Raw genomic sequence first — 144,179 nt, 5'->3', positions numbered from 1 at the left:
GACCTTTTACATATTCGAGTCGTAACTTTATTTTGAAATATTGGGTTATTTCATATACATATTTTGGGAGCTCCCCAATGTAAACTTATTATATACATTTATGTTTAATTATTTTTTTTGAAATGGTTTTAAATAGTCATTTTAAATGAGAAATTGAAGAAAAGTTTTTGGGTTAGCCACTCTGGTGGTCTCGTGTGGCATTCTAATCAGTTGACTAAGTGTTGTATTGGATTAGAGCGTTACATTTAGTGGTATCAAAGCATCATATTTAGACGCTTCTAGGACCTATGGGTCATAGACAAAAATAGTCTATAAGAGTATATACCTCTAGGGAGTTAAGAGCACTCTTGTATCTAGAATAGCGATAATAACTCCTCATTATTATCTTAAATTTAGAGTTAGACCATGAACGAGATCCCAAATCATAGTCTTGAGGGTAGGCACGAGAGTAGAACCTCAGAGCTTAAATCATAGTCATGAGAGTAAGCACGAGAGTAGAGCTTCCTTAGCGGGCGATATTGAATATGAGTTAGTCTCAGATTCTGAGTACGGGGGTCAATGAGGTGACCTTATTTTGAGATTTGATAGCTATCCTTTGACGTATAATTAGAGTTATTCCCAGGATGCCTGCTACCCCACCTACCTAACCAGCTCCTCCCGATCCTCTCGTTGTAACATGATGATCTGATAATGGCCAACCAGTGGATAAAAAAACCCTCATTACAATCCGTCAGTTACACCACACGTCTGAGGTTATGCTGGAGTGCATCACCTACCTCTTGAAAAAGTGACACTATATATTGGTGGAAGATAGTTAAGATGTCAATGGAGCTTGAGCAACCCACCTGATACTACTTTTTTAGAGGAGTTCCACCAAAATTATATAGGAGAGGCTCACACTGATAACTTAAGGGACCAATTTCTACATTTGACTCAATGAAATAAATTCGTGCTCGAGTAGGAGACTCCGACTGAGTCGGTATACGCTAGAGCTAGTATCACCAGAGTATCATAACTAAAAGAGGTTTAGGGTGGGCCTCCCCTTAGATATTCTCACCTACATGGGAACCGGTCCATCGAGGGTTCTCAACGAGTTAGATTTGTTCGCCAGGTGAAGGCCTTCGAGAGATTTTTAGTGAGGAGAGCTTTAAAATTTGATATATATCTAGTTAGACCAAGGAAGTGGTAGAGTCTACGAGACCTTCCCAGCCAGTATCCAAGAGGGACAAGGACTCCCAATGGTAATAGAGAGCCCCGTCAAGCCAGTCTAGTAGGTCAGCACATAGTGCAAGTAGAGGAAGTGGTAGAGCTGAGCACCACATGAGGCCTTTAGACACCGCATCTGTAGCGAGTGTTAGTGGTTCTACGAGGGCATAATCTTAGCTCAATTGTTCATTCTGTACTATTAGGCATTTAGGGGTATGCCATTAGGGGTCTAATGGTTCTTTAGACCTAAAGGTTAGCTCCGTTAGTTTAGTTGGGTAAAAGGCCTCAGAGAGGAGGGACATTTGCATCTAGAAATATCAACAAGGGTGTAGCTCGATCTGTGGCTAACGCCAAGCCTAGGGTGGTCTTTCGTCAGTATGCAGTCAGAACTCAGGATGATTGTGACACTGTCGACGTGATCTTAGGTATCTTTACAGTAGTTTCTATTCTGATTACTACCTTAGTAGACCCAAGATTCACCCAGTCCTATATATTTTATGACCTAGTGCGAGAGAGTAAGATTTTGACAGATGAACTTGAGATAGGGGTTCGAGTGTCTAACCATTTAGGATTAGATGTCATTGTAGAAAAGGTTCATCATAGGTGTCCCGTTGAGATCTAAAGTGAGATTTTTTTGACCAATATCGTGGAGCTTTCATTCAGAGAGTTTGACTTAATTTTGGGCATGGGTTGGTTGTAGTCGCACGATGCAAGCTTGATATGTAAAGCTATATAACTTAAGGTTAAGAAAGATGATGGGACTAAGATTTTCATGTTTGGAAATAAACCCAAGTGTTCAAGGTTTGTGTCATCCCTTAATATACAAAGGAAGTTAGAGATGGGTTATGAAGCCTTTTTGGTCTATGTGGTCGACACCCGAGTTGCAGTTCTAATGTTAGAGGATATTCAAACTATGCGAGATATCCTAGACATATTTCCAGAGAAGTTGCCAAGGTTACTGCCAGATTGAGAGTTAGAGTTTAGTATAGAGGTAATGTGAGGATATGCTCTAGTGTCTATTGCTCCCTACCACATAACATCGACAGAATTAAAGGAGTTAAAGGCTCAAATTCAAGAGTTGTTGGAGAAGGGTTTTATCCAGCCAAGTATTTCTCCTTGGGGAGCGTCGATTCTCTTTGTTGAAATGAATGATAAATTGATGAGGTTATGTATCGATTTTTGGTCATTAAACAAGTTAACCATCAAGAACTGTTTCCCCTTCCGAGAATCGATGACATTAGGGAGTGTGTATGTTCTCTAAGATAGATATGAGGTCTGAGTACTATCGATTAAAGGTAAAAGAGGTTGATATAATGAATATGGTGTTTAGGATAAGATATAGTCATTATGAGTTCATTGTGATGTAGACTTACCAATGCCTCGACGATATTCATAGACTTAATGAACTGAGTGTTCCATCCAAACTTATACCATTTCGTGATGTGTTGGTGTACTTGCAAAAAGGGGAAGAACATAACCTGCACATTCGTTTAGTCCTATAGACCCTTCAAGATCGCCAACTGTTTTCTAAATTTGGGAAGTGTAGGTTTTGGTTGTCTGAGGTTTCGTTCTTAGGGCATGTTGTGGGATCATATAGAACCCGAGTTGGTCCTTAGAAGATCTAGGCAGTCCTTGAGTGGGAATAGCCAAGGAACGTGGCTAAAGTATATAAGTTTTTAGGACTTGTCGGCTATTATCATCAATTTTTGAAACGTTTCTTGGTGATAGCAGCCACAGTGACTAAGTTACTTGAGAAGGGAATATCATTTGTATGGGGTGAGAAGCAGCAAGAAAGCTTCAAGCAGTGAAAAACCATTTTGACCCAAGCCCTAGTCTTAACCTAGTATGAGTTAGGGAAGGACTTTACCATGTTTAGCGATGCCTCATTAACCGGTCTTGGACACGTGTTAATGCAAGAAGGAAAAGTTGTAGCCTATGCATCCCGTCAGTTTAAGCCTCACGAAAGAAATTACCCCACCCATAATTTAAAGATTTTATTCGTACTCTTTGCGCTTAAGATTCAGAGGCACTAACTGTTTGGTGAGAAATATCTTATCGTCACCGATCATAAGAGCTTAAAGTATCTACTTACGCAGAATAAGTTAAACATGACACAATATACATGGGTCGAGTTGTTAAAGAACTATGATTGCATGATCGACTACTACCTGGAGAAAGAAAACGTCATCGCTGATACGCTGAGTCAAAGTCAATATCAAAACTGAGGGCCATGTTTGCACGATTGAGTTTGTCTAGTGATGGCGGGTTATTAGCAGAGCTGAAAGTAAAACCAGAGTTAGTAAGCGAAGTCAAGAGATTGCAAGGTTCAGAAAATCACCTAAGGGATCGTGTGGAGTAAGTCCACCGAGGCCAGGCTTCGAGTGTATGAGGGAGACGTATTGTTCTTTAGGGGTCATTTGTGTGTACCCACATACGAGCAGTTGCATAAAAAGATCCTTCATGAGGCCCATTGTAGTCTACATTCAGTTAATTCAGGTAGAAACAAGATTTATCAAGAGCTTTGATCACTGTATTAGTGGTCGATCATGAAGAGAGAACTGTTCAAGTTTGTTGCAAAATACCTAGTGTGCCAACTGGTCAAGATAAAACATCAGGTTCCTTCAGGGTTGCTCTAGTCTATTCATATATTGCAGTGGAAGTGGGAGAAGTGACCATGGATGTTGTGACGAGTTATCGATGACGATGTAAAAGAATGATGCAATATGGGTGATAGTAGATTGACTGACCAAGTCAGCTCAATTTCTATCGATTAGGATGGATTTCACCTTTAAAAGGTTAGCACATCTTTACGTCCATGAGATAGTAAGGTTGCACAGAGTTTGGACTTCAATCATTTTAGACAGAGACCCTAGGTTCACTTCTTGGTTTTGGAAAGCCTTTCATAAATCTTTAGGAGCCAAACTTTATTTTAGCACCACCATCCATTCTTAGATAGGTGGTTAGTCCGAGTGTGTTATTCATATCCTCAAAGGCATGGTTAGGTGTACCTTATCACTTGTAAATGTATATGCTAAGGCAAGAAATTATGTGCAAGTATACATAATAGAATCAAGTAATATAGGGTAAGTGAGTTATCATCTCCTTAGGGATTGGTCGAAAGTTCTTAAGCTTCACTACAACCAAAACTAGTTGTCATGAGCAAATTTGTATTATCTTGTCAAACTAGAAAACTATCATTAATATAATAAGAAAATACTATAAAGTATGATTGCAGAAAAGTTTGGTCGAGACAAAATAAATATGAAAACTATCGAAATTAAATAAACAAAACAAGGACAAGCGTTGATTCAAATATATTCAAAACAACCTCACATATTCAGACTTGTCACAGAGCACTCATGCTAATCTTTTGTATTGACAAACAATTTTTGTAAGTCCAGAATGAATTGTTATGACATGCTTAAACTGCCCCGACAGAATTACTAAGTATTCTTAGACAGTTACTATGGCAATACTCCTCAATGTTAACTACAACCCTTGGTTTGTCAGACTGTTTTTGTAGCAATACCTCTTAGCGTAAACTATAGTCGTTGTCTATCCTACTTTAGCGTCCATCCATTTTAGTCGATTGAAACTGCTCCTTGTCTCTAAGGTAGACAAGTTAGAACATCACCATCCCGGATCCATTCCTTTGATCACGTAGATCTATCTTAATTCTCTCAAATCTAAGAATAAATATCTAGACAAAAGGCAATCTCTCGACGCTCTTACATTGCTAAGACATGTTTCACCAAGACCCCAGGGAATCTCTCGAAGCTCTTATAGTGTCAAGGTAAAATATTCAAATAATGAAACAAAACAGTCATGAGCAGAATCATAATTCATCATTCATAAATCATAAAATAATTGTTTAGACAAAACAAAGATTAACACCAAGTAAGATAGTTCATGGTGCTATCAAAAAGTCATCCAAGTATCATCGTTTTAATACAATTCAATATGTAAAGAAATTAAGAACAAAGGAAGAACGACTCCCAAAATCGGGGGCTCTATCGTGACAATTCTGATTAATACCGCGCCTACCTTGGTAATCAGCCTCTCTCGAGACCTGACCGCCACTCTGTTACAGTCTGGCTATAGAGGACACCAAGGAAGGTTTGTTGGTAAACGGTGGGAAAGTACTGTAGTTGGTTGTTCACACATTCAATAATGCTCTTCTACCTTCCTTCACCTCTTTCTTTGGAGGCTATGGATGGGTATTTATAGAGGGAGATCTCCTAGGGTTTCGCATAAGTGAAGATTCCCTAGATACTTGTTATTTTCTTGTCTAGGCTAAAAAAGGAAAGGAGGCTGGTAGTTGTCAGAATCTTGAGGGCTTGCTGGCATATGACATAGGTGATTTTGTCATATATGCTTCAGACTTTCCAGATAAACCTTGCCTTAGCGAGATAAATCTGCCCCTCACGTTCTTTAACTTCTCAATTCCATTGTCTTTTACAAATAGCATTGTCGCAACTGAAATTTTCTTCCTCAGTAAATTTCATGCACACACAAACCTTTTCTCTTCAGCAACATCAGTCAAACCAAATAAATTTTGCCGGAGCAAAACTTATCCACCACAAACAAATATAACCTAAATGCAACTAAAATGTTGTGCATACTTTGTTTAGTCGAGCAATAACTTAAGTGAAAAGACTAGAAATTGAATCTCTTTTTGGAGTTATCACACCCCCAAACTTAAGCTATTGCTTGTCCTCAAGCAATGTACAATAGCTAGAGAAAAAATAAAATTGTCATGGCAAAGCAGTGTTAAGAAAATCATGTAGTTTGAGATTTCAGCCCTCAGCAAAAAGTTGGCCTCAACATGCTTGACTATCATATCAGTCAAGTATCTTCCCTAGTCAAGATTCCTTGTTATTGTGTGTGCGTGATTGTAATTAGTCTATGTATTAAAGTAATTAGAAAACTTAAAGTAAGTGCTTATGGTTTGTTAAGGTATCAAATTATTTGTCAGGCTTAGTTTCTACTCCTAGTTATTTAAAATTTTTTAATTTTGTTTGGAGTCAGCTCATCACACCTACCTTCCTACACTCTAGGTGAAAAGGAGCATACCTTCCACCCCCAAGCTAGTCGGGCAGAGTCATCCTATGACTTCTTTCATTTACTCATATGCCTTGGTAACTCTTATTTTTTATGGAGTTTTATGATTATGCCCTTGCATAGAAGAGTGTCCCTTTTATTCTTCAAGTTTTAAATACTAGGGAGTTCAACCATAACCTTAAAAAATTTTGATGTCTCGGCAAGCATAAAGTTCTTTCCTACAAATTTTACTGATTACCTTATGCAAAGACAACCTATAATCGTGTTTGTAAATATTCAAGGACTTAGGCCTAGGGTTGGTTCTCTTCTTTAGACAATTTGTAACAATAATTCTGGCCTACGCAATTCAATTATGCATTCATCATTAGGCATCCTTAATCCATTCCAATTAATAAACTTAACATTCTTATATCATGACAAACACAATTTTCAACCAAATATCATCTATTGCTATTTAACAAAGTATGTTACAATACCTCCCCCAAACTTGAGGGATGCATTGTCCACAATGCATTAAAACTAAACTACATGTATCTATATGCAAACGCTAAAAGAAAATAAAAAATTAAGATGCGATCTTACTGCGGTGGTGTGGCTTGACTGGACGCCCTCGTTCGACGTTGTTTAGGAGGAGGGGGACTCTCTGATCCATAATCTACTGCTGTTATCGTCAAGGGTGATAGCTAAAGGACACAACATGCCTTTCGTTTGTTGCGTATTTTGGTGCTAGGGGCTCGTGATAGTGTAGGTTATGCAGGAACTGGAGCTTTGCTTTGAGCAGTTTCAGGGACTAGCATTGCTTGACGGATGAGAGACTGTACTGGAGCTTGCTCGGGTTACATTGGGGATGGAGTGAAATCTTCATCGGTGAAGAAGTTAGGTGGAATCTCTTGAGTACTTTAAGATGTAGAGAAGGAGAAGGAGCTGAGGAATTCATCTGTGTCGTCGTGGCCTTCCTCTGGTATGGGCGAGACATGAGTGGCCAGAGGTGAAACATCTGTGGGTACCTCTGGGGAACATTCGATGTCGAAGCTTGGAATCTGTTACCGCCAGCAGTGTGCTTTAGAATGACATCGGGGAATGGCGGTAAATTATCTTTTGTGATCGGGAGTAACTCCTTAAAAAAGTCTTTGAGTTGTGCGTCTCGTGCCTTGACATACCCAAAGAAGAGCTCCATATGATTCTCTAGGTGCTTGATATTCTCACGCTTTTCTTGTGTGTACGTAACCACTGCTGCCATCCTAGTCGCGGTAACAGATTTTTGCTCCTCTCTATAAAACTTCATGCGGGGCGTTGTCATCAAAACTAATCAATTATGGTACTTTTTTTTGGTGATTCCCTCCTTGGATTCGATGAAATCCTCAAATGGTTCCTCGGGGACCTTATTGTTCCTACATAGAGCAATTATCAAGTTAGGAAATAAGAGATTAACCCGATTCCTTTTGGCGTATTCATGGATTTGTTCGAAAATGAGTTCTCCAATATTGATTTTTTCTCTCGTGTATTATTGAGTGTAAAAGCATCAGTCTTTTCACGAGCACGGTTGTGTTATGAGAGGTTGGTATAAGTTTTCCTTTGAGAAAATGGTTCCACAATTTTACAACCCGCTTGAGTGCTCGGTAATCGACCATTTTCCTTGTTGATGTATTCCCCTTGAACTTATCACACCCGAAACAAAGATTTTCGAGTACTCCATTGTAAGTCTCTTGGCCTGCCTCAACCAAAAACCTCTTATGTTGATCCTCTACTTTCTCCAACTTGAAATATCTGTTGAGTGCTGAAGGGGAAAATCGAATGAGTTTTCCTCTGACATACACAGTCTGGTTGGAGGGGTCTTCTAGATAAGCGTAAAACTCTCTGACCATCGCCAGTGCTACGGCTTTGGGGCGGCGAGTAAACTTCTCCCAGTTATGCTTTTGAATCACATCCATGACCTCCAGTCCAAAAGGCTCTTCGTTCTCTGATGGAAAGACGAAACCATCTTCCAAATAAACCTATCATTTTTGGAAGTTCTTGAAGCATGCCTCGACTTTGGCTGTCTGGAAATGCTCAAAGCTTGGTGTTGGGGCTAGCTTTTTCTTCGATCTGGCCATGATACTTGTTGGTACAGTGTGTTAAGCAGTGACAATGGGGAAATTTTGTTGAACAAATTTTTTTCTTGAAGTAGAGAAAGAGTGAAGCACGGTGATGAAGATGGAGCTGAGGGTGATTTTCTGGAAAGTTAATTGGTGGTTTCTTTAGGGAAATTCGGTCAAAACAAGAGGGGAAAAGATTTTGCATTGATTGCTTGATATCTGATTGGACGTAAAGTGGGGAAAAATATACTTTCCCTCTTTAAATCTGCCGCCCAAATTTTTCTTTCCCTAGGGATTTCTCTTCCTTTCATGCGTGAACTTTCTCCCCATGCTGTCATATGTACTTTTCATGCCTACAATAAATAAAGAAAACTGAAATAAAGAAAAATAGATAATGAGTGCATAAAATAACTTAATTTATTTATGTACAAAATTAAGATTTTCGTTGCCAAGGCAACAAATTTTTTTTCAAGTAAAGCAAACTCTTGGGCATCATGTGTTGATGATGTCGGTTTATCGTGCATGACTGGTGCTCCCTTGTATTCCTTTAGTCTCTGCCCGTTCACCTTGAAAATGGATTCATCATCTCGGTTCTTGAATTTTATTGCTCCATTGTTATGAACTTGATGTATGATGAACTGTCCCAACCATCGTTATTTTAGGTTGCCTCGGAATAATTTGAGTCGCGAATTATAGAGCAGTACTTGTTGCCCAAAATAAAATTGCGTAGGCAATATTTTTCTATCATGCCATTGTTTTGTTTTCTCTTTTTATATTCGGGCATTTTCGTAGGCTTGTGCTGTGAATTCATCCATTTCGTTCAGTTCCAAGAGTCTTCGTTCTCCAACAAGCTAAGCATCAATGTTTAACTTCTTGATGGCCTAGTAGTCTTTATGTTCAAGTTCCACAGGCAAATGGCATTCTTTACCATAGACGAGTTTGAACGGGGGCATTCCTAGCGGTGTCTTGAATGTTGTTCGATAAGCCTATATTGCTTCATCTAGCTTCGGCGACCAGTCCTTTCAACTTGGGTTAACCACTTTCTCAAGGATCTATTTGATTTCTCGATTAGAGACTTCGGCTTGTCCATTAGTCTAAGGGTGATATGCCATAGCTATCGGATGTCGCACTCCATATCATTTTAATGCCTTGGCAATTAATTTATTATCAAAATGTGTGCCTTCATCACTAATGATAGCTCGTGGTGTTCCAAAACGTGTGAATATGTTCTTGTGCAAAAATTTGAGCACAATCTTGGAATCATTTTTAGGTGTTGTAATGGCTTCAAACAACTTGGATACATAATCTACTGCCAAGAGGATGTACATATCTCCAAAAGATGTGGGAAAAGGTCCCATGAAATTTATTCCTCATATGTCGAAAAGTTCAACCTTCAGAATGTTTTACCATGACATCTCATGTCATTTTGATATGTTTCTCATTCTTTGGCATCTGTCACATGACTTGTAGAATTCGTGCGCATCTTTGAACAAGGTTGGCCAATAGAATCTGGATTGAAGAACTTTTGCCACTGTTCTCACACTACCAAAATGTCCTCCATACGGTGTCGAGTGGCATTGGAGGAAGATTTCTTGGTGCTCTTCTTCTGGGATGCATCTTCGTATTATTTCGTCTCCATATTGCTTGAATAGGAATGGTTCATCCCAGTAGTAATGTCACACTTCATGTCGAAACTTTTTTCGGCCTTGGCTAGATAAATAGGAGGAACAATGTAATACCCCAAAAATTTAGATAATCACCAAAATGCAAATTTTGAAAGTTTGATGGTCAAAGTTAAAACTTGGGAAAAGTTTAGGGAATTAAGTGATAAATTTCCTAAAAAGATTTTTATTCCATAAATATATGGTTTACTCTTGAGATTAGAGTTTTATGGAAATCATATTATTGGATTTGTAATTTAGTAAAGAAATAGTTAAAGCCGGTAAGGAATCGATAAATTCTGATCGAATCGGAATTATACAAAAATTTGAAGGATGTAATAAAATGGTTGGAAATATTATTGTAATATTTTGGATCAGAGAAATTTGGTTTGGAATTGTGCAATTTTTCATATTAAACCGAAACTGTGAAATTTAGTGACTAAAACGCAAGTTTTGAAAATTTCAAGGCATTTTCGTAGGTCAAAGTCAAATTAAATTATATTTGACTTTGTAATATCAGATGGCTTGGTTTTATGGTGAATAAGAATATTCATTAAGGGTGATTTGGTCTTTTCTAAGTGAATGAATATTTTATTTTATTTTATTGTAGTGGAATATAATTCAAACAAAGATGAAATGCACTCAAAATTTCATCTAAATTTGCTATCTTCTTCTCCAGCCAACGTGGGCTTCTTCAAAGGTAAGAGAAAAGCTTCAATTCTATTTTCAAGTTATTTCTTTAGGATTATGAGTATGATGAAAATAGAAAATGATTATTTGCGGAAAACGCTATCTTTTGGTACCAATATTGCATGATAATCTTGCTTGATTCAAATATCCCCAAATATGGAAATTTGGGTTTATACAATGGTTTTTGAAATTGATGATGATTATTGATGATTTTGAGGTTGTATGAATTGATGAAGAACATAAGGATGAGGTTAAAGAAAAACAATTTAGATTTTGAGAATTACAGTAGGTTCGAAAATTCACCATAAAATATATAAATATATTTTGGAGGTAATTGATATATATTGTGTTCATATATGGATATAGTTTCGTTTAAAATAAATGGGGATCAATTTCAAGTTGTATACAAATAGATATGAATTTTTAACTGAGGAAAGGTCAGAAAAGTCGGACAGCAGAATTCTGTACAAAACAGATTCTGTTGGTGAACTTTGAAAATTCACCATAAATTGTACAGAATGGATTAGGAGTTCTTTATATGGATAGATTCTTATTCGAGTCTAGTTTTTAACGTAAGAAACAGAATTGAATTCCAGTGTCTATATCAATACGGAATAATGATTCTTTAAGGGTAGTGCGAGTTGTCTGAATTCTGGAAAATTGATGGGTTGTTGTGTAAGTGTTATATAATTGATGTACTATACTAACATATGTATCGTTATGAAATTGTAAATTATACATATTATGATTGATTTGCAATTGAAGCAAGTCAAGTACAAAAAGGGTATATTGTGGACAATAGTGAGGCTCATATATTTTGAAAGACATAAAGTGTCAAGGTGAGTGCCATACATGCATGAAATTATACATGGATGTTTTATACATCATAAGGAAGACTTGCGATAAGTCGACCTTGTTTATATCGACAAGATTTTATATCATTTTTTATAAATTGACATTGATATGTCAGAGTATGAAATTAAAATGCATTGATCACTGATTTTTGCATATGATTTTACCATGAATGTTATTTCGAGTATGAACTGTCCCATTGTTAAATATTGATAATATACTTTGCCATAGATGAATCAAATAAAATAGACTGTATGCCCAAGTCAGTTATTGAGGACAGAGTATAGTTGGCATGCCATAGAGTCTAGCAGCAGGCTGCATATTCGGGAATACACTAAAGGATACCTAGTGTATATGGTGGGAACGACCTTATGTGTCATATTCGGGACTGTACTTAAGGATACCTAGTACAGATGGTGGACACGACCTTAGGTGTCATATTCGGGATAGCACTACGGTGCTTATATTTGACTCCTGTACCCAGGGTCCTCAGGGTTGAATATTGGGCTATCGGCTATGGTTTATGGTTTATTGCTTAATAAAAGGTAAGCATATAAATAAGCTTACGAGCTTTTGGAATAATGGCAAGTATATGGGTAAAATAAGCTTACGAGCTTATAGAATTTAAATGGTAAGTATTTTGGTAAAATAAGCTTACGAGCTTATGGAATAAATGGTAAGGGATTTTATATTATTTTGATCATGGTAAAATGATTTTATGGAAACTCAATTTTTGACATTGAAAATCATGCATGAATTGTATTGCACTGTTAAATGTTTTAATTGCCTCACTAAGTTTATACTTAGCGTATGATGATTTTCACACATAGGTAAAAAGCAAAGAATAAGAATAAAGAGTTCAGAACGACATCAAGCATTGAGAGGTATATTTCAATATCAGTAAGACATCCTATTGTGAAATTTGATTTTAGATAGTGGCATGTAATTTGGAAATGTTCAATTTATTTGTTTAATTAATTTTGGAAATTTTTATAGTGATGAAAGGTGAATTTTTATGAATTTATATGTAAATTTTCGGAAGTTATTGTAGCATGAACAATAACCACGGTTTTAACAAAAATTTTCCAGATTGTTAAAGGGGTACCGATTCCCCTGCTACAGGGAATCGATTCCCCCACTGTCAGTGTTCACTATTCGGGTACTATTCACTATTCATAATTAAAAATATTTTAAATTAAATTGGTTACAACGAAACATAATTTTTATGATATGATAATTTTATAATATCATTTACTATTTTAAGAATATAAATTTTAAATTTCTTTCGAATCGTGAAATGGTTTTAGAAAATACTGGTGACATCTATAATCTGTATAGGTATAATTATATGGGTTATGGGTGTTACAAACAATACCACTAACAAGAAAGTTAACTATGTCAGCATAATACGACACAACCATGACATATAAAATTTTCTCATCAGGGAAATCCTCTTGAACTTCTATTATGTTATGACAATCAATCTTGTTATCTAGTCTAGAAAAATGATCTGCTACTTGATTTTCTGTACCCTTTCTATCCTTAATCTCTAAATCGAACTCTTGTAGTAATAATATGCATCTGATTAGCCTAGACTTTGCATATTTTTTATTGATCAAATATTTAATGGCTGAATGATTTGTATGCACAATTACTTTAGTGCCTATGATATATGGCCTAAACTTATCGAATACAAATACTACTATTCACTATTCATAATTAAAAATATTTTAAATTAAATTGGTTACAACGAAACGTAATTTTTATGATATGATAATTTTATAATATCATTTACTATTTTAAGAATATAAATTTTAAATTTCTTTCGAATCGTAAGATGGTTTTAGAAAATACTGGTGACATCTATAATCTGTATAGGTATAATTATATGGGTTATGGGTGTTACATTTATTGGCATCAAATCTACAGGTTTAGCCGATTCTAGGACTAAACCGAGGTTGTTTTTTAGTTAAAAAGTGTATACATGCCACTAGGATGTCAAAAGTTACTGATATTTGTATATATACTGTGATGATGTTTATTGGGAGTAAAGTTACTTTTAATAATATATGATGATTCTGACTATGTTCAGATGTTGGAATTAAGACAAAGGTTAGAAATTTGAAAATGTTGAAAAGAAAGTCGAGATTGAAATCGATCAAAAAGGGACCCGACATGACTTATGTAAAACACCTTAGAAGGGTGGATGTTATAAGGGATTTTTCTTCATTCTGTGGAAGAATTGTCACAGTGTTTAACAAAGTTTATGAATTGGAAGAATTGATTAAAAAGTTTGAATGACTTACAAGAAAAGTCGAATCGGATGAGGATCCAGAGGAGATATCTGAATCTAGTGAATGATTTTGAGGTTCTCCAGGTAAGCTTAAATAAGTGAGAAATATTTAAGCTAAGCATTAAATTGTTTAAATCATTGATAATTTGAGTAAGAAGAAATTGAGTAAGCGGTAAATATGATTTCCGCTAAAAGTTTAAAGAAAGTTGAATTATTAGGGAATCAAATGGTTATGAGTTGGATTGAGAATAAATATCAAGTCCATAAAATTTGATAGAGTTACCTAGTGAAGGTAAAAATGAGGAAATAGATTGTTTAACCTTCCATGCTGAAATGAATTATTGTATAGATCGAGATTGATTTTCAAGAACTTGAAAAGTGTCAAGTTCGTACTGATAAGAAAAATGAGTAAATTTGTTTACTAGTGTGATTTTAGCAGTAATTGCTATGAGGTTATTGCTACAAATTTATCAATTTTTGTTATTGAATGATGTGAACATTGAAATTTTCATTTGAGATGGAAAATGTTGTAAATGCTCAAGAATAATTCCTATGGATCTGGATAAGTTATACAGATTTCCTTAATAATGAAATAAGGAATTTCAAAGTAGAGATATTCAATTCTACTTGATATCGAGTGATATTATAACGGAAGACCATAGGTCATGGTCATGGTCATGGTCATGATATAAGTGTTAGTCGAACAAATAGAAAATGTCCAGTAAAGATTCAGGAGCTTATGTTATTGATGAATCTGATGGGATTATCATTAACAAGTTTAAGATCATTTTGACCATGATTTGGTTGTCTCTGCATTAAGGTTGAGTTAATGGTCGCAAGAAGCGATTAGTTTATAAAAATGCAGAGAAGTTTAGAATTTTAATGATTGATGAAATAGTGAAATCATCACTAACGTGATATCAGCATTGGTTGCGATTAAGATGATGTAAAAAGGATGCATAGCTTTTGTAGCTAAGATGATAGACACTTAAGTATCTGAAATAAGATCAAATGATATTTCCATAACTTGGGAATTTCCATAAGTCTTTTTAGATTTATTATTATGGGTTACCTCCAGATTTAGAGGTGGAATTCAATATTAGGGGTTATTAAGGCATTGATCTTGTATCTATGGATTCATATCGAATGATTTCGATTGAGCTAAAAGAATAAATAAACAAATGCAAGAGCTTATAAATGGAGGATGCATTAGACTGAATATTTTATACCTTGGGTAAACCGGTATTGGTTATAAAAGAAAAATGGATATATGCAACTATGCACAAATTATTGAAAAGATTATTGATAGTTAAACAAAGTAACTATCAGAAACAAATATCCTATTTTGAGGATTGATGACTTGTTTTATCAGCTTAAAAGGAGCAGCAATGTTAAAAAAATATTGAAATTGATATTCGAATGGGATATCAACTGTTAAATTTTAAAGAGGAAGATGTTTCAAAGATAGTTTTCAGGAAACAGTATAGACACTACGAGTTTGTAGTAATACCGTTTGATTTGAAAAATGCTATAGTAGCATTTATGGATTTTGATGAATCAAGTATTTCAACCTTACTTAAATCAGTTTGAGGTGGTCTATATGGATGACATTTGGGTATACTCGAATACAAAGATAGAGCATGAAGTTCATATTCATATTGTGCTCGAGATAATTAAGGATAAAAAATATTATATGCCAAAGTGTCAAAGCGTGAGTTTTGGCTATTAGAAGTTGCTTTTCTTGGTTATGTCATCTCGACAGAAGGCATAAGAGTTTATCCAAATAAAGTTCAAGTAATATTGGAGTGGAAACCTCCAAAGAATGTTCAAAGGTCCAAAGTTTTGGAACTTGTTGGTTATTATCGAAGGTTTGTGGAAAAAACTTTTCGATGATTGTTTCTCCTTTTACCAAGCTCTTGAGAAAGGATGTTTCATTTGCTTGGACTGAGAAATGTCAAGAGAGTTTCAAAGCTCTAAATAATATTTTAACGGAAGCACCAGTGTTGGTACAACCGGAATCGGACAAAGAGCATGTGGTGTATAGTGATATATCTCATAATTATTTGGGGTTTGTACTTATGCAAGAAGGTAAGGTGGTAGCCTATGCTTCTAGACAATTAGAGATGCATGAGATGAATTATCCTACTCATGATCTTGAGTTAGCATCGGTTGTTTTTGCTCTAAAGATTTGGCGTCATTATTTGTATGGTGAGAGATGCCACATCTACTTGGATCATAAGAGTTTGAAATATTGGTTGACTCAAAAAGAGCTCGATTTGAGACAACGAATCTGGATATAATTTTTAAAGGACTATGATTTGATCATTGATTATCATTCAGGTAAGACAAATGTTGTAGCAAATGCACTTAGTCAGAAAAATTTTACAGCTTTGCGAGCTATGGATGTGAGATTATTGTCGAAAGAAAATGGTGCATTATTGGATGAATTGAAAATAAAACCGATGTTTTTATATCAGATAATAGAGAAAACAAAATGAAAGATGAAAAAAAATGAGACTAAAGACTTTGAAGTCAACTCTGATGGGTGTCTATTTTATCGAGGAAGAATTTGTTTCCCTCATAATGATGAATTGAAGAAAGATATTCTTTCTCGTGTATATTATTGTTCACTGACTATGCATACAAGTGGGAACAAAATATATAAGGATGTAAAGAGTCATTTTGGTGGCTAGGTTTGAAAAGAAACATTACTGAGTTTGTTGCTACATATTTGACACGTCAACAAATAAAAGCTTAGCATAAAGTGCTTTCGTAATTGTTGCAACTGATATCTATTCCAAAGTGGAAATAGTAAAGAGTCACTATGGAATTTGTTATTGGACAACCTTTAACATCAAATAAAAAGGATTACATTTGGGTGATGGTGACTGGTTAATTAATTTGGCACATTTCATTCCGATGTGAATGGATTATGCATTGGATAAATATTCAGAGTTATATATCAAAGAGATGGTTTGGCTACATAGAGTGCCAGTATCCATCATATTACATGGATCAAAGATTCAATTTAAGATTTTGGAGATAATTGCATAAAGTTTTGGGTACTCGATTTAAATTTCAGTACAATTTTTCATCCACAAACGGATGGTAAGCCAGAAAAGTAGTTATTTTTAGTAGAATTTTTCTACAATGACATTATTAAATTAAGCATCAAGATAACTCCGTGTGAAGTTTTATATGGGAGAAAATGTCGAACACAATGGAATGGGTTCAATTTAAAAGATTGAAATCTTGTTGGCACAGATTTATTGAAAGAAGTTGAAGATAAAGTAAAGATAATCTCAAGACGATATTTAATCGGTAAAAGTCTTATGCAGGCTTGAAGCGAAAATAAATTGAATTTCATGAAGGTGATAAAATTTTCTTAAAGTATCACCTTGGAAAAAGATGTTGCGCCTAAAATGCAAAGAAAAAAAAAATAAGTCTAAGATTCATTGGAATCTATGAGATATTAAAAAGAGTTGGATTGTTGGATTATCAGTTAACATTAACTCTGGAGGTAATTGGGAACCAGAGTTGGACAAACTATACAATATTTTTCATGTGTTGATGACTAGAAAGTATCAATTGGATATTTCATATGTTATTTAATCAGAGGAAATTAAGATACAAACGGATTTGACTTATGAAGAAGAACCAGTTCGAATATTAGCTTGAGAAATCAAAGAAATACGTAACAAGATGATTCTCTAGTTAAAGTGATTTAGAAAAATCATAATGTAGAGGACGTTACTTAGGATAGAGAGGATATGAAAATGTGTAGATATTTTTAAATCAGATTGAAGAATTTGATTAAACAAGTTCAAAATATAATGATGTGCATGATCTTTACAAAATTCTCAAAGTAAAGAGGAAAATTTTGAAATTCAAGAAGTTGATAGAAGAGGTTTTTGCATGAGACGAGATTATGTCTTACCAGTTCGTACAACCCTAAATTAGGGTTATGAATCATTAATGGAAAGTGCAATCCTCATAAAAGAGAAATTATGGTTTTCATAGAAAGTTTAAAATTAGAGGACGAATTTTCTTAAGGAGGGGAGAATTGTAATACCCCAAAAATTTAGATAATGACCAAAATGCAAATTTTGAAAGTTTGATGGTCAAAGTTAAAACATGGGAAAAGTTTAGGGAATTAAGTGATAAATTTCCTAAAAAGATTTTTATTCCATAAATATATGGTTTACTCTTGAGATTAGAGTTTTATGGAAATCATATTGTTGGATTTGTAATTTAGTAAAGAAAGAGTTAAAGCCAGTAAGGAATCGGTAAATTCTGATCGAATCGGAATTTTACAAAAATTTGAAGGATGTTATAAAATGGTTGGAAATATTATTGTAATATTTTGGATCAGAGAAATTTTGTTTGGAATTGTGCAATTTTTTAGATTAAACCGAAACTGTGAAATTTAGTGACTAAAACGCAAGTTTTGAAAACTTCAGGCCATTTTCGTAGGTCAAAGTCAAATTAAATTATATTTGACTTTGTAATATCAGATGGCTTGGTTTTATGGTGAATAAGAATATTCATTAAGGGTGATTTGGTCTTTTCTCAAGTGAATGAATATTTTATTTTATTGTAGTGGAATATAATTCAAACAAAGATGAAATGCACTTAAAATTTCATCTAAATTTGTTATCTTCTTCTCCAGCCAACGTGGGCTTCTTCAAAGGTAAGAGCAAAGCTTCAATTCTATTTTCAAGTTATTTCTTTAGGATTATGAGTATGATGAAAATAGAAAATGATTATTTGCGGAAAACGCTATCATTTGGTACCAATATTGCATGATAATCTTGCTTGATTCAAATATCCCCAAATATGGAAATTTGGGTTTATACAATGGTTTTTGAAATTGATGATGATTATTGATGATTTTGAGGTTGTATGAATTGATGAAGAACATAAGGATGAGGTTAAAGAAAAATAGTTTAGATTTTGAGAATTACAGTAGGTTCGAAAATTCACCATAAAATATATAAAAATAATTTGGAGGTAATTTTTATATATTGTGTTCATATATGGATATAGTTTCGTTTAAAACAAACGGGGATCAATTTCAAGTTGTATACAAATAGATATGAACTTTTAACTGAGGAAAGGTCAGAAAAGTCGGACAGCAGAATTCTGTACAAAACAGATTCTGTTGGTGAACTTTGAAAATTCACCATATATTGTACAGAATGAATTAGAAGGATTTCTTTATATGTATAGATTCTTATTTGAGTCTAGTTTTTAACGTAAGAATTGGAATTGAATTCCAGTGTCTATATCAATACAGAATAATGATTCTTTAAGGGTAGTGCGAGTTGTCTGAATTCTGGAAAATTGATGGGTTGTTGTGTAAGTGTTATATAATTGATGTACTATGCTGGAAATTGTTGTTAGGGAATTGAAATGAGTGTTAGTTGTGAAATAATTTCAATGTTGGAATTATTGGTATTAAAGAATTTAAGTGGTAAAATGGTGATGGACCATTTTGTGTAAATTGGACAAGTTGGTTCCAATGTTAAAAGGAATAATAAGTATTATGGATTTATTTTGGGATATGTTTATGTTAGTAAAATACTAACATATGTATCGTTATGAAATTGTAAATTATACATATTATGATTGATTTGCAATTGAAGCAAGTCAAGTACAAAAAGGGTATATTGTGGACAATAGTGAGGCTCATATATTTTGAAAGACATAAAGTGTCAATGTGAGTGCCATACATGCATGAAATTATACATGGATGTTTTATACATCATAAGGAAGACTTGCGATAAGTCGACCTTGTTTATATCGGCAAGATTTTATATCATTTTTTATAAATTGACATTGATATGTCATAGTATGAAATTAAAATGCATTGATCACTGATTTTTGCATATGATTTTACCATGAATGTTATTTCGAGCATGAACTACTCCATTGTTAAATATTGATAATATACTTTGCCATGGATGAATCAAATAAAATAGATTGTATGCCCAAGTCAGTTATTGAGGGACAGAGTATAGTTGGCATGCCATAGAGTCCAACAGCAGGCTACATATTCAGGAATACACTAAAGGATACATAGTGTATATGGTGGGCACGACCTTATGTGTCATATTCGGGACTGTACTTAAGGATACCTAGTACAGATGGTGGACACGACCTTATGTGTCATATTCGGGATAGCACTACGGTGCTTATATTTGACTCGTGTACCCAGGGTCCTCAGGGTTGAATATTGGGCTATAGGCTATGGTTTATGGTTTATTGCTTAATAAAAGGTAAGCATATAAATAAGCTTACGAGCTTTTGGAATAATGGCAAGTATATGGGTAAAATAAGCTTACGAGCTTATGGAATTTAAATGGTAAGTATTTTGGTAAAATAAGCTTGCGAGCTTATGGAATAAATGGTAAGGGATTTTATATTATTTTGATCATGGTAAAATGATTTTATGGAAACTCAATTTTTGACATTGAAAATCATGCATGAATTGTATTGCACTGTTAAATGTTTTAATTGCCTCACTATTTTATACTTAGCGTGTGATGATTTTCACGCGTAGGTAAAAAGAAAATAATAAGAATAAAGAGTTCAGAACGACATCAAGCATTGAGAGGTATATTTCAATATCAGTAAGACATCCTATTGTGAAATTTTATTTTAGATAGTGGCATGTAATTTGAAAATGTTCAATTTATTTGTTTAATTAATTTTGGAAATTTTTATAGTGATGAAAGGTGAATTTTTATGAATTTATATGTAAATTTTAGGAAGTTACTGTAGCATGAACAATAACCACGGTTTTAACAAAATTTTTCCAGATTGTTAAAGGGGTACCGATTCCCCTGCTACAGGGAATCGATTCCCCCACTGTTCACTGTTCACAATTCGGGTACTATTCATAATTCATAATTAAAAATATTTTAAATTAAATTGGTTACAACGAAACGTAATTTTTATGATATGATAATTTTATAATATCATTTACTATTTTAAGAATATAAATTTTAAATTTCTTTCGAATCGTAAAATGGTTTTAGAAAATACTGGTGACATGTATAATATGTATAGGTATAATTATATGGGTTATTACAAACAATACCACTAACAAGAAAGTTAACTATGTCAGCATAATACGGCACAACCATGACAGATAAAATTTTCTCATCAGGGAAATCCTCTTGAACTTCTATTATGTTATGACAATCAATCTTGTTATCTAGTCTAGAAAAATGATCTGCTACTTGATTTTATGTACCCTTTCTATCATTAATCTCTAAATCGAACTCTTGTAGTAATAATATGCATCTGATTAGCCTAGACTTTGCATCTTTTTTATTGATCAAATATTTAATGGCTGAATGATTTGTATGCACAATTACTTTAGTGCCTATGATATATGGCCTAAACTTATCGAATGCAAATACTACTACTAAGAGTTTTTTTCAGTGGTGGTATAGTTTACTTGTGCATCATTAAGAGTACGACTAGCATAGTAGATAACATGAAAGATTTTACTTTTTCGTTGTCCTAGCACTGCCCCAATTGCGTAACCGCTTTTATCGTACATGAGCTCGAAAGGTTCGTTCCAGTCAGGTGGCACAACGATTGGTGCTGCTGAATGTTTTTTCTTCAAATCAATAAAAGCATTCAAACAATCATTAGTAAACATAAATGGTTGATTTTGTTGAAGAAAAAGACACAAGAGTTTTGAGATTTGAGAAAAAACTTTTATGAACGCCTGTAGAAGCCTGCATGTCCAAGGAAGTTGCGTACACTTCTCACGTTAGTAGGTGGAGGTAAGTTTGCGATTACCTCCACCTTGGCTTTATCAACTTCGATGCCTTGAAAAGAAATTTTGTGACCCAACACTATTCCCTTGGTTACCATAAAATGGCATTTCTCCCAATTTAGTACTAGGTTGGCTTTTTCACATCGTTTCAGTACTTTGGATAAATTGTCGACACATCGGTTAAAATCATCACCTGAGATGGAGAAATCATCCATAAATATTTCCATGCAGTGTTCCACCATGTCTGAAAAAATGGCCATCATGTATCTTTTAAAGGTAGATGGGGCTTTACACAACCCAAACGACATTCATCTAAATACGTAGGTACCATATGGACATTTGAAGGTAGTCTTCTCTTGGTCCTCCGATGCTATGGCTATTTTATTATATATTGAATATCCATCAAGGAATCAGTAATATGCTTTTCCTGTTAGCCTATCTAGCATTTGGTCAATAAAAGGGAGGGGAAATGGTAGTATTTTGTAGCTTTATTGAGCTTCATGTAATCCATACATATGTGCCAGCCCATGGTTGTTCTAGTAGTTAGGAGCTCGCCATGTTCACTTTTAACCACTGTCACACCACCCTTCTTTGGCACACACTGCACCAGACTAACCCATGAACTATTGGATATAGGATAAATCACTCCCGCATCCAGCCATTTTATGATTTCCTTAATGACCACCTTTTTCATGATTGGGTTCAGCCTTCTTTGTTGTTCCACCGAAGTACTATGGCTATCTTCTAAATTGATCTTGTGCATGCATATGGTAGGGTTGATTCCCTTCAAGTCTGCCATTGTCCATCCGAGGGCCTTTTTGTGCTGTGACAAAACATTTAACAAATTATTTTCCTGTTCGGAGGTTAGATTGGCAGAAATTATCACTGGTAAAGCTTCATTACTACCTAGGTAGGCATATTTCAAATTTATGGCAAGGTTTTAAGTTCCAATTTAGCTGCATGTTGTAAAGATGATTATGGGGGTTAACTTCAATAAAATCTAAGTATTCGAATTTTATACCTGATCTAGTATCAAGTTCTGACTTTGTTTCATACTCTGCCTTGGTGTCGTTAGAAGGAAACCCATTTTGTGCTTTATTCAGTCTGCGATTGTCAGGGCCATAATTCTCATAATCGTCTTCCAAAAATAATTCGCCTGGGCCATGATTTTCTTGTTCATGCGTCATGGTTATTGAGTCGTGGTACAAAGCATTGTATTCGTCTAGCTTTAAAAATTCATCGTGGTCAAGAATTTCCTTTTTTTCTCTTCTATTGAGTCAACTTCTCTAATGCATTGGCATTATTCTAAGTCGTCAACATGTTTCATGGAGCTGAATACATTGATTGTGACACTTTGCTCTCCTACCCACATTATGAACTCACCTTTTTCGCTATCTATTAGATTTCTTCCAGTGGCTAAAATGGGTCATCCCATGATGATAGGTACGTTTTCATCGGCTTCACAGTCCAAGATGAGAAAATCAACTGGAAATACGAATTTGTTCACCTTCACTATAACGTCTTCTATTCTGCCCTCTAATCGCACATAAGATTGATCAGCCAACTATAAGATGACTGTGGTTAGACAAGCGTGGTACCTTTCTAATTTCATAAATATGGACTTTGGTATCAAATTTACACTGGATCCTAAATCAACAAGTGCTCGTCCTACAAAGTTTTTACCAATTGAACATGGTATTATCAAACTGCCAGGGTCTTTTTGTTTTGGTGGGAGTTTGCTTACTGCAAAAAATATTTCTGTTGCCATGGCAATATTTTCTACTTTCCTCTTCTTTGTAATGATGTCTTTTAGAAACTTGGCATAAGAAGGCATTTGCTTGATGGCTTCAAGTAAGGTCACGTTGATATACAACTGGTCTAGAACATCAACAAATTTCTTGAACTGGATATCATCATTAGGCTTCTTTAATCGTTGAGCGAATGGTGGTGGATGTCTCACATTATCTGTTATTGGTGTTGAGGAATTTCTGGCCTTGGCCATGAATTTTTCATTATCTGGGTAATATTTTTCTGAGCCTTCATCCTTTTCTTTCTCTTCGGGCTATTCATTTCATTCTTCATCTTCAGCTCGATCCTCTGGTTGTGTTGTGCCTTGGCGAGAATTGTTCAGTTGTTCTCCCATAAACTTGTCATTTTGGTTAACCTGTATTTCACTCCTTAGTGTAAGTACACTGCATTGCTCCTTTCCATGATGCTTAGTGATTTCAGTATCACTAGGGAGATTTTCTTGTGGGCGAGAATGCAATGTCGTGGCGATTTGACCCACTTGGTTCTCCAACGCTCATAGGGATGAACTATAGCTTTGCAAAAGTGCAGCTTAGCTTTGCAATAAATTTCCTTGATTTTTTATTGTTGAAGAATGCTCATGCATCAAGGTTTTTGTTGAAGCTATGAAATATTTTGTCGAGGCCATAAATTCCTGCAATGAAACCTCTAAGGATTTAGTATTGGAATTAGTATTAGAGGAATAAGATATACCTTTAGTGTTTTGCCAGGGAAACTGATGATGTTGATTCTAGAAATATTGATGGTTTGAGTTACTTTGTTGTGGCTTATTGTAGTTTGTTGCTTGATTGTTATGGTTTCCTTGATTACCCCATGAAAAATTTGGATGTTGTCTCCAGCCAGGATTGTATGTATTTGAATAGTGGTTATTGTTGCTTCGGTTGTAGTTGCCTACAAAATTGGTAAACTCATGGATTTCTGGACATTCACTCTCATGATGATTATCGTGAAAAAATATGCATGAGTTATTGGTTGCCTTGACTTCTCTTACCTCATTAGGACGTTGAAAAATTTTCAACATATTAGTTATGGCAAAAAGTTGAGCAGCTACTGAATCCTTACCCTCTAATTCATATGCTCCAGATGCTTTTCTGCTTGTTCCTAATCTTGTATTCGGGAATTGATAGTCATTATTTTCTATCCTGTCAAGGATATCAAAGGCTTCTTCGGGTGATTTGTCAAGGTGCCATTTGCTGAAGCATCTAACATCATTCGAGTTGGTGTATTAACTCTGTTATAAAATATCACTACTTGAGTCCAGTCATGAAATCCATGGTTAACACATTTGCAAAGTAAGCTTTCATACCTATCCCAACATATGTACATTGATTCATCGTCTCCTTGGCGAAAACTTGCAATATCATTACAAAGCTGTGTATTCATATTGGGTGGATTGTATCGAAGTAGAAAACTCTTGCATAAATATGCCCTAGATTCTATTGAACCTGAAGGAACTCCACTGAGCTAAGCTCTCGCTCTATCGCGTAGGCAATAAGGGAAAAGCTTTAGGTTAAGAACATCTTCATGCACTCCTTATTGTCGGAATGAATCACATACTTCAAGGAAGGCACAAATATGTTGTCTTGCATCCTATTTAGGTGAACCACCAAATTAACGATAGAATTTAACATGTTAAACATCACCAGTTTAAGCTCAAAATGAGTTGCTTGTATTTTAGGTGCCACGATGCTTAGATTGAGATCATCAAGAATTGGATTCATGATCTCGTCTTGCTCGTGGTCTTACAACATGACGATTAATTGTTGCATCAGGATCTCCCATGTTGTTGCCTTGTAATTGTAGTTGGTTTATATACTCTCTGGTTCGTTGGTTATATCACCTCTGTCTAAACGACTGTTATATTTCAGGGTCGAATGGTTCCAATGGTTTACCAGCAGATGTCAAGGTCATGCAATAATAAAAAACTAAAAAAGAAAATGATAAAATACGTTAAACTAAGTAAATATAATGTGACAAGAAAAACTTGTTATGATGAAAAATAAGAATTACATTAGATGCCAATCCCCGACAACGGCGCCAAAAACTTGATTGCTTGTAAATGTATATGCTAAGGCAAGCAATTATGTGCAAGTATACATAATCAAATCAAGTAATAGAGGGTAAGTGAATTATCTTCTCCTCAGGGATTGGTCAAAAGTTCTTGAACTTCACCACAACCAGAACTAGTTGTCACGAGCTAATTCCTATTATCTTGTCAAACTAGAAAACTATCATTAATATAATCAAAAAATACTGTAAAGTATCATTTCAGAAAAGTTTGGTAGACACAAAATAAATATGTAAACAATCGAAATAAAATAAACAAAACAAGGACAAGCGTTGATTCAAATAGATTCAAAACAACCTCACATATTTAGACTTATCACAGAGCACTCATGCTAATCTTTTGTATTGACAAGCAATTTTTGTAAGTCCAGAATGAATTGTTATGACATGATTAAATTGCCCGAAAGGATTACTAAGTATTCTTAGATGGTTGTTATGGCAATTCTTCTCAGCGTTAACTATAACCCTTGGTTTGTCAGACTCTTGTTGTAGCAATACCTCTCAGCGTAAACTATAGTCTTTGTCTATCCTACTATAGCGTCTATCCCTTTTAGTCGATTGAAACCCGCTCCTTATCTCTAAGGTAGACAAGTTAGAATATTAACATCCCAGATCCATTCCATTGTTCACGTAGATCTATTTTAATTCTCTCAAATCTAAGAATCAATATCTAGACAAAAGGCAATCTCTCGACGCTCTTACATTGCCAAGACATGTTTCACCAAGACTCCAAGCAATCTCTCAAAGCTCTTACAGTGTCAAGGTAAAATATTCAAACAATGAACAAAACAATCATGAGAAGAATCATAATTCATCATTCATAAAGTATAAAATAATTGTTTAGGCAAAACAAAGATTAACAACAAGTAAGACAGTTCATGGTGCTATCAAAAAGTCATCCAAATATCATCGTTTTAATACAACCACAATACATAAAGAAATTAAGAACAAAGGAAAAATGACTCCCAAAATCGGGGGCTCTGTCATGATAATTTTGATCAATATCGTGCCTGCCTTGACGATTAGGGTCTCTCGAGACATGACGTCGCTCTGCTACAGTCTGGCTATGGAGGACACCAAGGAAGTTCGGTTGGTAAACGATGGGAAAGCACTACAGTTTCTTGCTCACACTTTTAGTAATGCTCTTATAACTTTCTTCCCCTCTTTCTTTGGCGGCTATGGCTGGGTATTTATAGAGGGAGATCTCCTAGGGTTTCGCATAAGTGAAGATTCCCTAGATACCCATTATTGTCTTATCTAGGCTAAAAAAGAAAAGGCGGCTGGCAGTTGTCAGAATCTCGAGGGCTTGCTTGCACGTGAAGGAAGTCGTCCAGCTGGCATGTGACATAGGCGATTTCATCATATCCTCTTCAGACTTTCCATATAAACCTTGTCTTGGCGAGATAAATCTACTCCTCACATTCTTTAACTTCTCAGTTCCATTGGCCCTTACAAATTATGTTGTCGATACTAAAATGTTCTTTAACTAATGAAAAGGTTAAGTTGATTCAGAGTAAACTGAAAGAAGCTTTTGATAGGCAAAGATCATATACATACTTGAAATGCAAGGATATCGAGTTTGTCATGTGTGACAAGGTGTTTCTCAAATCACCATGAAATAAAGTACTTCAGTTTAGACACAAAGGGAATTTGACCCCGTGATTCATAAAACAGTATGAAGTACTCGAGAAGATTGGACATGTATCATACATTATAGGCTTACCCCCAGAGTTAGAGCACATCTATAACGTGTTCCACATGTCCATGCTTAGAAAATATCATTTTGACCCTTCTCACGTCATACTTAGAATAGGTCGAGATGAGTCAGGACATGACTTATGAAGAGGAACCGATCAAGATCTTAGCCAAGGATGTGAAGGAGTTAGGGAATAAGAAAATCCTCTTAGTAAAGGTTTTGTAGAGGAATCATGGTGTCAAGGAAACCATTTTGGAAGCTGAGGAAGATATGTAGCTTCAGTATCTACATCTCTTCTACACAGGCAAATTTCAAGGATGAAATTTCTTATTGTGAGGGAAAAGTTGTAATGCCCCGAATCCTAACTTAGTAGTTCGGTTGACATTCTTCCTTTGTCTCATCTCTTTCTTCTTCTTCCTTTTTATAGTTTGAAGTAAATGTGGCAGCTTTTGGATTTGTGAGCTTAGTTTGGTTTTATAAAAGTAAGAATATTAATCCCCATCTCCCAAGCATAAATTCAAGCCCCTAACCTCAAGTTTTGGTTATAGTTCCATAAAATGGGTTTTTTAAAGAGGTTTAAGAAACCAAGTAGTGTATTCAAATTATAGAGATTGTACTTAACTTCTATCCAATCACCTAGTTGAGTTAATAATTCATTTTCTTACCTTTGATTAATGAAAGAAGTGTGAGAGAGATCCAAAGCTAGAGAAAAGGAAAAATTGATCCTTGGTTGATTTGAGGGCATTCTCATCGTCTAGGATATTAAGGTAACACATTCATAGCTCTTTCATACCATTTCTGAGTCATTAGAATGCATTTCAGCTAGTTAGTTGAGTTATGAATCATGAGTTAACATTTCATGGTAAATTCTATGTTTTGGAGTTTTAGCATGTTCTAAAGCCCTTCTTATGACCCTTATAAATAAAAAAACTTTAAGAATGTTTGGGGACATTAATAGGGCTTTTAGGGTGCCTTATAGGGTGATTTTCGTGCCCAAATAGGATATTTTAGGGTGTGAGTATCGGTATTGGAAGAACAATACCAATATTATTCTTACAAGTGATAAAAATAAGAGGATTTAGAGTGAACAATATCGATACTCACTTAGGGAGTATCGATACTGGGGTCTTGGTTTTAAAACCACATGTCTGGTATCGAGAAAAATATTTTAGTATACATTTTGGTACCCATACTCATAGGGAGTATCAATACCAAGGGTAGAGTATCGATACTCCCCATAAGGTATCGATACCGAGATAAATTTTCAAACATCATACCCAAAATTAGTATCGATACCCTGGATAGTATCGATACCTTATCTTGGGTATTGATATTGATATGAGAGTATCGATACTACACCTTTTTCCCCATTTCAAATTAGTTGTAGAGTATTGATAGCCTAGATAGAGTATGGATACTCATGAGTCAGTACTGATACCGTGAGTCCATTATTGGTACCATTATACGTTTGAGGGAAAGAATTTAAAAGGAATTATAAGAGGTATTGTGGTTCCCCAAGTCTTTCAATAAAACTACAAGTGAGAACAAGCTTTATAATCAAATACAATAGAAATGAGATCAATTAGGGTTTCATAAAGCTAGCATTATTTGATGCTTAGGAAACGATCATGATATGTGAGTTACTTTAGTAAGTGATATCGGTGTCGAGAAATAGAATTTGTCTAAATATCCTTAGGTAGTTCGCAAGGCACTTTTAAATGACTAAGTAGGGCACGAGGCTGATACTCGCAAGGGGTGGGTTAGTTGAAGGTGATGTGTCTAATATATAGATTTTGGACTTCATCCTAGGTAGACTAGAGGGGTGTGTGAGCTCTCAGATGGAGAACCCTCAGATGCACCATGATGTCTACACTAGAGTCGAGAGTGAGGTATACGAGTATACTCACTATTTGTATTACACTCGATGACATGAGCATTTGATTAATACTTTTAGTATGGTTTCGTTGTTAGTGTGGTATTGGGCTAGTGAGCTCAAAATTTGAAATTTATTTCTTTGCATAGGTATTTAAGAGGAGAGATCTAGGAGGTTCTCGCACAACAGACACCCCAGACCGAGTGTGAACCAGACGTACGTCTCGAGTTATATTCTTTAGAGGGCATGTATCAATTGTAGACCATTAATATATTTGATTAATAACTTTATTTTGAAATGTTGGGTTGTATAGTTTTGATATACTTATTTTGGAGTCTCCTCAATGTAAACTTATTATGTACATTTATGGTTGAATTATTTTATTTGATATGGTTTTGAATAGTAATTTTTAATGAGAAAATTTTAGGTTAGCCATTTCAGTGGTTCCGTATGGCATTCTAATCAATCGAATGTGTGTCGTATTATATTAGAGTGTTACATAGCCTAAATCTTTGGAGGGTCAAATCGGAGTTGTCTACTGACACGACATGACCTAAGAATGAAACCTCTAGCAGCCAAAAATCGCTATTCCTAAATTTGGCATAAAACTGTCTCGAAGTGTCTGAAGGATGATATGAAGATGTTGGTCGTGATATCCCTCTGATTGGGAGTATAGCACTCTAAATCAGTATGACACATAATTGACCGATTAAAATGCACAAAGAACCAAAAGAATGGCAAACCCAAATTTTTTCCAAAATTTATTAATCAAAATGGCCATTTAAAATCATTTCATATAAAGAAACTCATCCATGAAGTATAAATAAATTTTACATCAGGGAGCTCTCATAATAAATATAACAAGATATAGAGACCAATGTTTCAATTAAGTTACGACTTGAATATACAAAAAAAGGGTCTACAAATAATACATGCCCTCTAAAGAAAAATTCTTGAAACGTACTCTGCTCACACTTGGTCTGGATCTCGACTACTCTAACCTCCTATGAACCTACGTAAAGAAACAAATTCCAAACACTGAGTTCACCACACTAAAAGTATTCAGTAAATATTCAAGCTATCAAGTATAATGCAATAGTGAGTATACTCATATACTTCGCTCTCTACTCATTGGTAGACATCATAGTGTGGCTGAGGATTCTGCATCTTAGAGCTCACGCACTCCTCTAGTCTACCGAGGATGACTCTTGGAATCTCTATATCAAACTCAACACCTCTACTAACCCACCCCTTGCTAGTGTCGGCCCTCAGCCCTAGTTAGTCAGTTTAAAGTGCCTCACGCACTACTTAAGGATATCCGAACAAATTCTAATTATCTATACTAGTATATTTACTAAAGGGACCCGAGTATCCTGATCGTTTCCCGAGTATTCGACCAAGCCTAGTTTTATGTCACTCTAATTGATCTCTCTACTATATTTAAGCAATATTATTTTTATCACTTGAAGTCTTATTTGAGAGTAAATATTGTGTTCTTAGGAAACCTCATTTCTTCTTGAAGTCTCTTAAATAATGCCCTAAAAATGCACATTGGTATCGATACTAGCCTCTCAATATCGATATCCCCCTTTAGTATCGATACTTCCTTAAGGGTATAGATGCTCCATTGCTGATTACTATTAAAAGTAAATAAATAGTATCAATACTCCTATGGGAAGTATCGATACTCTACCATTGGTATCGATACTCCCCTAGAGTATCGATACCAAAATTATATACTGAAAAAATGGTTTTGATACCCACCTGGTTGGTCTCGAAACTGGACCCTGAGTATCGATACTCTTATAAAGTATTGATACTCCCCTAAAAAATCACCTTGATTTTTACCTCTCATAAGAACAATATCGATATTGTTCTTCTAGTATTGATACTCACCATCAAAAATACCCTATTTGGGCACGAATTGGAGACTAAAACTCACCCAAATTGTTATCTTGAGGTTCCCAATTATTATTAAGAAGGGATCATAAATAAGGCTTTGAAACATGCTATAACATTAATCCATAGAATCTACCATGAAATTTTACTCAACATGCTTCAACCTCTTTGCTGCTAAAGTCTCAAACAAATCAACAATAAGTCACATTTTTCTCTCCCCTTGCTTTGGAACTTTCTCCTACCTCTTTAACTAAACAAGGTAGAAAATAAATTACCAACTAAACTAGTTGTTTGGATATAAGATAAAAACACTCCCTATAACTCAAATCCACCAAAAATGGTAGAATCACTTGATTCCTTAAACCTCCCTAAAACCCATTTTTGGTTTCTATGGCCAAAACTTGAGATATGGAGCTTAAATTGAAGCTTGAAGGGTGATGAATAATATTCTTACCATGTTTTAATCAAACTAAACTTGAATTTCCTAAAGCTTCCACCTTTTCCTTAAACTAAAGATTAGAAGAAGCAGAAAGTAAAGATTAAGAGAAAGGAAAAGTGTTTGGTAAGTTTAGTGGAGTGGTTCAAGTGAAAATCACATAAAATAAAGGGTTTTCATGCTTTGATTCGAACAATAGGTAAATTACACTTTTGGTCCCTCTTCTTTTTTCTCATATTAATTTCATTATAATTCTTTAACTCTTGGGCCCAACTCAAACCCACTTCTAACTTAATTTAGTCCAATTTATTCTAATCGATCTATTGGTCTCGATTATTGATCTTGGGTCGACCCAAACTACTAACCCAGGATTCAGGATGTTACAGGGAGTACACTAGGATATCGTCTATGAAAACCACCATGAACTGATCTAAGTACAGGTGAAAGACTCGATTCATCAAGTCCATGAATCTCATCGAGGCGTTGGTGAGTCCAAATAGCATACTAAGAACTCATAATGATTGTATCTTATCCTGAAAGTTGTTTTCACTAAATCTGCATCATTGAATTTCTACTGATAGTAAATTGACCATAGGTTGATTTTAGATAGCATATGCACTCTTCTCAACTATTCAAAGAAGTCATCTATATTAGGGAGTGGATAAAAGTTCTTGATGGTTAGCTTGTTCAACTGTCTATGGTCAATGTACAGCCTCATCGACCTATCATCCTTCTTGACAAACAAGACTGGAATTTCCCATGGAGATATGCTCAGTCGAATAAACCTCTTCTCTAGTAACTTATGGATCTGAGCTTTTAACTCCTTCAATTTTATCAGTGTCATGCGGTAAGGAGCAATGGACATCAGGGCTGAACCAGACATTACTTCAATAGCGAACTCTAATTCTCGATCTGGTGATAAATCAAAAAAAAAATCTCTTCTAGGAACACATCTAGGAAATCTCGTACTGTCTGGATATCTGTGAGTGTCATAACTAAAATTCGAGTATCGACCATATGATCCAAGAATTCCTCACATCCTTGGTCGATCATTCGCTCGGCTTTTATAGCTGACACTATCCTAAAGTGGTCTAATTTCTTACTAGTCATGACTAGTTTGGTACCAGCACTTGCTATAAGCTTAAGGTGTTTGGACTTTCACTTCAAGTTGGCGTCGTGCTCAGATAACTAATACATACCCAAGATTAAGTCAAACTCTCAGAAGGGTTTTTCCATTAAGTCCACTAGGAAGATCTTTCTTTGGATTTCTACTAGACATCGTCTGTAGATCTTGTCCACCAAGATGTATAGACCTAAAAGGCTTGAGACACGAACTCGTACCTCTAAGTCTTATACTAAAATTTTTATGTCTTGAACTAAGTCAGACCAAATGTAGGAGTGGGTGGAACCGAGGTTTATGAAAGTAGTAATTGGAATGAAAAATACTATGAAAGTACCTGATATCACATATGCTAAAATGCACTCCTCACGGGATCTTATTGCATACTTCCTGGAGGCTACCCTCAACTCTACATCAGTTACTAATCTATTTATCCCTCTATTATGTTACCCAGATACGGTACTACCACTCATCACTGTCCTTCAGCCCTTTTACACTAATGACGATGACCTATGAGGTGCTAATAGAGTTGTTCCCTAAGTCCTTAGGTTGTTGCTGACAAAATGATCCAAGGAGATGTAGCTGAAGCAACCCCTCGAACCTTGTGACATGTCCCTGTCTGCCTCCTCCCACGCTATGTGCACACTGGATGGTGAAGACTCTGGTCAGCTCATAGCTCTAAAAACCCTAATCGACTCTGAGTCTCAAATCTATCCCAATAATCGAAGCTCTGATCGGTTCTCCTAGACTAAGTTGTTGGGGATCTACATGAACCATGGCTATCACCGGCTCGCTGGCTCAGGGGATCTCATGGTCTATCCTACCGCCTCACTAGACTGTTTGGTACTCCAACTTATAACCCTTTCGACCGTCTTTACCTGGTGGAACAGCTTGGCAAAAACCCTAGGATGTTCGGCTGCAAGATGTGACAGAATATCGATGTGAAGGCTCTCTCTGAATCTCTAGAAGTAGTGTTCCTCTATTGAAACCAACTATAGAATGTATCTTCAAAGCCTGAGGAACTCACATTCATACACTATCACTGTCCATTCTCCTTGAGCATAGTGCAAGAATTGCTTCCTTATATCAATGGTGTGAGCCTCTCTAATGTACTTTTATTGGAACTCGAATAGGAAATGCTCTCAAGATGGTTTTTCTAGCTCCAACATTGTTTCTGTAGTATCTCACCAATCTATGAAATTACCCTTGAGTAGGGTGGTGGCACACTCAAGCTTGTCCTCAAGGGTAAGGTAAAGCTGTCGAATGGTGCAAAAAGTCTCTCTGAGCCACTGGTCTGTTGTTATGGGGTCGTTATCCCCTAAATCGTAGAAGTTGGTGGTCTTATATTTATAAAGCCTCTCTACTAGGGATTCATGAGGTACAATGGTTAGTTGGACTGGATGTTCTGGTGGGGAGGGTACTACAACTGAGGCACTGGGATAGACTTGACTATCTATTTAAGTGTTGTGGTTAGGTCTCTAAAAAAGATCGCCTCCTCGACCCTGTGTCTACCGGTATCTCATGCTGATTTGTATTCGGGATGAACTTGCCACTGGTGTCGGTTGCTAGTGAGGTATGACTCTTGTCTCTACCATCCTGACTATACGTTGGGTCGTCTGCCATAGGTTTTTCTGAAATTATAGAAAAAAGAGAGGTTATTATCGTCATTCCAATTGTTAAAATATTTTTGACTCTATAGAGGCGTGTACATATGATTGCTTGTAAATGTATATGCTAGAGCAAGAAAATATGTGCAAGTGTACACAGTCGAATCAAGTAATAAAGGGTAAGTGAGTTATCATCTCCTCAAGGATTGGTAGGGATTTTGATGTTTCGCTATAACTAGAACTAGGTGTCACGAACTAGTCTGTGAATTCTTATCAAAACAAAGAAATAATTAGTAATGGATTATATGATCAGGTAGCAAAATATTGCTGCAGCAAGAGAATATTGTGAAGTGTGGTTGTAGAAAAGTTTGGTCGAGGCAAAGAAAATATGCAAGAGTAACAAATAAAAAATAGCCAAGGCAAATAAAAACTTTAATTCAAATATATTCAAAACAACCTCACATATTCAAACTCTTCACAGAGCACTTAGGTTGGTTTTGCTATGGCGAGAAATTATTCTAAGTCTGGAAGGATTTATTGTGATATGCTTAGGCTACCCGACAGGATTACTAGAGTATTTAAGGATGATTTCTATGGCAATACTACTCGACGTAAGTTACAACCCTTGGTTTGTCAGATTGTTGTTGCGGTAATACCCCTCAACGTTAACTATAGTTGTTGTTTATCCTACTAAAACGTTTATCCCTTTTAGTCGATTGAAACCCTCTCCTTATCTCTAAGGCAGGTTAGAACATCATCATCTCGGATATATTCCATTGCTCACGTAGATCTATCTTAATTCTCTCGAATCTAAGAATCAATTTCTAAAAAAATGGTAATCTCTCATAAGATTTTACAAGGTCTAGAAATGTTTCGCCTAGGCACCAGGCAATCTCTCGAAAGCTCTTACAGTATCAAGGTAAAATATTAAAACAATGAACAAAACAGACTAAACAGAATCATAATACATCATTCATTCACCATCGAATAATAGTCTCGACAAAACAAACACCAATACCAAGTAAAGCAAGTCATGGTATGGAAAAAGTATCATCCAAAAATATCATCTTTAGGTACACGCCCAAAATAGATTAAAGCAATTGAGAACAAAGGAAGAACGACTCCCAAACTGGGGCTCTGCCATGATAGATCTGACCAGCAACACGTCTGCTCTAGCGGCAAGCCTCTCTCGAGGCCTGACATCTACTCTGCTATAGTCTAGCTATGGAGGGTACTAAAGACGGTTGAGTGGGGAAACAGTGGAAGGTAAGGTACTGTAGCTGCTTACTCCACGCCTAAGTTAAATTCTCTCCTTGCCTCCTCTTCTAGGTGACTATAATGGGGTATTTATAATGAGAATTTCTAGGGTTTTGTGTCATTGAATATTCCCTAAATACCTGTGTTGACTTGACCATGCTATAGATAGAAAATTTGCTGGAGGTGGTCACTTTATTAAAGGGCATGATTACACTTGAGGTCAATCAGACAACTGACAGGTGATATCAGCAGTTCGTCAGATCCGCGTCAAACTTGCAAGATAAATCTTGCCTTGGCAAGAAAAATCTTTTCCTCACTGTCTTCGTCTTCTGTGTTTCACTGGCCCTAGAGAAATGTTTTGTCATGGCTGAAATGTTCTTCCTAAGTCATTTCCTGCACACGCACACAACCCATAAAATCTCTTTCTCCTCAGTAGTATCAGTTAAGCATTTGCCTAGGAAAAACTTATCCAACACATGAAATTATGACCTAAATGCAACTAATATGCTATGACTACAATGTTTAGACAAGCAGTAACTTAAGTAAAAAGACAAAAAACATAGTCTTTTTACGGAGTTATCACACCCCCAAACTTAAGGTATTGTTTTTCCTCAAGCAATGGATAATAATCAGTAGAAGAAATAAAATTGTCACAGAAAAGTAAAATTAAAATAATCATGTGGTTTAAAATTTCAACCCTCGGCAAAAAGTTTAGCCTCAGCATGCTAGACTATCATATAAGTCAAGTATGTTCCTAAGTTAGGATTCTTTGCTAGTGTGTGTGTGTGTGATTGTACCCAGTATAGGCATTAATGTATTTAGAAAACTTCAAATAAGTACTTCTATTTTTCCAAGGCGTTAAATTATTAGTCAAGCATAGTTTCCACTTCTATTTATTCAACTACTGCTTCAATTTTTTTAAGCAAGCTTTGAGGGGACTCAGCTCATCACACCTACCCTTCCACACTCTAGGTAAAAGGGAGCATACCTTCCACCCCAAGGTAGTTAGGAAGAGTCATCCCGTGACTACTTTCATTCACTCATATGCCTAGGCAACCATTTATTTTTAAGGAGTTTCCAGGTCTTACCATTACATAGAGAAGTGTACCTTTAATTCAACAAAATTTAAACACTAAGAACTTCAACTTAAGCTTTATAATTATTCAATGTCACGTCATGCAAAAAGTTATTTCCTAAAAATTTCTAAGCACCTTAAGCAGAGAAGATACAATTGTGTTTACAAGTTTGTAAAGAATCAAGCCTAAGGTCGGTTGTATCCTTTAACAATCACATAAAATAATTCAGGTCTAGGCAATAAAATTTTGCTTTCAACATCGGGCATCCTCAATTTATCTCAAACAACAGTCTAAACATACTCATGCCATGACAACAAGAACTTTTAACCAATTATCATCAACTGCTATTAACTAAGTGTGAGACACAACACCTCCCCCAAACTTGAGGGATGCATTGTCCTCAATGCATGAATAATAAAACAAACTACATTAATCTAAATTCAAATGCAAATGCAATGGAAGAAATACCTTACTGTGGTGGGGAGGCTTGACTGGACGTGTCGGCTATGCTTATCTTGAGAGGAGGGGACTTTCAGATCAAGTATCTCCCAAAGGAATTGAAGATGGAGATGGCTGAATGACACGACCAGTTGTTCACTTAATCGACGCCTTGTGCTCGAGGCACTAGCTGGTGATGGCCTTTCCTCATTATGGGTGAGCTCTGTAGGGGTTTCTTTAGACTGGATTTCTTTAGGGTCATGAACTGGTGTAGTATGGAGATCTGGGAACTGCTCAGATACATGTTCAGTTGTGGGCTGATCAAGGACCATAATGAAATCATCATCATCAAAAATTTTGGGCAGGATTTTCTAAGTGTTCTCGGACGAAGAGAATGATAAGTTAAGATATTCATATGTCTCGCTGTGGCCTTCTTATGTATAGGAGAGACATTCGTGGAAAGTAGAGGGACATCTGCGGGGAACTCGGGTGGAACGTTTTGCACCAAGGCATGAAATGTATTACCGCCTACTGTGTATTTTAGGATTTCATTTGGAAAGGGCAGCAAGTCCTCATTGGTAATCGGGAGAAGCTCCTTGAAAAAAAGCATTTAGTTGTGCATCCCTTGCCTTGACATAGCTGAGGAAAGTTTGTATGTGACTTTCTAGATACTTTAGTCTCTCGCGTATGTGACTTTCCAGACACTTTAGTCTCTCACGCATCTCTCTAGTATATATGACAACGGCTTCCATTCTTGTCGCGACAACTGATTTCACTCCTCATTCCAGGCCTCATATAGAGCATTCTCATCGAAGCTCATAAGTTTGAGAACCTTCTTTTTTGAGATTCATTCCTTTGACTTGATAAAACCCTCAAACGGCTCCTCTGGGACTTTTTTCTTCCTACACAGAGCAGTTATCAAGTTAGGAAAAACAAGGTTACCTCGATTCCTCTTCACATAGTCATGAATTTGCTCGAAGATTATCTCCCCAACATCAATTGCTCGCCCATAAATGATCGAGTGCAGCAGCATCAATTGCCTAACCAAAACTATTGTGTTGTAGGAAGTAGGCATCAGCTTTCCTTTCAAGAAGTGATTCCATAACTTTACAACAGGCTTAAGGGCTCAGCGATCCACCCGCTTACGGGTTGGCGTATTTCCTTCAAATTCTGACCAGCCAAACACAGGTCTTCCAGTACACCATCGTATGTTTCTTGGTCTTCCTCGGCAAGGTATTTTTTATGCTTATCCTCCATCTTGTCGAGATTGAAATAACGGTTGAGGTCTGAGGGAGAGAACCAGATGGATTTCCCTCTCACATACACATTGTGTTGGGATAGGTCTCCTAAATGTGCATAAAATTCGTGAACCATCACCGGCGTCACTGCCTTTGGATATTGGGCAAATTTCTCCCAGTTATATTTCCTCACTACGTCCATCACCTCTGGTCTGAAAGGTTCTTCACCCTCCTCTAGAAAGACAAAGCCATCCTCCAAATAGACTTGTCAGTTTTGTAGTTTTTGAACTTTGCTTCAACCTCTGTAGTTTGGAAACACTCAAATCCTGAAGCAGCAGCAGAGGAGGTGGACGTGGCTGGATTTTTCTTGGATCTGGAAATGGTTTTTTCTGTAACAGGGACTATCATGGTGAGATTAAAAGGAAGAAAGGTTGAAGGAAAATAGAACAAAGAAACGCTGAGGATAAAGAAGAGATAAGTAGTTTTTGAAGAAAAGTAATGGGTGGTTTAGTGGGGGTAAAATAGTAAAAATAGAAAGGGAAAATATATGATATTAATGAAGAGATATTTTATTTGACTTAAATTAAAGGAAATATATCTTTCCCCCTTCAAAATTGCTGCCAAAACTAATTAGATTAGGGTTTCTCTTCCTCACATACAAAAGTTTCAACCATGTGTTGCCACGTGTACCTTAAATACAAAAAAACAAAAATAAAGAATAAAAAAGTAAAATAAATAACTCATGTAGAATAAATTAACATAGTTTATTTATATACAGAATGTAAATTTAGGTTGCCTAGTCAACCAAAATTGTTCAGGAAAGAAAAGCAAATTCTTAGGGATCGTGAGTTATCGATGTCAGTTTATCGCGCATGACGGGTTCTCCATTGTATGCCTTCAGTCATTGACCATTCACCTTAAAGGTGGATCCATCATCTAGGTTCTTGATTTCTATTACTCCATTGTTGTGGACTTGGTGTACGATGAACGGTCCTAACCATCTAGATTTTAGCTTACCTAGAAACAGTTTGACTCGTGAATTGTAGAGCAGCACTTGTTGTCCAGAAAAAAATTGTCTTGGCCAAATTTTTCTATCACACCATCATTTTGTTTTTTTGTTTGTAGAGATGGGAATTTTCATAAGCCTGAGCTCTAAACTCATACATTTCGTTCAGTTCCAATAGTCTTCTTTCTCTATCAAGATGGGCATCCATGTTTAATTTCTTGATGGCCCAATATGCGTTATGTTCAAGTTCCAAGGGCAAATGGCACTCCTTGCCGTAGACTAGCCTGAATGGGGACACCCAAGTGGTGTCTTTTTTTAGATTCATTCATTTAACTTGATAAAACCCTCAAACGGCTCCTCTGGGACTTTTTTCTTCCTACACAGAGCAGTTATCAAGTTAGGAAAAACAAGGTTACCTCGATTCCTCTTCACATAGTTATGAATTTGCTTGAAGATTATCTCCGCAACATCAATTGCTCGCCCATAAATGATCGAGTGCAGCAGCATCAATTGCCTAACCAAAACTATTGTGTTGTAGGAAGTAGGCATCAGTTTTCCTTTCAAGAAATGATTCCATAACTTTACAACAGGCTTAAGGGCTCAGCGATCCACCCGCTTACGGGTTGGCGTATTTCCTTCAAATTCTGACCAGCCAAACACAGGTCTTCCAGTACACCGTCGTATGTTTCTTGGTCTGCCTTGGCAAGGTATTTTTTATGCTTATCCTCTATCTTGTCGAGATTGAAATAACGGTTGAGGGCTGAGGGAGAGAACCAGATGGATTTCCCTCTCACATACACATTGTGTTGGGATAGGTCTCCTAAATGTGCATAAAATTCGTGAACCATCACCGGCATCACTGCCTTTGGATATTGGGAAAATTTCTCCCAGTTATATTTCCTCACTACGTCCATCACCTCTGGTCTGAAAGGTTCTTCATCCTCCTCTAGAAAGACAAAGCCATCCTCCAAATAGACTTGTCAGTTTTGTAGGTTTTTGAACTTTGCTTCAACCTTTGTAGTTTGGAAACACTCAAATCCCGAAGCAGCAGCAGAGGAGGTGGACGTGGCTGGATTTTTCTTGGATCTGGAAATGGTTTTTGCTATAACAGGGACTATCATGGTGACATTAAAAGGAAGAAAGGTTGAAGGAAAATAGAACAAAGAAACGTTAAGGATAAAGAAGAGACAAGTAGTTTTTGAAGAAAAGTAATGGGTGGTTTAGTGGGGGTAAAATAGTAAAAATAGAAAGGGAAAATATATGATATTAATGAAGAGATATTTTATTTGACTTAAATTAAAGGAAATATATCTTTCCCCTTCAAAATTGCTGCCAAAACTAATTAGATTAGGGTTTCTCTTCCTCACATACAAAAGTTTCAACCATGTGTTGCCACGTGTACCTTAAATACAAAAAAACAAAAATAAAGAATAAAAAAGTAAAATAAATAACTCATGTAGAATAAATTAACATAGTTTATTTATATACAGAATGTAAATTTAGGTTGCCTAGTCAACCAAAATTGTTCAGGAAAGAAAAGCAAATTCTTAGGGATCGTGAGTTATCGATGTCAGTTTATCGCGCATGACGGGTTCTCCATTGTATGCCTTCAGTCGTTGACCATTCACCTTAAAGGTGGATCCATCATCTAGGTTCTTGATTTCTATTACTCCATTGTTGTGGAATTGGTGTATGATGAACGGTCCTAACCATCTAGATTTTAGCTTACCTAGAAACAGTTTGACTCGTGAATTGTAGAGCAGCACTTGTTGTCCAGAAAAAAATTGTCTTGGCCAAATTTTTCTATCACACCATCATTTTGTTTTTTTGTTTGTAGAGACGGGAATTTTCATAAGCCTGAGCTCTAAACTCATACATTTCGTTCAGTTCCAATAGTCTTTTTTCTCTATCAAGATGGGCATCCATGTTTAATTTCTTGATGGCCCAATATGCGTTATGTTCAAGTTCCAAGGGCAAATGGCACTCCTTGCCGTAGACTAGCCTGAATGGGGACACCCAAGTGGTGTCTTTTTTTAGATTCATTCATTTGACTTGATAAAACCCTCAAACGGCTCCTCTGGGACTTTTTTCTTCCTACACAGAGCAGTTATCAAGTTAGGAAAAACAAGGTTACCTCGATTCCTCTTCACATAGTCATGAATTTGCTTGAAGATTATCTCCGCAACATCAATTTCTCGCCCATAAATGATCGAGTGCAGCAGCATCAATTGCCTAACCAAAACTATTGTGTTGTAGGAAGTAGGCATCAGTTTTCCTTTCAAGAAATGATTCCATAACTTTACAACAGGCTTAAGGGCTCAGCGATCCACCCGCTTACGGGTTGGCGTATTTCCTTCAAATTCTGACCAGCCAAACACAGGTCTTCCAGTACACCGTCGTATGTTTCTTGGTCTGCCTTGGCAAGGTATTTTTTATGCTTATCCTCTATCTTGTCGAGATTGAAATAACGGTTGAGGGCTGAGGGAGAGAACCAGATGGATTTCCCTCTCACATACACATTGTGTTGGGATAGGTCTCCTAAATGTGCATAAAATTCGTGAACCATCACCGGCATCACTGCCTTTGGATATTGGGAAAATTTCTCCCAGTTATATTTCCTCACTACGTCCATCACCTCTGGTCTGAAAGGTTCTTCATCCTCCTCTAGAAAGACAAAGCCATCCTCCAAATAGACTTGTCAGTTTTGTAGGTTTTTGAACTTTGCTTCAACCTCTGTAGTTTGGAAACACTCAAATCCCGAAGCAGCAGCAGAGGAGGTGGACGTGGCTGGATTTTTCTTGGATCTGGAAATGGTTTTTGCTATAACAGGGACTATCATGGTGACATTAAAAGGAAGAAAGGTTGAAGGAAAATTGAACAAAGAAACGTTAAGGATAAAGAAGAGACAAGTAGTTTTTGAAGAAAAGTAATGGGTGGTTTATTGGGGGTAAAATAGTAAAAATAGAAAGGGAAAATATATGATATTAATGAAGAGATATTTTATTTGACTTATATCTTTCCCCTTTTAAAATTACTGCCAAAACTAATTAGATTATGGTTTCTCTTCCTCACATACAAAAGTTTCAACCATGTGTTGCCATGTGTACCTTAAATACAAAAAAAACAAAAATAAAGAATAAAAAAGTAAAATAAATAACTCATGTAGAATAAAATAACATAGTTTATTTATATACAGAATGTAAATTTAGGTTGCCTATGCAACCAAAATTGTTCAAGAAAGAAAAGCAAACTCTTAGGGATCGTGAGTTATCGATGTCAGTTTATCGCGCATGGCGGGTGCTCCATTGTATGCCTTCAGTCGTTGACCATTCACCTTAAAGGTGGATCAATCATCTAGGTTCTTGATTTCTATTACTCCATTGTTGTGGACTTGGTGTACGATGAACAGTCCTAACCATCTAGATTTTAGCTTGCCTAGAAACAGTTTGACTCGTGAATTGTAGAGCAACACTTGTTGTCCAGAAAAAAATTGTCTTGGCCAAATTTTTCTATCACACCATCATTTTGTTTTTTCTTTGTAGAGACGGGAATTTTCATAAGCCTGAGCTCTAAACTCATACATTTCGTTCAGTTCCAATAGTTTTCTTTCTCTATCAAGATGGGCATCCTTGTTTAATTTCTTGATGGCCCAATATGCGTTATGTTCAAATTCCAAGGGCAAATGGCACTCCTTGCCGTAGACTAGCCTGAATGGGGACACCCAAGTGGTGTCTTGAATGTTGTGCGATAGTCCCATAGCGCTTCATCCAGTTTTGGCGACCAGTCTTTGCGGTTTGGGTTAACCACCTTCTCGAGGATCTGTTGTTGCAATTCGATGATGCACCCCATATCCTTACAGCACATTCGCAATTAATTTATTGTCAAAATGTGTGCCTTCATCATTTATAATAGCTCGTGGTGTTCCAAAACGCGTAAATATGTTCTTGTGCAAGAATTTCAGCACGGTCATGGAGTCGTTTTTTGGTTTTTCCATGGCTTCTACCCACTTGAACACATAGTCCACAACCAAGAGAATGTATAAGTCGCTAAAAGAAGAGGGTCCTATAAAGTTAATCCCCTATACATCGAAGAGTTCAACCTCTAAAATATTTTACCATGGCATCTCATTTCTCTTTGATATGCTCCCAGTGCACTGACATCGATCACATGACTTATAGAATTCTTGTGCATCTTTGAAAAAGGTGGGCCAATAGAAGCCGGATTGAAGGACCTTTGTTGCAGTCCTCATTCTACCAAAGTGTCCTCCATACGAGGATGAATGGAAATGAAATAGAATTTCCTTGAGTTCTTCTTCTGGGACACACCTCCTGATTATTTGGTCGCCACATTACTTGAATAGGAATGGTTTATCCCAGTAATAGTTTCATACATTATGTCTGAATTTTTTTATGCCCTGGATAGATAAATCTGGAGGCATAATACCACTAACAAGAAAGTTAACTATGTCAGCGTACCACGGCATAACTCTGACAAATAAAATATTCTCGTCAGGGAAATCCTCCTTAATGTCCTTCATGTCATGACAAATGATTTTGTTTTCTAGCCTAGACAAGTGATTGCTAATTGGTTTTCAGTACCCTTTCTATCTTTTAGCTCTAAATCGAATTCTTACAGTAATAATATCCATCTAATGAGCCTAGGCTTTGCATCTTTTTGATTAACTAAGTATTTAATGGCAGAGTGATCAGTATGCACAATAACCGTAGTCCCTATGAGATATGGCCTAAACTTATCGAATGCAAATACCATGGTAAGAAGTTCTTTTTCAGTTGTGGTATAGTTCATCTTTGCATCGTTAATAGTACGATTAGCATGGTAGATAACATGAAAAAGTTTACTTTTTCATTTCCTTAGCACCGCCCCAACTACATACTCACTAACGTCGTATATAAACTCGAAAGGGACGTCCCATTCAGGTGGAACAACAATTGTCACCGAGGTAAGTTTTTTCTTCAGATCTGTAAAAGCATTCAAACAGTTATCATTAAACACAAACGATTGATTTTGTTGAAGCAAAAGACACAGAAGCTTTGAGATTTGAGAAAAATCCTTTATGAACTGCCTATAAAATCATGTGTGTCCAAGAAAACTACGTATTCCCTTTACAGTGGTGGATAAAGGTAGATTCTCAATTACTTCCACCTTGGCTCTATCCACTTCAATGCCTTAGCGAGAAATCTTGTGCCCCAACACAATTCTTTCTATTACCATAAAATGAGATTTCTCCTAGTTTAGCACCAGGTTAGATTTTTCACATCGCTTCAGCACTTTAGATAAGTAGTCGAGGCATCGGTTGAAGTCATTGCCCGAGACGGAGAAGTCATCCATAAATATTTTCATGAAGTCTTCAACCATACATAAGAAAATGGCCATCATACACCTCTAAAAGGTTGTTGGAGCATTAAATAGTCCAAACGGTATTCTTCTAAAGGCATAGGTACCATACGGGCAAGTGAAAGTAGTCTTCTCCTGATCCTCCAGTGCTATGGCTATCTGATTGTATCCAGAATATCCGTCAAGGAAGTAGTGAAATGTTTTTCTTGCTAACCTATCAAGCATTTGATCAATGAAATGGAGGGGAAATTGATATTTCTTTGTTGCTTTATTGAGCTTCCTGTAATCCATACATATCTGCCAGCCCGTGATTGTTAACCACGGTCAGCCACCCTTCTTTGGCACGCTTTGCACTGGACTTGCCCATGAGCTATCAGATATTAGATAAATTACTTCAGCATCCAGCCATTTTATGATTTCCTTCATCCCCACTTTTTTTATTATAGGGTTAAGTCTTCTTTATGGTTCCACAGAGTTACTGTGAATGTCTTCTAAGTTGATCTTGTGCATGCACATAGTAGGGCTGATTCCCTTCAAGTCTGCCATGGTCCACCCGAGAGCTCTTTTGTGATGCGACAAAACATTTAACAAATTGTCCTCTTATTCGGAGGTTAGACTAGCATAAATTATCACCGGTAAAGTCTCATTACTACCTAGATAAGCATATTTCAAATGCGATGGCAAAGTTTTAAGTCCCAATATAGGTGCATGTTGTAATGATGATTTTGGGGTAATGAATTCATTGAAATCCAAGGGTTCGAAGCTCATACTTGGTCTAGCTTGAAGGAAGCTAAACTATTCCTCCTTCACTAATTCATCCTCATAACCCGTTTTAGATTCATTATCAGGAAATCTGTCATTTGCTTCAGTCGAAAAACTTTTGTCAAGGCAAAAGTGTTCATAATCCTCATTTAGAAAATTTTTGCCTGGGCCAAAATTTTTGTGTTCGTACGTCAGAAAAATTTTGTCTAGGCACAAAGTATCGTACTTATCTATATGTAAAAATTAGTCTTGGCTAAGATTTTCTTCTTTATCTTCCTCCATTGATTTCATGTTTCCAATGCAATGGCATTCTTCTGAATCATCAACATACTTCATAAAATTAAAGACATTGATTGTGACACTTTGATCTCCTACCCTCACCGTGAACTCTCCCTTCTCACAGTCTATTAAGATTCATACAATAGCTAAGAAGGGCCGCCCAAGAATGATGGGTGTGTTTTCATCAGCCTCATAGTTTAAAATGAGAAATTCAACTAGAAACACAAATTTGTCCACTTTTACAATGACATCTTTAATTCAGGCCTCGAGAGGAACTTATGATCGGTCAGCTAATTGTAAAATAAAGGTGGTTGGGCAAGCGTTACACATTTTGAGTTTCAAAAATATGGACTTGGGAATCAAATTTAGGCTTGACCTTAAGTCAATTAGAGCTCACCCCACAAAGTTGTCACTGATAGAACATGGTATCACGAAGTTGTCATGATCTTTTTGCTTCGGCGAAAATTTACTTACTGCAGAGCAGAATTTTTTCATCATTACATTTTCTATTCTTTCTACCTTCCTCTTCTTCGTGAAAATGTCCTTCAGGAATTTATTATATGAAGGCACTTGCTCGATGGCTTCAAGTAATGGGACATCATCAAATTTCTTGAACTGAATCTAGTCGTTGTGTTTCTTCAACCGTTGAGGAAAGGGCGGTGGAGGTCTGACTTCATCTGCAACAAGTGGTGAGGAAATGTTTTCCTTGGCAATAAATTTCTCGTTGTCAACCTGATGATTTTCTGAACCTTCATCATTTTCCTTCTCCTCATGCAATCCCTCTTGCTCAATAATTTTAGATTGATCCCTATATTGTGTAGAGCATTGGCGAGAAATTTCTGGTTGCTTCTCCCCAAACTAATCATTTTGATCAATCTAAGTACCACTCCTCAGTGTAAGCACACTGCACTGCTCCTTTCCATTATATTTAGTGACCTCAATGTCACTAGGGAGACTTCCTTGTTGTTAAGAATGTAATGTCGTGGCAATTTAACCCACTTGGTTCTCCAATGATCTCAAGGACAGACTATGGCTTTGCAAAAGAGTTGCTTGGCTTTGTAACAAATTACCTTGGTTCTTAATTATCAATGAGTGCTCATGTATCAAGGTCTTTGTTGAAGCCATTAAATCTTTTGTCGAGGCCATAAATTCTTGCAATGAAGTCTCCAAAGAGTTAGAATTAGAGTTTGTATTAGAGGAAGAATTTGTACCATTATTATGTTGCCAGGGCATCTACTGATGTTGATGATGAAAATGTTGATGTTCCGAATTATTCTGTTGTGGCCTATTATAATTGCCTGCATGGTTGTTATTGTTAGTCCCTTTATTACCCCATGAAAATTTTAGATGTTGTCACCATCCAAGATTGTATGTATTAGAGTAGGGGTTGTTGTTTCTTCTATTCTAGTTGCCCACAAAATTGATGGATTCCAAGTTTTCTGGACACTCACTCTCATGATGGTTGCTGCAACACATAATGCATACAACACTAGTTGCCTTGACTCCTCTCACCTCATTGGGACGCTGCAAATTTTTCAACATGTTAGTTATGGTAGAAAGTTGAGCAGAGACTGAATCCTTACCCTCAAGTTCATATGCTCTAGATACTTTTCTATCGGTCCCAAGCCTTGTAGTCGGGAATTGATAGTCGTTATTCGCAATCCTGTCGAGGATATGGAAGGCTTCCTCGGGTGATTTATCAAGCAAAGTGTCATTCGCCAAGGCATCTAACATCAATCGAGTAGGTTTGTTGACTCTATTATAAAACATCACGACTTGAGTCCAGCCGTATAATTTATGGTTCATGCACTTGCGAATTAAACTTTTATATATGTCCAAGCATTCGTACATGGGTTCATCATTACCTTGGTGAAAACTTTCAATGTCATTGCGCAGCTGCGTGTTCATATTGGGTGGGTTGTATTGAAGTAGAAAGCTTTTACATAAATATACCCAAGATTCCATTGGGCCCAAAGGGACTCCACTGAGCCAAGCTCTTGCTCGGTCGCGTAAAGAATAAGGGAAAAGTTTAAGCTTTAGTACATCTTCATGCACTCCTTGTTGCCTGAACGAATCGCACACTTCAAGGAATGCACGAACATGATGTCTATCATCGTCGTTAGGCAAGCCACCAAATTGAGCATATTGAGCATCACTGGTTTAAGTTCAAAATGGGTTTCCTATATTACAGGTTCCACGATGTCGGATTTAGATCGACAAGAATCAGATTCAAGGGATCTCGTATTGGTCGTGGTCTAGCAGCTTCTCTAGGAAGATTAATTGCATCGACTTCGGGATCTGCCTTATCTCCTATATTGTTATCGGCTTGATATTGTAGTCGATTCATATAATCTCTGGCTCGTTGGTCACGTCGTCTTTGTCTGAATGATTGTTCGATCTTAGGGTCGAATAGTTTTAGTGGTTCACCAGCAGATCTCAAGGTCATGCAACAACAAAAACCTTCAAAAGAAAATAAGAAAATAAACAAGTTACACTAATTAAATAAAATGTGAAAAGAAATAAATATTTGTTATGGCAAGAATTATCAAAATTTCATCAATTGCTAATCCCCGACAACGGCGCCAAAAACTTATAAATGTATATGCTAAGGCAACCAAATCTCTGTAAGTGTACACAGTCAAATCAAGTAATAAAGGGTAAGTGAGTTATCTTCTCCTCGGGTATTGGTAGGGATTTTGATGTTTCGCCAAAGCTAGAACTAGGTGTCACGAACTAGTCCATTAATTCTTGTCAAAACGGAGAAACAATTAGTAATGGATTATATGAACATATAGCAAAATATTACTGGAGCAAGATAATATTGTGAAGTGTGGTTGCAGAAAAGTTTGGTCGAGGCAAAGAAAATATGCAAGAGTAACAAATAAAAATAGCCAAGGCAAATGAAAATGTTGATTCAAATATATTTAGAACAACCTCACATATTTAGACTCTTCACAAAGCACTTAGGTTTGTTTTACTATGGCGATAAATTATTCCAAGTCTAGAAGAATTTATTCTGATATGCTTAGGTTGCTCGATAGGATTACTAGAGTATTCAAGGATGGTTACTATGGCAGTACTACTTGACATGAGCTACAACCCTTGGTTTGTCAGATTTTGTTGTGGCAATACCCCTCAGCGTTAACTATAGTCGTTGTTTATCCTACTCAAGTGTTTATCCCTTTTAGTCGATTAAAACCCTCTCCTTATCTCTAAGGCATATTAGAACATCACCATCCCGGATATATTCCATTTCTACGTAGATATATCTTAATTGTATCGAATCTAAGAATCAATTTCTAGAAAAATGGCAATCTCTTGAAAGCTCTTAAAAGGTCTAGAAATTTTTCGCCTAGGCACCAGATAATCTCTTGAAAGCTCTTACAATATCAAGGAAAATATTAAAATAATGAACAAAATAGACTAAGCAGAATCATAATGCATTATTCATTCACCATCGAATAATAGTCTCAATAAAACAAATACTTACAATATCAAGGAAAATATTAAAACAATGAACAAAATAGACTAAGCAGAATCATAATGCATCATTCATTCACCATCGAATAATGGTCTCAATAAAACAAATACCAACACCAAGTAAAGAAAATCATGGTGTGGAAAAGTATCATCAAAAAATATCATCTTTAAGTACACACCCAAAATAGATTAAAGCAATTGAGAACAATGGAAGAACGATTCCCAAATAGGGTCTCTATTGTGACAGCTCTGACCAGTACCACGTCTGCTCTGGTGGCCAGCCGCTCCACTATAGTCTAACTATAGAGGGAACCAAGGACGGTCTAGTGGGGGAACACTGGAAGGTAAGGTACTGCAGTTGCTTACTCCACGCCTAATGTAAATCCTCTCATTGTCTCCTCTTCTATGCGGCTATAATGGGAATTTCTAGGTTTTGTGTCATTGAACATTCCCTAAATACCTGTGTTGACTTTTCCATGCTATAGATAGAAAGGCGGATGGATGTGGTCACTTTATTGAATGGAGTGATTGCACGTGAGGTTAATCAGACAGCTAGCAGGTGATGTTAGCAGTTCGTCAGATCCGCGTCAGACTTGAAAGATAACTCTTACCTTAGCAAGAAAAATTTGTTCCTCACTGTCTTCGTCTTTTGTGTTACACTGACCCTAGCGAAATGTTTTGTCATGGCTGAAATGGTATTCCTAAGTCATTTCCTGCACACACGTATCCCAAAAAAGCCCTTTCTCCTCAACAGCATTAGTTAAGCCAAATAAATCTTGCCTAGGAAAAACTTATCCACCACATGCAAATATGACCTAAATGTAACTAAATGAAACCAATATGCTATGAAAACAATGTTTAGACAAACAATAACTTGACTAAAAAAATAAAAACATAGTCTTTTTACGGAGTTGTCAACATACATAGACGTTGATTGACTCTAACCCGCGGGCCCTAGGAACAGCTAAAACTAAGGCTTTATTACCACTAAATGTAATACCCTAATCTAGTATGACCCGAAGATCAAAGGATTAAAGCATCACACGGGACCACTAAAGTGGCTTACCCAAAAAATTTCTTTTAAAATAATTGTTAAACGTCATACAAAAACCAACCATAGTAAAATGTAATAAGACATGATAATCTGATTTTACAAAATATAGGGAGCTCTCAAAACATTTAAAATACAAATAGTGTGTTTAAATCAAAATAGAGTTATGATTGAAAACAAAGGAATCTATAAATAGTGCATGCCATATAATACAAATCAAGGCCTACTCTGTTATTTTTAGTTGATCTAGAACTGTTGGCAGTGATAATCCTCCTCAACTACCCACCTAGAAAACTGCGCATGAAAGCATATTTCATACGATGAGCTTGCAAGCTTAAAGACATACTGATAACTGTAATGTACTACATGCATTCACTAGATCAACATGCAAGTGGCATAGCTATGAGGACATGAGAAAAATGTTGTTATTAACTGTTGTAGTAGGCATCATGGTGTGGCTAAGGGTTTTGTATCTAGGAGCACACACCTCTTTAGCCTTCTTAAAATACCCTTGGGTATTTAGGGTAATATCTGGAACTACATCGGAAATGTACACCGTCCAACTTACTACGTCGAGTCTTAAGGCATATGTGCCCAGCTGACAAGTAAAGCGCCTTGGCATTGACTAGGATATATCAAACTGAGATGGTCGAATTTTGCTAAAGGAACTCGGGTGTTCTGTCTATTTATTGAGCATAAAACAAGGCTAATTTTATATCATTCTAGTTGTTATTTTTTCTAGTTGTACTTTATTTAGTTACTGTTCTCGCTTGTACTTTTATTTGCTGGTATTTTGGTGTTATTAGGCCCCTCAAGCCTAATCCTTTAATCAATTGATTACTTATGTAAAAATGTATATTGATTCTGATATTGAACCCCTCAGTATCGATACTGACCACTAAGTATCTATACCCTCCCTTTGGTATCGATATTGAATGACTGTTATATGCTGAGTAGAAAAACTAATGTAGATACTATAGGACCAAGTATCAATACTCTAGTCTAGGCTGTTGATATTATCCTTAGTATCGATAGCTAATTTAGGTTCAATGTTTTTTAAAAAAATGTCTCGATATCGATACTCTCTTGAGTATTGATACCAAAAATAACTATTAGAATATGTTAGTGCAGCCAGTATCAATACCACCCTGTTAGTATCGAAAAAAGACCAACGATACCGATACTCTGTGAATGAGTATCGATAATGCCTTCCTAAAACTCCCTTATTTTATGCTAGCTGAAGAACAATATTGATACTATTCTTTCAGTACCGATACCCAAACCCAAAAATATCCTATTTTAGGCACTAAAATGTCTAACTTTTCTCCCTCGAAGGCCCTATTAAGGTTCCCAACTATTATTAAAGTCTTATGGGTAATAAAATAGGTCATAATAGGTCTTTCAACATGCTGAAAAATATGAAATGTTGAATCTACCATGGACGTACTTCATAACACATGTAACCTAAAAAAACACTTACTAATCTATATGTGGTAGAGTTGAGTTAGAAGCGAGTTAACTTGGATTTCTAAGTTTTTTGAAGTATGTGAGGCTCAACCAAGAGTCACTTTCTCTTTTCTTTTGTTCTTGGAGCTTTCTCCCACTTCTCTCACTAGACAAAAATCAAAGAAGGTATTACTAACTTGCTTAAGAGGTTAGGAAGAGATTATTAACAATTTTTAAGGCATGAACTTCCTAAAAACATATTAAAACACCTAAGTTGTAACACCAATATCATGTATAAAAACAATCATTAAAGACTTCAGTATATAACAAAATTTAACATTCTAGGATTTTTATCCTTCCTACATCATCATAAACCAAAAACTTTGTAGAGCCTTATCATAATTCTATTATATATCGACTAATAATATCAAAATATACATAGCTATCATATAGTTACTGATGAGGCAATTATGTATTGGTGATGTCAGATGTACTACTTATGCGGCATGATAGAACCTACGCATGAAATAAACATGTGTTAAGTGTTTCCTTAGTGAGACAAGAATAATATTGATATGATATCATTTCTTCATTATTTCATATCCATCGAATACCAATTCATTCATTTAAAGTCATTATTATTTCTTTGATATGCACATGTCATAAACATATTATAAATTTCGTGGTTCGTACATATAGTGCCTATACGATTGTTCATCAACATATGATGAATTATGTGGGTTGCACACCTAGTGCCTATACGGTTGTTCATCAACATATAATGAATTTCGTGGGCTGCACACTTAGTGCCTATACGGTTGTTCATCAACATATGATGAATTTTGTGGGTTGCACACTTAGTACGTATACGATTGTTCATCAACATATGATGAATTTCGTGGGTTGCACTCTTAGTGCATATAGTACACATAGTACTAATATACAAATGCAACACATGCCTTTAACAACATGCATATCTAACTATTAATGTACATAAAAATGCACTCACCTAGTATGCCTTGGTTGTATGCTTTAAGGATGTCCAGCTACTTGACAACTTTATCTTTGCCCTTATTTTTGCTTGACTCAGGAGTTGGGTTATGATCTTCTCAATTATCCATTAAAGACACATACCATACCAAATGTTAGTATATTCTCTAGTATTTAGCATTTATACTTTAATAATACTAACAAGTACTATTATTTAGATTTCTATAACAATTTCAGCCTATCTTTAAATTCTTGGCTTAATATTATCGGTATCCCTACCCTGGTATCGATACTTCTATACTATGGTATCGATACCCCTTTCAGTATTGATACCATTTAGACATTTTGTAATACATGGTATTGATATTTTCCTTTTGGTATTGATACCCCATCAGTATCGATACTAATTACATTAGTATCGGTGTTGTTCATCATATTTCTACCTATTTAAACCTATAGTATAGGTATTGTTCTATCAGTACTGATACCCTTACCTAGATTTTCCATTTTTCAACCCGATATTTACCCAAATTTGGTCAAATTTCCTTATGTTTACCCTCAACAATACTATTAAACTCTTATTTACTTATCCCTACTAACTTTCCTTCATTAAGCTTTTTAAAACATCTAGAATCTCCCAAGAACATTTCCATCTAAGAATCATACCAATTTTTCTAACATGTTTTTAATCCCATCCAATGCTTATAATCTCTTATTTACTTCTTTGACAAGTCAAATATACTAATAAACGCCAATAAAAAACTCATATTCTAACATGTCATTCAAGAACCCATTTTCTTAAATCTCAAATATTTCATCCATATCCTAGTTTTAATCTTATTTAACCCTTTCTTAAGCTTATATATCACTTAAGGTTGCAAGAACAAACTAGAATCGAAAGGAGAAACTCATTTAATGAAACTTACCTTATCTATGGAGAAGGTCACGTAAACACAGGAAAGAAGAAGAAAGATACCCAAGGTATTAACATTCTCCTTTTCTTCCCTTTTATCTTACTTTAATACCATAATTCATTTCCCTATTAAAGGACCAAAATACCCCTTTCATTCTTTGAAATTAGTCTTAACCAAATAAATTTCTAATTTATTTTCTTATACTGTATCATTTATTAATTAAATCCTCAAAATTTAAATCTTTTCAATAAATTCACTAGCCTGATACTTGGGGTATTACAATTCTCACCCTTAAGAAAATTCATCCTCGAATTTAATGAAGTACCTAGAACGAAGAGGTGTGGAAACTATTTCCTCTTGTCCTCTTCTTTTTTCCAAGTAGCTTCTTCTACCTTATGATTCTGCCAAAGTACTTTAACTAACAGAATTCTTTTGTTATGCAATTACTTATTTTCCTTAGCCAATATCCAAACTGGTTCTTCCTCATGAGTTAAATCTGGTCGAATTTATATCTCTTCAGTAGTGATAACATGGGATGGATCTGATTTGTACCTTCTAAACATCGATACATGAAAAACATTGTGAATCTTGTCCATATTCGAAGGCAAAGCTAATTGATATGCTACAGGTCTGACCCTTTTTAAGATCTCATAAGGTCCAATGAATCTCGGACTCACCTTTCCTTTATGCCCAAATCTCATAACTTTCTTCCAATACGACACTTTTAGAAATACTTTGCCTCCCACATGAAATTCAATTTCTTTTCTTTTCAAATCTGCATAAGACTTCTAGCGATCGGAGGTTATCTTTAGATTGCTCTGGATAATTTTCACTTTTTTCCTCCATTTCTTTCATCAAATCTAAGCCAACTAGGTCTCAATCTTTTAGTTCAAACCAATTTAATGGTGTTATGCACTTCCTCCCATACAAATCTTCATACGGGGCCATCTTAATACTGGATTGATAACTATTATTATTATAAGCAAAATTCCACTAAAGACAAATACCTTTCCCATGATCCTTTAAACTCAATCAAACATGCCCTTAGCATATCCTGCTATATTTGTATAGTTCGTTCGGACTGCCCATCTGTTTACGGAAGAAAAGTTGTGCTAAAGTTCAATCGAGTACCCAATGCCTCAGGTAACAACTTCTAAATCTTGAAGTAAACCTTGGGTATTGATTGGACACTATTGATATAGGCACTCCATATAGTTTGACTATCTCTTTTATATATAACTTCGCATACTTATTCATCAAGTAATCTACTCGAACTGGAATAAAATGACCCGTCTTTATCAGTCTGTCTACAATTACTAATATCGAGTCATTTTTACCTGGTGTTAAAGGTAGCCCCGAAACAAAATCCATTGTAACATGTTCCTACTTCCACGCATGAATGGATATTGGTTGTAGCAATCCAGAAGGCACTTGATGTTCAGCTTTCACTTTCTAACATGTCAAACATTTTGCAACAAACTCTGATACTGCTCTTTTCATATCAGGCCACCAATAACGACTCTTTAAATCGTGATACATCTTACTCTCGCCTGGATGCATCATCAAAGGACTATAGTGTACTTCGTAAAGAATATCTTTCTTCAATTCTTCATTATCAGGAATACAAAGTCTTCCCTGATAATATAAACATCTACCAGCCCTCATTTCGAAGTATTTGGTTTCTTCTTTTTATACTTGTGTCAACCTCGCCAAATAGTTCTCATCTTGACTTTTTAACTCTTTTACTCGATCCAACAACATCGGCTTTAATTTAAGTTCAGCAATCAAGGAACCATCTTCCTTTAAAGACATATGTGTATCTAATGCCCGTATAGCTGTAAAAGTCTTTCGACTGAGTTCATCAGCTACCACATTAGCTTTTCCGGGATGGTAATCAATGATGAAATCATAATCTTTTAAAGGCTCAATCCATCTCCTCTGTCTCAAATCCAGCTCTTTCTGAGTCAGCAGGTACTTCAGACTCTTTTGATCCGTGTAAACATGGAAACACTCACCGTACAGATAATGGCGCCAAATTTTCAAAGCAAACACTACCGCTGCCAATTCCAAGTCATGTGTTGGGTAAATTCTCTCATGATTCTTCAGTTGTCTCGAGGCATAAGCCACGACTTTCCATTCTTGCATCAGCACACATCCCAGTCTATTATGGGATGCATCACTGAAAACGATATAGTCCTTACCTGACTCAGGTTGTACAAGAACTAGGAACTCTGTTACTATTCCCTTTAGCATTTTAAAACTTTCTTGGCATTTCTTTGTCCACATAAAAGGCACATCTTTTTCTAACAACTTAGTTAGCGATGACGCTAACATTGAGAAATTCTTCACAAGCCGCCTATAATAACCAGCAAGCCCCAAGAAACTTCGAACTTCTGAAACATTCTTTGGGGGTTGCCAATCCACTATGGCTTAAATCTTTTTGGGATCTAGTCTTATGCCTTCTGCAGAAACTATATGACCAAGGAAAGCAATCTCGCTAACCAAAATTCACACTTGGACAATATGGCATACAACCTCTTCTCTCGAAGTATCTGAAGAACCACTCGAAGATGAGCATCATGTTCCTCTCTTGTCTTGGAATATACAAAAATATCATCAATAAATACTACCATGAATTGATCCAAGTACGGTTAGGATACTCTATTCATCAAGTCCATAAATGTTGCAGGAAAATTAGTCAGTCCAAATGGCATTACCACGAACTCATAGTGTCCATACCGGGTCCGAAAAGCTGCCTTCGGAATATCATCTTTTTCGATCTTTAGTTAATGGTACCCCGACCTCATATCGATCTTAGAGAACACCGCTGCACCTTTCAGTTGATCAAACAGATCATCAATCCTCCGAAGAGGATACTTGTTCTTTATCGTTACTTTATTTAACTGACGATAATCAATACACAACCGCATAGACCCGTCCTTCTTCTTTACAAATAGCACGGGTGCTCCCTAAGGAGAAACACTAGGTCTGATAAATCCTTTATCAAGTAGCTCTTTCAACTGGGCTTTTAATTTCCTTAACTCCATTGGGGCCATTCGATACGAAGCCATATAAACTAGTTCAGTACCCGAGTAAACCTCAATTCTAAATTCCACCTCAAGATCTGGAGGTAAACTCTATAATTCCTCTGGAAACTCCTTAACTGTTGGGATATCATTTAATCTCACCTCCGATATTCGAGTGTCTATTACATTAGCTAAAAAAACTATGCATCCCTTTGACATCATTTTCTTTGCCTTCATGGTTGATATCACATTGGGTGATAATTTCACTTTTTCGGCAATCACTACTATTTCGGAGCCTTCCGCATCCTTCAAAAATAATTGTTTCACGCAACAATCCACCCATCCATGATATGGAGATAACCAATCCATGCCCAAAATGATTTCAAACTCGTCGAAGGGCAACTCCATCAAGTTTGTCGGGAACACAACCCCTTGAATCTTGATTGGACATTTTCTACATACCCAAGTTACCCTTGCACTATGACCCATAAGGTTTATCACTATCATTTCACTAAAACTTGGTTCCAAAGGAATTCCTCTAGTTCTATCCAACTTTGTACTAATATAAGAGTGTGTGGAACCAGGGTCAACTAGAACAAATACAAGCTCATCAAAAAGATGAAATGTACCTGTTATGATTTTCGGGTCATCCCGATCCTCGTTAGTTTTAATGTTATAAATTCAAGTAACTCCCCGAGTTTCTTATCGTTGGCTAGACTCAGATTGACCATCGAATCTTCCTCTTCCTCTCCTTCTACTAGGTGCTGCTACTGATCTCTCAATTTACACTGACCTATCTCCGGATCTCTATCGACAGTTCCGAACATAGTGACCCATTTCTCCACAAAGAAAACAAGCGCCATAGAGCACTCTATATACTCCCCTGATGAAATCTTCCACATATCTAACATGGATTATTTCTTTCTCCATAAGCTCTACCCGAGCTAGCAGCAACAGATTGTGATTGTTTAGTTTTTTGAGAAGCAACAGTTTAACTATCTCTGTCAGTATATCGGGAACTCGAGCCCTTTCCTCTCTTAGCATGCTGGGAAGATGAAAACATTCCAACTCTTTTCCCGTCTGTAAACTCTGCTTCGTTGCTAGATTCTCATATTGAGCTCTCTCTATAACCTTAACTCAGTTTATGACTTCCTGTAGGCTAGGAAAGTTTAACGCCAACATCATCTCTTTCAACTTAGGCCTTACACCCTCGATAAACCAATCACGTCGGGCTTTATCATTAGGAACTACCTCAGTAGCATAACGACTAAGTTTGTTATATTTAGTCTCATACTCATACACTGCTCTATCACCTTGTTTCAAATTAAGAAACTTCAGCAGCATTGACCTCATAAACTGCTCCCTGATGTACTTGTTCTTGAAATCATCTTGAAAGAATTACCAGTTCACTTGATCAGGTAATGCATACATCATTGTATTTGACCACCACACCCGAGCTGATCCTCGGAGTAATGATATAGCTCCGACTAGATTTTCATGATCTGAGCACTGTAGACTTTCCAGCATCACCATAACATCATTTAACCATAAATTAGCGTCCATCGGACCTTCACCTTCTTCTCCCTGGAACTCAAGAGCTCCCAAACTTCTCAACTCCTTTAGGATTAACATTCAAGGTACTAGAGGAGCAGGAGGAGGCAGACGAGGTTAGAACCATGTTAAGATAGCATTAATAGCTTGAATAAAATCTCTAAACTCTGGCACAGGCATACCCTGAGGTGCCGGGGCACTAGACTTCTTGGAGGGAATTGGGTTCTCACTATTCTCTTTATAACTTTCACTACCCGATCCATTGCTATTCTTTTGATCAGCTGCCCTTCTCGAATTCGTAGAACCCTACATCTAATATAACATACATAAGAATAATACTTAAATTAGTATGGAGAAACATCGATCATACACTATCAGTAACCTTGATATCTTAGTGGCATGTAAACCCTTTTTAAAATAAAATACACTCAATTTCGGCCGAGAATCGGCTAAATCTGTAGTTGATACCAATAAATATAAGACCCATATCCCGTATACCTTTCCGTACATGAGATACAGATGTCACCTCACTTTAAATACAATACCACTTTAGAAAACCCATTAAATTTTCTTTCTTTTTTAAGGCATTTTATTTTAGTATTAATAAAACATTCATTAAAGACTTTAATATATAACAAAAGTTACCATTCTAGGATTTTTATCCTTCCTACATCATCATAAAACCAAAAACATTGCAGAGCATTATCATAATTCTATTACATGCCGACTAATAATATCAAAATAGACATAACTATAATACATTTACTGATGAGGTGATTTCGTATTGGTGATGTCAGATGTACTCCTTATGCTGCTTGATAGAACCTACGCATGAAATAAACATACATTAAGTATTTCCTTAGTGAGCCAAGAATAATATTGATATGATATTATTTCTTCATTATTTCATATCCATCGAATACCAATTCATTCATTTAAAGTCATTATCATTTTGTTGAGATGCACACGTAGTGCCTATACGGTCATTCATAAACATATTATGAATTATGTGGTTCACACATATAGTGCCTATAAGGTTGTTCATCAACATATGATGAATTTTGTGGGTTGCACACTTAGTGTCTATTTGGTTATTCGTCAACATATGATGAATTATGTGGGTTGCACACTTAGTGCCTATATAGTTGTTCATCAACATATGATGAATTACGTGGGTTAACACTTAGTGCTTATACAGTTGTTCATCAACATATGATGAATTTCATGCATTGCACACTTAGTGCCTATACGGTTGTTCATCAACATATGATGGATTCTGTGGGATGTACACTTAGTGCCTATACAGTTGTTCATCAACATATGATGAATTTTGTGGGTTGCACACGTAGTGCCTATACAGTTGTTCATCAACATATGGAGAATCATGTGGGTTGCACACTTAGTGCCTATACGGTTGTTCATCAACATATGATGAATTTCGTGGGTTGTACACTTAGTGCTTATAGTACACATAGTACGTACTAATATACAAATGCAACATATGACTTTAACAACATGAATATATAACTATTAATGTAAATAATAAATGCACTCACCTGGTATGCCTCGGTTGTATGCTTTAAGGATGTCCAGCTACTTCGCAAGTTTATTTTTGCCCTTGTTTTGGCTTAACTTGGGAGTTGGGTTACGATCTTCTCAATCTTCCATTAAAGACACATACCATACCAAATATTAATATATTCTCTAGCATTTAGCATTTATACTTTAATAATACTCATAAGTACTGTTATTTAGATTTCTATAACAATTTATACCATTAAAGACACATACCATACCAAATATTAATATGTGACCTCATTCTCATTCAATGGGATTCAGCCTTTTAAAAACAAAAATGTATAATTATCTCCTTCATCCTCTCAACTTTGGTTACACTTCAAAATTACCCTTTTTAGAAACTATTGGACCCTCACCAAGCCCAATTCCACTCAAACTTGGGTCAAGGCTCCCTACAAGCTATTGGGTTTATGCAAGGCCTTATTAGGTTAGCCCAAATTACCTAACTCAGGATTTGGGGTGTTACATATTATATAAAGGAATAATTGTCATCCTAAAAGTAAAATTGTCTTAAATAATATAATTTAAGATAATTGTAAAGAATGAATTTGATTTAAATTATTTAAAATGAGTACAAAAGTTTTTCATTCTAGATTCTTCTGTGTATTGATAATCTATTGTCATCTTTAAAATTTTATAAGTTCATTCGATTCTAAAATTTTATAAGTTTACCTCCCTAACATAGAACCTATGGTTATCCCTGATTAAAAAAGTCTAAAAATCATCTCATATTTGACAAACTCTTAAATTCAAAGACATATAATTATCAAGGAACAAACATATGGCAACCTAACATTTCATCAAATTCTTTTTTTTCTATAAGATTTATCTTTGTATTCTTAACATTTCAAATCATTATCAAACCTAATATTTATTTAAGGCTTAATATACTTTTAGGTTCCTAAACTATAACTCAAATTGACTTTTGATGCCTAAAGAATTTTTATTTAAAAAATATACCTAATGTTTTCTCCGTTGCACTATTAGGTTCCTACATTTAAAAAAAACCTTTAAGTGATACGTGTCAAGTTTATATTTTTTTTATTTTGTTTAAAAAATATTATTGAAATTATTTTTTTAAAATCTAATTTTTGATTTTGTTTAAAAAATATTATTTAAATTATTTTTAAAAAAAATCTTAACGTGACACGTGTTGGTTTTTTAACTGTAGGCACCTAAAAATGTAACAGAGAAAACATCAAACACCTAATTTTAACGAAAAAATTCTTTGAACACCAAAAGTCATTTTGAAGTATAATTTAGGCCCTAAAGATATATTAAGTATTTATTTAATGTGATCGGGGTTTACCCATGTCAATAAAATCGAGAGTTCAATCATTCTATAACAAATCACAACAAACCTAGCTAATAGGGTTGTAAAAAGCTAACCCGACATGAAAAACTGACTGAAATCAACTCGAGTCAAAACTGTTTTTAACCTGTGCTGTAGCGATCCGAAACCGACTCTAGTCGGAACTGGTGTTTACCTGAATCCGAGTTAGACCTAGAAATTGTGGATCTGAACCCGACCTACACCCGACCTGAGAACGACTTGAACTCGAATTGAATCAAAAAATGATACCTGAACCCGACCTGCATCTGACTTATATGAACCCGAACCCGAGATTGAACTGGTAAATAACTGGTATTACCCGACCTGTTTTCAACCTGACTTGTTTTTAACTTGACCTGTAAATGATTCAACTTGTTATTGACCTGATCTGATATTTACTTGACTTGACATTTACCTGACTTATATATTACCATAGACGAAATTATAAGATTTTAATAAAATTATGAGTTTTTGAGTTTATGATAGAATTAAAAATTAATATGATTAATTTGTAAATGTTATAATAAAAAATTTATTATGATAATTACATTAATAAATAGACTTATTATATAAAATTATTTAAATGTAAATTATATAAAATATGATTAATAAAATTATTAACATTGAATAATGATTAAATGTAAATTAATATAGTTTAATTTATGTAAATTATATAGTTTAATTTATGTAAAGAAAAAATAATAATATTAATAATTTAAGTACTTATTATGTAATTTATATTGACATTTTACATGATTAATACAAATAATTTTGGCATTAAAATGATAATTAATTTGATAATAAATGAATATTGGAATTGAACGTGATTAATTCTCTAAAATATTAAAAAACTATACAGTTTAATTTTTGTAAAGAAAAATTATCTAACAATTATAACATACATAAAACATAATATAAAAGATAAATTTAATTGATAATGATAATTTAAATAATATTTTATATAAAATTTGAATAACATTTGAGTTAATTCAAGTTGAATACAACAAAATGAAGAAAAAAAAGTGTTTTTTTAAGCTTCCATATCTTATAACAAAAAAGTTATAAGGCTAAAAGTCTAACTTTGCTACCATAAATTTCTTCATCGAGCTTTTGTGTCGAAATAACTGCCAACATTGTTAAATTACGAGCAACTTTTAAAGCTACCAACATAAATTAACATGAGCAACTATTTCGGAAAAAAATGACAGTTTCAACAAACTATTTAAGACGGACCAACAAAATAAATAACAAGGCAGCAACATACAGCATTTCTACATTAAACAAACATACAATCAGCAGTAAAGCCAAAGGGAATACAATGGTCAATAGTGCCAAACATTTCTGACTTTACCAAAACCTTACAAAATCAAGCATTCAACATTGTTTATAATAATAGAAATAATATCAAGCAAAATCAGGATGTGTTACTTTGGATAGAAGCATCCTACGAAAAACAGAAGCATCAATAAAAATTGGTTTCAGATATTGTTAAACATAATAAATATAATAAGTAATTAATAAATAGAAGTTACCTGTAAAGGGAAGAAACAAGAATGAATCTCAAATTCCAATGGTTTTACTTAACGTTAAACACTCAAAAAATTAAAATTAAAATTAAAATAATTAATAAACAATTTGAAATATTTAGATTAAAATTAAAAGTAAAAGAATTATATCCTACCTTTACATAGCAGACTTATTAACCACAGTAAGGTAGACTTCTTCCTTATCCTCCGGCTCAAAAACATGCAACCAATTACAGGTTGTTACAAAAATCTCAAGATTTTTTTTGTAAGAATGAAGCTCTTAAACCATACAGCCAATCCTTATCCTCTGACATAATTTATTAACAGAAGAATCAATTATCTTCAAACCTTTTTAAACTATCAAGTTCAAAATGTGGGCAGCACACCTTATATGGAAGTACTTACCTTGCAGGGAAGAGGAGAAATGACATTCAAATCATCTTTCAGTCTCTTAACCATTCTATCATTTGTAGAAGCATTATCAAGTGTAATGGTAAATGTTTTTTTTCAAGACCCCACTCACATATCATCTTTTTCACAAACTTAAAGATAGACTCACCATCATGAGGAGGAGGAAAACGATGAAACTTAAGTATTTTTAGACTGAAGTTTCCAATTATTATCAACATAATGAGCACTAAGGGCAAAATAAGAACGTGAAGTGCAGGCAGACCAAGCATCACATGTAAAATAAACAAGACTTGAGACAGAATGCATTGAATGAATCAGTATTTTTTTTATGTTTTTCATGCTCCAATATGCTCCAACAGAAGAATTAAGGTAATGATGTAAATCCCTAAGTTTTTCATGCTCAACAATACTATATGCATAACCATTACACATAACAGATTCAGCAAACAAATCACAGTATTTGTTTTTATCAAAAGAATCTACACTACCAGGATTTTCAACAAGAAAATTCTTATAAGCTTGGCATTTCTCAGTATGACTTATAGGGTTAGATGTACCAATATAACAATCAGCTTTATACATTTTCACTTTGCAATACTTACACTCGGCATAAACAGAACCATCATCAGATTTGGTGAATGTGTAGTGGTCCCAAACAGGAGAGGTTCTTCTCCCAAATTCGGATGAACCAGTTGACTTCCTCGTAGAGGATTTATTTATATCAACTGCTTCGGACAGTATATCATTTACATCCCCTTGCAAAAAAAAACTAGGGTTAGTATGGTAAAAATTAAACCTTGATTAAGATACAAACAAAGGTAGCTAATAACCTTATACAACCAATCCTAATGAACAACCAACATCAACACAACAAGGACTACAGAGGAAACAAATAAACATTAGCTACAGAGGACAATATATTTACCTCTTTTAGAATGTTCTTCATTCTGATTTGTTGGGTTTTCTCCTATAAAGGAAATGAATAATATATTAATGAACAATATTAAAATAAAAAACAAAATAATAAAAAAAAATATACCTGGATAATTCAACTCGTAAGAAAGAATGTCCATGAAACACTTGAAAATTAAAGGTTTTGAATATCAACAAAGACGGAAGAAGAGGAAGAATATGAAGAATAGTCGAGGTTACAGAAGGTAAAAAGATATAGAAAGTGAAGAGGCTCAGTTAGGGGTTTTTTTAGGTTCACGTTTGGGTTCGGATTCAAATTCGGGTTCGGGTGTGGTTCAGGTTCGGGTGTAGGTTTAGGTGTGGGTTCGGGTTTGGGTATGGGTCTAGATTTGGGTCTGGGTTTGGGTTTGGGTTTGGGTTCGGGGTTGAGGTTGAGGTTGGGTTATAGAAGATAAAATGGTGTTAGGGTTTGGGTTTGATCGAAGGATCAAAGAATGGTTTGGGGAAGAATAATGATGAATTGAGCTTGGGTTTGGGGTTTTATCAGAAAAAAGGAAATGGAATTTGTTTTAGTGTTTGTGAAGATCAACAGACGATTTTTATGAAGAACAAATATGAACTGGGATGAATATGGATGAACATGGGAGAAAATTTTTGGTGTTTGATCTAAAAAAACAAGAAATCGTATGGGTTTTGGTGTTTATGAAGATCGAATGAGGGTTTTGGTATGAACAAGGATGAACAAGTTAAGAAATTTTGTTTGTTTGATCCAAAAAAATAGAAAAATGTTTGGGATTTGGTTTTTTGAAGATCAAATGAAGGTTTTTTCAAAGAACAATGAAGAACACGGATGAACTTCTAGAGATAAGGCAGAGAATTTTGAGAGAATCGGAGAGTTAGAGAAAGAGAGCAAAATGGAAAAATGAATAGGAAACCCGAAAATGAGAAAAAAAATTGTGTCCTTATATAGTTGCTCCGTTCGGGTCGGGTTCAAGATCCGCGTGGTTGTTAACTTCGTTTCGCATTGTACCGTTGTCCCCTTGTTTTGATGTTTTTCAATTTAGTCTAACTTTAATGATTCAATTTAATCTTTATATTTTAAATTCTTTTAATTTCGTCCCTATAATATTAATATTAATAAACTATTTATAATTAATATTAATATAATATAGTTTATAATTTGTAATTAATATTAATATAAAATATAGTCTATAAAATTGATATTAATATAAACTATATTTTATAAATTATATAGTATAGTTTATAAACTATAGTTAATATAATTTATATTAATATAGTATATGGTTTATAGACTATAATTAATATAATTTATATTAATATAGTGTATGGTTTATAGACTATAATTAATATAATACTATATAGTTTATATATATATATATATATATATATACGTATTATGCTATATATAGTTTATATATACTATACATAGTTTATACATACATGTACTATAAGTTACATATATAGTTTACATGTATACATATACTATAGGTTACATATATTAACTATTGTTTATAGACTATAAGTTAATGTTACATATATAATTTATATGAACTATTGTTTATATAAACTATATATGAATTATCAACTGTGTCTATACATATATAGTTTATAAAGTTTAGGGTTTAAGGTTTAAGATTTCTATAAACTATATACTTTATTACTTTATATAGTTTATGCATAGTTTTTCTATAAACTATATATATATATATATATAATCTATAGATTACTTGTATTAGTTATACATACATATATATACTATATTAATATAAATTATAATTTATAAATTATATACTTTATATAGTTTATACATATATAATTTATATATATATATATATATATATATATATATAAATTATAGTTTATAACCTATATACTTTTTATAGTTTATAATATATATATAGTTTATATATATAGTTCATACAAACATAATTTATATATATAGCTTATAATAATTATATAGTTTATAATATAAATATAGTTTATAATATGAACATAGTATATATATATAGTATAGTTTAGGTATTAAATACATTACATCATCTAGTTTCATTTTTTGCATAAGGTAGTGTGCATGTTATATAGTTGCATATATTAATAGTGTATTAAATAATAACTGCATGTTATTAATTCATGTGATATTGCATGTTATTAATTCATGTTACAATGCATGTTATTAATTCATGTTACATTAGGTGTTAAATAATTAGTATCTCACATTGCATATTATATGGTTCATAAATAGTAGTACATGTCATATTAATTTCATTTGCATAATTAGTATTTTAGTTGCATGTTAGGTTAATTCACATTAAAAGCCCATTTATTTTGTTGTTATGAATAAGTAATAATAAAACCCAAAAATAAGTCCATTTGCATTAGTGCTAGTTCATTTACATTAGTTTATATAGGCCGAATACATAAGTCCACTCTTTTATTACAAATATATATGCATTGTTAAATAAAAAAAGACCCTAATCTAATGTGTGCCACCGATTTTGTGGTATAGGAGGGAATTTTTGGCTTTGATTTTTAAATTCAAACAATGCATTAAATGGCTCAACTTTCAAAGGAGCTTACATCACTTATCCATGTCTAAAAGCACAAGCAAATCCCAACCCTTGATAAGCCTTGATCCAAAGGCCATGAAAGCTTCAATCCAAATGAAACAAGCACAAATTGATGAGGACCCTTGGATGGAAATCTTGATCCAATGGCTCCCATGCTACCACGTCATCGATCCATGGCTAAGAATCACGAAGGAATCTAAGCCATTATATCAAAAAATAGATCCAAGGGCCAAGATTGTTTCTTCTCCAATCTAATTTTGATTTTATTCAATTTAGTCCAACTTTAATGATTCAATTTAATCTTTATATTTTAAATTATTTCAATTTCATCCCTATATAATTTATATTGATAAACTATTTATAATTAATATTAATATAAATTATATATTATAATTAATATTAATATTAACTTATATTAATATAATAATATAGTTTATAATTTGTAATTAATATTAATATAAAATATAGTCTATAAAATTAATATTAATATAAACTATATTTTATAAATATTTTATAAATTATATAGTATAGTTTATAAACTATACTTAATATAATTAATATTAATATAGTATAATTTATAAACTATATACTATATTAATATAAATTATAGTTAAGATAATTAACATTAATATAAACTATAATTTATAAATTATATATTATATGTTATAAAGTATAAACTATAGTTTATAAACTATAGGTTATATATATAGTTTATATAGCATATAAATAGATTGTATATATACATATACTATAGGTTATATATATATATAGTTTATATATACCATACATAGTTTATACATATATGTATTATAAGTTACATATATAGTTTAGGGTTTAGGATTTAGAGTTTAGGGTTTTTATAAACTATATACTTTATTACTTTATATAGTTTATGCATAGTGTTTCTATAAACTATATATATATATATATATATAATCTATAGATTATTTTATATTACTTACACATACATATATATACTATATTAATATAAATTATAATTTATAAACTATATATATATATATATATATATATATATTAGTTTATAAACTATATACTTTTTATAGTTTATACATATATAGTTTATATGCGTAATTTATATATATAGTTAATATAAACATAATTTATATATATAACTTATAATAATTATATAGTTTATAATATAAATATAGTTTATATATATATAGTTTATATATAAAATAATATTATATATATACTATAATTTTTTTTAATTTTTAAAATGAATGCAATTTACTATATTTTTCATTATTTCTTCACATTTTGCATTTATTTCGATTTCATTTTTTTGTGTTTTTTAATTTATTTCAATTTTAAGTCTTTCACTTTTATATATATTCAATTTAGTCCTTAAATTATATTTGCATCTTTATTTGGCCTATTGTTATATGTTATTTATATTTTTGTAACTGGCACATAACTTTTTATATGGTATAATTTAGTCCTTTTTATATTAATTTAAACCTTACATTTTAAATTTATTTCGATTTGGTCCCTTACCTATGTGTGTTGTGTAATTTATATTTTAAAAATTTTATTTGTAATTTTACATTTCTTCAATTTTTTCCTTAAATTTATATTTTTTACAAAATTGATCCATGAATATTTTTTTTGTAATTTACTCGAAATCATATACAATTACAACTTGTAATTCAACAATCAAGAAAGATGACAAAATAATTAATCCAAAAATAAAAACGACCCGACCTGAACTCAATCTGTATCCAGTAAACATTCGACCTGAATTTTATCTATCAATGATATGACCCGATCTGAACGAGATCCGACTGAAGTCCACCTGAACCTGAATTAATCTGGTCTTTATCTGCTTCGGACCTGAACTGTTTTGACCTGAACTGACATCGATCCGAACTGAAAATAACATGACTTGAACCCGATCTGGATCTGGTGTCAAATCAACTTGAAAATGACTCGGACTGATTTAACATGTACCCGACCTAATCCAAGTCAAACCATCAAATTGACCTGACTTAACCTGTACCTGATTTTACACGACCTGCCAAGACCAACTGAAACCTATTCGATTACCTGATTTTACAGCCTTACTAGCTAATCATTTCTTTATATTATCAATAAAATCAGAAGATGTGACAGCAAGCTATGTTGGCATCCACAAGTTTGTATAAAAGACGTAGGCAGCACTTGCAATTCTTCTATAAATTTTATATCATTCTTCTATAAATTTTATATCATTCCTATTCTCTCCAAAAGAAATCCCTACATCTCTCTTGTATTTGTATCCTCTCAAGTTCACTAAATTAATATAACTGGTTTAACACTCTTTTGCTTGGACTGGTTTCTTGTCCAAGGCCAAAATCATGAGTTATGGACTTCGTTTGGTTGTTGGAGTCATAGGTTTCTCCTAATTATTTCCCAATTTAATTTTCTGGGTTTTATTTATTTTGCAGAAAATTTGGCTGTTATAAACAAGAATCTGCATGGTTTTCCTTGCAGGCAATGCATCCTCTTTGTTGCTTTATGCAGCACCAATGTAATGCCGTTGTTGTATTACACTTGACACTTCATAGCTCGCTTTTATATATTTGACGATGAACAAATTTTTGTTGTTTTTTCTACTGTTTTTGCAGTTTGACTTTTGCAAGGGTGATAAGGAAGAGAAGCACCGAGGAATTCTCATGCATTCCGTACATTGTTGCCTTGTCGAACTGACTCATTTATACTAGGTATGGATCGCCTTTTGTGAGTTACAGTTGGGAGAACTTCCCCGTCGTTACCATCAATGGCTTAGGGATCGTATTAGAGTTATCCTTCATTTTCATATATCTTTTCTTTGCTTCAACCAAAATAAAGGCAAGTTTTCTTGACCCTGATTTTGTATTTTACATGTTGTTTTTACGTGCATGGGGTTGATTGAAGAGTAAACTGCAGGTTAAAACCGGTGTTATAGCAACAGTGGTAATCATATTGTGCTCCACCACTGCAATAATCTCGCCTTACGTTTTCAGTGACCATCGTCGTCGCAAACTTTTTGTTGGAACGGTTGGATTGGTGGCCTCCGTGGCGATGTATGCCGCTCGGCTTGTGGCTGTGGTAAGCCATCTCCGGCCACCGGCGATCGTGTTGTATTCGACAATGCAATTGGATATTTATGTTTGTTATTGATCTTATTCTTGCGGTTTGTGTATATCATTGATGGCCTATGGCCTCAATTGGACTAAACACTAGAGCTTATTTCTTACTGAATCTTGTGAATTATATGGAAATCCCAAAATCTGGTTGGTCTCCCCTAGGCATCCAACAACTTGTACTCTACTTCAAGTACAGGGAAAGTGGAATCAAGTAAGAACCGAGCAAATCGGATTTCGAACAGAGCTTCCAGGAGAGATTGAAACAGATGGAACTCGAAACTATCAACGGGACGAGGTGAAGAACAAGGCCTTAAGGGATGATCAGAAATCTGAATATTCAATTTCCCCAGCTCAGGATGATAGCTCTTCTTCGTACACATTTTCTCACCACTCAATAAAAATTAATCTTTTAGAGAAGGCTGGCAGTTGGTTCCTATAATGTATTGTTAGGTTACGACGTCGTTAGATATGTATCAATGTTAATAAGAGAAACTTTTAGGGTAAATGATGCGTTTAGTGCCTAAACTATCAGTTTTGATTCATTTTTAGTATCTAAATTTTCAGTTTTTTCAAAACCATGCTTAAAGTATGGGTTAATTACACGGATGATCACTTATGTTTGTGTTTCGCCCACTTTTGGTCACTGATTTCAGAAAACATAAAATATGATCACTTTCGTTTTTATTTAATTAAGATATTGTCACTTTCGTTTTTATTTAATTAAGATGCGATCATCACATGTTAATTGTTATTAACAATTAACATAATATGATGTGATAACCGGCATAATCACACATTTAGTCCATGTTAAATTTAATCATACTTTTAAATAAATTCTAACATAAAATATATTTTTTAAATGAAAATAAAAAATATTTTTAAATTAATTTAATAATAAAATATATTTAATATGTTAATAGTAAAATATTTTTAAGTCTCTCTATCTATATATATATATATATATATATACAGTGGCGGATCCAGAAATTTAAGAATGGGAGTTAAAAATTTTAATTTTCTTTTCTTAAAAATAATGGGTATGTAAAAATTGTAATTTTTTTCTTTTTCCTTAACACATTAAGCTAAATTTAACTACTTTTCCAAAATAATGGAATGCACTTGGCCCTTATGTGGGCTTAGTGCATCCGCCGCTATATATATATATATATAACATTATGAATTTAAGTATTTATACACTAAGATACAAAATGTATATACCATGTTGTCTACTTTAGACCAAGCAATGGTCTCTTGGATTAATGGTTAGATACATGTTTAGTTTCTTAAGTGACCGATGTTTGAATTTTTTTGTCTCAATTTGCTTTCCTTTGTTTTCTTTCAAGCGGAGGGTGACACATTAAATTAAAATACAGTTAGTCCTCCGACCGAATGATGATATGTAGCATCATTCAATTGAATAATTAAATTTATTTTAATTAATTAAAAGTATGAATAAATTGAGAGATTATATAAATAATAGGGACCAAATGTGTGATTATGTCAAAATATTTAATTGTTTTTAATGATAGTTAACTCGGGATGACAACATCTTAATTAAATAAAAACGAAAGTGACTATATCTTATGTTTTTTGAAATCAGTGACCAAAAGTGGATAAAACACAAACATAAGTGATCATCCATGTAGTTAACCCTTAAGGTTTAGTTTTTGTTTTATTTTAGTATCCGCCATTAAAAACTTTTTTTTTATTTAATTATAATACTCTGTTCAAAATTTAACGTTAAATCTTGGGGAAAAATAAAGTTTAGGTACTAAAAAAGACCAAAGATAATAGTTTAGGTATTAAACACGTTAAGTTTTTAATAGCAGTGTATTAAAATAAAATAAAAATTAAATGTTAGGTATGATTTTAAAAAATTAAAATTTAAGTATTAAAATAAACAAAATTAATAGTTTATAGCGTAGTTTATCCTAAATTTTACTGTATTGCAAAGATATAAATTTTACTTTTAACTTCAAGAGACAACAACCAACAGCACTATCGATCCCAATTGCAAAAGCAACAAAAAACATTTATCATCTAAGCATTATCATCAGACATTTGAACCATATTTAATGTATTGGTGACAGAGAATATGCTTATATAGCTCATTTTACATACTTAAATGCAATGCAAATGTCACTTATATATGCGTAGGGATTCACAGCCACGCAAGCTAAACAAAAGGACAAGTTAAAATCTTATTTGTTTTATTTAAATTTCCCATTTTACAAGCACTATGCTGTCAAAATATATATGCCACTAGTTTTAGGAACAAAAATATTATATTTCAGTGTCTGATAAATAATTTTTTTTTTTTAAAGAAAGAGTGCCAAAAGCAAGTAGATAAATTAGTGCATAAGGGAGTGTGGTTAGGAACAGGTCAAACGACTCCTTTACGTGGTAGAATGTAACTTAATTTTAAGAATATGATTTTTTTTTTGGGGTTTTGTAAAACAAAATATGAGTTTTTTTTTAAATTTTATAAAATTTATATTTTGAAAAGTTAAAGGTAATTAAAAATTAAGCCACGTATCAAACATAATTGGTTAAGTGATTTTTAACTGTAGTTATTGATAAGATAACTAAAAATGTAATAGAAAGAAATGTTAAACTCATGTTTCTAATGAGGTATAATTTAAACACTTGTTTTTGTATTAAGTTTTTTTAAAACAAAAATTAAACTAATTTAATATGTGGCATATTACTACAAGTATTATATTATTTTTTAAATGAACATAATATCATTATAATTATCTATTTTCGTCCTCTCCAATTTGAAAGTTGAAATCTCAAAATTAAAAACAAAAACAATAATTATTTTTATTTTATTCAATTGGTCATGAAAATTAAATACTATTACAAATGGAAGCCTAGTTTCAAAAATTCTTAAATAGAAAACAAAAATTAGTTTAGAAATCATGACCCAAATCTTATCCTAAAACCAAATACCGATATATTAATTTTTTATAATAAATTATTATTATTCATTTTATTTGATATTTATAATAAATAATTTCTAATAATTTATTACATATAGAACACCATCTAAACATTATAAATTAATTTTAAGAACTTATTTTAAAAAATATATAAATCCTTTTTTAAAATTTATTTTTTTAATAAAACAAACTTCTAATAATAAAATTACAATTCAAAATTCTTTTAGAATTGTAATCAAGATGGCGCACGTTATGTTTTCTCTCCCGCTGCATGTTAGTTAGGTTAATAGCGAGTGAAGACGCAGGCATCTCTCCTCTCGATTTTCTGGTTTTCATTTTTGATTGTTGATTTCTTCTTTAGGGGTTTCGTTAGGCTATGGCTGAAGATTCTCCCACTGATTGGAGGAAGCTTTTTGCAGCAGGAAATGAGCAAGAACTCTCTTTCTTTCATCCGGCGTAGGTCGACGGTTCGTTTATGGTCAAACCTCCAAAGGATGTGTTCGAAGAAGGAATTATGGATTGGAGACATGCTTTGGTAGGTCAATTTGTTGGAGCCATCCCAAATTTTAGCTCCCTGTAAAAGATTGTTGAACTGATGTGGGGAAACGTCACGCCGATCAAGGTTAGTTTGGTCGGTCACAATTTGTTCATTTTTTCTTTTACTAGCTCTTCTGCCAGGGACTGGATTTTAGAAAATGGTCCCTGTCATGTTCAACATAAGCCATTGTTTCTTCGTAATTGGGAGTCGAATCTTAATGAATTGCATTTCGATTTATTAAGAATGCCAATCTGGATTCAGTTGTTTAACGTGCCTTTAGAATTGTTTTCAAAGAAGGGGTTGAGTTATATTGCTAGTGCAATTGGCAAACCTATTTTAATGGACTCGATCACAGCCTCCAGGAAAAAGCCTTAAGTAGGCTCGGGTATGCATCGAGATTTCTACTGACTCTAAAATTCTAGATCACATCGATGTAATGCTTTGCGACGGATCTATTGTTAGCATCAGAGTCAAGGTTCCCTTGTTACCTGTTTCTTGTGATGAATGTGCTAGATTTGGACACTCGGGGAAGTTTTGTCCTCTTGGGAAAAAAGTAGTGCAAATATGGAAAGCTAAGGGGAAGATCCAAGGACCCAATGTTCCCAATTTAGGGAAAGATATGTTAGTTATTGGTTCTGGTGTTGATACTAGCCCTGCTCAATTACCTTGTTTTGCTATTTCTTGTTTAGAATTGGGTGGTTCTAGTAATGGTCCTATTAGAGTTGACATTACTAGTAAGGATCTCCATGAGAATTCTCTGCCACCTCAAGGTACTGAACTGGATGGGGGTCATGCTGAAATTGGTGGTGGTGCTGGTAAAGTGGAGACCACCCAGCCTTCCCAAACTTCTTCTGATGTTGCTTCTAGCCAGGGTAGTAACCCTCAGCTGAAGAGAGGGAAAGGTAGGCCTTCTAAAGAGAGGAGTAAAACCAATGTGGGTGGCTCAAAGAACAAGTATGAGGTGCTTAGTTCTATTGATCCTGATGCTCTGCTTGGAATGCCTTCAGTGGACTCTGGTAGGAAGCAAAGAGCAACCTCCTTAGGTGTTGAGAAGTTAATGCACGAGCTGAAACTTAAGAAAAAAGAAAATGTGAGTAAAGCTAAGAAAATGGAAGAATGTGGTGGTGTTTTTTCCTCTGTCCCTGTTTTATATTAGTCTGCTTTTGAAATGTTAGGGGATTTAACAATCCCCTAAAACAAAGCAAGATTCTGTATTGGGCTATTAAAAGTCAGATTAGCATTTTTTGTCTCCTTGAAACGAGAGTTAAAAAGAGAAATTCTGGGGTTATCTTGAGCCAAAAATTTGAAGATTGGGATTCATGTTGTAACTATAGCCATGCAGCCAATGGTCGCATTTGGGTTTTACGGCACAAAAGCATTAGTTGTACTGTCCTTTCTATTTACGATCAGAGTGCTTCCATCAGATCTACCTTTGGGGGTAAGTCCTTTTGTATTTCTGCAATTTATGGTTTCAATGAAGGAGGTTCTCGAAAGCTACTTTGGGATCAGCTAAGGCTTATGGAGAGTATAGTTGGAAATGAGCCCTGGTTGTTAGGTGGTGACTTTAATGTCACTCCCAATTCCTATGAAAGCTCTACTCCTGTTACTGCAGCTACGAGAGGGGATATTTCCGATTTTTAATTTTGTGTGGATGAGTTAGGTTTCTCTGACCATCCTTTTTCCGGTCCCTTATTTATATGGTCAAATAAGCAGCAGGGTTCTTTTTTGGCTCGGAAGCTCGATCGTGTTCTTGTTAATTCGATTTGGTTCGGTACTTTTGCTGACTCGGAGGTTAAATTTTTAGCTCCTGGAGATTCTGACCACTGCCCTGCCTTTGTCTGGCTTTTTAAGTCTACACCAGTCACTAGGCCGAAGCCCTTCAAGATTTTTAACTTCTGGACCCTCTACCCTCGGTTTATGGCTGTTGTTGAAGAATTTTGGCAGGTTCCTTCTTCAGGAAATCCAACTCATATTTTATTTTTGAAGCTCAAGAGATTGAAGTGTTGTCTCAAGGAGCTTAATAGATCTCATTTCAGTGATATTTCTGGTTTGGTCAAGCAAAAGAGGGAAGAACTCCAAAAATTTCAACTGGCCAACTTGGTTTCTGGTTCCACTGGTCAGGATGTTAGTTTGGAATTAGAGACTGAAAAAGAATTGAAAGCCCTTGAAAATGTTGAATTGTTCTTTTACAAGAATAAAGCAAATATTAATTGGCTTAAGGAGGGTGACCAAGGAACTAATTTCTTCCATTCCAAGGTGTCTAGTAGAAAGAAGAGTAACACCATTAGAGTGCTTTATAACCAAAATAGAACCGGACTGGATACTTTTGAGGACATGGCTAGTGAGGTGGTTAGGTTTTTTAAAAATCAGTTGGGTATGGCAGATTCAAGTGTCACTGGCTCAAGTGTCAGCATCATTAGAGATCTGTTTGGCTATTCTTTTCCTTTAGGGACTGTTGATTCTCTTTGCAGTCATATCTCTGACTTGGAAATCAAGGATGCCATTTGGGGGCAAGGGAATGATAAATCCCCTGGCCCAGATGGTTACAACCCCTTTTTCTTCAAGGCTACATGGTCAATTGTTGCTGAAGACTTCAAGAATGCTATCAGGTTTTGTTTCAATGAATCCTTTATTCTCCCTTCTTTTAATGCTACTGCTATAGTTCTTGTGCCTAAAATCCCAAACCCCGGCAACGTCAAGGATTTTAGGCCTATTTCGCTTTGCTCGGTTATCTACAAGACAGTGACAAAAATCCTAGTTAACTGTTTGTCTATTGTTTTCTCTGGCATGGTTTCATTTAATCAAGCTATTTTTATTAAGGGTAGGAATATAGTTGATAATACCCTTCTAGCTCAAGAGATTGTTAGGGGATATGCCAGGAAAAATAATTCCCCAAGATATGCCTTGAAAATCGATTTACAAAAAGCGTTTGATTCTTTAAATTGGGAGTTTGTTGGCATTATTCTTTATGCTTTGGGGTTGCCTGAGAGATTCATTAATTGGATATGGGCCTTCTTTACTAATCCCAACTACTCAATCGTGCTTAATGGAAGTCTTGTGGGTTACTTTAAGGGTGCTAGGGGTGTCAGGCAGGGAGATCCTCTCTCTCCCTACCTCTTTGTCCTAGCTATGAACGTCTTATCTAGCTTGTTGAATTTGGCTGCCATGAATGGAATTTTCCAGTTTCATCCTAGATGCAGGAAGATAAAACTCACTCACTTGTGCTTTGTTGATGACCTCCTTATATTCAGTAACGGCGCCATTGATTCCATTACTGGTGTGCAGTCTGTCCTTGATATGTTCTATTCTTTATCTAGATTGAAACTGAATGCTAACAAATGTGAGTTGTTCACTGCTGGAATCGCTTTTGTTCAGTGCGATACCATTCATGAGATTACGAGATTTAGACAAGGGATTGTCCCTGTGAGATACCTCGGAGTTCCCCTCGTGACAAGGAAAATTTCAATAAATGAATGCCAAGGTTTAGTTAACAAGATAAGAGCCAGGATTAACACATGGGCTAACAGACATCTAAGTTTTGCTGGTAGATTATAGCTTATCCGTTCTGTTATTTTTAGCATAGCAAATTATTGGTGTAGACATATGTTTCTTCCCCAAGCTGTAACCAAGAAAATTGAACAGCTATGCTCTCATTTTTTTTTGGAAAAGAGCTGACTTGTCCGCTAAAGGTGCACGAGTGAGTTGGAAGCATGTTTGTCTAATGAAATCATAAGGGGGTTTGGGTGTCATTGATTTAGAGGGCTGGAACAAGGCCTGTACAGGGCTTCTAATCAGGAAATTATTGGCCATTGATGGATCCCTATGGGTGGCTTGGGTCATCGCTTATGTGATTATGAACTTGGATTTTTGGTAAATGTCTGTCTCTGTTAATGCCAGCTGGTGCTTTAAGAAGATCCTGGAAATGTGACCTGTCGTGTCTCAGCTATTTGTTGGTTCTGTTGCTGATCTTAACAGAAGGAAAATTTGGGAGGAGCTGCGTACTCAAAGCCCCAAGGTCGTCTGTTTGGTTCCCAGGGCGTATACCCAAGCAAAGTATTATCTTGTGGATGGCCATTTTAGATAGGCTCCCAACTCGTGCTAGATTATCACGAATGGGAGTGAACCTTGAAAATGTTAACTGTTTATTTTATGGCTCGGTCACTAAGACTAGAAGCCACCTATTCTTCAGTTGCTACTTTGAGAAAGATTTATGGGACAAAATTCTTTCCCTATGCAGGATTGTTCCTGATGTGAGCACCTGGGATGGGGAGCTAGCTTGGGCTGTACAGCTTCTTAGAGGGAAGTCTCTTATTATTCAGGTAATGAAGCTTGCTTTTTCAAGCCATGTGTACTGTATCTGGAGGGAGTGAAACGCCAGGCTGTTTGGAGGAAAGGGTAGAAGTGTGGGTGAGCTACTGAATGACATCCAAGAGATCATTCAGATTCGTTTCCAAAGATGGTCCAATGGCAGGGCTGACTCGAGAAATGTTTCTCTTTGCACGAGCTGGGGTATTTTGTGTTTGTTCTTTCCCTTGTTCTTTCCTGTTACTAGTTATGTTATTTGTGCTTATGGAACATTCTGCTTGTATCTGGCTCACCTACTTTCTTAGGAAAAGAAATGGAATTATCCAAAAAAAATTACAATTCTATTCTAAAAAAAGAAAAAGATAAGTTTTTCATTTGATTTCAGTTATTTCTTCTTACGATATTTGTTTATTTATGACAATAGAAATATTTACAAATATTTGCCTTCGTGTAAAAAAAATACCACAAAAAATGAAATCAAACGAAATCCTTCGATCAGTGTAGACATTCGTTTTTGTCCGGGTCTACAAAAACATTATATTATATTATTATTATTAATTTATATATTACAATTATTTTGCAGGATCCATGTTTAACCCCACGTATATCAACTATTTCACTAAACCCATAAAAATCTTACTAAAATCTCTGGCCAATGCAACCTCCCAACAACATTTTTTACCCTAAATGAGGCCAACTTGGGGGCTCTATTTTTTCAACGATTGTGGAGACCAAGTTGTACAGTTGCTACACGTTGAGTTAGCTACTACTCCTTCACAACGCAGAAGCAATGATCCTTGTCGAGGAATCCTCATAGTCAACACCCATTTTCTTTTTCCTCACAATTCAAGTTTGTGTATAGTTTGATTGTACCAGGTGTACAAACTACTGCAGTATGTTGAATCTTATCAGAAGGATTAAAACCTTAATCCTCTGCCAATTATGCTTTGCGGGGACCGGCTACAAGGATAGAGAACACAATGGGTGACGATTCCACACAACCCTCGCTCACCCTCATTGTTGTTGTCGTTTGTCTCCAAGAGTAAGCAAGGTCACCGGTTATCAGTTTAAGGTTCTGTCGCAACCCCATCGCCGCTGTCAGTGTTGGGGGTTATTTGTATTGAAACCGCGAGCTTTTCTCGCTCAAACGCCGCTAGAGCCGTGTGTAATCAGCCATTTGTTGATACTACGAGATCAACACTCGCGTGGGGAAGGTTAGGATGGTTGATGCACCGTCGGGGTCACCTCCGCCGGTCGTGTGGGGGTTGTTTTGGCTGTTGTCGTGCCTTTGTTCGGAGAAGGTCATGATACTACGTAACTTCTTTCTCTGTTTAGTATCGACAGTTTGCTTGCTTGAAGAATACGTATTTCCTCTCTTATGGCGGCCTCGCAGCTCTTATCGTTAACAACGCCAAACCCATAAGCGATAGGTCCCGTTATCGAAGCCTCTAAATCGTCTTTCATCACTGGTACCAAGCTCTTCTTGTCGACGAAGCCCTGGTCTCGAAAGTCCACTGCTAAAAAATGCTACAAATCTCCTTTCGCTAAGTCAATCGACCATATCCCCAACCAATTCAGAGAACAAAATCTCAAAGATTGATTGATGGACAATTATAAAAATGCGCCTGGACATATTTATGGTTTTCACAAATGGACATGGTCATGACTGAAGATAATCCAGTCTGCCGACAATCCAAAAGTGTTATTGAGAATCAACAATCTAAGTTTTAGGAGAGAATGCAAATGAATAGAAAATCCACTATTTTGGCTTTTGTTGCGTGAAAATTAAACTAATCCCCAAGTGAAGTTTGACTCTGGGGTAAACTCTCCCTATGATCCTTCAACTATTATGGGTAAAATCCTCTCAAGGTCCTCTAGTTTTGACACATTCTTTACTTTATTTCCTAGTAATTCTAGTTTTGATACTTAGTTCTGATTTTCATTAGTTTAGCCTCTAATATGTTTTCATTTATTACTTACAGGTTACGTTCGTTTCATTTTGTTCCTCAATAGACCTTTTTTTATTTTTTCTTCTTTTATTTTGTTTTTACTAACTTTTATTTGTTTTGTTTCAGTTCCTTTAATCAAGACTGCACTTTTAATTTCTAATTTTGTATATTTTTATTTATTTTTATTTATTTTCTTTTCTTTTATTTTTGAACTCTAATTTTATTTTTTAGGAAATCCAATTAAATTTCAAATGATTATCAAAGGTAAATTATTACTTAAACTTCTACTTTTTGCGATTAAGACAACCAAGAAATTAAATGGTACTGAAAGGGAAGTTCAAGAGTGTTAATCCTTCCTTGACTGTAACCGACTTCCGAGCCCGACATATTTCTGGTAAAATACGGATCAGGTAAGATGGTGTCCGATCAACCTAAATATATATATATATATATATATATATATATAAATGATCGGTGGTGGTTCTAACATTTTTTCAAGTTGAAACCCAATTCCAGGCTCACCCGAAATACGGTTGTGATAGCTTGGTGACTCTTCTGGGATATGTAAGCGAGTTAAGCCAAAATTAATTTTTGGTTGTCTTTTTAAGCGAAAATAAAAAATTTAATTTTTAATTTATTTATTCGATTCTTATTGTTTATCTTTAATTATTTTACAAATAAAAAGTTGTACTAACGTTTTTTTCAATGATTTTAGATTTTTTTTAATTTTCATATTTGACTCTATACTCAAGCTCCAAACGTTTTTTAAGTGGGGGTGAAAGCGACGCCTTCGTGAGAATTTATTCTCCGCATAGGCCTAGCAAGTAACCTTCGGGATACATATACATTATGCCTTCGTGTGAATTTATTTTCCGTGCAGACATAAGGGAATGTATCCTCTCGAGTTTAACTTAGTCCACATAAGCTTGTAATGGGCTTAGGACTAAGGGTCTGGCAAGCCCAATGGGGCACCAGCAATGAGAACTTGGGTACCTTCTTTAGAACCTAAACGGGAGACTACATGGAATTAGAGTCCACCTCGAAACCCCATTTCAAAACCTAGGCTATCTTGAATTCTTTCTTGGTTTACTTTCTGTTCAAAGCATGCAAACTAGAAAGATATGTTCTTAGGATTTATTCAAAATTAATATGTGGGATAGAGATCATGCCCGGGTAAGAATAATAAACATGTGGGTAGATATCATGTGGGGTAGGACTTTTTATTTCATTATTATTTTTTATTATCCTTATCTCACTAACTTTTTCTTTTTCTCCTTTCATTTTTTTCTCATTTTATTTTATTATGCTTTATTTTTTATCATTTACATCATTCAAAAGAGGTGTTGATCCACAAAAATGTGCTCGTTAAATGTAAATAGTTTGCATTAATGGACAAAGGGGTTGTAATACAAGAGATGAAAAACGCATAGGTCCGACTATGGTCGGAAAAAACTCAGAAGGAAAAGAAGGACAATCTGCAAGGAAACTATGTGTCACATTCAATCAAGAAGACCTAGTGCCCATAATCAAGTACATCAAAAGTCAACTTTTCAAAAATGGGTTGGCAAAGGTTGCAGGGGCAAGACGAGAAAAAGGTTACTAACCTGGAGAGTAAAGACAACAAGAGCAAGATGGCAAAGCGATAGCTGAAATTGGAGGTCATTGTTGACAAATTCAAGAAACAAGCAAATGAACTTCATATAGTCCCTTTGATGGAGGATTTCAATGGCCTTTTCGTTGGGAACAAGCTCAGCAAAGAATAAAAGCCAGAAATGCAGTCATTTAAGACTTCTTGGAGCAAGTACAAAAAACAACTCGTCACTTGCATGGTTTAGCCAGAGAAGCCGGAGTGGTTCGACATGGTATTCAACCGGTGACAGACGAAAGTAGAAGACTAGTCAACCTATTCGGGGTCTAGAGGACTTAGTCAGAATATACCTATAAAATGTTTTTATCTCTTAAGAAATGACACTTTTGTCCCAATAAAGATTATTTATAATAACATACGTGTTTTTGGTTCAATGCCTCGAACTTTTCATGCATCATTGTATTCTGCATAGTATTCATTTAAGCATTTTTAAATGCATTAATCATACCTTGTGGGGAACTTTGAGGAAGTGCTTTTAATAGTAACTGCATTCACAGAATATTGAGAATGGAAGAAAATTTTGATAAATTGAAGAAATAGCTGGAAGAGAGTTTGTAAAAGATGCAAGCAGAGTGAGAAACTAAAATGGAGCAGGCACAAAAGGCTATCGTGGATTGTATCTTGCAAAACCAAAAAGACCTAGTTGACCAAGTGGTAGAAAAAATGGCTAGGCTCAACCAAGAAAGAGGCAATGAGAAGATTACCTCGACTAGAGGAACCTCTGAATGTGTGAGTGCACATGCAAATCCACCGATACACATTTCACCCTATAAGCTTCTAAGTCACCTAGTAGGCTTCTCTACCACTGATCATAACATATCCACTCCTGAGGCGACAAGAAAAGCCAAGAATAAGATCCTTAAGAATTTAAAAAAAATGGTGCAGAAAGACATTCAAGGGAATAAGAGGACAGAACTCTCACAATTAAATGGATGCAACTGAACTAGTTTTAGTTCCCGGCCTGATGCTTTCACCCAAATTCAAGATGCCCCACTTTGAAAAATATGATGGAACCAGTTGTCCAAATGCCCATCTTATGATGTTTATTTGAAGGATGACTGGATACACTAACAATGATCAGATGTTGATCCACTGCTTCCAAGACAGTTTTATTGGATCCACTTCAAGGTGGTATAACTAACTGAGTCATATTTAAGTTCACTCTTAGAAGAATTTGGCTAGTTCTTTTCTGGGCCAATACAAACACATGATTGATATGGCCTCTGATCAAACAAGGCTGCAGAATATGGAGATGAAGAGTGGTGAGAGCTTCCGACAATATTCTTAACGATGGAGGGATATCGCATCTCAAGTGCATCCACCAATGAATGTAAAAGAGTTAATCACTCTATTCATCGATACATTGAAGTCTCCATATATCGACTACATGATAAGAACTGCCACCAAGAGTTTCTTTTACATCGTTATGTGTGGAGAAATGATCGAAAAAGCTATCAAGAATGGTCATATATGTGACATTGAGGAAACAGCTAAGATTGACATCGTGGGATCTTACCTAGCTAATCTGGGGACTAGACCTCATAATGTCTTCCGTGAAAAGACTCGTATCAATCCAATTCCAATGACGTATGAGGAATTGCTCCCAACACTAGTTGAGAGAAATCTTGCGATTACAGTTCAATCCAGACCAAGAGAATCCCTATTTCCTAAAGGCCATGATATTAACTCCATATGCAGCTATCATATTGGGAGCTCAGGGCATAACACTGAGAACTGTGGGGCATTGAAGCGTAAAGTCCATGATCTGATCTATTCAGGGGCATGATTGATTCCAATGACAAGACCAGCAGACAAAGAATGAGATTCTTTCTGAGGAATAAAAACAAGAACTAATTCATTGTGCATACATCTTAGATACACTTAAGAGCATCACATTTATCATTTTTCACATACATAATTTTTGTAGCTTTAGAATCAATTTTCTACTTCAAGGTGAAAGATACTCGATTCAAAAGAGTTTTAAAAAAAAAATTGATGGTGGTTGTTTAACTTAGCGACGAGGAGCTACACCTCAACCAACTTGACCTATGGAAAGTTTGAGAGTTAATTCAGAGCGGATCCAGTTTAGCTTGACTCAACGACGAGTGGCTAGTTTCCGGTTAAAGTTTTCAAGCCAGATTTCAACATCACTCGAAGAACATCTCATATGACTTTCCAGAGAAGGGGAGTCATCCAAAGATCATCTCACTTGATTCAGACCCACTAAGGGGAACCACCTGAAGAATTATGACCGGCTTAGACCCGCGAAGGGGAGCCATCCTTCACTTAAAGGAACAGTTCGCAACATAGCTCAAGGCGAGAAGGGCTATCTGTCAACAAAAAACTTTCGAGTTCGATTTCATTCAGCTCGAGGGCTTATCAATTGAACAGTAGCAGCAATGAACTACTTTCTAGTTAAAGTTTAAAATGAGGTCTTTAAGTCAAGAAGAATACCAGGGTTGACTATGATTTAGCAACAAGGAACTATATCCCAATCGAATTTACAGCATATCTCAAGGCGAGAAAGGCTCTCTATCAACAAAAACCTTTGAGTATGATTCCATTAAGCTCAAGGGCATATCAAACACATGGTAGCCACACTTGTGTTTGTACTTCCAATATATTCTAAATGTTTCATTATGAGAAAATGATCAATGAGCAAATTTTAATCTTGAATTCCTTGAATATCACCATAATTAAAAACTTTTTAATAATTGATGTTGTAAATCTTTGACAAATGACAAGATTAAACCCCTGCAAAACAAGGACCCCTTAATCTTAATCTAAAAGACACACCTGAATATATACCCTTCTCTTGCGAGGACCTAGCTAGTTTTCTCTTCTCGTAAGAGTCCATCAAGGATTTGGCATTCAGATATGTGTTAGGAGCGAACAAAATGGGGAAAATAGCACATAAATTGCAATACTAATTGGTTTCTACTTCTGTTAATGACGTTCAATGATGATCATGGTATTCTCATATGGAATGGTCAAGTAGGTGAATCTAGTTTAGGTCAGTTGCTTGGGAATTGAACTCTAACGATGAGATTTTCTGACCTTCAACAAACACTGACTATAACAGGTTCTCCTCAACAAGCTTAAGAAATAGAATCCGTATGCCCAAACAAATATATATATGTATATAATAAAATTGGGCTATTCCGCTAAAGCAATTGGTTATAGAGGAAAATCGAAAGATGGCTTTATGAATAGATTATATTCAAACCATGACATTGATCGGGTACTTGGTAATTCGGTGTTTACTCCATTGTGGTTGTCAAGTCAAAGACTTTGTGACGACATGAATCCTTCAGCTAGCCGAACAAAGGCAATTAAAAGATATATGTACAATAAAGTTGAATTCAGCTACCCAAACAATGGCAAGTTAAGTCAAATTTACTAAATAAGGAGTTTCAGTGAATATGGACTAAGGGAGTAGAGGAACACCTGTTATAGTCAAATTTACACGAGCACTCAGAAATCTTATTTTTAAGCTGATATTTCTGCACTACCTTGACTATGTGAGCTTGAATAAATGGAAGATTTCAGAGAACTGAAACAAAAGTGTTCTAAAGATTATAGCAATTCACTATACTAGTTACGACATTTTGTTCGCATTCGATCAAAATGTCAAACCAAGAAAGAAGGGCATGCCATGATCTTCAAGGTGACCGAATTGATGAAACAACCCTTAGAATTTAGGTAGCTAGCCTCTAAACCAACATTTTTGATCTTGATATTTGTCAAAGATTTGCAGCTATTGAAGATTAAAAGAGCAGTTGATTATTTTGATATCCAATGAACTCCTGTTTTATGATTTGTTTCAATTGTGAAACTTAGAATGAGGCAACATTTTCAAAATTCCTTTTGATATGTTTCAAAATTTTGAAAATTCAAAGGAAGAAAAGTATTTTTAGACAAGATAAGTTCTCTGTAAGTATCTTGGAATTCAATATATATCTTTTCGAAGCTCAAGATCAAAGCTAGCCCAAAGAAAACCAAATTTTTTGGGTAAATTTTGGTGGGGTAAGGAAATTAAATTGTCTTAGGTTAAGGCTTATGCACCATACTTGAGAAATTTGAAGGGAATCACCCAAATCCAGAATAAAAAATGACATTATGTACATCGAATTTAAGCATGTTGAAGAATCCAAGATCAAGAATAAAAAATTCAAGATTCCATAATCAATAGTCATCAAGACTGACAACCAAATATTGAGATTTCTATTCAAATCCTAAAATAACATGTTTTGCATATACATTTTAGGCACACATAAGAGCAATGCATCCATAGCATTGCTTATGTGCATAATTTTGCAGATTCATGCTAAAGTCAGTTTCAACTTCACAACAAAGGATATTGGACTCGAAACGACGCAACTTACATAAGATTGGATTTCAACTTCGCAACGAAGGATATCCAATTCAAAGCTCAACTTCACAGCGAAAGAACCATCCACGATTTCAACTTCATTAAGTAGGATATCATGCCCAAATGGATTGACTTAATTTCACAACCATTGATTCATTTGCAACAACATGGGTCTATCTCCCAGCCCAGTCAGCATAACTCAAGGCGTGAACAGTTATCTGTCAATAAGAACCTTCGAGTCCGATTCTATTCAGCTCGAGGATGTATTTACCGCAAGGTAGTAGCAAGGAACTACTTTCTGGTCAAATTTTCACAACCAAGTCTTTAAATCGAGAAAAAGACCAAGGTCGACCAAGATTGGCAACAAAGAGCCACTTTCCGATTCACCTACGATTTCGACTTCACAACGAAGGATATTGTACCCAAAAGATTGACCCAACTTCACGACGAATGAGTCATCTCTGACACAACAATGAAAAACCTGTTTCATTTAAGTCAATTTTCAGCTTCACAACAAAGTATATTGGGCTAGAAGATAATCCATAAGCTACTTCCCAATACTTTAAGCTCGATTTTAACGTCACAACAAGGTTTATCACGCTCAAGAGGTCCACAATTTCAACTTCACAACGAAGGATATCGTGCTCAGAATTTTACAGTTCAACTCAACTTCACAACGAAGGAGTCATCCAGGAATTCAACTTCACGAAGAATGATATTGTGCCCAATGGATCGACTTAGTGTCACAGCAACCGTGTTACCCTTAGATAACCAACTGTCCTCATCACGTAGGAACAGAGTTATCACCCTTCCCTTAGACGACCATAACTCTTCATCACGTATGAGTCGTGTCACCCTTAGATAACCAATTGTCCTCATCACATAGGAACCGAGTTATTACTCATCCCTTAGACGACCATAACTCTTCATCATGTATGAGCGATGTCGTCCCCCAATGACAAACATTATCAAGTCTCAAACCAAAGAGAATAAGACAAAAACTTATTATCTTTGCCTTATCTTTGTTAACACAAAAATGTGCAAAGAGAGGCAGCTGTAGACACCTATTTTTGTCCGGGTCTACAAAAAAATTATATTATATTATTATTATTATTATTAATTTATATATTATAATTATTTTGTAGGCCCCATGTTCAACCCCACGTATCTCAACTATTTCACTTAGCCCCTAAAAATCTGGCTAGAATCTATAGCCAATGTAACCTCCCAATAATATTTTTTACCCTAAATAAACCCCAAACGAGGCCAACATTAGAGGGCTCTATCTTTTCAACGATTGTGGAGATCGAGTTGCACAGTTGCTACACGTTGAGTTAGCTACTACTCCTTCATAACATAAAAACAATGATCCTTGCCGAGGAATCCTCATTGTCAACACCCATTTGTTTTTTCCTCACGATTCAAGTTTGTGTATAGTTCGATTGCACTATGTGTACAAAATACTACAGTATGTTTAATCTTATCAGAAGGATTATAACCTTAATCCTTTGCCAATTATGCTTTGCGGGGACTAGCTACAAGGATAGAGAACACAATGGGTGACGATTCCACACAACCCCCACTCACCTTCATTATTGTTGTCGTTCGTCTCCAAGAGTAAGCAAGGTTATCGGTTTAAGGTTTCGTCGTAGCCCTATCGCCGCTGTCAGTGTTGGGGTTTGTTTGTGTTGAAACCGCGAGCTTTGCTCGCTCAAACGTTGTTAGAGATGTGTGTAATCGACCATTTGTGGATACTACGAGATCAATGCTCGCGTGGGGAAGGTCAGAATGGTCGATGCACCATCAAGGTCACCTCCACCGGCCGTGTGGGGGTTGTTTTGACTGTTGTCGTGCCTTTGTTCGATGAAGGTCAGGATACTACATAACTTCATTCTCTGTTTAGCATCGACAGTTTGCTTGCTTGAAGCAGATGCATTTCCTCTTTTATGGCGACCTCGCAGCTCTTATCGTTAACAACACCAAACCCATAAGTGATGGGTCCCATTATCGGAGACTCTAAATCATCTTTCATCACCGGCACCAAGCTCTTCTTGTCGATGAAGCCCCGGTCTTGAAAGTCCACTACTAAAAAATGCTACAAATCTCCATTCGCTAAGTCAATCGACCATTTCCCCAACCAATTCAGAGAACAAAATCTAAAAGATTGATTAATGGACAATTATAAAAATGCGCCTAGACAGCTTTATGGTTTTCACAAATGGACATGGTCATGACTGAAGATAATTCAGTCCGCCGACAATCCGAAAGTGTTATTGAGAATCAGCAATCTAAGTTTTAAGAGATAATGCAAATTAATAAAAAATCCACTATTTTGGCTTTTGTTGCGTGAAAATTAAACTAATCCCCAAGTGAAGTTGGACTCTAGGGTAAACTCTCCCTATGGTCCTTCAACTATTATGGGTAAAATCCTCTCAAGGTCCTCTGGTTTTGACACATTCTTTACTTTATTTCCTTGTAATTCTAGTTTTGATACTTAGTTCTGATTTTCATTAGTTTAGTCTCTAATCTGTTTTCATTCATTACTTACAGGTTACGTTCGTTTCATTTCGTTCCTCTTTAGACCTTTTTTTTATTTTTTTTATTTTTTTCTGCTTTTATTTTATTTTTACTAACATTTATTTGTTTTGTTTCAATTCCCTGTAATCAAGACTACACTTTTAATTTCTAATTTTGTATAATTTTATTTATTTTATTTTATTATTATTATTATTATTTATTTTCTTTTCTTTCTTTTTGAACTCTAATTTTATTTTTTTAGGGAATCCAATTAAATTTCAAACGATTATCAAAGGTAAATTATTATTTAAACTTCTACTTTTCGCGATTAAGACAACCAAGAAATTAAATAGTACTGAAAAGGCAGTTCAAGGGTGTTAATCCTTCCTTTACTGTAACCGACTCCCGAGCCCGACATACTTCTGGTAAAAGGCGAATCATGTAAGATGGTGTCCGATCAGCCTATATATATATATATATATATATATATATATTAAATGATTGGTAGCGGCTCTAACATTTTTTCAAGTCGAAGTCTAATTCTGGACCCACCCAAAAGACGGCTGCGACAATTAGTAATCGCATATTGAAAATAAAATTAAAGTTTTCAAAGAATAAATCGTCAATCACATGTCCTTATGACTCCTTAAAATTACCTGAAAAGTCAATCTATGATAATATGACGAATAAAAAACAAAGGCAGTGGCTATGTTTTTCTCAACTGGACCACAATCACACTAATACAGTGTTTTAAAAACCGAACCGGACCGGCCGGTTCAACCAGGAACCGCTGTCTAGTCCGGTTCAATCTACATCGGTTAAACCGCTACTAGTGAACCGACCGAAACAGCTGAACCGTTTGAACCGGACCGGCTGAAAACCGGAAAACACCAGAAAAAACCGCCAATTTTTTTTTTTAAAATTTAAACCAAACGACGTCGTTTGTTAAACGATCCAAGTCGAACTCGAGTATTGCTGAGCTCAACTCGAACTTGAAAACTTTAAAAGTAAGCTCAACTCGACTCAAACTCACGAGCTAAAAATTATCAAGTTCAACTCGAACTCGAAATATACTATTGAAACTTGAACTCGAAAAGGCTTAAACTCAAAAAAAAATTTAGAAGCTCGATTGAAGCCTAAAATTCAAGCTTGATTGAAGTGAAAGAATAGTTCACTCAATGCTCACCAAAAGGCTCCATGATTTTGAATGCCAAATTACCTCTATTATTTATAGAAGTTAATTGGGATAATCTTCTATGTTTCTTAGCCATGTTGGATTGTTTTGTTTTCATATTTGTACTCTTTAGACTTTCGGGATGCTCTTCTATGTTTCTTAACCATGTGATATTGTTGTTAAAAAAATTAAACCAAACAATATCATTTTGTTATGATTTTTTATCCCATAATTTATTTTTTAATTATAGTTATATAATTATATTTATTATTTAATATGTTTTACCTTAAATATTATGTTGTAGTTAATTTGAATCATTTTGTTTCACTTGATTTTATGGTTTTTAACTTATATATGTTATGACTTGCTTTGAATATGACTTGTGATATAAAAAATTATTTTTTATTAAATATTTTTTGTATTTTTATTTAATTTTTTAAATAATTATGACGTCGTCTGATTCTTCCGACTGGTCGGACCGGTTCGACCGATTGAACCGGTAGCACGGCCGGTTCGCTAACCGATCCGGTCTGAAAACCATGCACTAATGTCGTCCCTACTACCCCGAGACATTGCAGGCTCAACCAGCACGCCGGCTACTTCAGCAACGCGATTTTGATTTGCGACGCTGGACAATGATTTGCTCCTTATTTGACCGCTGAGACAGTGCCTCGTTACACGACAGGCGACCTCGTTCGATACAACATCCCACAGTCCATCGATTGCGAGTATGAGGAACTCGTCACGATTCGTTAGCTCATGTACGGTTACTTCCGGCTTGCATATCACTAACGGTTTAAGGTACTGATCACCTGCATTCAAAATTCAGTCTCCATGGAAATAAATTTATATTTATTTATATGTACGTGAGTGAGGATTCAAACAGTGATCTGCTATCGTAATATAACAGTAGCGGTGCTGTTCAAAACTGTTATTATATTATCGTGATACTCTTAATAGTGTTCACTATGTCTACAATAACGATAAACGCAACACAAACTAAAACAACATTTTAAATCCTAAAGAAGAATTAGTTACCTATGGATCTGGAAGTTGCGAGTACCCCAAGTACTAGATATCCATTTCACCAAATAAATCCCCTACATCCGGTTCACCAAGAAGACTCCTTGCGCGCTTCAATGCTTCACTTGAAACAGATAACGACCTTCCACCTACAATATAAAACTTGATTGGAGGTGGCTTGGGAACTGAATCAAACATTAAAATAAATTTAAATAGATGATAGAAATGTTTACTTGGAGTAACAGTAGAGACAACGTCGTCTTCATTGAGGATAGATACTGCTTTTGCAATTGAAGATTCTTTCAACGCCACAGAGTTACCAAATTCGGTTCTAAACATCGGGTATTTATCCACTCCTATATCATCGTTCTCAATAAGCTTCAAAGATCGTACATGCGTACGATCTATGAAATTTGACTGAGCATAGAAAAACAAATTATAGCGGCTGAAAGATTCATAGATTATTACCTTCAAGAAGGAGATCGGCCATGGAAGGGTATGGAGCAATAAAAGTTCCTTTCGAGTCATCATCCAGTTTCGACGGCGAGATCGGATCGATATCCTCCCAACGATAATTTGATCCATCATCAGAGCAAATACGCCACTTAGACATTCCGTCGACGATAATTTCTCTTACTCAATGAAACACCTGCTCTCTTTTTCTCAAATACATTAGCTTTTTGGGTTTTCCCCATTTTCAGAAGACCAAAAAAATGAAAAATATCATTAATGATAAGAGGGATCAAACCGTGCAGTTGTGTTATAGTTCGTCGGTGAGAGGCCCGATTTGGTCGCTGGGATATACAAACGACGACGTCGGTAGGAATCGAATCGTTTGAGAGCTATTGTTGTTCCAGAGAAGAAGCTTTGAGGGAAGAAGAGTTTAAATGATTTTAAGGTTCGGGTAAAAGAAAATGATGACTATATATTTAACATTTTGCGGCGTTTATACAAAGAAAATGCCACTATTGATTACACTATTGTGGCGTTTGTCTAAAAATGCCACTATTTATTATCACTATTGCGGCGTTTTAAGAATAACTATATGTGTAATCTATTACGGCGTTTGTGGTATAAACGCCGCTAATTTGCCGATCTATTATGGCGTTTTAGCTAAAATGCTACTATATGTTAATCTATTGTGGCATTTATGGTATAAACGCCACTAATTTACCATTCTATTGCGCCGTTTGTTAACAAACGCCGCAATAAACCACCCTATTGCGACGTTTTTAAACGCCGCTAATTTACCGATTTATTGTGGCGTTTTACCCAAAACGCCACTATATGTTAATCTATTATGGCGTTTATGGTATAAACGCCGCTAATTTACCATTCTATTGCGATATTTGTTAAAAAACACCGCAATAAACCACACTATTGCGACATTTTTTGTAAAAACGCCGCTATATGTCAAATCTATTACAGCGTTTTTACAACAAATGCCGCGAAAGTATCAATTTGTGGCGCTACGATTGTAAACGCTGCTATATGTTTAACTTTTGTTGCATTTTCTCTCCAAACGCCGCTAAAAATGCCGCTACATATCAATTTTGCTGTAGTGCCACCAGCGGATTCAACACTCTCCAACTCATCAGCTATATCAGGCTTCGCAAGAAAAAGAAATGTCAATGAAATTAAATAAGCAATCCATACAAAATTCACGTGATAATACAGGTACATCAGCTATATTAAATTAAGTCAATTCTTTCATTAGAATTAACAAGGTGAATTATATGACGATAAAGGAACTTATCCTAGCAGGATGGGGTAGAAAATAGTAGATGGGTAATCACATGCAATAATGCCAAAAAGTCATCTTAAAGTTTGATTAAATAGTTATTTTGACCCTTATTATTATTTTCGAAATATTTTGATAACCAACATTTCATTTTGATTAAATAATCACTTCAACTATGATTCTTTTGTTAAAATTAACAAGGTGAATTATTTGGCAATGAAAACCACAGATTCAAGCTGGATGAGGGTAGAAAATAGTAGATGGGGTAATCACATTACCTCAACCCAACTATAGGGCTGTTATAGTCGTAGAAGATTGAAAAACCATAGCTGGTAAAAACTCAATTACTGCTGCTAAAGGGAAACGGAAAGGGAAAATAGGGTATACTTAAATGTCTCACTCAATAACTCGATAATTATACTCAACTAAACTCCCACAAAAGTACAACTGTTAAACATAATTTAGTACCTATTCGAGTCCTCGTATCTCTAAACTTTTACTATTATTTAAGCTTATAATTTTCAACATTTTAGAAATTTAATTAGCATGTGTGTTAATTAGGGTAAAGTACACAAATGATCTACTGACTATAAGATATTGCTTTGTTGAGTCTTTCAGCTATTAAAAGTTACAAAATAGTCATTCGATTATTTATTATATTCCAAATTCGTCCTAATTCATTAAAATATTGATGATAGTCTGAGTTGGATGTTAATATGATGTCTGAGACATGATAAAATTTGATACTAAAATCTCAAACGACTATCATATCTTAGACATAAATTAATATCCAACTCAAACTGTTGTTATTTTTTTAACGAAAAAAATGACGAGTTTAAAACATAATGAATAGTTAGGTGATTATTTTGTAACTTTTAACAATCGAGGGAATAAAAAAATAACATATTATACTTAGGGGTCATTTTATAACTTTTAATAGCCGAGAACCATTTATGTACTTTACCCTAATTTATTCAAATTTAAAATCAAACATAAATATTATCTCATAATTGAATTAGAATATTAAAAAAGTAAACTAAGTTTATGTATATAATATTTGATACATAAACTGAACATTCTTTTTTTATTATTAATATAAGATGATTACAAGTAATAGTGTATAAATTTTAAATTATTTGATAATGAACACTCAAATATACTATAATCTCTTGTACTTGAATTTGATTCTTTTAAAAGTAACAATTATTCATTTAACCACTATTCTATTGTGCTTGAATTAGTACCTAAAACAATTCACCCAAACTAGCCTAAACTGGCTGGAGGAATTATACTACAGTCGGTTTATTTAAAGTGATATAAAATTGAATATAAACTAAATTGAAAACTTATCAAATCGTTCATGTGGTAAAAGAAAATATTATTTTTTTAAGATTTTGAATTCGAATAGTTAAGTTTGTATGTTATATATACGTTGTCATTTAATTAAAAAAATTTAAATAAATATTGTATTGTAATTCCCTAAAACTATTAAAAAAACACTAAATTGATATCAAAACTATGAAAAACCGTCTAAATACTAATATCAGCATTAACTTACTTTATTCTTTGTAATATAAGGACTAAATTGTTGTTATTCTTTACAAAATGATTCAATTACTCAAAATATTGTTGGCATTTTTTTCTTTCAGAATGCATAGGAACGAATTTTTTATAATTCCGAATTAAATATAAAGTAGTATTTGTTTAAAAAAAAATTATTATTTTTGACAATGAACGCTTAAACCTATGACATATATCGTATTCAAATCTGAAATCTCAAAAAATAATATTACATCATGTAATCATTAAAATCGTCTAGTTCGTGTTGAGTGAACCAAGTTGTAATTATAAAAGTAATGCATCACATTACTAATTAGGGATGGACCAAAGACTGACAGGAACGGTCTCCATTTATAAATTTAAAATTATTATACATTTTATATTTTTTTATATTTTCTATAAAAATCTATTTTCACTTACTGAAATTTTATAAATTAAAATTCGTCCTAAAGTATATAAACATAATCATTAAGTATCAGTAGCAAAGTGCAGAAAAAAAAAGAACAGTAAATAAAAATGCAAAGAGAAAAGGGGTGAAATTGAAAGAGTCTTAAATCGAAGTATATTAACCATCATCCTATGGCCCCCTCCCCCCAACTTTAAATGAAATCATTTGGTAAGAGATTAAGAGTTACTTCCTCTTTCACAATAAAATTATTCTTTATTCACCTTTGTTATAAAAGTTTTTAACTTCTTAATATTTAAATTTTATTATTAATAAATAATAAGGTAAAATATAGTAATGGTCACTAAACTTTTCTAAAGCTTTCATTTAGGTCCCCAACTTTTAAAACTTGCAATACAATCCTCCAATATTTAGTCTGTTTGCAATATGGTCCTCGACGTTACACTGTCGTTAGTACGCTTGCAATATGGTCACTGAGCTTTTCAGGCGCTTTCATTTAGGTCCCCCAACTTTTAAAACTTGCAACACATTCTTCAATTTCATTCTAAACCCCAAATTTCTTTTTTGATCTCAAATTTCCTTTTTTCGTTTATCTCTTCTCATTTCTAGCGTAACTTTTCAGTCAGAGATGCATGTGAAATTTTAATCTAACTTTGAATTATGTGAAGGTGTTGACTTGAATAAGGGTCCATTGAGAGAAGACCCGACCAAGGGACTATCGGGACCATCAACGATTCAAGGTGTAATATTAGATACAGGTCATCTCAAGTGAAGCATAGATGTTCGATGAAATGCTTGTGAGAAAAAATGGGGTTAGAAATGCAGAGTTGACAAATACTACTAAGATGAACTAAGTATCATTGTTGAAAGTCACCAACAAAGCTGAAATTATTTTGTATAAATGTCATATAATAATTTATTCGTTTATTCCTTGTGGATAAAGATTTTCCAACAAATGATCAAATATAATGAAATCCCAAATAACGCATTCACCTCTCAGTCTCTTTCGCAACTCGAAAGGCATCATGACAGTGTCAAATAGCTACGTCAAATATAATACCCTGTCATGATGCCTTTCAAGTTGCGTGCATGCAGAATTGTCTTCTAAAGATATAATTCAATACAATTTAACTGTAAAATTTCCAAAACATGTAAAAAAATCTAATTCGTTCACGATATATCATTCTCATAATCAACATGAACTTATTAAAAAGAATACGAGCTCACAGGACGCCGAAAACCAAAGGCTGGATCAATACAATTCCAGTAAATTAGTATCAGCAGTCTCTCGGATTGATCCTGATGATTTCACTATGTCAATACTCACAACCAATACGCTGATTTAAAGAAAAACAAAACATGAAGATAAAAAAAATTTAGCATAGGACCTTCTTTCACTTCTATTCTGATAGACTGAATATCTTTCATAAAGAGTATTAAAAGTTTTGATTAAGAATAAAGAAAAAAAAAGTAGATGGTTTTGGTTCAAAACTAAGGGGCTGTTTGTTTACTTCAGAATGATTAAGTGCTGAATGGTTTAAATGTTGAATGATTCAGAGGCTCTGAATGGTTTAGCTCTGAATGTGATATGTTGTTTGATAATTGACTCTGAATGATTCATAATGTACTTCTGTGCTCAATCATTTAGCATTATTTTGCTGAATCAGTCATCACTGAATCATTCAGAGGTGCAAAACAAACGCGTTGAATGTTGAACGGTTCAACATTCAACGCTGAATGGTTCCATTAAGAGACAAACAAACAGCCCCTAACACTGAATATCCATATCATTGACATTCAGTTCCAGAAACATAAAAATTTCAACAAAAAACACACATTGCGAGCTAAAAATGGGAAAGTGCAAAAGAGGAAAAGCTTACTTCCGGATAGCCCAAAAGAGAAAATAAATATCTTCTTGCAAATGAGGGGATAGGCTAAGAAATAAACGCAATTGGTGTTGAATTCCACCAATTCCTCCTCTATTTTTTCTTTGTAAATAAAAAGCTGAAACATAGAGCACTACTTGGGTTTACAATTTTATATGGCGGAAAATTGAAGAACAAAAACAAAACGAGAGTGCAGGTGAGCGAAAGAGACTGAGAGGTGAATACGTTGTTTGGGATTTCATTATATATGATCATCTGTTGAAAAATCTTTAACCACAAGGATTAAACGAATAAATTATTATATGTTATTTATACAAAATAATTTCATCTTTGTTGGTGACTTTCAACAATGATACTTAGTTCATCTTAGTAGTATTTGTCAACTCTGCATTTTTAACCCCATTTTTTTCTCACAAACATTTTATTGAACATCTATGTTTCACATGAGATGACATGTATCTAACATTACACCTTGAATCGTTGATAGTCCCGATAGTCCCTTGTTCGAGTCTTCTCTCAATGAACCATTATTCAAGTTAACACCTCCACATAATTCAAAGTTATATTAGAATTTCCCATGCATCACCGACTAAAAATTTATGCTAGAAATGAGAAGAGAGAAGCGAAAAAGGAAATTCAAGATTGAAAAAGAATTTAGGGTTTAGAATGAAATTGAGGATTGTGTTGCAAGTTTTAAAAGTTGAAGGACCTAAATGCAAGTGCTTTCAAAGGAATATTTGTTACCTTGTGATCAAAAGACAAAGCCGTAGCAACACCGCCCCTGGACAAAATAGATCTGGAATCGCCGCAATTCGCCACTACTAACCTCCCGTTACCAACCACCGCCACAACCGCCGTTTACCCCCCATCTCCTCCGCCAACCTCCCTCTATTCACCTCTTCATCCATCTTCTCAAAGCATCTCTCCATCGTTGTTCCCCAATCAATCCCGCTTCCTTTCTTGTTATCTTCGACCATTTCCTCCGCCAAGAGTTTATGCAGCCTTTCTTTACACTCCTCCGTCACCCTGAACCCCCATGCCCGTCATAAACTCCATAAAAATCAAACTGTTCCCCTCCTTTGTCCATAAAACCTAACTCCACTTTCACCGCATCTTCCATTTCGCATCTCCGACCAAAGACTGACAGTAACCCATTAGACGTGCACGTTAAAGCTTGCACGCCATCGTTTTTATTGCAAGTTTTGTCTCCAAAACCAGCTGAAACGATGCCGTTCCCATCTGAAGTTGATTGATTGGACGGAGAAGAAGACAATGAAATTAAGCGATATTTCTGTTAAACCGCTGCTCGGTTTTGATCCATGAAGATGGTCATCGTCTTTATCGCCGATGTTTTTGTCGTCCGTGAAGGTTATATTCGTCATCGTCTCACCTGTATACTTCAACCTTCTGATTTCCAGCCTTCTACGGAGAGCATTCTTTGTTCTGATGACTGTAAGCCGGCTGAGTTCACCGGGACTGCCGCCACTTTTCGGGGATATTTAGTCGATGTACAGTGAAGCTTCGGTACTTTCTCTACTTTCTCCTCCTCCATTGGAGTTTTTTATTTTTATTTTTCTTTTGCATGAAATCGAAAGAAAAAACGACAACCGGCGAATACAAATTAAAGGGTAAACTAAATGAAGTCGATATCGATCGATAGGATAGGGTAGGGTAGGGTGAAAAGGCATTGAATTTTGGCCGTTGGATTTTGTCCGATGGGAGAGATGGTAGCCACGGACTCGGATTTTTCAAAGGATGGACGTGGCCGGTTACGATTTCTGTACAAAACACGTGGAGCTTGGATCCGGCGGTTAGTGATTCAGTGTGGGGGATGTGGGGTCCAGCAGTGACCCTCTAGAAATCGTATTACGTGGCGGTGTGGTGCTTCTAGAAGGACGAATCGGGCCATTGTTTTTTGTTCAACTTTCCTATTTCGAGTCGTGTCCAAATCTGGAGTTTCGTCTCATATATATATATATATATATATATATATATTATTTTTACAAATTCCATCACTAAGCTTTGTTTATTGAACTTTAAAAATTTAAATTTTTTTTATTGAACTTGACACTTTAATTTTTTGTGTGTGGAAAATATCAAGACGGTTTGGTTGAAGTTGGATTTCCCTTCAACAATTACTTATATTAACACACTATCTACTGTAATTATATATCTAATTATTATTATCAATATTCTTCAATAACACTCCATCTTTTTATATTTTACATTATTCATAGTGTGTAATTCAAACTTCGATAAAAATGTTTATTTAATATTTAAGCTTTAATAATAATTTTAAAAAACTATATATTTGAAGGAAGAAAAACAATTGTAGAACTTACTGAATCAAGAGAAGAGAAGAGAAGAATGGCATTGATTCAAACGGCTTTGCCAAAATAGTATTAATCTAAAAATTAATCTGTGATGGGTGTTAATTGGGTTATATCAAAATTTTTAATCATATTATAATCAAATTACCCTGTGTGGACAGGCATGTTCTGCTATCATAGGAAAATCCAAATCCCTTGTACGTGTACATAAGATCAGGTTAGCCATGGGAAAGTGATTGGCAATAAGAAACTGATTAGACATCCCAATAAATTCATAGTGAAACATTTTTTATTTTTTTATTAATAATTTATTTTTATCTTTTTAAATTTTATAAAGTTATTCTCTTAAAATTTTAAAAGCATTTTTCTAATATAAAATCATTCATTTCAGCAACTTAAGTTTATGTGGTTGAAACGACCCTTAATTGTTGCAACTGAACAAGACCGAATACTTTAGTAAACTGCTCTATTCATGGATCAAGATCAAAATTCTAAAATACAACTCTTTAAAATACAATTAAAAAACGATAGAAGTTAGTTATAACTGAAAATATTATCAAGAGTGTTCATATGTTTGTCCTCATCCATCTCATATCATGGATAAATTATTAATAACATTTTATGTTACAACAAAAAAATTACGTTATTAAGGGTTTAGGACATACAACTGACTTGTCCTAAAAGATGTGTAAATCATGTGCTATTTTATAAAACGAAACTCCTAATATATTTTTATACGAAATTATAAATATCAAAATTTATCATATATGATTTTTTCTTGCAAAATAAAACAAATTCAAACATATAAAATTAAGTTTTCTTCACTGGATATTTTTCATTCGTGCGTGCAATAGGAAATATTTTTTTATAGGGAAACAATTTTTTTAAAGTGTAGGGCCTCTAAATTTTGAGGCATTGTAGTGTATTACAAGCTACACTTACTAATGAACGAGCTTACATACAACTGAAAAAATTATATAAATGTATAACATTTTACAATCGAAAATATTATGAAATATTTTAATTAAGATAGTATTTTAAATTTCCAATTTATATCAATTTTTATTCTTACATTAACAATTTTTATTTTAGAATTTCCGAATATTCATTTATTCCTAAAATCTTCGATATATTCAAGGAGTGGATTGCCACTCAACTTCGTTTTTGTTTTGTTTGGTTGTTGACAAAGTCACTCAACTTTGTTATCGTTGAAAAGTACGGTATAATAATAGCCATCAGATCAACCAAACTTTTTGCACCCAAAATAATAAAGGTGATATCAGTAAAATTAGAAAATTTATTATTTATTATAATAATAATATACTAATAAATGGTTTAATTATTATTTTTATATAATATAGTAACGTTTCAATGAAATGGAGATATAATAATAAATGGTAAAGTATACAAATGGTCTTTGACTATACAATATTATTTTATTAAGTCCATTGATCATTAAAAGTTATAAGATGATCATTTGACTATAGATTGTTGCTTTGTTAAGTCCTTTGACTATTAAAAATTTCAAAATGATCACCCAACTATTCATTATGTTTCAAACTCGTCATTTTACATTAAAGAATTAGTGATTGTCCAAGTTGGATGTTAATATGGTGATTGAAATATGACAGTCATTTGAGATTATAGTATCAAATTGTATCATATCACAGTCAATATGTAAACGTTCAACTCAAAATATCGTCATCTTTTAACGAAAAATGACAAATTTGGAACATAATAAATAGTCGGATGACTATTTTATAACTTTTAATAGTCCATAGACTCAACAAAGAAACACTTTATAGTTGGAGAATCATTTTGTATCTTTTCATAATCGATGAACTTAATAAAGTAATACCCTATAGTCAATGAACCATTTGTATACTTTACCCTAATTAATAATAGACTTAAACTAAAAAAAAATACATAAATTATGCTAATTTTGTTCTTTAGGTACTTAAATTATTATATATAATCACTTTAAGTATCCCAATTTTTTTGTCAAAATAAGTCCTTAAACTATATCTTTTTTGTTTTAAGCCTCTAAAATATTATTTTTGCCAAAACAAATACCTAAATTTGTATGACTTGATAATATATTATTGGTAAAAAATAATTTTATAATTAAAAGATATTAAGACTTTAGGTAATTAATATAATATTTAAATACCTAATTTGATAAAAAAATAGTTTAAGTATCTAAAATAAAAGGAAGTATAATTTATGTACTAATTTTACTTTTAGTCTTAATAACAATAGGTCCGAAGAAAGAGACATTCTCAGATAGTATTATTTATACAGTGTCTGTTACTGCCACTCTGTCCAAGGCCGCTGTGTTCAACTCTCTCCCTTTTTTTCCTCTTGAAGGAATAAAAGAGGAGAGGGGAAAATTACGTGTGAAATCTCTAAATCTCGCATCGAGGTAAACTGATTTCTCTTTTAATTTCTTTATTTTTTTGTAAGCTGTTGGAATAAGGCTCTCTTGACGTATTTTTTAAGTGTTTGAAGCTACATAATCTAAGAATCGTCAGTCTTGTTGATTGGCTGGTTTGCAATTGTATGCTTCACTTTTTTTTTTGGTTCTGGTGTTTGGGGGGGGGGGCTGTTCCCAGAAAAAAAAATGTCAAAAGGGAATTAAATGTTGAGGTTTCGGAATCTTATCAAATGAAATCAAGATTTGTAATTTTCGTTTTCTTTTTAAGTTTGGGGAAAAACATGAAAAACGATTCAAAAAACAATTTTCTTTTTGATGATACCTTTGCAATTCATTTATAGAGTTACCTAATTTGATGAATAATGGGAATCTTGAATCTTGATGTACTACTTTTTAGCAATTCATTGCCTTTGTTGAGGATATATGGAAGACACGAAACACAGAAAGAAAGATAAGCCGACCTCTTCCAGACAAATTTTCTGCCTTTCAGGACCATTACACCTCACTTCAGTTGACTGGTAAACACATTTTCTTTCATTAATTTCAGTAACAAACTCCATTGTATGTTTACATTTAAAAAAAAATTATCCCTAGAGGTTTTGAAATTCGAGCAGCTTCGCCTGCGGCTTGTGAGTGCTTTGTCAAATGGTTATGAAAGTTCCGAATATATATTATCTTATAATCACCCGAGACTATTCAAGAAAACGTCATCCCAAGTGAGCAGCATTGCAAGATATGCCAGGGCATTAAGGCAATTCATAATCCTGGAAGTGAAGGAATATCAAACACTTCATGTTTGTTAAAGAGATTAATATGTAGGGGAAAAGGGTCTCAAAATAGCATTGCATCTTATTTCATAAGAGTTCTATGAATGAGAATTTTCGGATTCTTAACCGACTAAGGATGCTAAGAATGAAGTGGAAATACCATAAATCTAGCACATGATGTCTGATTTTGGTTAATCACAAGCTAAAACTTCTTTGTCTCTATGACCCTGAACTCGAGTTGAGAAAATTATAGTGAAATAGTATGAACAGTAGATAATTCTAATTTCTTCAAGCAAGATCAAAATCCAGAGGATTTGTTGGTGTTGAGAACTCTGAGGGCCAATTCTGTGAGGTGAGCAGCCAAAAACTGCAACCTAAGAGAACATGCCGTTATAATATCAGCCGCATAACATTGTAGTTTCCTTTATTAGTTTTTAATTGTATCGTTTGAAAAGAATTGTTATGTTTAAGGCATCTTCTTTTTCTTTTCTCTGGTCAGAACGTTTTAGCTTCTTCATATTATGTAAGGGCTTATTTGTGGTACTTTGGTAGGAATAATTTTCATGACCGAAGATCCGTTGCTGCGAGTTTGGTCCAGGGAGTGTACGTTCTAGAACGAGATCGCCAACAAAACCGCCAAGACCCTCTAGCACATGCACCACCTTGGTGGGAGTTCTTCAATTTCCACTTGGTCCGTATTCTCGTAGATGATGTTGATAACTCCATTTTTGGTGCCATTTATGAATACAAGTTCTCTCTCTTCAACCACAACTATTCAGCCCAAAATGCTCCACATTATGTTATTGCCTTTCGGGTACTATAACTAAGTCAAACACAAGGTCACGTGATCTCAAGTTGGATTTCCTGTGCGTCCGTAATAGACTTCATGAAAGCTCTCGTTTTCAGCAAGCAATGCAGACTGTAGAGAATATCTGTGCGGTTGCTGGAAGTTCAAGAATTTGGTTAACCGGGCATTCACTAGGATCAGCTATTCATTGCTTATAGGTAAAAATATGACTAAGATGGGTTATAATTGAAGCTTACCTCTTCAATCCCCCATTTTTGTCTGCCCCTGTAGAAGGAATCAAGAATGAAAAGCTGAAGCATGGTATTCGCTTTACAAGCAGTGTAGTCAAAGCTGGACTCGCTGTTGCTGTAAAAGGTTGCCATCATAGGCCCGATAAAGATCGATTTTGTTCGCTCTCTGCTTGGAAACCGTACCTATTTGTGAATCCTGCAGATCTTATATGCTCAGGGTATGTTGGCTATTTTGAACATAGGAACGATGGAGAAGATTGGGGCTGGAAAGATTGAGAAGATTGCAACACAAAATTCTATAGGGAATTTACTCTCATGCTCGGAGCAAAGGGATTTAGAACCACTGCATCTGATTCCTTCGGCCTATCTTACCATTAATTTGCGTCACTCTCCGAATTTCAAACTTGCTCACGGAATTCACCAGTGGTGGGATCAATCTTTTATCGGTCTATCGGAACTACATGAGTACGATCCTTATGTAGTGGATGAGAAGCTACTTCTAAGAACACTACATGACGAAAAGTTACAATGCTGACATTGGTGTTGGAACTCTGGGTTATTGTAAGTGGCTTCTTGTTCCCCTTTACCATGAAGACATTAACTGATCGTCTCTCATAGTGTACAGGAATCCGTTAGAGCTCCAAGGAGTCCAGTTTGTGAAACATTATATCTACGTTGTGCATTTTGGGGTTTAATTGCAGAGCAACTTTGATAGCCTTGAGAGTCATGCTTGGTCATGTTGGCCTCTTTGGTCTCTCTTTTAGCATTTGGCCTTCTAGTTCTCCGTTGAAAATAAAAAACATGGAATTTATTGTGCCTTTCAATGAAATGGAATGCAGATTCTTTAATTAAATAATTGCCCTTTTTATTGGACAAGGATTTGATCCCATTTTCCATTTTTATCTTGTTTCCTTTTTGTTGTTGTTGTGTTATAATCAATATTCTAACGTATTTCTTCTGCAACTTTTCCTCTTTGCCCAAAGAAACAAAAGCTTGGAAGCTCTTAACTGTTGGCCTAAGGGTATGCTTCTTTACTCATTAATCTTTTAGGTATATGAAGTTACTTTATTTGAAATATAAAAAGGTGGATACCAATTAAAAACTTGTTAACATGCCATATCAATAATCTAGCAGAAGTTAACGTTCCAGACCGAAAATCTAAGTGATCAAAACTAAACTTTTCAAAATTGGTGACCAAAACAAAACATACCAAAAACAATAAGGACCATCCCTATAGTTTACCCATTCTTATTAAAATCTAAAAGTATGTGACATTTTAGACTGTAACTCGTATGGTTTACCGGAAACATACCGAAAAATAATATTTTATTTTTATATTGACATTTTTTTAGTAATTACAAGAGCATATATCATCTTATTAGACGAGAGGATGACAAATAATCTTTTCAGATTATTATTCTATTTAATGGTTAACAATAAATATTAATCATCATTTTCAAGGCAAAACACAGTTTTTAAACTGTAGAATATAGTTTTTCTATAATTCTAGGGGCCGTTTGGTTCACAGAATACAACATTACCAGGGGAATATAATTCTCATTTTCTTGTTTGGTTGGTCGATAATCTTATTCTCGGTAATCTTTTATTACCAACAGTGAATTTTTTGAGATATATTACCGGAATTGTGATTACACATTTCCTTAGGTATTGTTGGATTACCACCATTTTGGACTAAAATACCCTTAGTTTTTTTTTTAATTATTCTTCTTCTGTTGTTTAATAATAAAAATTTTACGAATGTTAAATAATAAATTTATCTTTAAACTATTTTAGATTTACAAAAAAAAAATACATAATTATAATTTTATATGAAGCTCAGGGATTAAAATAAAATTTTACCCTTTCATTAAACTTATTTATCTTTTCAATTTTGTAAAAACAATTATATAAATTTTATGAATTTAAATTTTTTAAAGAAAATATAAAAATTAATTATAGTAATATTATAGTAAAATTCAACTTGTTAAAAAAACAAATATATAATAAGAACAATTTGGTAAAATATACATTCCAATAATATTTTATTTCTTTAACCAAACACGGTAATCTTACATTCCGACTAAACCAACCAAACATAAAATACAACATTCTCAGTAATCTTATTACTTGATAATCTTTTATTCCCACTGATAATCTTACATTCCGTTAACCAAACACACCCTAGAAGAATTCCAAAAGTTCAAATGAAATGTGAAAACAAAATATTTTTAGTACAACGGAAAATTCGTCTCAGATTCTTTAAGTTGATAGAAATTAAAGAGGGTCATCCAAATCACTAGAAAGAGAAATGATTCCCAATGTACTATATTTATTATGGAAGAGATGATGTATAAACATGGAAGTTTACCTCACAAGCTCCTCTCAATGAATTCTCATATCCTCTCTTCCATGTAAATCCGGTCCCTATGACGACGCGGCATATGGCGTTCATCCGGAAAAATCAGTAACTCGTATGGTTTGCCGGAAACCACAATTGCATTAACAAGCCTTACTGTGTGCCTAAAATGCACATTCTCATCGATCATGCCATGGACCAACAAAAGTTTTCCTTTCATCTTGTTAACATGGTGCATCACTGAGCCATACTCGTAACTTTCAGCATTGTCAGAAGGGAACCCCATGTACTTCTCAGTGTAAAATGTGTCATAGCCATCCCATGATGTAACGGGAGCACCAGAGATGGCACATTGGAAAACACAGGGAACCTGGCCAACACCATGGCCGAGAGATAACCACCATAGCTCCAACCGTACAACCCGATATGGCCAGGCTTTGCCAGCCCCTGTTTAATTAGCCATTCAACACCAATGGGCTGATCCTCAGCATCAACACGGCCTATATTGCCTTTGAGAAAGCCTTCAAACTTCAGTCCACGTCTTGTGGATCCTCTATTATCTAACTGCAAAGAGCACATGTCGGTGAGGAACTAAAGGGATGGATTCAAAAGATGCCTGAAAAAACTGCCAACAGATTAGAAATCATACATACTAGCTAAAAGCTGAATGTCCCAAAGAAACTGATGGCTTAATGAGATTTAGAAATCACTAGTCCCCTCCCAGACCTTTCATTTTGTCGAAGGATCAGAACATGATTCTCAGTCATATAACCTAAACTAGAATGATTGCACGCCATGAACTAAACTTTCTAAGAGAAACAATTGGGCAGGAAATACAAACCTTCCAAACTAAATGCCCTTGCTCCGCAAGTACTGAGCTCACATGTCAACTGTATTTATCCAAGAATTGTAAACAAGCAGAACACCAGGAGTCCAGGACCACCATACACACTGACCAAGGTTTGTACGGTGGGGGTCCAAATCTTGTTGCATCAGGCTTGTATAAAGCACCATATAGTCTGGTACCATCATTTGCCTGTATGTGGACTATCTCTGGAGGCTCAAGCTGAAGTTTTTCAATCACTGGAATTATGGACGGGGGCTCATAATAGACATTATTACACTTCCGTCAATCAAGTTGCATAAAGAAACCCTAGGGGGAGAATCAAGTGAATCATAAATGTCAACAAATTTTTGCATGTAGTTGTGCAGCTCCGGTGAAAACATGTAGTTGTTCTTGATCGAGAGTTCCAGTGAAATACATAAGCCCTGCAGCCTCATTTATACCGGCAATTTGCTCAACCATCCAATTACCCTCTGTAATGGGTCCTAAGCAAGTCCCATTAGCATCGTGCAGATAAAGATGTCTGAATCCTGTTTTTTCACTTGCCCAGATGAAACCTCCTTTGTCCAAAGGTGTAAAACAATCATGTAGACTAATCCAAGGTTTTAGTTCTTTGATCATCACAAACATTTTTTTGGCCCGTCTCAATATCAAACTTAAGGATCTTTAGTTTGAGTGAAGACCTATTTAAGATTTGCACTGTAAGAAAATTTGTTGGCAACCAATTTACTCTAGCCAAATATTCATCATCATAGTTCGGTCCCCCACAGATATGATCCATCCAGATGACAGGACTGCCAGAGGTGGACACCAACCCAAGCCGAACCTTGACATTTGAAGCCCCTGCAAAAGTATATGCATGGTCTTCCTGTGCCTCTAGACCAACTGAGCTTTTGCCTTGGTGCATAATTCTAAAAAGAGGTATCTCAGAATAATCAACTTCTGTAAATGCAATGAACTTGCCGTCAAGTGACCACCAATACCCAGTTTTTCTATCCTTCTCCTGCAATCAGTGAAATTCCACCAATGAAGGAAATAAATCTATATGAAGAATAGATAGATTAAGAAGGGAAAAAAAGAATTCTGGCATCATTTTCACTTGATGGCACTGGTTTTATGCCTCTGAAAGAACTGTAACTTATAGTTGCTCTCGAAAGCAGTAACAAATAAGTTTCAAACTCGTACAAATCAGCAACCAATTTCTATAAATATATAACAAAAGGAAGGAGATTGAAGAAGTTCGCACCTGAGCTATATACTCTGCAAGTCCATGAGTCTGAAAATCATTAAAAATTATGTCATATCAAAGGCAATGGTGCAAAAACCTAATAAAATGTCAAAACGTTAAAGTCTAACTTGCTTCATTTGCCAAACCACACAGCATATTGAAACCAGGTAAAATCAAATAGTTAGAGCCTATCACATTTGACATTATTCATTCACTAATATTTACGAAAAAACAGGAAATGTTGCCCTATGATTATAAGCTGTATAATGTAGCAAATAAACTGGCAGAGCTTGTTCTAAATTGCTCTGAAACTGAAAGCCCTGTAGATTGCAACGTTTAAACTTCATGCAATTTCTTCTATACAAACCTGACACCTCCCCCAACCACAAAACCACGTCCATCCCTTTTCCCTTCATAGATAGGGCTAAAAAGGAGAGAAGAAGAGAAAAGAAAATTTGTTCTAAACATATGAACATCCACAGATGTCACGATTAAAATGTTATACCGAATACAGATATTGGCAACATAAACTTACCACAGTGCTCCCGTTGGCACCAAAGTTAATTGTCTTTGTTTGTTGTATAAAAGATTTAGGACATGTAGCTCATAATCTTTTATGTAAGCAAGCATGGAACCATCTGGGGAAAGATGTGGATCAATTATCGGTGATGATGATGTGCTTCGAAGCTTAAGCACTTGTTCTGAACCAGAAAAATCCTGGAAATAAATCTGCCCATAGGAAGAAGAACAAATATCAGGGAAACAAAATTCCTAATTTGCGTGGAAGAGTTGGTTAATATATATATTCAGACAACTGGGACTAGTCGGTAGTAACTGAAGCTAATACTGAAAAGCTGAAAATAGAGCTGAAAGCGTTAAAGGGATGAGGTGAGTGATAAGATAAGATAAGCAGGCAGGTTGGTGGGGTAAAAACAGTGAATTTGTTGTATCACTACAAACAATGGGTATGAGGAACTGAATAAATGTTGGAAAGAACCTACTGTGGTGGGACTCTAATGGCAATCGTAGCATCATGTTAACATCAGTAATCCAGCATGTAAAATCGCATATTGGCAAATAGTCGATAATGAAGTATCAAGAAAAAGGATCAACCAACACAACCTCCACCAATTCAAATAAAGCACAGATAGAAGAACACACTTCTTTCACCTTTCACCTTTCACCTTTCACCTCAATCAATATATTATTGTACTTGTAAATAAGCTATAATGGCCCCAAAAATCCAAAATAATTTCTTAAGGCAATCACTTTGTCAGATGAGTGATGTTAGCAAAAAAGAAAATACACTCTCATTGGATCAAGAATTCAGTAGTATTTTAAGCATATTTCAGATTACAAAAAAATTTATCAACAAAGATAAATAAAAACATGGAAAGTCACAGTGCTTAAGATTTTGGGAAGAAGTCATATGTAGACAACAATAACTCGTATAGAACAAGAATGGACTAAATAAACCTTAAAAGTAAATTTAAAAGTAACAGATGAGATTCTTCCACATACTCCACCAGGTAAAGGCAGCATAATAGTTTTATTCTTGGATATAGTATTCATAACGTGTGACTCCCAGACCACGCTCTCTAGACCTCTCCCTCCTCAACTTCTCTTCTGGTGATATATTACTCTCGTCAAGTCCACCATCCGAGGGAGAAAAGAATAACTCTTGCTTGCCAGCATTGAGATCAAAAGTATAAACTTTTCTACTCAAATTTTGCTCAGGACTAAAAAGATAAACAATTGTACCATCATCTGGACTAAAACTAACAGAAGTAGGTGCTACGTAGCCGGTTAATGGTGACTGAACTCTCTCTTTAATATAGAAAACATCATCACAAAGGTCAGGAGTTTGTGTAGCAGGGCTGTCAGTCGCGGGCATATCACGAAGGGATGATGATCTTGATCTTTTCAAATTCGTCTTCTTTTCTTTACTTTCGTCAACAGAATGCATTACAAACTGAACCCCTATTGATTCAAATCACAAAAAGAGTATGAATCTTTATCCAAAGATAGAAACAAACTATTTAACAAATGAATTGAAAACATCATCACAAACTCAAAAGAGTAAAATTTCTTTTATATTATTCAGTTATATTTTACTTCAAATTCAACAGTTTAGCTAATTTTGTTCAAAGTTAGTCTAAAACCTTCTTTCGATCAGCTAAAACTTTGCAAATAACACACTGAAAATTGAAATCAGTATTTTCTATTTTCCCCCTAAGCTAACTCAAATCAAAAGCATAAAACGGTCACATCTCATGATTCACTCTTCATTTCCATAGTTTTCTCAGCAACAAAAAAGGTTATAGATAAAACAAAAGGTTGATTTGAAAAAGAAAGAGAGAGAGAGAAAGAGCAATTAAGGAAGTCATTACCTGCTAAGAAACTCCAAGAACAGAGCTCACAGCATCACGATAAATTATCCAGTGGATCCGATCACGGTCAACTGAACTGCACTGAATCCACACTTTATGCAGTGAAAATCACATCTTAAAAAAAAACCTTTTAAGCATAAAATAAAACTCAAATTCAAAAGCAACATGGATAAGATTCGAATATTACCTGCAAAATAAGCGAAATTGATCGGCCATACAACTTAATTTTACCTAAATTACAAAAAAGAAAGAAATTAATGGAAAGAAATTGAAATGTGCATTGTACTCTAAAAATTGAAATGTGCATTCAATGATAAGATTAAAGAAAGAGTAAATTATTTCAATGGTCACTAATGATTGGGTATGTTTTCATTTTCACTACTAATGTTATCATTTGTTACAAATTGGTCACCAGCGTTATCATTTGTTATAAATTGATCACTCGCCGTTAATAGACGTGACGGAAAACACACGTGGCATGTTAACTGCAGTTAACAAGTTTACTTGGATGGTATAATTACACAAATAATCCATGTTATTTATATATTCTTTCAATTTGATCCTAATTTTAATAAATTAAAATATAATTATTTTTTATTCTTATAAATAATTATATATTTTTATACAAAATAATTAATTGTTTAATATCAACGGCTTTAAAAAAAAGAAATCAAAAATTTAAATTTATAAAAACAAAATTTAACGGTTTTTTTAATGTTAGGGTAAACTACTTTTAAATTTACTCAAGACTCGTCATCAGTGTTTTTTTTCACTTCGTTTTTTTCTTCCCCAAACTATTTTTTATTTTATTTCTACCTTTCTTTTGTTTAATTCATTGTTTTCTTTCTTTTCTCACATTTATCTATCGTCAAAGTCGACATTGAAAGATGATTCAACCACCAAATAATTTCATCTTATATATCCATTTTATAAATCTATGATTTATTTTGTAAATTATTTTTGTTTAATAATTATGTTTTTTATCTTATCCCGTTTAAAATTTGTTTTGTCTCATACAATTTTTTATCTTATTTTTATAAGTTTATTTATTTATTTAGAATTGATTTTATTTTCATTCGTCGAATTGATAGATGTTTAGAGTTATTTTTTTATATATGTTTTTGTTGTATCTGGTAAAATATAAAATGAGATATTTATGATTATATTTAAAAAATAAATTATTAGGGAACATATTAAAAAATTAATTAGGCGATGGAGCTTCCAACAAGCTGACTTTAATAATACTCCAACAATGCGACTTTTTATTCTGATTCTAAATAGCTAAGCTAAGCATTGGGTAAATTTAAAAGTAGTTTACCCTAACATTAAAAAAACGTTAATTTTTTTATTTTTATAACTAATTTTAAATTTTTGATTTCCTTTTTTTTAAAGCTGTTGGTCTTAAACAATTAATATTTTTGTATAAAAATATATAATTAGTTATAAGAATAAAAATAAATATATTTTAATTTATTAAAGCTATCATCAAATTGAAAGAATATATAAATAACATGGACTATTTGTGTAATTATACCATCCAGGTAAGCATGTTAACTGCTGTTAACATGCCACGTGTGTTTTCCGTCTCGCTGTTAACGGTGAGTGACCAATTTATAACAAACGATAATATTAGTGATCGATTTGTGACTTTTCAAACATTAGTGGTGAAAACGAAACCTTATACAGTCATTAGTGACCATTAGAGTAGTTTACCCTTAAAGAAAAAGGAGCCAGGACGGTAGTCACTATTAATTAAATCTAATAATCAAGGTATAGGCTGGATGTAATAATCATTCAACTTCGGAAATTTTGTACACTTTTTGTTTGTTTAAGCACGCGCCAACTCTTGCGCGTTAAAAGATCAGGGATAAAATTGGAAATTCATTTTAGTAATCAAAAATGGAAAATTGAGTTTTATAAAATTGAAAATAATTTTTCGGATATGTGGAATTGATATTTCAAAGAAAGAATTAAGGCAAATCTGTAGAATTTAAATAATTTATATGTTAAATTTAAATAATTTTATACTTTTAAAAAGTAAATAAATACTTGAATTTTCTTTGAAAATCAAATAAACCTACAAGTTTTCTAAAAGAATGAATTAAGTCTCTATATTGCATTGTCACCATCATGTTAGCGTTATAAGAGTCAACAATAATTTTCATTAGTTAGAGATTATTTTTTTCTCAATTTAAGAATCATATTAAATGTAAAACCAATTTAGAAACCCTATTAGTTTTGTGGATAGATTACATGGATAATTCTTTTTGTTTTCAGTCTGATTTAGGCTCCAACTTTGAAAAAAAAATTATTTTGATCACTTACGTTATGAATTCATTACAATTTGATTTTGCAACCATTAACTCCCGTGACCCCTGTATCGAAAGTATGGCTTGACATTTTAAGAAATAAAATAAAATTCACCTAATATTCAACTGTAAATAAGAAGATCCACTACAGCATCCGGATACACATTCTTCTCTATGAAGGCGACCACCTTTAGACCCTCTTTGACAGGGAAATTGTGCACTATCTGGGGATCTCAAAAGAGTATAAGTAGTGGAAGCTAAAGCAATGTCATTCAAGTCTTCTGAAAAACTGGAATTCATTACAACAAACCAAGCAAGGTTGGCAGAGAAGGAACACACGGGAAAACATTCAAAACCAATCAAGAAGAAAAAAATCATCAATTCTCTCAACTACATAAGTTTGGTATGCAAACATGGGCATCTGGGTTTTGTTGTTCCTTCCATACCCTTCCTGTAACCCAAAGCTTTAGCTCTTTTCTATCCCAACCAGAGAAGAAAAGTGCCATGTTACGTTCGATGATAAGGCCATCATGGCTGTCCCGGACTTTCCGATGACTATCACGGATGATTCGTGGGCTACCCTCCCATATAAGCTTCCTGCCATTTCCTCCAACTTCAAGGCAGTAGCTATAGTTTCCAGCCTCTGTCTCATCACCCATGAACCAAAGAAATGCCATGTAGACAGGGGCCATCCCCAGCTGCAGGGCTTCAAAGTGAAGGCAGAAAAACTGACCAAAACAATGGAAGACCTGACAAAAGCAGAAGCAAAGCAATCCTCAAAATAACTAAAAGGGCACATCATATTGTTTCGAGATGTAGTCAGCTAGTTTGGAGAATAATAAATGCTATATAAAAATTATAAAACTTACTGTTAGCATCCAAGTAGCATTTTCTACTTCAAGGGGGACTGGATTTCACGTAACGATGGTTAAATGTGCAGCCGGTATGCATGTCCACTTTGATGTCATCCCTAATATGGGCAACCAAGAAAGGAACATCCCCAACAACAGAACACTCTGATCCGGCATATGGGCAATTATACGGTCTGTAGTTGCAAATTGTCTCATGTTTGAGTTTGCTGTAATAGGGAAATATTTCAGGGCATCCTAAATTGTAGTATTTGCAAGGCAACTCAAGTGACTCTGCCACCTTCTCCAATACTAAACATCTAATATCACCAAGTTCTGTCTGCAAGTGGGAAACCGGTTGTGCACTCTTGTTTTACAGGTAGAACAAAGTGTGTGTCCGTTGTGGCACTGCAAAAAAGCTATATTTTTAACGAGAGCAATTTTTCCTTCATTACTCACGAATACCCTTCCAATCTATTAATATCATCTACCCTTTCTATATAATCACAAAAATATTTAGAAATCTTAGGGTTCCTGCACAACATTTCTCCTATACAAAAGCAGGAAAAAAACATAATATCTCAAATTACCCCAATATTTCTTGTCCCTCTTTGCTAGAGCTATTTTACTCGGACTTCTGTGAGCATCGTGCAACTGTATGTCAGAAATGGGTAAATTTTCATGTATTTTGGAGGTCTTTGATGTATCACATCCCCACCCATGTTTGGTTATGGGTTGGACTCGGGTGTTGATCACGGGTACTTGAAGAAAAAATGAAGATTCAGATCAACATAGTGCTGGCGTAGAGTACAAAAAATTGACATACAAGATTTCAAATCTATTACCAACCCAAAATTTTTTATAATTTGAATGACTATTCAATATGAAGAAACAACCAATTACCTCTTTTGATTGGAACTAGCAGTTATTCCTGGTTATCTATTTTAATGAAGTTTTCAAGGGAACATTTCATAATTTGGAGGTCTCCCACGGAAGCTGCTATCAACCTGGCGTTGGGGGTAGCCTACTATCTTACCTCCCCTTACCCCATTACATATGGGAATAAGGGTCAGCTAATTTTTTTTTCAAGGGAACATTTACTATCCCAATTTTCCCCACTGGAAACTAAAACTATCCCAAGTTTCCTCCTGAAAACTCGAATCAAGTTCATTAAGCATTGGAGTACTACACTGTTAATGCAATACTTCTCAAGGTAAATTAACCTTCTGAGATAAAAAAAAAGTAAACCCCACCAAACTCAAACATGCAATCTAACATGTTTTTCTCACAGTAATTATAAGCCAAAGATCTAGAAAGTACAAAGTGACACTGTAAAATGTATCATCCGCAAGATCAACCCTATAATGGCTAAATCCAGTTTAATTAAGAATGTTTTATCTACCTTCTTTGTAAGCATCAATGACAGTTAAAGTTCGTTACTTTTCCATTGGATAGATAAATAAAATATAAATCATGATGATCAATAAATTCCTAACACTAATTAAGAATTATAATTTCCACCAAAAGCAAACAATATGATAAAACCCACAATCCATGTTAGAATCGAAAAGAAACCGTAACACAAACACTGCTTTCCATAATTAAACAAATGGGATTAATAAATTTTAAACTTAAAATCCAACCAAGAAACTGTCACAATCAATTTCTTTCATAACAACCAAAAGAAACGAAAACTCATTCAATTGCGCCGCAGATCTATTCGAACCAATAGAAGAATCAAATTCAACAAAATCAAACGAAAAAGGCGAAACCCTAAATTGCAACGCATAAAACATGATGGAATTGAGAAACGGACCTGATGGATCGGTGGGTACATTTAATTAGCCGGAGTGATCGTCGCAGGCCCTACAATGTTGTTGATGGAACTGGCATTGTTGATGTTGTTGGTGTCATTGTTTGGCTTTAGCGAAGAGAATTGATGGTGGGCATGATGAGGCTGTGGATGATGCAGATTATGGTGATGGATCTCATCCTCATCGACTCTATCGATGGATGAGACACCCGATATTATCATACTCCATTCATGCACACTGTCAATCTCCAAAAATCTTAGATTCTATTATTTATTACAAGCAAATAGACCAAAAATTCCAAAGAAATTTACAATGTAAAACTATAAACCCCAACCAAATTTCTTTATTCTTGAATTCTAACTCTGATTCTCTCAAAATTTTATCTTTTCCCCCTTTCTATCTCACCTTTCCTTTAAATTCTAAGAAGTAAAAAGAACGAGAAACAGAGAGTAAAAGATGACGAGAGGAAAGATAGTCAAGTTGCTTTGTCTATTGATATAAACAGAACTGAAAAAAAAGGAGCGTTGTGTCACGAAATTGGGCCTTTTCCCCACTCTTTGGGCTATTTTGGCTATGTTGGGCCACATTTGGTCTTGGAGGTTGATAGAATAGTGTAGATTATTCTAGAACACTCAAGACTTGTACATATTCTAGAAGCATTCTAGAGTCTTCCATGTTAGGTAGGAAATAATGGAGAATTCTAGAGAATCTCTCCCTACCGTAGGATCAAATCAATCTCCACCGTCCATTGAGGAGGTGGGATGCTATAAATAGGTGTAGAATCCTCATTTGTAAATCATCCAAGAGTTGTAAGCATTCAAGCATTCAACAAGCTTTCTCTCTAAGTTCTTTCCTTTCTTCTTTGTTTCCTTGCCAACCCTTTCTCTAGCACGAGTTCGAGTGAGGCTGACTTAGCTATCGCAAGGGGCGAAAAGGAGCTAAGGCCGCACGAGGCTTATTGAGCGATTAAGTCCGTGACAGTTGGTATCAGAGCCGGTAAAGGCGACAATATCGTGCACGTGTATTGTAGGAATGGCCGGAAATTCGAACGAGTCGACTGTTGCTGAGGAACGTGGAAGAGAAGCTGCACCCAACAACAAGAATAAGAAGAGGGACCAAAGTAAGGCCCGCGAGAGCGCTTCCATAGAACCAATGGTGGCAGAGTTTGGCGAGAAGCTGGAGAGGGGTCCAGCACGACTTCAAGACGTTGGAGGACCATGTCTTGGAGCAAGTTGACACACTCAAAGGAAATGCCGAAGAGACCAACAACGAGGTGGAAGCTCGGTTCATACAACTAGAGGATATGATCCAAGCCGTCCGTGAAAGCATCGAGGGGATGCGGGAGGACTTGACGCTCTGCAAGAGAGCCGCCGTTAGCGGGAGCGCTAACCATGTCTCCACCCCGAGGGTCGAGTGCCCCAAGCCGCAAGGGTTCAACGGGGCAAGAGACGCCAAGGAAGTCGAAAACTACCTATGGCGGATGGAGCAATACTTCGAGGGAATCGGCCTTAACGACGAGGCCGCCAAGGTAAAGACCGCTGCCTTATATCTTTCCGATACTGCTATGTTATGGTGGCGTAGGAAACATGCCGACCTTGAGCGAGGAGCTTGTCGGGTAGATACGTGGGATGAGTTCAAGAAAGAACTCAAGAAGCACTTCTATCCCGAGAATGTGGTCTACGAGGCTCGCAAGAAATTGCGGGAGTTGAAGCAACGGGGTATTATGCGGGACTATGTGAAAGAATTCACAACCCTTATGCTTCAAATTCCCAATATGTCCGAAGAAGATCTCTTGTTCTACTTCATTGACGGACTACAAGGATGGGCCAAGCAAGAGATGCACCGTCGGGACATTAAAACGGTTGATGAGGCCATTGCCATCGCCGAGTCACTCGTCGACTTCCAACCCTACTCCCACACCAATGCAACGAAAAATAAAGATAAATATCCAGCCAAAGGTGGGGGAGAACGACGGGAGAATTACCAAGGCAACCGAGACCGAGATCACCGAAGGCCACAAGCTAAAGAGGAAGATCGTGATCGACGTCCGGGGCGAAGGGACTATGAAGAGAAGAAAAAGGCCTTCGTTCCCAAGGGAGGATGTTTCTTGTGTAAAGGACCGCATCCGATGAGTAGTTGTCCCAAACTTGGTTCATTGTCTGCCATCGTCGATCGTAAGGACACAGAGTCTCAAGCCGAGATGGGGTCACTCCAAGTTCTAAACGCCTTGAAGGCCAAGCCATTGACACCAACATCGAGTAATGGGCTCATGTATGTAGAAGCGGTGATCAACGAGAAGCCGACAAGAGCCATGGTGGACACGGGAGCTACCCACAATTTCGTGTCTAAAGACGAAGCCAACCGTTTGGGCCTAAAGTACACTGGGAGCACAGGATGGCTCAAGACGGTAAACACACAAGCTGTACCACTCCATGGCGTGGCACGAGGGGTCGAGCTACGCTTAGGCACTTGGAAGGGCCAAGTGAACTTTTCTGTCATTCCTATGGATGACTTTAAGGTCGTTTTGGGGTTAGACTTTATCCGACAGGTAACCGCTATCCCTATGCCTTCCTTTAGTTCTGTTTGTATCTTGGAGAAAGGGTCTCCTTGCATGATCCCCACGGTCGAGGCACCGAAAGAGCAAGGTCGAGATGCCACACAACTCTCGGCCATACAACTTGGTAAAGGCATCAAGAAAGGGGACATTACTTACTTGGCCATGCTAAAGGAAGATGACGAGATCGAGAAAACGGATGACCTACCATTGATCATCCGTGAAGTCCTAGAGGAAAACAAGGACGTGATGCCGCCCGAGTTACCAAATAAACTTCCCCCAAGGCGTGAGGTGGATCACAAGATCGAGTTGGAACCCGGTGCCAAGCCGCCTGCCCTGGCACCCTACCGAATGGCCCCACCCGAACTTGAGGAACTTCGAAGGCAACTCAAGGAGCTAGTCGATATGGGAATGATTCGACCTTCGAAGGCACCGTATGGCGCACCGGTACTCTTCCAAAAGAAGCACGATGGGTCATTGCGCATGTGCGTCGATTACCGGGCACTTAACAAGGTAACCATTAAAAATCGCTACCCGATCCCTTTGATTGCCGATTTATTTGACAGACTTGGAGGAGCCAAGGTGTACACAAAGATGGACTTGCAAAAAGGCTACTACCAAGTTCGAATAGCAGAAGGCGACGAGCCAAAGACCGCATGCATCACACGATACGGATCGTTCGAGTGGTTGGTCATGCCCTTTGGTCTAACCAATGCACCGGCGACGTTTTGCACGCTCATGAACAAGCTCTTCCAACCGTACTTGGACCAGTTCATGGTGGTGTACTTGGACGATATCGTGGTATACAGTAACTCCATCAGAGAACATGTAGACCACTTGAGGATTGTGTTCAAGATACTTCGAGAAAACGAGCTGTACGTCAAGAAGGAAAAGTGCACGTTTGCCACCGAGGAGGTACACTTCCTTGGACATGTAATCGGCCACGGGAAGCTATTAATGGATAGGAACAAAATCAAGGCCATAACCGAGTGGGAACCGCCGACCAAGGTAAGTGAGATGAGGTCCTTCCTTGGTCTAGTAAATTATTATCGCCGGTTTATACAGGGCTACTCAGCGCGAGCATCACCATTAACGGACCTACTCAAGAAGGGGAAGGCATGGGAGTGGCCCGAAAAACGTCAAAAGGCCTTTGAGAACCTGAAGGCAGCAGTTAGCCAAGAACCTGTCTTGGCCTTACCCGACTTTACCATGCCGTTCGAGGTGCATACCGATGCATCCGACTTCGCTATCGGGGGAGTATTAATGCAAGAGGGACATCCGATAGCATTTGAGAGCCGCAAGCTGAATGACACCGAGAGGCGGTACACGGTGCAAGAGAAGGAGATGACAGCCATCATCCATTGCTTGCGGGTATGGAGACATTACTTACTCGGCGCGCACTTCACCATCAAGACCGACAACGTGGCGACGAGTTACTTTCAGACCCAGAAGAAGCTATCACCAAAGCAAGCTAGGTGGCAAGACTTCCTAGCCGAGTTCGACTACACGTTGGAATATAAGCCGGGTAAAGCCAACGTTGTAGCCGATGCCTTAAGTCGAAAGGCGGAGCTCGCCGCGATCTCTCTAGCCAAGGGAACCGTGTTGGAACGCATCAAGGAGGGCCTTGAGCAAGATCCAATGGCAAGAGAATTAGTAAAGCTGGCTAGCGATGGCAAAACCCAACGGTTTTGGGTAGAGGACGGTCTACTCTACACCAAGGGACGACGGATCTATGTTCCAAAGTGGGACAACTTAAGGCGAGATCTTGTCAAAGAGTGTCACGACACCAAGTGGGCTGGTCATCCGGGTCAAAAGCGCACTATGGCATTGCTAGAGACGGCATACTTTTGGCCCCATATGAAGGATAGCGTGGAGCTTTACGTGAAGACTTGTCTTGTGTGCCAACAAGACAAAGTGGAGAACCGACAGCCGACGGGATTACTGGAACCTTTACCAGTTCCCCAAAGACCTTGGGATGCGATCACCTTGGATTTTATTAGTGCATTACCCAAGTCCGAGGGATACGGTTCGATCATGGTCGTCGTGGACCGATTTTCTAAGTATGGGACTTTCATACCATGCCCCAAGGATTGCACTGCGGAGGAGGCCGCGCGAGCATTCTTCAAGAATGTCGTAAAGCATTGGGGCCTACCAAGGAGCATCCCTCGATTTACCGGACGCCTTTGGACGGAATTGTTCAAGCTCCTTGGCACCGAGTTAAATTTCTCCACAAGCTTTCACCCTCAAACTGATGGGCAGACTGAACGGGTGAACTCCTTGTTGGAGTGTTATTTGCGGCACTTTGTGAGTGCTAACCAGCGAGATTGGGCTAAATTGCTAGACGTCGCCCAATTCTCTTATAACTTGCAGCGAAGTGAAGCCACAGGCCGGAGTCCGTTCGAGCTTGCAACCGGACAACAACCGCTCACGCCGCACACATTGACAATGCCACTTGACGAGGGTAAGAGTCCCGGGGCCGCCAAGATGGCTAAGTCATGGGAGGAGAATGCCGACATCGCCCGCGCATGTCTGGAGAAAGCACGAAAGAAGATGAAGAAATGGGCGGACGAGAAGAGGCGACATCGAGAGTTCTCCGTTGGAGACCTAGTCTTTGTGAAGCTTTTGCCACAACAATTCAAAGCCCTCCGAAGCGTTCACAAAGGACTAATACGGAGATACGAGGGACCATTCCAAGTACTTGCCAAGGTGGGAAAAGTGTCTTATCGCTTAGACTTGCCAAGTACACTTAAGATTCATCCGGTCTTCCATGTAAGTATGCTCAAGCCATATCATGCCGACAAGGAAGACCCAAGCCGAGGGTATTCGCATCGAGCACCTCCCGTAGTAACCAAGTCTTATGACAAAGAGGTGGAAACGGTGCTCACAAGCAGGACGGTCCGCAAGAGAGGAGTCCCACCGCGTACCGAGTATTTAATCAAGTGGAAAGGGCTACCAGAGTCCGAGGCAACATGGGAGCTAGCTGAAGACTTGTGGCAGTTCGAAGAACATCTCAAAGCGTACGAGGCGACGAGGACGACGCCAGAATAGGTGGGGGAGAATGTCACGAAATTGGGCCTTTTCCCCACTCTTTGGGCTATTTTGGCTATGTTGGGCCACATTTGGTCTTGGAGGTTGATAGAATAGTGTAGATTATTCTAGAACACTCAAGACTTGTACATATTCTAGAAGCATTCTAGAGTCTTCCATGTTAGGTAGGAAATAATGGAGAATTCTAGAGAATCTCTCCCTACCGTAGGATCAAATCAATCTCCACCGTCCATTGAGGAGGTGGGATGCTATAAATAGGTGTAGAATCCTCATTTGTAAATCATCCAAGAGTTGTAAGCATTCAAGCATTCAACAAGCTTTCTCTCTAAGTTCTTTCCTTTCTTCTTTGTTTCCTTGCCAACCCTTTCTCTAGCACGAGTTCGAGTGAGGCTGACTTAGCTATCGCAAGGGGCGAAAAGGAGCTAAGGCCGCACGAGGCTTATTGAGCGATTAAGTCCGTGACAGTTGGCTCTTTTCCATTTTCTGTTACCATTTCTTATAAGGTAAACTATGTTATCTATCTGGTTCTGTTTTGGCCACTTGATTATCTTTAATTAATATCAATGTTATGTTTTTATTTGGTTTAATTATAAATAAATATCTAAACTATAACATTTTTCATAAATAGGTGTCTAAAAGTTTTTTTTTTTTAATGATCCAGGTGCCTAACGTTATAAACATTACCACTTGAAGTGTCTGAGCTGTAATTGTTAAATTTCTTGGTTAAGTGACATGTGTCACATTCTAGTAATTTTAATTTTTTAAAAATAAAAAATATTATATTTATAAAAAAATCTACTCTTAAATTATAAAAAAACCCAAATCCCTAAAAATCTAAAATCCCTAACCTAACATGTCGTTGTTGCCCTTGTTGATCACGACCACCGCCGCCTGCGTAGCCCCTGCCATCTTCCTAGTCGTATGTCGCCATAGTTGCCGCTGATTGGTCATTAAAATCACTTGGGATCGTGATTTTCAGCCTAGGGTTCGCGGGATACAAATATTGATTTGACCGTCGATTGGTCGTGATTTCATAAGGTTATTGATCGGTGGGGGAGGTGAAGTCGGGTGGACCTTCATTGACGACAAAGAGTGGTGACCAATGTGGGTTTAGGGATTGAAATGAGGGTTTTCAAAGTTTTGGGCTTTTTCGAGTTTTTTTGTGTGCTTTTCTAAAAAATATAGTGTTAGCTCTTACGAACAGCCGAAAACCGCCAAGTGGGGATGAATTGGCCTTTGAAAATATTGTGGTGGAAGCAATCGAAATTAGAAACCTTGCACAACACTTTAGAGTGCTATGACTTCTAAACCAAGTCTACATCCACTATCTTAGCTATCCACACTAAAAATTTCTCAAATTCACTAGCTTTGCAAACATTTGAGGACAATGTGTAACCTTCCAAACACTTCAAGATTTATACCCCAAAACCTTGAATACACTCTCTCCCAAAGAGTAATTAAAAATTTAACAAACAAAAGAAAAACCTCACAAAATCAAATAAGTTTGCAACTAATTAAGCACACACCCAAATTACACTTAAGCAAGAATAAACAAGAAGCTCACAAGTATATTACAAAGAATATGACAATTTAGCTCTAAAACTCTTTTGATGTTGGATTGATCTTGCAATTGCCTTTCTTGTTGTTCTCAATTTGAATCTTGGTCCCTTTTATGTCTTCTAACATCAATCTAGTTGTTTGGAACCGTTGGGGATTTATTTGGATTCATTAATTTTGAGCGTTAAAATGCTCACCTGCACATTTGGTATCGAGACCGAGCCTCTCAAAGGTCAAATTTATAGCCATTGGACCAACAATATCAATACTATTTAAGTGAGTATCGATACTCACCCACTGGTCTCGATACCAAGGCCATGGTATCGATACAAAAAAACATTCTGGATTTTAGTAATGATACTGCCATACTAGTCTCGAGACTGGAAGGGGTTTTGAGTAAAAAATAAGTGTTTTGAGTTTTAAAAAATGTTTATAAAATGTGAATTTACTCAATAACACGTGTGATTATTTTTCACACTAAAAAATACTTTAAAATCGTTTATGACAAATTATTTATAAAATCGTGAAATGTAAATTTTAACAACTTAAAATATTTAAAAAAATCAGGTTATATCAAAATCAAAAGTTAGTTCAACAATCTCCCCTTTTTGATATATCAAAACCTTTTGTGAAAATTTTCTTTACAATTGATTTGTCATATTTTGTGAAAATAAATTCTCCCCCTTAGAAAAACAATTTTTGGATAGCAAATTGCAAATTTTACACTTATACATATTTCTCCCTTTTTTTATAACAAAATCAAATTAAGCTTCATAAGAGAAAATATGTTAGTGTAATAGGGAACTCAAATATTCAACATAAAGAAAAAGTCAAATTATGCTTAACATAAAATAAACAAGTTCATAAGCATAAGTTTAACATCAACAATAGTTTAAATCCATAAAGTACCAAAATAAGAAAGTATCAAACATAAAATAACAAATAGGGTTGTAAATGAGACGAGAACTCGAGATCAACTCGATCAAAGATCAATAAATACTCGACTCGAATGGATTTGACTTGAGCTCCAACGCAACTTAAGGTCTTAACGAGCCGAAACGAGGTACTTGATACTCGACTCAAAAAGCTTGTGAGCAACTCGAAAATATAATATACTAAGATTTTATTTTTTAAAAATAAATTATTAATAATATTAACATTTATGTGTTGATTTTTTTAAAAAAAGTATAAAATAATGTTTTCATGTTTTGAAGGTTCAGGTTCGAGTTTGAGGCTTCAATCGAATTAAGTTTAAGATTTTTTTTCACTTCTAGCCTTTTTGAGCTTTTATGAATTTTATGATTTCAAGTTTGAGTTGAGCTTAAAAATTTTAAGCTCACGAGTTTTCGAGTCAAGTCGAGCTCCATTTCAGAGTTTTTGAGTCAAGTCCAGCTCATCAACACTCGAGCTCGACTCATATCATTTACAACCTTGTTCCAAAATAAAATCCATAAAGTGCATAAACCCAATCAAAATACAAATGTCCTAAAATGACATAGGAAAGCCTATTCTTCCAAATGCGGTGGCAATGGAGAGAGAGGCATCAAGTGATGACGTATCGAGCAAACATCATTCTCAAGCGCAATCAAGCGAGCATTTATGTTCACGAAGCTTTGAACCATATAATCATACATGGTCATCATCAATATCTCTTCTTGAGGTGGTGGCACCGGTGGCTTTTCCATTTCATTTTTTTTCCTCAATGTATTTCAAGAATTGTCTTCTATAAGGATTCCACTCATCTGTTTTTTATCAAAATCCCAACTGGCATTGTAGACCGATTTGAGATCAATGACACTAACGAACGAAATGGAAAGGTTATAGGTGGTAGACACTCTAAGTTTCTCCCTAAATATGTAGCTAAGAATACAACCGTAGGGAAGCGTTTTGGTGTAATTGACCCATTTAGAGACAACTTCAACAAGGTTTAAGAAAATGATCTTGGCAAAGTTTGGATGAATGTTGTTCTTAATATGATAAAACCACCAATAGTCTAAAGAGTGCATATGGGTAGCCTTACCACCGGAAGGACGAAAGAACCACTTGATAAGGAGCAACAACAAATGATTGGGAAACTCAAGGGACGTAGGGTTATCATTTGTGAATCTCTCCATTGGAACATGAGTATTGTCCTTGAAAGGACCATTATCATCATGTATATTTAAGTATGTAACAATGGAGGATGGACTAAGAGTAAAAGTTTTACCTATGAGGTATGACTCTATCCCAATGATTTTATCTTCATTATCTTTGACACGGACAAGGATATCATTTGAGAAAAAAAGCAAGAACAAGGTTTGAATGAACCTTGGGAGAAATGCTAAATAAGTTTAGCCAACCCCACGAAACGAAGGTTTCAAATATAGTGAATTACTAAACCCATAACATAAAAAAATAGCGTTAATGGTACACTCAGAACATAGAGGTTTAGTTTTGAAAAAGCGATTGAATAGGCCGAGAGCATTAGAGTCCCTAAAGCAAGCATTTTCAAAACTTGTAGAATTGGAGAATTGGCCTTGATGGGTATTCCCACTAGTCCTAAGATGCTTTAGGTTCGTTCTAGGAGGCATTTTTTTAATCAAAATAGTGGCTATGGCAAAAAAGGGATAATAATTTGGAATTTTATCGAACACTTGGTAGACAATAAAATTCCAAATGATATTTTGATACTAAATAAAAGTGTTTTCCTAGGTACTTTACTAGAGTGTATATTATGGAATTTTTATATAATTTACTAGTTAGAACAAACAAGGTCTGAAACATACTACAAAGATTAATTTAAGGCCAAAGGATATCAAATTAAGCATACAAGGCCACAAAGATACAATTCATTCAATATTAACTCCCCTAACTAATTGTAATTAAGTACTATGTGGGGACACAATCAAGCACAAAAACTTATAAAATCATGTAGAATCATAAGATTGCATGAAAATGAAATATTTTACCACTTGAAATAAGGTGATTTGTTAAGTTTCACTTTCTTCAAGTGTCATTCCTTAGTGTGTCTAGAGCCTCTAACTACCTTGACATTGCTCACCATTGCTCCAACACACATACAATAGACAATTATGCAACTTTTGGTACCCAAATCTTTTTGGGTCCATTAATGTTAGTGTAATACCCCAAATTTTTGGATAGTGACCAAAATATAAATTTTGAAAGTTTGATGGTTAAAGTAGAAAATTGGGAAAAGTTTAAGGACCTAAGTAGTAATTTTCTTAATAAGAATTTTATTCCATAAATGGATTTGGTTAATGACCAAAATGCAAATTTTAAAAGTTTAATGACCAAAGTATAAATTTTGGAAAAGTTTAAGGACAAAAATGATAATTTTAAAATATTACATTTTGTCCTCGTAATTAAATAGTTTATCTCAAGAATAGCGTTTCTATGGGAATCATAATTTTAATACGGGTTTTGTATTAAAAGTTATAAAGCAATGAAGTTTGAGGAAAAATTTGGTAAATCAGATCGAATAAAAATTTCTGGAAAATCTGAAGGATGATAAGTTAGACCTAAAAATATTATTTTCACATTTTAAAATGTTGGAAAATAATATAAATATTTGGATATTAGGATTTAATTCCATGTTTAATTTGGACCGTTGGATTAAAGTGGCAATATTACAATTTTTAGAAAAAAGGCAAGGGCAAATCGGTAAAGTAAGATTTTGTTTGTCCATCTTTGACTTTAAAAAGATGATAAGGTTGAGGTGTCGTGGTTGGATGGTAAATATGAAGTCTAATTAAGGGTAAATTGGTCTTTTCCCAATTTAATGAATTTAATATTCATTAAAGTTAAATTAAAGATAAATTTAACATGAAATTATCTAAAATTCATGCCAAATTGTTATCATCTTCTCCAAGTTTGCCGTGAGCTTCCAAAGGTAAGAGAAAAAAATTTGGTTTCTAATTTGAGCTATTTTATTTGGATTTCAAGTTATACCGTGAAATAGAAAAGTGATCTATTCGAAAAACGATATCTTTTGGTACAAATTATGATTGTTCAACTAGCTTGATTTCAAAGATCCCAAATCTTTGAGTTTGTTTTCACACTAGGGTTCTTGAAATTGATGATAAATCTTGATGATTTAGAGGGTATAGATTCATTTTCCAGCTTGATTTATGATTAAAACATGTTCAAACTTCCTAGAAATTATTCTATGATTTTCAGCCAAAAGAGGAAATTATAGAACTTTGTGTTTTGATGAGAGTTGATTAGGGATTTGATTATAGAGATGTTGTAAAGTTGTTTGGAAGTTGATTTCATGCTTGAATTGAATCAAAACCGTGCAAAATCATGAAAACCTAGATTTAAATTGTTTAAAGCATTGTTGAAATGAGTAAGAGGAAATGAGTAAGCGGTAAATAAGTTGTCCGCTAAAAGTTTACAGAAAGTTGTGTTATTAGTGAATCAAATGATTATGAGTTTGAATGAGAGTAGATGTTAAGTTTTATGGACTTGATAGAGTTACATTTTGAAGGTAAAATTGTGAAAATGGATTGTCCAACCATTCAATGCTACAATAAATTATTGCTTAGATTGAGATTGATTATCAAGAACTTGAAAAGTGTCAAGTTTGTAATGATAGGAAAAAGAGTAAATTTGTTTACTAGTGTGATTTTAGCATTAACTGCTATGAAGTTATTGCTACAAATTTGTCAGGTTTTTTTATTGTACGAAGTGGATATTTAGGCTTTCATTTGAGATGGAAAATGTTCCAATTGCTCGAGAATAATTTCTATGGATATGAAAAAGTTATACATATTACATTAGGAATGGACTAAGAAATTCTAAAGTAGAGATATTCAATTAGACTTGATAACAAGTGTTATTCTGGCAGAAGACCTATGGGTCATGATGCAAGTGTTAGTCGAACATATAGTAAATGTCCGATAAAGATTCAGGAGCTTATGTTCCTGATGAATTTGATGGAATTTTTATTTAATAATTTTTAGAAAATTTTGAGAAAGGATTGGTTGTCTCTGCATTATGGTTGGGTTTATGGTTGCAAGAAGGGATTAATTTAGAAAGATGCGGAGAAATTAGAAATTTTAGTGATTGATGAAAAAGAGAAATCATCACTAATTTGATATCAACAATGGTTACGATTAAAATAATGTAAGAAGGATGCATAGCTTTTTTAGCTAAGGTGATAGATACTCAAGTATCTGAAGTAAGATCATATGATGTTCAACGACTCGAGAATTTCCAGATGTCTTTTTAGATTAATTATCTGGGTTACCTCCAGATTGAGAGGTGAAATTCAAGAATCATGGTTATCAGGGCATTAAACCTATTTTTATGCTTTATTATCAAATGAATGCGATTGAGTTATGAGTATAAGAATCAATGGCTAGAACTGCTAGATCAAGGATTCATTTGACCGAGTATTTCAACCTTACATGGACCAGTTGTGGTGATATTTATTGATGATATTATGGTATAATAAAAAACAAATATAGAGCATGATGCTCATCTCTGTACTGTGCTCGAGATACTTAAGGATAAAAAGTTATATACTAAGCTATTAAAGTGTGAGTTTGACTGTCATAAGTTGCTTGTCTTGGTCATGTAGTCACGGAAGAAGGCATAAGAGTTGATCATAAGAAAGTTCAAGCAATAGTGGAGTGGAAACCTTCGAAGAATGTTAATGAGGTTTAAAGTTTCTTGGGATTAGCTGGTTATTATCGAAGGTTTATGAAAAATATTTCGATGACTGCTTCTCCGTTGACCAAGCTCTTGAGAAAATATGTTTCATTTACTTGGAATGATAAGTGTCAAGAGAATTTTGAAGTTCTAAAGAAGATTTTGACGGATGCACCAGTGCTGGTACAACCGAAATCTGGCAAAGAGTATGTGGTGTATAGTGGTACATCTCATAATGGTTTAGGCTATGTATTTATTCAAGAAGGTAAACTTGTAGCTATGCTTCTCAACAACTAAAGACACATGAGAGAAATTATCCCACTCTTGATCTTGAGTTAGCAGCAGTGATTTTTGCTTTAAAGATTTGGCGTCATTATTTGTATGGCGAGCGATGCCATATCTACATGGATCATAAGAGTTTGAAGTACCTGTTGACTCAAAAAGAGCTAAACTTAAGATAGAGGAGATGGATAAAACTTTTAAAGGACTATGATTTGATCATTGATTATCATCCAGGGAAGGCAAATATTGTAGTAGATTCACTTAGTCAAATTTTTTTTTGCAGCTTTGTGAGCTATGGATGTGCGACTAGTGTTGTAAGAAAATGGCACACTGTTGGTTGAGTTAAAGGTAAGTTGATGCTTGTAGATTGGATAAAAGAGCTACAAAAGAAAGACGGGAGATGTTTGGAAAAGTTTGCACTTGTGGAAAAATGTGAGACTAAAGACTTTGAAGTCAAGTTTAATGAATGTTTGTATTACCGTGGAAGAATCTGCATTCTACATGATAATGAGTTAAAGGAAGATATTCTTTCTGAGCTACATTTTAGTATGCTAACTATGCATCCAAGCGGGAGCAAGATGTATCAGGATGTAAAGAGTCAATTTTGGTGGTCGGGTATTAAAAGAGCCATTACTGAGTTTGTTGCTACATGTCTGACGTGTCAACAAGTAAAAGGTTAGCATCAAGTGCCTTCATGATTGTTACAACCGATTTCTATTCCAGAGTGGAAGTGGGAAAGAGTTACTATGGATTTTGTTACAAGGCTACATTTGACATCAAATAAGAAGGATTCCATTTGGGTGATAGTTGATCGGTTAACTAAGTCGGTATATTTCATTTCAGTACGAATGGACTATGCATTGTTTAAATATGCTGAGTTATATATAAAAGAGATAGTTCTTCTATATGGAGTGCCAATATCGATCATATCCGACAGAGATCCAAGGTTAACTTCAAGATTTTGGAATTCATTGCATAAAGCTATGGGTACTAGATTGAATTTCAGTACAGCCTTTCATTCGTAGATGGATGGTCAGTCAGAGTGTACTATTTAGATATTAGAAGATATGCTGAGGGCATGTGTGATTGATTTCAAGGGATCATGGGAAAAATATTTTCCTTTAGCAAAATTTGCCTACAACAACAGTTATTAATCGAACATCAAAATGGATCCATATGAAGCTTTATATGGGAGAAAATTCTAAACACCATTAAATTGGTTTGAGTTAAAAGATCGAAATCTGGTTGGCCTTGATTTATTGAAAGAGGTTAAGGACAAAGTGAAGATAATTCAAGATAATCTCAAGATGGCATCTGATCGGTAGAAGTCTTATGTAAACTTGAAACGAAAGGAGATTAAATTTTTAAAAGGTGATAAAGTTTTTCTTAAAGTATCACCTTGGAAAAAGATATTGCGTTTTGGGGCGCAAAAGAAAATTTAGTCCAAGATTCATTGGACCTTATGAGATCTTACAGAGAGTCTGACCGGTAGCTTATCAGTTAGCATTACCTACGGAGTTAGACAAAGTTCATAATGTTTTTCATGTGTCGATGCTTAGAAAGTATCGAGCGGATCCTTCACATGTCATTGTATAAGTGGAAATTGAGATTCGACTAAATTCGACTTATGAAGAAGAACCAATACGGATCTTGGCTTGAGAAATCAAAGAACTACGTAGCAAGAAGATTCCTCTAGTTAAAGTGCTTTGACAAAATTAAAAAGTCTTAAAATTCAAGGACAAATTTTATTTAAGGGGAGAGTTGTAATACCCTAAATTTTTAGATAGTGACCAAAATGTAAATTTTGAAAGTTTGATGGTCAAAGAAAAAATTGGGAAACTTTTAAGGACCTAAGTGGTGATTTTTCTCAATAAGAATTTTATTCTATAAATGGATTTGGTTAATGACCAAAATGCAAATTTTGAAAGTTTTGTCCAAAGTATAAACTTTGGAAATTCTAGGGACCAAAATGGTAATGTTAAAAAATTTAGATTTTGGCCTCGTAAATAAATAGTTTATCTCAAGAATAACGTTTTTGTGGGAATCAAAATTTTAATATGGGTTTTATATTAAAAGTTATAAAGCAATGAAGTTTAATGAACAATTCGATCAATTGGATCGAATAAAATTTTAGGAAAATCTAAATGATGATAAGTTAGACCTAAAAATATTATTTTCACATTTTAAAATGTTAGAAAATAATATAAATCTTTGGATATTAGGATTTAATTCCATGTTTAATTTGGTCCGTTAGATTAAAGTGGCAAGATTATAATTTTTGGAAAAAGGCAAGGGTAAATCGGTAAAGTAAGATTTTCTTTGTCTATCTTTGACTTTAAGAAGATGATAAGGTTGAGGTGTCTTGGTTGGATGGTAAATATGAAGTTTCATTAAGGGTAAATTGGTCTTTTTCCAATTTAATGAATTTAATATTCATTAAAGTTAAATTAAAGATAAATTTAGCATGAAATTATCTAAAATTCATGCCAAATTGTTATCATCTTCTCCAAGTTTGCCGTGAGCTTCCAAAGGTAAGAGAAAAAAATTTGTTTTCCATTTTTGAGCTATTTTATTAGGATTTCAAGTTATACTGTGAAATAGAAAATTGATATATTCGAAAAACACTATCTTTTGGTACCAATTATGCTTGCTCAACTAGCTTGATTTCAAAGATCCCAAATCTTAGGGTTTGTGATCACACTAGGGTTCTTGAAATTGATGATAAATCTTGATGAATTAGAGGTTGAATATTCATTTTCAAGCTTGATTTATGGTTAAAACATGTTCAAACTTCCTAGAAATTATTCTATAATTTTCGGCCAAAAGCATAAATTGTAGAACTTTGTGTTTTGATGAGAGTTGATTAGGTCTTTGATTATAGAGATGTTGTAAAGTTGTTTGGAAGTTGATTTCGTGCTTGAATCGAGCAAAATCGAGCAAAATCATGAAAACCTATATTTAAAGGTTGAAACATTCGACCATGGTATTGTTGAGTGAGAAAAATTATGGAAAAATTATTAAAGGGTTGGAATTGATGTAGGAAGTATGTTGCAAGCATTAGAATAATTTGGGGACCATTCTATAATTTTTGAAAATTTAGGGGAGCAATTTGACAATTTTGGAAAAATTGTAAATGGTTGTGAAATTTGTTAATATTTATTGTACACTACTGGAAATTAATGTTTGAGGGCTGAAATTGAAGTTAGATTGTGAAATTAAGCCATTTTGGAAAGTTGGTAAAGTAATGTGAAATTAAGCCATTTTGGAAAGTTGGTAATGTTTAAGTACAAAATGGTGAATATTGAAAACGTTAATGGCTTAAGTGATAATTTGGTATTGTTGAGATACTGGGTTGTAATGTTAATGCTGGAAAATTATTGGGATTATTTGGGCTTTAATTGAGGAATTTATGACAAGGGTCCATTATGAATAAAAAGAAAAAAGTTAGGATGAATTTTAAAAGAATTCGAACATAATAGTATTTTTGAGTATTATTATTTTGTATAAATGTTAGTAAGTATAATAACATTGTATTTTATATTTTTATGTGTGAATATGGATGGTTGTGAAGATTGTAATCTAATTCGTGAGACAAACAAACAAAAAGGCAAGGAAAAAAGTTTTAGAATAGTCGGACTACAGTAAGGCATAATAGCGAGGTATACCAGGTGAGTGCATTTATTATTTACTTATAAAATTTGAGGACGACTTACGATGAGTCAACCTCGAATGTTTCTATAAAATCATGTTTTATCGTATTTGGAAATATTTTCATAAAGTTTATGAAAATGATTTTTACGAATGATTTTAGGGTATGAACTTCCCTAAAACAAATAGATTTGTTTCATACAAATTATTACTTATTGATGGTTTGAAATAAATGTTTAACCTGCGATTTGGATTTTAAAGCCTATTGTATGTACATGGAGAGTTATAAGTGCAAAAATAATACCTTAATAAGGTGGTATTGTAATAGTACTTTGTGTACTTTAGCACTATGTATGTAATTGACATACTTGGTGTGAGATGGATATCTATCGATTTTAGAAAATGCATTATTGCATTTTCGTAAGAGTACTTTGTGTACTTGGAGTAGTACTTTGTGTACTATGGTACTTTGTGTGTAAGAATGGTAATTTTACAGGATTACTATTCCGAAATTGATTAGTTTCATGTTATGGTGTACCTTGCTTTCTCATTTGTCATACATTGGGCTGTAAATAGATGTTTTGGGAATATACTGATTTATAAGTATGCTAGGCATACGAAATACTGTTTAGCAGGTTATTTGACGAAAGCTTGGCTTATCAAGTCAGTTTTTATGCTTTTATGTATTTTATTCGATAAATCATATTTTGATATTATAATGGTTTACTTATGTTTTTGAAATACCTTATTTACTTTATTATGCCTCACTAAATATATACTTAGCGTGTGATGATTTTCACACGTAGATAAAAGCCAGGATTAGAAGTAAAGAGTACAGAGCAACTCCAAGCATCAAGGATTATACTACAATATCAGTAACACATCTTGTGATGTAATTTTGACTTAGTTTAGTGCCATGTACTACAAATGTCCTATTAACTATGTTTAACTATTTTTTAAATTCGTTTGTAATGGATATACTGAATCGTTTTATGCTATTTTACATATAGATAATATGAACCATTATGATTAATTTGAGTAGGCATTATTTAATATATATATATATATATATATATATATGTATTTGAAGAATGTTTTATAAACTATATTATTAAATTGTTTTATTTAAAGAAAAAATTACTGGTTTTTAAGTACCGAAATGTTTTGAAATTCATGTGACATCCGTGACTCATGTATGGGAACGTATATGGGAAATGGGTGTTACAATTAATTTCAAGCAATTTAGTCCCCTTAGGTATCCATAGAGATATGATATCCTTATCATTAGCAGCAATGAGTCCTTTAGGGACCCATATACTTTTAAATTTTTTTCCTTTATAATATTTAGGGGAATAAACATGTCTATTGTAAAAGCCATTTTGACAAAATTTTATTTGGAATAATCTACTCTTTTATTTTTGATAATTTTGTCAAAGTTAGCTTTTTCTTTTTCAAGATCATCAATTTTCTTTTGATGATCCTCGTGAACTTTTGAAAGTAAATTTTGCAAATCTATATTTATTTTCTCAAAATCATTACTTTGCTTTCAAGTTCACTATTAGCCTTAGAAAGTGAGTCATTTTCGGTTTTCAATTTTGAATGAATCTTTTTGTGTTTTGAAATTATGACTTCACATTCTAACACTAATTCATCATAGGCGTCTTTCAACTCATTTTATGTATATGAACTTGAATTAGATGAGTTAAAGGACACCTTAGAATTTTCTTGGATGGATATCAGGAAAAGTTTGGCTACTTCATCATCTTCATTATCGGTGTTATCTTCATCACTACATGTAGCTAAAAAAGCTTTTTTCGTTGGCTTAGTAGATCCTTCCTTTTTTAAGTGAGGACAATCATACTTGACGTGTCCCGGTGATGTGATTCCTATGGATAAAGACTCGAAAAAATAACCAAGTGGGTCTATTACACGTGCAAGGCCAAGAAGTTCCAAGTTGCTATAGAAAGTTTGATTGTTTCAATCTTGAGACGAGAAGAAAAAGAAACAAGGGAGGAACACTTTACTCTTCTTATGCATGAAATTGCATTAGAATTTAAAGTTTGCATAACATTCATTCCATTCAATAGACATGTTGTTCATTAAAGTATGCATTACATTTAAGCTTCTAGTTCATTTAGGGAAGGAGTTCATTTATGAATTTAGTAAATTTAGTAAACTATTTCATTAATGCACCTAGTTCATTGAATAAATTAGTTAATTGATTACACTAGTTCATTTAACAAATTATCTTTTAATTGTTTTCAATTAAAGCTTGAATAAGACCCATCTTTGTGTCTAGGTGCATGGGACTTATGGATTAGTTCAAGCCAAGGAAGAGACCTTTCAAATTCAACAAAGAAACAAGCAATTGAAGGCCATATTTATTCATATATTCAAGGCATTCGAAGTTGAATTATTTTTTCAAACTCAAGGGCTATTCAAATGAACTTCTTTATTCATCAGTTAAGGCCAACTTTAATCACACATTCATGGCATTTAAGGATGAATTATCATCATTTTTCAAGGGTTTTTCACATTCTTTATTAAAACATTATATTCAAGGCTTTATTTATCCTATTTGAAGGCTATTCACGTTTTGACAAAAGACATGCAATGAAGGCTGGTTTTTATTTTCTTATTTTCACAATTAAGTGATAAAAGTAAGCATGGAATAGGAAGAGACAAATCAAGGTGGACAACAAGGGTGTTTACATTCATCTAAAGCCCACATTCATTCCACTTTTATTTCATATGAAAGCAAGCAATGTAAGATCAAGAGCCTCCCTCCTTTTGGAAAAACATATGGCTATATACATCTCAAATTATGTCCAAATTCATCAATTTCCATCTAGAATATTTAACCATAAAGGGATAAGAAGAGAAACAAGTCATTTAAGTGTATTCAAGTGCATTTAGATGAGTATTCATTCATCTTTGTATAACCTTTCACATGCTGCCTATCAACACTACAATTATGCACTCTAGGTTTATTTTAAATCAAATTTTGGCATATATACAACTCTTTGAAAGATTGTTTTTGTTGCAACGGTCCTTCGGGTGGTCTCGGGTTCATGTTTCAACTTGTAATCGCAATGAAGCCATCACCAATCATTTCAAATAAGGTAGATCGGATGCCTTTCTTGATTTTTCCAATTTTATGGATCTTAGTCTTAGCAGTGATTTTATCAGATTCAGGAGTTGTTTACGATTGAGGAAGGATGAGCACCCTCGAATCGCCCTTTCTGTACCAATCAATTACTCGGTTGTCTTAACTGCAAAAAATAATTATTTTAAATAAAATTTAAATTTAATCCGACTTTGTTCACATTTGATGAGCTTAAATTGGATTCCCTTTGCAAAATAAATTAGTATAAATAATAAAATAAATAAAAAATTAAATGGTGCAAGACAAAAGAAAAAAATTAGGGTACCAATTTGAAATAAGATAAAATAAACAAAATGGATTAAATTGAAAAAAATCATGGGTTAAATTACAAACAGTGACCAAAATGAATTACACATCAATCCTTCAGAGACTACAAAAATAATTTAAAATAGTTTTAATTGCGCACATGTTTCTCCTATAAAAATCACCATTTTTCTCATTTTCACTAATTTTTAATAACACTCTAAAAAACTCACCCAAAACCTCTCAACTCTCTTTCTAACTTAGTTTCCCTCTCTGACTAATAATCGCCGTTGCACCACCGCTTCGACCGCCACCCACGGTTACCTGTGACCCTAAAATTACGATGAACACGAATCCAAGCCCCAAATTACCAAAAATGAACCCTTTGAGAGTAGATCTAAATCGAAGGCTCTCATTGTTCTCACCTTCTCCAACGATGGTTAGTTTATCCGGCGTCGCTTTCGAGCTAAGTATTATTTTTCCTCTTTCTTTGTTGTTTTTTGATGGATTTTGAATGAAAGCTCCTTCTCATTTTTTTTATTTATGGGTTTCAAAAATGTTGCTGATGCCCCTTTCTCTTTGCTCTTCACAGGTTTTATAGGCCCTAAGGAATGAATATTTCCTTCTATCAGAGATGCATGCAATCCCAAAATTAATGTGAAATGGGATATCCCTTTTGATTCGTTGCCCTCTTTTGCATGCTTTGTGTTGTGATTTACTTTAAAGGGAGAAAATGGAGAAAAAAGGATCTTAATAAAGTTGAGATTCTATCAAAATTTAAAGGTATTTTTCAAGAATAGAGAAATGATCTTAAGCTAAATCTTTTAAACTCTAGACAATTCCAAACACGTTAACAAAGTTTTCATGCTTCACTGGTTATTGGCTCAATGTCCTATCTCATTACTTCAACTTCTCTCATTAAATTTGACAACTCCATAAAAAGGCTATATTTAGGGCCTGATGTGATCACACCCACTTTGGATCCAGAAGTCATGCCACAAAGTCCCATTACTAGGTCAAGGGCCAAACAATTCAAGGAAGTACTCTTAACTAAGTGTCTTAAAGCTTTCGATTCATTTGACAACTTGACACCCTCCAATGTTAAGTTGTATAATGTTTTAATAGCTAAAGAATAACTTAGCATGAACACATCTTTACAATAGATGCACATTGTTATTTAAATATGTTAAGCATGTTAGAATAGTCTTACATTCATGTTCCATTACATTTATGAAATGGCAGCATATTTATCATTCATTTAATTTACTCATATGCATTCATTTTAGCTCTTATACCTTATACATTAGCTTACATATAGTATATGATGAAATAATTAGCTCATGTCATGTAATCATAGTTCACAATACCATAATCATGCACGACAGCAAGGAAATTAGCTCATACAAGCTCAATGCCATTGAATTACCTTGTTTTCTTTGCACATGTAGATGCATTGGAGCATGGTACAGGTTTGGATAGCTTGGTGGAGTATTTGGAAGGAATATGCAGCTCACAATCAGCTCACAAATATCCTGGTAGCTCATGGAACACTAAGGAAAGCTCAACTCAGCTGGAGGAGCTCAAGGCTAACTAATCTCAGCTAGTTGGACTATTTGAAGATAAGTTCTTAAAGGTGACATCAACTGTAGCTAAGTGTAGCTGAATGAGATTCTATGAAGCTTGGAAGGTCACGAGTAAGGAATTCATTCACCACCAACATTCACATCAAAAGTTAGCTAAACACATGCTAGCTTGAAGGAAGCTCAAGTCATGCCCAAGGCTGCTACCATGCTTGGCCTTCATCCTCTGCATAAGGTTGCACCACAAGCATCCTAGAGAGCCATATGCATGCCTTATGACCAGCCAAGCCATGTGCTAGGTGTGTGACTCCATTTAGGCACCAAGATGAAGGGTCACTTATCCATTCGGCCAAGCATCATTTCCTCTCCAATTTGGCGCCAACTTGAAAGGCTTCAAGTGTTATTCGGCCAAGAGACATGCTCCTCCATTCTAACCAAACCTACACCTCTTTATTCATATATTTATTAATTACATTATCTCATTATAAGGAGACACAAGGGCTGGCCGAACCATCATGTACCTATTCGGTCAAGTCCCTTCAAAAACTATAAATAGGTTTTCCTATTTCATTTGCACACATACCTTTCTTATCAATTAATATGAGATTATTCTCTTTGCTTAAGTCCTTGTGAATTTTATCGACTTATCAAGTAATATATTACATGTGGCTTCAATCCCCTTTCCCTTGATACTTGTGGTTCCTATCTCCATATAGATAGTGGGTCCAAGTCCTTACTACCACCATTTAAAGAAGTAATATAAAGTTTGGGCCTTCGTTCTTTAACATTGTTTCTTCTTTAAGTATTCTTTAAGATACTATCCTCACAACCTCCCATTGTTTCATCAACCAAACCATAGCCATAACAACCATCTTCCGCTACCATTTCTCATATCATAAATATCGCACCTTTTCACCTTTACATCTACCACCCAAACCATCTATTTGAGCCATTCACTTATGCAAGTTGTTTTGCTTTATTCCTAGATCCACAATCAATCAACAAGGTAGGAGTACCTTATATCAAGCGGTATTCAGAGCTTTGGTGGAATAAGCAACGTGCAACAACATAAACAAAATACAAAAAAAGTGCAAGTGAAGTTCAAGTGAAAGAGATAAAAAATCAGCAAAGAAATTGAAGTACTCAAAAGAAGAAAATTTCAAGCAATTAAAAAGAAGAAAAAGAAAAGAAAGAAAAGTTGAAAGCACACAAAAACAATTCCATCACCAAGCCATTCAAGTAAGCCTTTAAAATTGATTGTGGTGATAGAAGGGTTATGAAGTGACTTGTGTAAGTAACCCCTTTATTCTATTCTTTCTATTTCTAAGCCACCATTTTCATTAATATATACTTTCCATTCCTAATAACCCTTTTGCAGCCGACGCAGAATAAGTAAACTTTACTTGATACAATTTTGAGTAAAGTCATTTAGAACTTGAGATAAAGAGATTGAGAGGAAGAAGGCATGAGCGTGTGAGATCAGAAGAGGACTAGTAAAAGCCATAAAGTCATAGAGTGCAAACACGAGCGGATTGAGTGACATTAAAGTTCCTTTTGAGTGAACTCGTGAGGCTTTGTGAGAGCACTATTGGTAAGGTCCTATACATATTTCCTTTTTCCTTATTTGCTAACATGTCACTTCCATCCAACATCTTTATAGTCAAAAGGAATTTGAAAATTCAAAGTTAAGAAGATGAACAAAGAGAAAATATTTCCATACAAAATTTCACATGGGAGATAAGGTTTGTGTGGTAATCATTGATGGTGAAAGTTGTACAAATGTAGAAAGTACTCACATGGTGGAAAAGTTGGGCCTAAAGTCGTATAAACATCCTTAGTGGCTCAATGATGTGGGGAAAGCAAAAGTAACCAAACAAGTTATAGTCCCTTTCTCAATTGGAAGATACAATGATGAAGTCCTTTATCACGTGGTGCCCATGAGTGCAAGCCACATTATATTAGGACATCCTTGGCAATTTGACAAGAAGTTTACTCATGATGGATTTTCCAATAAGTATTCTTTCCAACATCAAGGAAAGAAAATCATATTGGAACCTCTGCTTCCAAGTCAAGTTCATGAATGTCAAGTGACCCTTAAGTCATGCATAGAAGAATGAGATAAGGAAAAGAAGTCCAAAGAAAGTCACACTCAGAAGATGAACATATACGCCAGTTGAGGAGATGTTCGGAAACATTTATCGACCAAGAAGGCTATGCTTATACTTATGTATAAGGAAAGTTTTCTACTTACTAACACTCCTGAAGGCTTGCCTTCTTCTGTCTCTAATCATTTGCAGGAATTTGAAGATATGTTCCCTGAAGAAATTCCAGAGTATTACCACCAATTAGAGGAATTGAACATCAAATTGATTTCATTCCTGGGGACACCATTCCTAATAGACCAGTGTACAGAAGAAATCCCGAGGAAACAAAGGAATTACAAAGGCAAGTCAAAGAACTATTAGACAAAGGATACATTCAGGAAAGTTTAAGTCCTTGTGCTGTATTGGTTTTGTTAGTGCCAAAGAAAGATGGAACTTGGAGAATGTGTGTGGATTGTAGGGCTATAAATCAGATCACTATCAAATATAGGCACCCTATACCTCGATTGGATGATATACTTGATGAAATTAGTGGAGCCAACATCTTCTCCAAAATTTACTTGAAAAGTGGCTACCATCAAATTAGAATGAAGGAAGGTGACGAGTGGAAAACCGTATTCAAGACTAAACAAGGATTGTATGAGTGGTTAGTCATGCCTTTTGGCTTAACTAATGCCCCTAATACCTTTATGCGTCTGATGAACTTGATGATATCTTGATATACAGTAAGTCATTGAGCGAGCATGTTGAACATTTAAGATCTATTCTTAGCGCTTTGAGAGAAGATCACTTATATGCTAATATGAAGAAGTGTTCTTTTTGTACTGACCAAGTTACCTTCTTAGGCTTCATTGTAAGTTCATAGTAGCAGTGGATCCAGAAAAGATTAAGGCAATTCAAGAATGGCCAAAACCTATCAACATCAGTCAAGTTTGAAGTTTTCATGGATTATCTAGTTTTTACAGGAGGTTTGTACCAAACTTTAGTTTTTATTACCGCCCCCTTAACAGGGATTATTAAGAAGAATTTAAACTTCTCTTAGAGCAAAGAACTAGATGTAGCATTCAACAAACTTAAGGATTATTTGACAAAGGCTCCACTATTAGCCTTGCCAAACTTTGAAAAAACATTTGAAGTTGAATATGATGCCTCCAGAACTAGGATTGGTGTTATTTTGAGTCAAGAAGGAAAGCCAATCGCTTACTTTAGTGAAAAACTAAATGGTGTAACCTTGAACTATCGAACATATGACAAAGAAATGTATGCACTCATTCGGGCATTGGAGACTTGGCAGCACTACTTATTGCCAAGGGAATTTGTTATACACACTGACCATGAGGTGTTAAGGTATATCAAATGACAACACAAACTCAACAAGAGACATGCCAAATGGGTCGAATTCCTTGAGTCTTTTCCCTATGTCATCCACTATAAGAAAGGAAAAGATAAAATTATGGCAGATGCTCTTTTATACAGGAATGTTTTACTTAACACTTTGGATTCCAAACTCCTTGGGTTTTCATTTATTAAAGAACATTTTGCTACTAACTTGGACTTTGGAGAAAGGTATAAGTTATGTGAAACAGGTGCTCATGACAAATACTACCAGCATGATGGTATCTTTTTCAAGGAAGGGAGGCTTTGTATCCCACAAGGTTCCATGAGATAAGTATTAACCAAAGAAGCACATGAAAGAGGACTTATGGGACACTTTGGTGTTAAAAAACACTTAGCATTTTGAAAGAACATCTCTTTTGGCCAAATATGAAAAGGTATGTTGCAAAGGTATGTGAAAGGTGCTTAGTTTGTAGAAAAGCAAAGTTAAGAGTCATGCCCCATGGATTGTACATGCCTTTGCTGATACCAACCATGTCGTGGGTAGATATCTCTATGGACTTTGTTTTGGGATTACCAAAGACCAAGAGTGGAAAGGATTCAATATATGTGGTGGTCGATCGATTCTCTAAGATGGCTCATTTTATACCATGCAACAAGATCGATGATGATATTCATGTTGTAAACTTATTCTTCAGAGAAGTTGTAAGCTTACATAGACTTCCTCGAACCATTGTACCAGATAGAGATGTCAAATTCTTAAGTCACTTTTGGAGGACTTTGTGGAGTAAAGTTGGCACAAAATTACTCTTCTCTACTACATGTCATCCTCAAATAGATGGACAACTGAAGTAGTTAATAGAGTGTTGTCAACATTATTTAGATCCATCCTCAAGAAGAACATCAAGACTTGGGAAGACTGCCTACAACACGTGGAGTTTGCTTACAACCGAACATTTCATTCAATAACCAAATATTCTCCATTTGAGGTAGTGTATGATTTCAATCCTTTAACTCCTTTGGACTTACTTCTTTTACCTTGTGATCAAATAGTGAACAAAGATGGAAAGGACAAGGCATAATTTGTTAAAAGACTCCATCAGCAAGTCAAGGACAATATTGAAAGAAGAACTAGACAATATGAACAACAAGCAAACAAGGGAAGCAAGAAGATAACTTTTGAAGTAGGTGATTGGGTTTGGGTACAGTTTAGAAAAGAAAGGTTCCCAAATCAAAGAAAGTCCAAACTATTACCCCGAGGAGATGGCCCATTTTAAATTGTGGAAAAGATAAATGACAATGCATATAAACTAGAGTTGTCCAGTGAGTTTGGTGGCGTAAGTGCTTCATTCAACATCTCAGACTTATCACCCTTTGAGGATGGCAATGATTTAGGGACAAATCTCTTAAAAGAAGGGGGATGATGTGATCACGCCCACTTTAGATCCAAAAGTCATGCCACAAGGTCCCATTACTAGGTCAAGGGCCAAACAATTCAGGGAAGTACTCTTAACTAAGTGTCTTGAAGCTTTCGATTCATTTGACAACTTAACACCCTCCAATGTTAAGTTGTATAATGTTTTAATAGCTAAAGAATAACTTAGCATGAACACATCTTTATAATAGATGCACATTGTTATTTAATTATGTTAAACATGTTAGAATATTCTTACATTCATGTTCCATTACATTTATGAAATGACAACATACTTATCATTCATTTGATTAGCTCATGTTCATTCATTTTAGCTCATGTTCATTCATTTTAGCTCTTAGACCTTATACATTAGCTCACATATAGTATATTATGAAATACTTAGCTCATGTCATGCAATCATAGCTCCCAATACCATAATCATGCACGACAGTAAGGTAATTAGCTCATAAAAGCTCAATGCCATTGAATTACCTTGTTTTCTTTGCACATGTAGATGCATTGGAGCATGGCATATGTTTGGATAGCATGGTGGAGTATTTGGAAGCCATATGTAGCTCACAAATATCCTGACAGCTCGTGGAATAATAAGGAAAGCTCAACTCAGCTGGAGGAGCTCAAGGCCCGCTAATCTCAGCAAGTTGGACTATTTGAAGATAAGTTGCTAAAGGTGACATCAAGTGTAGCTGAATGTAGCTGACTGAGATACTATGAGGCTTAGAAGCTTATAGCTAAGGAGTTCATTCACCACCAACATTCACATCAAAAGTTAGCTAAACACATGCTAGCTTGAAGGAAGCTCAAGTCACGCCCAATCCTTCTACAATCCTTGATACTTGTGGTTCCTATCTCCATATAGATAGTGGGTCCAAGTCCTTATTACTACCCCTTAAAGAGGCAATATAAAGTCTGGGTCTTTGTTCTTTAACATTGGTTCTTCTTTGAGTCTTCTTTAAGATACTATCTTCACAACCTCCCATTGTTTCATCAACCAAACCATAGCCATAACAACCATCTTCTGCTACCATTTCTCATATCATAAATATCCCACATTTTCACCTTAACATCTACCACCCAAACCATCTATTTGAGCCATTCACTTATGCAGGTTGTTTTACTTCCTTCCTAGATCCATAATCAATCAACAAGGTAGGAGTACCTTACATCAGAGTCTTTTCACTTAAGTTATTGATTGTCTTAAGGAACATATAGGTTCATATAGATGCATTTAGGAGCATATAATTGAATTTGGTAGTTTATGTTTGTAGTGACATATTATTTTGTAGATGGTGCTATTTTATGGGGAGGGTTGTATTTGGCTAAAAATGTACTGGTTGATGAAGTCAAGGGTGAGCACGGAGAATTTTCGCAGCATTCCCAGATGATGAGAAAAGGAGAATGGACAAGGCAGGGATGACTCATGTGTGTTGGAAAAGATAAAAAAGAAGAAGATATTTTCATGGGAGCTGCCAGCTGTCCAGCACTAACGTGTTCTCTGCTGCTAACCACCTTGGAGAGGGGGCCACTGCCACCTTTGTGCCCTAATTCACATGAGGTTAATGAACCTTAGGGTACATTAGGAATTTTTGCACTAAAACCTAGGACATTCCCCTAGTATAAATAGAAAAGGTGTCCTTGCAATTAAAAGAGGTTTCTTTTAGAGAAATAATGAGCTAAGCAAGAGGTGACTGAAAGTTCTCAACTTTCTTTCCCCTTTCATATTTTTAAAAGGCCCCTCTATAGCCAAGTTCAAGGGAGTGGCAAGCTAGACATTTAAGAGGAGCTAGCTCGCTAAGGTGCCGTTCATGGTAGTCTGAGGAGCAACCAACAGCACGCGTTGGGATTTTTCTCTACCCTTATGCTTTTCTTTTTATTCGATTACTTGGGTTGTATGAAATGGATTATTCTTTTGGATATTTTAAATCCCACCATGAATTAAACCTTATATGGTGTGGGTTTTTATTGATGATTAAGTATTTACTTTAATGAATGATTTGAGTTTTTATGTTTATCTATTTGTTTTGCTCATTGTGCTTAATAACTTAGGATTGTAAGATCTATAAGAGTACTCTTTTCTTGGGTAGAAAACTTAGTGTTCGAGAGAAACTAGGTGAAAAATCCTTAGTGTTCTAGAGAAACTAAGGGAGCATGAACTTGAACAATGAGTTTTAATTGCTAACTAAGACCTAATCCACCTTAAAGATAAGGATAGGATTTCAACAACTAAAAGGAGTAGAACTTATTCGATAGGTTCGATGTTTATAGTCACCCCGAGAGGTATTGTTGTGGCATTTTTATATGTCAGGTTCCATGACTAGAGATAGCATAAGGGCACTCTTATTAAACTCTATTGATCAAATAGATTATAGAAGCTTGAATCATTCTGAGAGGCAAAGCTTAGAATTCCTTAGTAATCCCACCATTCATTCCCATAGTAGCTTGTTGAGTGAGGATTATTAAGTTTTCTTACTTATTTTCGAATTCTCAACTCGTTTTCATTAACATTTTCAGATGTATACATTTCAAATTCATCTTCAATTGTCATGACATTTCCATTTGTGTCATTGCAACATTGCCATCATATTTCCATAATACCATTAAACCCCATCAGCACAAATTCCATTTTACCATAACATTTTCATTTGTGGATACCACCACACTAACTATACTTATATAATTTTGTATTTGTGCTTTAACTTAACTTGCAATTTCGTCCAATCCTCGTGGGAACAATACTCACTCACTGTTTTTTACTTGTGTGAATGGTATACTTGCACATAATTTGCGTTCAATTTATATTACTCAAGCACAACAAAATTCTATAGTGATGCATCATTTTGTGGACATGTCCCAGGAACTCATGCATAACTGCTTCACTTTCGTTAGGTATGTTCCCTACTGAAGTCATCCATCTGGTGCTCGTTCATTTTTCTTATATTTTCCCATGACACTTTGCACTTTTTTCAGGACTTCACGTTCAATGCTTTCTTTGTATTTAATTTCGTCATCTTTTGACTCAATCTACTGCCACAATCTTTATTATGTTTGAATGGACTCTACCCATTCCAACTCTTTCATAAAGTCATACATCATGTATTAATTTATACAATGGATTTTAGAATTGATTTAGGGATGTAGAATGCATCCTCTCATTTCCCCCCACATGCTTTGCATGTCATGGACGTCATTATGTTCAATTGATGCATAATCATCTAACGTAATCTCCTTGTAGTTTATCTCTTATTTTGAGTTTTATTATATTACTATATGCCTCTGGGCTTTTAATCTCTTGCATCAGAACCCTTTTTTCCATTAATGAAAATTATTCGTAGTTGACAAACAATTTATAGATCAACCCCTCCTTGCAATGATGCAAATGAAAATAAAAGGCAAAAAGAGAAATAAAAAGAAATGAGTTAGTACGGTGAATTAATTAAGGAAAAATTATAACAATTCCTGCCCCGTATGATATATATCCCACATGCTTTTTTCCTACCTGATCATGATTTCTATCCTCTAGTTTTTCAACAGACAATAACCTAACCACATGAATTTCTAGTTTGCATGCTTGGAACAATAAAATTAAAGTAGAGGTAAAAAGACAATCATCCTAGGTTTTGCATGTGGTTTTGGGGTGGACTCTAATTTCCCGCAGCAACATATTTGGTTTCTAAAATGGGAC

The 144,179-nt window shown here is 34.9% G+C and overlaps 5 pseudogenes; 2 read left to right on the top strand and 3 right to left on the bottom strand.

Annotated features, from left to right (window-relative positions):
* The first annotated feature begins 68,705 nt into the window (after window positions 1-68,705).
* On the top strand, window positions 68,706-69,510 carry LOC120204755 (annotated as a pseudogene).
* Window positions 69,511-88,453: 18,943 nt separating this feature from the next.
* Window positions 88,454-97,089, bottom strand: LOC120204754 (annotated as a pseudogene).
* Window positions 97,090-100,203: 3,114 nt separating this feature from the next.
* Window positions 100,204-102,813, top strand: LOC120204758 (annotated as a pseudogene).
* A 1,483-nt stretch (window positions 102,814-104,296) lies between these two features.
* Window positions 104,297-111,533, bottom strand: LOC120204753 (annotated as a pseudogene).
* On the bottom strand, window positions 111,455-114,383 carry LOC120204757 (annotated as a pseudogene).
* Window positions 114,384-144,179: the final 29,796 nt, after the last annotated feature.

Source organism: Hibiscus syriacus, unplaced genomic scaffold (genome assembly GCF_006381635.1).
Source record: "Hibiscus syriacus cultivar Baekdansim isolate YM2019G1 unplaced genomic scaffold, ASM638163v2 tig00011662_pilon, whole genome shotgun sequence".
NCBI classification, from domain to species: Eukaryota; Viridiplantae; Streptophyta; class Magnoliopsida; order Malvales; family Malvaceae; genus Hibiscus; species Hibiscus syriacus.
This window is presented reverse-complemented; position numbering and strand designations above follow the sequence as displayed.